The sequence below is a fragment of the Manacus vitellinus genome, unplaced genomic scaffold (assembly GCF_001715985.3).
Source record: "Manacus vitellinus isolate BGI_N305 unplaced genomic scaffold, ASM171598v3 scaffold_46_pilon, whole genome shotgun sequence".
Classification (NCBI taxonomy): domain Eukaryota; kingdom Metazoa; phylum Chordata; class Aves; order Passeriformes; family Pipridae; genus Manacus; species Manacus vitellinus.
In genome coordinates, this window is record NW_021940578.1 from 5,821,471 (window position 1) to 5,945,316 (window position 123,846).

General features: G+C 47.2%; 6 protein-coding genes and 1 long non-coding RNA gene across 10 annotated transcripts; 4 read left to right on the plus strand and 3 right to left on the minus strand.

Moving 5' to 3' along the window:
- The first annotated feature begins 4,469 nt into the window (after window positions 1-4,469).
- On the plus strand, window positions 4,470-27,441 carry PUSL1 (pseudouridine synthase like 1). Of its 3 annotated transcripts, none has more exons than XM_018079538.1 (8): window positions 4,470-4,585; window positions 6,154-6,211; window positions 12,680-12,867; window positions 18,991-19,140; window positions 21,529-21,702; window positions 24,131-24,185; window positions 26,813-26,975; window positions 27,306-27,441. In XM_018079538.1, the coding sequence occupies exons 1-8, from the start codon at window positions 4,527-4,529 to the stop codon at window positions 27,335-27,337; spliced, it is 879 nt and encodes a 292-aa protein (XP_017935027.1). In that variant the 5' UTR covers window positions 4,470-4,526; the 3' UTR covers window positions 27,338-27,441. The 3 variants fall into 3 exon arrangements, with proteins under 3 accessions (XP_017935027.1, XP_017935029.1, XP_017935030.1); XM_018079540.1 differs by having other exon boundaries at window positions 4,559-4,579; XM_018079541.1 differs by lacking the exon at window positions 4,470-4,585 and adding an exon at window positions 5,672-5,693.
- A 2,488-nt stretch (window positions 27,442-29,929) lies between these two features.
- LOC103759265 (lysophosphatidic acid receptor 6-like) lies at window positions 29,930-36,267 on the plus strand. The gene is made up of 3 exons (XM_008925635.3): window positions 29,930-30,058; window positions 31,779-33,019; window positions 33,704-36,267. Exons 2-3 carry the CDS (start codon window positions 31,930-31,932, stop codon window positions 33,718-33,720), a joined length of 1,107 nt encoding a protein of 368 aa, XP_008923883.2. The 5' UTR covers window positions 29,930-30,058; window positions 31,779-31,929; the 3' UTR covers window positions 33,721-36,267.
- Window positions 34,879-44,581, minus strand: INTS11 (integrator complex subunit 11). Of its 2 annotated transcripts, none has more exons than XM_018079486.1 (18): window positions 44,501-44,581; window positions 43,938-44,133; window positions 43,182-43,279; window positions 42,587-42,660; window positions 42,137-42,365; window positions 41,925-42,023; window positions 41,724-41,758; window positions 40,917-41,055; window positions 39,974-40,038; window positions 39,605-39,794; window positions 38,843-38,926; window positions 38,526-38,615; window positions 37,873-38,035; window positions 37,501-37,608; window positions 36,944-37,005; window positions 36,358-36,500; window positions 35,822-35,951; window positions 34,879-35,057 (listed from the first exon to the last, which is right to left on the minus strand). In XM_018079486.1, exons 2-18 carry the CDS (start codon window positions 43,963-43,965, stop codon window positions 34,992-34,994), a joined length of 1,803 nt encoding a protein of 600 aa, XP_017934975.1. In that variant the 5' UTR covers window positions 43,966-44,133; window positions 44,501-44,581; the 3' UTR covers window positions 34,879-34,991. The 2 variants fall into 2 exon arrangements, with proteins under 2 accessions (XP_017934975.1, XP_017934976.1); XM_018079487.1 differs by lacking the exon at window positions 44,501-44,581 and adding an exon at window positions 44,460-44,496 and having other exon boundaries at window positions 34,937-35,057.
- Window positions 44,582-44,773: 192 nt separating this feature from the next.
- On the plus strand, window positions 44,774-46,249 carry CPTP (ceramide-1-phosphate transfer protein). The gene is made up of 2 exons (XM_018079537.3): window positions 44,774-44,892; window positions 45,529-46,249. The coding sequence occupies exons 1-2, from the start codon at window positions 44,774-44,776 to the stop codon at window positions 46,040-46,042; spliced, it is 633 nt and encodes a 210-aa protein (XP_017935026.1). The 3' UTR covers window positions 46,043-46,249.
- Window positions 46,250-48,799: 2,550 nt separating this feature from the next.
- Window positions 48,800-54,110, plus strand: TAS1R3 (taste 1 receptor member 3). The gene is made up of 6 exons (XM_018079536.1): window positions 48,800-48,978; window positions 50,108-50,408; window positions 51,025-51,804; window positions 51,975-52,178; window positions 52,270-52,390; window positions 52,898-54,110. Exons 1-6 carry the CDS (start codon window positions 48,800-48,802, stop codon window positions 53,830-53,832), a joined length of 2,520 nt encoding a protein of 839 aa, XP_017935025.1. The 3' UTR covers window positions 53,833-54,110.
- A 787-nt stretch (window positions 54,111-54,897) lies between these two features.
- Window positions 54,898-55,803, minus strand: LOC108640876. Its single transcript, XR_001921565.1, has 3 exons — window positions 55,520-55,803; window positions 55,148-55,228; window positions 54,898-54,952 (listed from the first exon to the last, which is right to left on the minus strand). It is a non-coding gene; the product is annotated as an uncharacterized LOC108640876 (long non-coding RNA).
- A 73-nt stretch (window positions 55,804-55,876) lies between these two features.
- Window positions 55,877-97,257, minus strand: DVL1 (dishevelled segment polarity protein 1). The gene is given in 15 exon segments (XM_029962428.1): window positions 55,877-60,346; window positions 63,040-63,246; window positions 63,840-64,007; window positions 64,669-64,823; window positions 68,268-68,302; window positions 68,304-68,331; window positions 69,771-69,842; window positions 70,323-70,399; window positions 70,704-70,843; window positions 71,613-71,682; window positions 72,652-72,745; window positions 77,495-77,633; window positions 82,197-82,309; window positions 85,906-86,027; window positions 97,190-97,257. Coding segments are annotated over 12 exon segments (1,524 nt in total). The 5' UTR covers window positions 77,560-77,633; window positions 82,197-82,309; window positions 85,906-86,027; window positions 97,190-97,257; the 3' UTR covers window positions 55,877-59,933.
- Between the last annotated feature and the right edge of the window lie 26,589 nt (window positions 97,258-123,846).

The window sequence follows — 123,846 nt, forward strand, 5'->3', positions numbered from 1 at the left end:
GCCTGACCACCCTTCTTTTTTCACCTTTTTATTCCGATGCCTGACCACCCTTCTTTTTCCACCTTTTTATTCCGATGCCTGACCACCCTCACAGTGAAAAATTTTTTCTAATGTCTGATCTGGCTCTCCCCTGTCTCATCTTGAACACCTCCAGGGGTGGTGACTCCACCACTTCCCAGAGAGACTTATTCCAGTGCCTGACCACCCTCACAGTGAAACATTTTTTTTTAATATCTAATCTGAATCTCCCCTGTCTCATCTCAAGGTCATTCCCTCTAGTCCTCCCTCTCAGTGCCAGCACAGTAGGAAGGCAGACCCCTCTTCCATACAATGTCCTTTCAGTGAGGTCCCACCTGAGTCTCATCTTCTGGATCCTAAACAAACCCAGCTCCCTCAGCTGTTCCTCATAAGACCTTTGATGGCCTTGTTGCCCTTCACTGGACAACCTCCAGCATTTCAATGTCCTTTTTAAAGTGAGAACCAGACCATGGCACTCAGTGCCACATCCAGCCTTTCCTTAAACACCTCCAGGGATGGTGATTCCACCACCTCTCTGGGCAGCCCATTCCAATATGTTATCACCCCTTTTGGGAAGGAAGTTGTGCCTGTTTCTCCTCTGTTTGGGTGAGGATGGGTGCTCAGATGACACTCAGGACATGGCTCAAGGCTGAGCTGGCTGTGACAGCAGCCACCACCTTGGACACCAGCCCGGGCTGTGATGAGCTGGAGGGGCAGCCAGTCATGTCAGGAAGGAATTTTTTACAATGAGGGTGTTAAAACCACTGGGATGGGGTGCCCCATCCCTGGAAACATCCAAGGTCAGACTGGACAAAGCTCTGAGCAACCTCATCTAGTGGAAGGTGTCCTTGCCCATGGCAGGGGTTGGACTAATCTCCCTTCCAACCCCAGACATTCCATGATTTGCAGGTAGGATTGCCACAGGTTGTGTGCACTGGAGAAAAAAAAAAACACCCAGCCAACCAAACTGTGCAATTCTATATCAGCAGCAGCAAAAGGATTGACATCAATCCTGTTACTACTTAATCTAGTTTTTAATTTTCTATACACAGTGGATTTGCTGCTGCCATCAACCATGTGATAAATCTGCAGTGTCTCCTCTGGATCCAACATAATCACCCAAGGAGGGAAATCATCTGGGCTTGGGGGTCCAGCTGAACAGATCACGTTTGCCACAGGAGAAGCACCGTAATGTGGTGTGGATAAATGAGGCTAATTAGTGTGGGCTTAGTCCTGAGCCTCCCCCCACCCAGCACCACAGACACAAGTGTCAACCACCTCATTCACTGCAAGTTTTATAGGAACTGAGAGAGGAAATTCTGTAGGAACTGAGAGATGAACTTCTCTAGGAACTGAGAGAAGGGCCTGAAGTGTAAATCTCCATGTTTTAACAAAATCCTGTGTAATATGACCACGAGTCAAACGTGAGGGCCAGGGGTGTCTGAATCCATGACAGGATGTCACGAGGAGGCCTCACCTCAGAACCGTGATGGAATCAGATGAAATGAGATGTTTAATGTCATTCCTGTACAAAAACTACAGCCAAGGTTCTCCTCCAGCCCCCTTGTTTCTGCCTGGGTTCTCAGACCTGCTGGGTTTGTCAGCCACAGCCAGGAGCACCTTTGTGTGAGCAAAAGTGAGTCACTTCACACACTTATCAGATGCTGGAGGGTTCTGAGGAATGCAGGCAAAGGAATTAGCCCTGCCAAACACCTCGGTCCAGAAGGGGCAAGGTGACCTCTTGTGGCCTCTGTTTTATGTGGTTTCATAAAGGTCAACCCAACGCAGTGATTATTTCCTTTGGTGCTCCCAGCAGAGATGAAAGGGGGCGGCTGCTCCCGCCCGCGTGTGTGTGTGTGCCCAGGCTCAGGGATTAGAAATTACCGTCCCCTTTAAAGCTGAGATTCATCACTTTCATTATAATGGAGTCTGGATGCCATTGTGTGGGTTGAAAGCCGGTTGGATTTTTCCATTCAAAGCAGATCTCAGATTTGTATGAGGGGCCGGGGATTTTTCTATTGCTCTCTCCCTGCTTTTCTAACGAGTTGGGTGCTTGTTTGTACTGGTTTGAGGCTTCTGCACATACAGACATTGCAGTTCAGTGTTTCAGAAAGACCAAGATTTTTAAATACAGATCACAGTCATTAGGAACATCTGCAGCCTTTGTGTATTATCATTATCTTTGCCTATTTTTGTCCCCGTAGCTGTTATTTACCCTCAGCCAGTGGCTGCCTGAACACATCTTTCCACAGGCAGGCTGAAATACATGGGTGTGGGATTGCCTGAAATGCCTGTGCTGGTGGGATTTGGAATGGAAGGGACCTTAAAAATCATCCAGTTCTCACCTCCTGCCATGGGCAGGGACACCTTCCACTAGCCCAGGTTGCTCCAAGCCCCATCCAACCTGGTCTTGGACACTCCCAGGGATGAGGCAGCCACAGCTTCTCTGGGCAACCTGTGCCAGGGCCTCCCACCCTCACAGGTAAGGATTTCTTCCCAGTATCCCATCTATCCCTGCCCTCTGGCAGTGGGAAGCCATTCCCCTTGTCCTGCACTCCCGGCCCTTGTCCCAAGTCCCTCTCCAGCTCTCCTGGAGCCTCTTTAGGCCCTGCAAGGGGCTCTCAGGTCTCCCTGGAGCCTTCTCTTCTCCATGTGAACCCTCCCAGCTCTCCCAGCCTGGCTTCAGAGCAGAGGAGCTCCAGCCCTTGGAGCAGCTCTGTAGCCTCCTCTGGACTTGCTCCAGCAGCTCCATGTTCTCTTTATCCCAGAGGCCCCAGGGCTGGACACAGAGACACATCCCCATAAACCACTTTTTTTGTGTGAGAGTTACATTCCTGCTTTAACGTTTTAACTTTTTGCCATTCTCCTCTGCCTCAGAGGGGGACTGACAGGTAAGTGATGCCCCCATGCTGAGCTGGGAATGGCCCCAGGGATCAAATCCCGTTAGGAATTGACAAAAAACAAACAGTGAGTCAAGCTCTGGTGGTTTCCAATGGCAAACGCTGAGGCAACCAAAGCTGGGTCACATAGTTTAACACGGTTATCAGCTGATCAGTTCTAGATAATAACCACAGTTATCAGGTCTGAGGAAGGCAGGGAAGGCAATGAGCCCTGCAGAACCCTTCCCAGGCCAGGAGAAGGGGCAAGGTGACCTCCTGTGGCCTCCATGGGGTTTCACAGGTCAAATCAATACAATTATTATTTTCTCTGGTCCAACTAAGTTGCAGCTGAGGAGCTGAGGAGCAGCCGAGGTGAATCCCAGGGTTCCAGAGGGGTTTGCTCCCCGTGCTCACCACCCAGGTCACCTTCAGCCACTTGGGTTTCTCCAGGTAGAAGGAGAACCCTGTGAGGGTGAGGTGTTCCCACCAGCACATCCCCGGCCCCCATCAGCAGATCCCTGGTCCCTCTACCAGCCCATCCCTGCTCCCCATCATTCCACCCCTGCTCCCTGTCATTCCATCCCTGGTCCCCATCATTCCACCCCTGCTCCCTGTCATTCCACCCCTGGTCCCCGTCATTCCACCCCTGCTCCACACTGGCCTATCCCCAGTCCCTCTCCCCCCTTTCCCCCTCCATCCCGGTCTCCATCATCCCACCCCGTTCCCCATGACCTCATCCCGGTCCCCATGAGCCCATCCCGTTCACCCCCCACCCATGCCGGTCCCCATGACCCCATCCCGGTCCCCCCGAGCCCATCCCGGTCCCCATGACCCCATCGCCGCTCACATCATCCCATCTCGCTCTCCTATTCCTCCCATCCCTGTCCCATGACCCCATCCCGCTCCCCATCCCCATCCCATGCCCACGGTCCCCATCCATTCCCATCCGGTCCCTCCCGCCCATCTCGGCTCCCCCTCCCAGCCGCTCCCCATCATCCCATCCTGCTCCCCATGACCCCATCCCGTTCCCTCCCGCCCATCCCGGTCCCCATCATCCCGTTCCAGTCCCATTCTCCCATCCCGGTCCCCATCCTGCCATCCCGGTCCCCATCATCCCGTTCCCGTCCCCCATCATCCCGTTCCCGTCCCATCCTCCCATCCCGGTTCCCATCCTCCCATCCCGGTCCCCATCATCCCGTTCCCGTCCCCCATCATCCCGTTCCCGTCCCATCCTCCCATCCCCGTTCCCATCCTCCCATCCCGGTTCCCATCCTCCCATCCCGGTCCCCATCATCCCGTTCCCGTTCCCCATCATCCCGTTCCCGTCCCCCATCATCCCGTTCCCGTCCCATCCTCCCATCCCCGTTCCCCTCCCATCCCCGTTCCCATCCTCCCATCCCGGTTGCCCATTCCTCCCATTCCCGGTCGCCCATACATCCCGTTCCCGTCCCCCATCATCCCGTTCCCGCTCCCCCATCATCCCGTTCCCGTCCCATCCTTCCCCTCCCGGTCCCCGCGGCCCCCCCGGCGGCGGAAGCGGCGGTGCCGAGCGGGGGAAGGGGCGGTGCTGCCCGGCCGGTCGGTGCCGGGGTGGGTCCCGGGTGGGTCCCGGGGTGCCCCCCGGCAGAGATGGGCTGTGCCCCGGCCCGGTACCTGGTGTTCTTTCAGTACTTTGGCACCAGGTACAGGTACGTGCCCAGGTGCCCCCGCGGGGAGAGCGGCAGAGACCGGGGCGGCACCGGGAGAGCTGGGCAGGGATGGGAGAGCGGAGTTTGGGGAGAGCGGAGTTTGGGGAGAGCGGAGTTTGGGGAGGGCAGAATTTGGGGAGAGCGGAGTTTAGGGAGAGCAGGGTTTGGGGAGAGCGGAGTTTAGGGAGAGCAGGGTTTGGGGAGAGCAGGGTTTGGGGAGAGCAGGGTTTGGGGAGAGCAGGGTTTGGGGGGTTGATGGGTGAGAATAGCGTTCAGGTCTGGGATGGGGAGGGCGGAGTTTGGGGAGGAGTTTGGGAAGGGATGGGGGAGAGCAGAGTCTGGGGAGGGCACAGTTTGGGGAGGGCGGTGTTCAGGGGAGGGATGGATGGGAACAGTGTTTGGGGAGGGATGGGTGAGAGCAGAGTTTGGGGAGGGATGGATGGGAACAGTATTTGGGGAGGAATGGGTGAGAACAGTGTTCAGGGGAGAGATGGGTGAGAGCAGAGTTTGGGGAGGGATGAATGGGAACAGTGTTTGGGGAGGGATGGATGGGAACAGTGTTTGGGGAGGGGTGGATGGGAACAGTGTTCAGGGGAGAGATGATCCCTTGCTGAGCAGGTGGGAGCACGAAGGGAGCTGGACTCTGCTTCCTGCTGTGCACAGAAGTGCGAGGGAGGGGGTGGTTCAGGCAGGAAAGGCATAAAATTAACAAAGAGAAAAGGTCAAAGGAAAGAGAAGAAGGGAAACTTATCTCAGGCTGGGGAGGGAAGGGCAAGTTGCTGTGTTTCCTGCAGTGGTGCCTGACTGTGGCCAGTTCTCAGCGTTCAGGTACCTGTGCTGCCCAGAGGTGCAGGTGAAGTGATGTGTGGGCTGTGAGCCCTGCAGGCTGAGCTGGCATTTCCCCAGGCCTTAAACACCTCACATGTAGAGCTGTGCCTGTTCACATCTCAAAGTGTGGGGGAGAACTTGTGCAGCCCCAGCTCGTGGAACTGTTCCTGTCTTCGTGGGGATGGTACAGAACAACAACACCCTGTGCCAAACTCCACAGCTTGTTCCCAGTGTGTGGTCTGGGTCCCTGTGGGCACTAAATTGCTCTGAGGAGTTCCAGGTAGGGTGGGTTTAGCCTTGGGATGTCTCTCCCATCTCTTCAGTGTGAATGGCAGTGATTTCTGCAGCAGAGAGGGAAGCTCCTCACAAACTGCCTTCGTGGTCTTTTAATCCCTTTATGGCCCTCACAGAAAAGCACCTGCAGTTGGCAACCAACTCCTGGCCCTGAAATAGTTTTATCTGCAAACCGGTGTCATTTGTCTGCCCTGTCTCCCAGCCAGCCTCCCTCTGAAGGGAGAGTTCAGAGGGTAATAATTGAAGGGTGATTTTAATTCCAGGCTCATTCCTTGCATGTAACCCCTGCATCAGTTTTCCTGCCCGTTCATGAGTTTTGTGGGAAGATCCAGGTGGTCCAAAGGCAAACAGTCCCCCGTGGGCTTCTGGGTGTGTTGGTGGACTCTGTGTCAAGTCCTTGAGTGTTGACACAGATCAATAACTGTTGTCTTTGTTTTGCTCTGCAGTGGGGTTATGGAGACTAGGAGGGATCAGGCACTGATTGGAGTCCAGAATTATTTGGAGGTAGGTCCTTGCTAATCGTGTTGCTTCATTAGAATGAAGCTCCTGGGGTCACATTGCTCAGCTCCAGATTTTATCAGGGGTAACTGTTATTTTGAGGCTGACACTCAATAAAACTACAATAAAACTCAATAAAACTACAGTGCTAAACACTGTAAAGTTCCAAACAGCCCAAGTGCTTTAGAAATGTTGTCACTGTGGAGATTCTGATCCTGAAAAAGATGTGAACCCTTTGATGAGCCTTGAAATGGAGGCCTCTGAGTGCAGAACTGTGATTGTGAGAGGCCCTGCTCAGGTGCTGAAGGTACCTAAGCATGTGGGGCTTCCTTAGGACTCGTGGCTTTGCCTCCCCTTGCTCTTAAAACTGCCCCAATTCCAGTTCTAGTTCATGGCAAAATCCTTTATGGCTTTGGAAACTCCATGCAGTGTCCTCCTGGGAGAGGATGCCTCTGATGGATGTTTTCAGAACAAAGCACAGCAGGATGTCCATTGTTCCTTACTGTTCCCATTCTTTTGGAGTTCTGATATGCCAGGGGAAAGAAGTTCTGATCCTGTTGTCGTGGTTGTTCCCTGTGCTGCTCCCAGGGATCCCCCAGAATACAAGAATGGCTTTCAGGACCCGAGTGAGCGTGCAAAATGTAGTAGAAAATGGGTCAAAATAGGGTAAAAGCTCAGCACACCTGAGCATTGTAATCCAGTTGTAATTTAATTACAAGCTGCTGGTGAATCCCATGTTCTGGGGCAGGGCAGGAATCAAAAGGAAGCTGCATTATTTGTCTTGGAAGCATCGTGCAGTTCAAAACGAAGTGTGTGCATTTTTAGAAGATAAAGGGGTTGTTGAGGAGGTTCAGGCTGATTGCTGGGGGTCAGATCAGACCTGTGTGTTAACAGCCAAGCCTTTTGCACCTCATTTTTGGTCCCAAGTGCAGCAGTGTGCAGGTGGGGTGCCCACCAAGCTGGTTTGGGCCAGTCTGTGCTCTGCCTTGGCTACAAGCCTGGTGTTGTGAAGAGCAGAGTTGTTGAAGGGCTGGTCCAGAAGGACCTGCTGTCCCCCCCAGCCTCTCTCTGTGACCATTTCCACACCACTGAGGGTGGGAGTTCCTGTGTGCCCTCCCTCCCCAGCCTGCAGGGGGAAAGTGTGAGGAATTATGGTTTGAAGAAGAGTTCTCAGGGTGTATTTCTGTGCCTTCTTACCTGAGACCTTTGCAGAGAAAGTGGATAAATATCGTGCAGGTCTTGAAAGAAGAGCCCAGAGGACTTTCCATCTCATTTATCTCATCCTCTGAGCCATCCAGTGCCTCAGCCCCAGGACTCTGGCTGAGCCCAGCAGTTGTTTTGCATTATCCCAGTAACTCTGTTTGAACAGGCAGATGGGCAGGGTGGGCTATTAGGGGAGAAAAGAAGAAGGGGAAAAAAAGGAAAACATGAGCTTATTTGGTGTTGTCTTTTCACAGTATCAGCACTTTGCAGGCCAGTTCTGGGCTATGTGCTTTGCTTTCATGTGGTGGTATTGATGCTGGGCACTGCTGAGCAGGGCTGTGTCTATTGGAACCACATGGGAAGTCTCAAAGCAACTCTAATAGAAAACTTCTGGAGCCTGTAGGAATTTCTCTTCCTTCCTCCTTTTCTGTGCAGCCTTGAACTTCACTGCTTTCCATCCAAAGCCAGGAAGGCAGCTGAAGGGAAGGGCAGAATTAAACCTGTAAGGAGGTTTAATTAATTTTATTGTATCCTAGAGATGTTCAGGCATTTGTTTGCAGTCACAGGCAAGCAGAAACAACCCGTGAGCTGCACACCTTGTGTTTCCACAGCTGCCTGGTTGAAAGGGTGGTTGGTGTGTGAGTGTGTGCTGGGGTAAAATTGCTGGGCTGGGGCTGAGCAGAAGGTCTGTGTCTGTAAAATGCTGGATCATACAGGACACAGAAGCTTTTGCAGTCCTCAGTCCTGCTCTGTAACAGAGCCCTGGGACTGGCACGAGGAAGTGGAGACTTGTTTTAGCTCTGGGACAGATGTAGATATTTGATGGAGCTTTTAATATCTCTTTGGGGGGGGGGTGAGCTTTGCAAGAAAACACTTTATTTCTTTCCTGGAGACTACATATTTATCTCGAAGCCCTTGGAAGCCCAACTTGCTGGTGATGGGTCCAAAACAAATCCCAGAGCTTGTTTCCCCAGGGGAGGATGTTTTAGCCCTGTGACTTGGCTCCCTCCAGTTCTTTGTGGAAGCTTTTAGGATGCAGGAGTTCATGTTCTAGTCTCAGCTCTCACAAATAGCCCTGTTATAAAGGGAGGACCCTTGTTATAATATATATATATTATATATATATATCCCTGTTTTAAATGTAGCACCTTTTGCCAGGGTCAGTGGCTGTTTGTGGCATCCACAGATTCACCTTCCCTCTGGTGTCTGGTTGGTACCATCTCTCCTGAGTGTGCTCCTTCCCACTGTGCTGGTGGATGCTGCCCAAAGCTAATCTTCCCCCCACAAAGCTCTTTTTTTGGCCAGCAGCCTTGTGCCAAGGCCAGGATATTATTCCTCATGAAAGGAGAAGGGAGGAGGAGAGGGGAGAAGGAACATACACCAGCTCCTTACTATGCAAGGCAGCTTTGCTACAACCTCCTGCCCTCCCCTCTTCCCAACCCCCTGAAAAAAAAATTAAACAAAGAAAGGAAAACAGACCAAGAGAACTGTCATCTTCAACCTCTGTTTTGATAATCATTTCAGTGACGTAGGAGATTGCTTTGGAAACCTTTTTTTTTTTTTTTTTTTCCCAGCAGAATCCACATTTTCAGCTTTCCCTTCAACTTTTATCTATCCCACTCCAAACAGGTGAGATTTTTAATTGGTTTCAGTTGACAGAGCACCCAGGGAGAGTCAGGGAGGCTGGGATGACTTGCAACCAGAAGCTTGCACGTTTATTATTTATTAGAACATTGTCATTTATAAATCCTGGCAAAGGCAGTGCAGCCCCCCCTGTGTGTCTGTGCTGCTGAGGCCACTGCACAGGATGAAACCAGGAGCAATCCAGCTGCTGGGAGAGAGAGAGAAACAGGCACTTATTTTTCCAAGACATTCCTGATGCCTGCAGAGGTGGATGATTGAGTATCTCCAGGATTTTTCTTTTTTAATTTAGGCTTCAGGGAGAGAAGGGGATGAACTTTTGCTTCCCCACCATAGAGGGTGTACATTTAGTGGGCCTGCTCTTCCTCTTGCCTCTCTTGTGCAGAGTGAGAAGAGAACTGAGCTGGGAGTAACAGCAGCAATTTGGAAGGTGGATCCCAATCACTCTGGCACACAGCAGTGGAAATTTCAGCATAATTCAAAATATGGAAGTGCTTAATGAATGAAAGCTGTTAGCAGGACAGCCCTGCTAAGTGCAAGTAATACTTTCCCCTGCATCACTGGCACAGCAGGGGGATAAACTTGCACCCTGGGATGCTCCAGGAATGTGGTTGTCTGGAAAGACTCTGGGAGTGAAGGTTAAATGCAAATGGGTGAGATGTGGCTCAGGGAAAGGCCTCCAGCAGGCACCAAGCCAAGGTTTTGGTGTTTGTGGCACCTGCTAAAGAGAATATTTGCATGTTCTGTGGCTTAAAGAAGGGAGCAGAGACCTGTGAACCCTGAGCACGGGGAGGACAACCCAGCCCCTTCATTCCTCTGCTTTCTTTATTTCCTTTGAGCTGGGTGCTTAACTCCTGCTTCAGTCCCCCCCCAGGAATCCCCAGAGGATGTCAGACAGGAGGGGGATCTGGATTAACAGCACTGAAGCCTTTTGGGTTCCTGACACGAAAGACCTGCTTCTTTTAGGGGCCTGTTTGTACTGAAAGGGCAGGAAAAACTGGTCCTTATCCAAGCAATTACTCCATGTAAATAATGCCCCTTTTTTGAAATGCAGTGTGGGGGATAATAACAGATCAAATTCCACAGGAAGCAGGGCAGGAAACCTTCAGCTGCCTATGGGATCCAAGGACTTTGGATGGCACAGGTAGGAGACATTTGCATAGGTGAAGGGTCACTTCTTAGCTGCCTGCAAAGGAGTTCAGCAGTTCAGGAATTCTCTCTTTAAGGAGATTGCATCCCTTCCTAATTAAATGAAATGTTAAAATTGAAACTGGAGGCAGCAGTTGATGGGATATGATCAGCTGTGTGCCTGCTGGGCTGGGGGAGGGATCCACACACAAAGATTTCAGCCTCACAAGCTGTGATGGTGGTCACAGCCCTCCTGGGATGCTCAGGGACGTGGTGCTGGACAGGGCCAGCTGTGAAAATCCCTCTGGTTGAAGGTGTCCTTCAGTGCTGCCCCTCTGTGGGTTTGGGGGCTGACCTGGGCAGGGCAAAGAACCAGCTCTGGCTCAGGGTCTGCAATCCCTTCTCCCTCTCCAGCCTGATTTCCAGCAGTGCTCAGCTCCTGGCAGAGGAGGAGGCATCCAGTGTTCTCATTATCCAGCCTGGAATGGGATGCAGTGTGGGATCCAAAGCACTGCTGCATCCAAACTTCTGCAAGCCTGTAGCAAAAAAAAAAAAAAAAAAAAAAGAAAAGAGGATGTTTTCCATGTTCTCTCCTGTTCTCTCTCTTTCAACTCTTGTTTCCACTGGCTGGTTTTTGTCTGATGAGAAAGGAGGGGGAGAAGAGGGTGGAGGAAGGGAGGAGCCTGTGACAGCCAAACATCTCAGAAACTTTGCTCTTAAAATCAGCTCCTGCTTTAAGACAAATTGCTGAGGCACAAGCCAAGGTCTGCTCCAGAAAACTGTTTAATTTCTGTCTGCTTCTCTCTGCTTAAGGGTGATAAATAAAGATTTTTCATTGTTAATTGTAGCCACATGTGAACTCCAAATAGAAGGATTAGGAAGGGGAAAATCAGTTTTGTTCTGTTTCCCAGGCCTCCCCCTGCAGCTTGGGGACATTTTTTTTTCCTGCCTTCCTCTGCCTTTTAACTGTACATTTCTGAGAGCCCAGAATCCTGAACTGCTCAAATTGGAGTCTGGAAGGTGTTTGTGAGTCAGCAGTTCAAAACTTTTACTGGCTCTTGTACCAAATTAAAATCTAATAAAGACCACCGCTGGCTTCGCTGCTCAGGAGTGGGGATGGGAAAGGGAAGGAAATTTCTAGTCATCCTTCTGGGTTTTCTGCCTTCTTTTGTGGGTTTTCAGTCTTTCAAAAATGTTTCACTTATTGCCTGTAACGATTTTCACTGGATTTTCTGTCTCAAGGCCTGCCCTCATCTCTTCTTCTCGCTCTTGTTTGAGTGTGAATCTTGATTAAAAGACACCTTATTAGTGACTCATTTAGCAGGGGTTTATTTGCTTTCCCAGCAGGAACCTTTAGTTAATTCCCCCAGTTGTTTTTCCAGTCAGTGGGCAGAAGGGAAAGGCAGAATAAAAAAGGGGATAAAAACCAGCTGCATGGAGAGGAACAGCTGGGAAAGGGAAACAACAATCAGAGCCACAGGTGGATCCTCCAGCAAATCCCTGCCAAAATCCATAGGCAGGACCTCGAGGATCTTTTTGCAGTGCATTTTGCTGACTAATTTTTAAAGGGCATCTCAGCTGCAGTGTGATTTTAGGGGGTTTGGGGCTCTAAGAAGCTTGAAGTCGCTGATGCTGTAATTAAGTTTGTTGTTTTCTGCTTTAGCCCTGCTGGGCCAGAGGTCTTGGGGCGAGTGAGGCATCACCTGAATATTAAGGCAGCTCTTGGCTCCTGAAGAAAACTACTCTTGAGGAATATTTAGGGAAAAATATACATAAAACCCATCCTGTTTGTGCTGTGGTTGGTTGTAGCTGCTGGGACAGCTCAGTGTCAGCTCCTCACTGCTGGTGGCTTTTGAGAGCTGTGTTGTTGATTCTTAGCTCTGTATATAAAGATATTTCTCAGTGGGACCAATAAATGCATTCCCTCAGTGCTGTGCTGCCCCTGCTCTGGCTCCTGTGTTCTCCACAGCTCACGGAAGTGTGTTCTTCCCATTGTGGCTGGAAAAGAACTTCTGCCTGCAGCACCAACCCCAGCATTTTACACCATCCTGGCCTGCAGTGCAAGCAAAGGCTGCAGCCTGAGCTCCTTCAGACACCTTGGCTGGTGTCTTGGCTGGTTTCCATCCCTTTAAGGGCCTGGCTTTTCAAGGATGGTTGGTTTGAATGGTTAATCCTGTGCCTCATTTCTCACTCACCCAACGACACGAGGCAAAGGACAGGGAGATGAGTGGTTTTACTTTTATTTTCTGCATGAAGGGAAGCTCGTGTGGCATTTTGGGTGTTCTGTTTGAGGTGATTTCAGGGCACAAAGTGAAAAGCCACTGGTGCTGGGATGAGTCCCCCTCTCCATCACCTCCTTTGCCCGCGGTAACTCCAGACTCCAGAGAAGGTAACTTCCTTCTCTGCCTCGGCAATAACAACGTGCTGAGCAGAGAGGAGGATGGGTTTTTTTTTCCCCAGGGGAGCCCAGTGTTGCTGACCCCCCCTCCTGTTGGCTTTCAGAAGGCAGCAGAGAGCCTCAAGGCCAGCGCTCCCATCAAGTTCCGCGTCTCCAGCCGGACGGACACGGGGGTCCACGCGCTCTGCAACGCCGCCCACCTGGACATCCAGAGGGGCCCAGGGAAGCCCCCTTTCAGTGAGGAACAGCTCCTCTCCAGCCTCAACAAGCACCTCAGGCCCGAGCCCATCCGGTGAGTCGCTGCCAAGTCCAAAATCTCTTATTTTGCCTTTCTTGGGGAAGGGAGGAAATGCAGCGATGATCCCCCACCTTCACACACGGGGGGGATTTTCCCTTCTCCTGGGCTGGTAAATCACCCTCAATCACCCTCTTGCACATGTATTTTTACTACAATTGCAATTAAAGTAGTTAATTAAAAAACCCCTCATGTTATTAGTTATGTTAATTACAATTATTTTTAGATCTATAATAATATATAATTAACAGAAACCATCAGAACACGAAGCGTGACAGCTTTCAGTTATTATTTCTTGCAGAATTTCAGAGTGAGTTTACTCTGCGTGAGACTTAGGAAATAATCATGGAATCAACGTTTTCTGTTAGGAATGGGCATCAATTACAACATTAATTACTTCACACCTTGTGAAGGTTTCAAAAGGTGGATTGAATTTCACGTTCTTTGGTTTTCTCCCCAAGTTGTTGCGTGTTCTCTGTCAGGTGTCACTTCTGGTTCTTCCCCAGACATGAAGAACTTTTAACTTTTCGTGCTTAAAGTGCAAACTGAATGAAACATTTTGATTTTTAGCCTAAAAGCCAAATGTGTGCCGTGTCATAGAATCAAGATATCATTTGCCAGCAGCTGCTTTGCTCTGCTCTGTTCTGTCCTGTGTTACTTTGTCTTATTTGCATAAGTAAAAACTCTTCAGGGCACAGGTGGAGAGGGTCAGAGCACTTCAGTGTTGTGCAAGAAGGGGAGTAGTTTATAGGAGGTGTTGAAGGGGGGTAGTTTATAGGAGGTGTTGAGGTGAGCAAAAGAATTTGGGCACGGGGTGCCAGTTGGTGATTACTCCAAGGCCTCAGGTTCTCCATTTCATGGGACTGTCACCCTCCTGATGTCTGGTGACATGGACATAAAGGAAGATTATGGGAGCAAAGTCCCCATGGCAGACCAAGGGCTTGGGACATGAAAGCACCCCCTGCCCACCCCAGGGAGGGGATTGTTGTGAGAACTGGGAAAGCTCCACTCCCCCTGCCTGCTCCACCCAGGCTGCTTTATTTCCTAATCTCTCCTTTGTGCTGCCCCAAATGCTGACAGAGCAAAGCCTGGGATTTGGGGCCTGACATCATTCTTGGTTTTGCAAGGGAGGATTCTGGTTCTCCAGGGCCACAAATCCAGCTCTGAATGGGCAGGTTGCTCAGATGGGTTGGGCTCTGAGGGAGGTGGGTGATGGCTTTACCCTTTTCCCAGGAGGTTCTTTCATGGGTGCAAGTGCTGTGAAGTTCAGCAGCCCCTGGCACAGCTTCTCCAGACTCAGGGAGGGGCTGCAGTGGACCTTTTGGTCCAGTGGCTGTTCCCAAGCCCACGTGCTGTGTGATGCAAGGTGGAGGGACTCTGCTGTGGCATGTCCAGAGGGCACAGTGACTCCAGGGAACAAATTCCAGCCTGTGCTGATGGTCATGGGGGTGTGTGTGTGTGTGACACTGTTGGCTTGGCACTTGCTGCCGTGGGAAGGTCTGTTGTGACTGGGTTCCCACTTGTGCACCTTCTGTAGGTCTGTACCAAAGAGGAGTTTGGTGCCTGTAGCTCTCCTGGCCTCAGGACTGGGTTTCCCAGTGTCTCCTGCAGCATTTCTGGAGCTGTGTGTCAGTGATGCTTTGCATTGTTGGAATACAGTGGGGGACCTTCCCTCTTTGGGATCTCAGCTGGAGCAGGAGCTGCAGCAGCTGTCTCAGCCAGCTGCATTCTTTCACCTCAGAACGAGCACCAGGGGAGCCATCAGAGGGTGAAGGGGAAGAGGAAGTGAAATCCATGGAATCTGAGCTCAGGAAAGAGGGCAGGAAGGCGCTGTGAGCGCCTCATATCTACAGACACATAGTTCCTGTTAGTGGCTGTTTGTTGTGGTGCTTTATCTGACCATTTCCCCTGGTGTTTGCAGTTCCTCTGGCAGTCCCCAGACAGTTTTAGGAACAGCATAAGGCCACCCTGCCTTTTCCCTTTGATCCTGACTGTCCATGTTAGCTCAGGTGTTGCTGCCCCTCCATGAAACCCTCCTGTGCTGTGTCTGAGCAGGTGAGCTCAGCCTAAGGGTCGGGGTTAGATGAGGAGTTAGATGGCTCTTATGCTGCTTGAGCTCCATACAGAGTGTGGCTCAGGCTAGAAACCCATGATTGTCAGCCCCCAGAAACCCATCAGGGAATTTTTCCCTCCCCCTGTACCTTATTTGCAAAAATGTGTTTTGGCAGTTTGCAGGTTTGGTGGAGTGTTAAGGCAAAGGTTTCACAGGGGGCACCTGAAGGAAAAGCCAATCCTGTTTCCACTGCTCTTACCCCACAGCCCAGGGACAGCCACCCAGGAACAAGTCAGGTCCTGCACCCCAAAAACCTGAGGTGGAATATTAGCATGGTCATAAAGGACTGACAGCTCTGCACTTACAAATCCAGTTCCTCTGAAAGGAGCAGCTCAGTTCCCTCCTCAGTGAGAGGCCACGAGGCAAATCTCTCTCTCTCAAGCTGACTGGGAGTTCCTGTCCCTTGACAGCTTTCACCTTCCCTGACATATGTGCAAAGAGCCTCAAGCAGCTGCTCCGGGGTGGGGCTGGAGATGGTCTCTTTCCAGAATTAAAAATAATATTGTGAAATAGAATTTGACTTGTGCAGGGGTTTTGGGTTGTTAATTTTTGCTCAGACTGAAAACTAGGTCAGACTCGGTGCTCCCTGTAAGTCAAAACCTTTCTGGATGTTTTAGCAGTAACAGGGAACGTGAAGTAGGTCATGGTTTTGGTTTCCTTCCTTAAAAGACTAGAGCAATTTGGGAGCAAAACTCTCTGATTTTACAGCCAGGGAGTCTGTCTGTAATGATCAGTCTGTTCTGAGCATCCCCAGCCACTGAATCTCAGTCTCTCTTCCCTGAATTTGGGGCTGAATTTGCTCTCTTCCCTGAATTTGGGGCTGAATTTGCTCTCTTCCCTGAATTTGGGGCTGAATTTGCTCTCTTCTCTGAATTTGGGGCTGAATTTGCTCTCTTCCCTGAATTTGGGGCTGAATTTGCTCTCTTCCCTGAATTTGGGGCTGAATTTGCTCTCTTCCCTGAATTTGGGGCTGTAACTGCGAGAGATGTTGAGATTTAATGGAGTAAGTTGTCCTAGAGAGCTAAAAGTGCTGTTGTGACCCTGCTGGAAGTCACACAGACCCATAGTTATAGTTAGGCTTGTCCTAAGAGCAACCAGGATTGCTGCTGAAGAAGGTTTAAACCAGAGACCATCTCCAAAAGGAAGGAGCAGTGGGATCTCACAGAAGTTCTTTGTCTCACCCTGAGATCTGACAGCTTTCAGGAGGTGATGCCTTCTGATAAATACACCCCAGCCCTGCTCAGCCAGTCTGAGTTAATCAGGAAGTTTTTTCCTTCTCCCTGGGGCTCAACCTTTCCAAAATGGTTCTTCTGCTTCCCATTAAGGAGCCGGTGCTGGGCATGAGCCCACGTGTGCTCAGCACCCACCCCCTCCCTCTGCAAATCCTGCTCTGCCAAGAAGAATTCTCTCCTCCTGCCCAAGAGAGAACTTCCAAACTTTCATGTGGTCTGCAAGCAGGGGGTGATGGAGAGAGGGATCTTTGTGAGAACACATTGTTGGTGGTGGAGCTTGGAAGGGAAACGAGATTCCAAGCGGGCTGACTGTTCCATCAGCCACAATAACCTCCTTTGTGGGGTGCTGGGTCTCCTCTGTGGACTGATCTGCCTTTTAAGCTTGCAAAAACATATGGGAAAGGGTCTTGTCCTCGAAGATCAGAGTGTGTTTCAGAGATGGGGTAATTTTAGGAGGACTTTGCTGTCTCTTAAATGCCAGGAGTAGACTCGCACCTCCTGTTTCTGGTTTGGTTTTGTAAGCACACAGTGAAAGTTGTCTGAGTGACAAGACAGATTCCTCCCACCTCCTGCAAATTGGCTTTGGGGTTCTGCTGTCAGTGGGGAGAGCAGGATGTGCTTCTGGGGGACTTCTTTGTCTAATACATTGTCATTTCCAGTTACACGTCTTTGGGCTTTTTTTTTTTTTCCCTTTGACCTCCTCTGAAATTCAGGCTCTGTTGGAAAGGTGAAGAATGCCATGAGTTTTTATTTACCATTGTTTCAAAAAAAATGGGATCTGAACAGGGCCTGAAATTGTAGCTGCTGGAATATTCCTAGCTGGAAGGAATCTCTGGCAGCAATTGCATCTGGTTGGAGAGGCAGGAAAGGATGCCTGACTTGAAGAATTATGTGAGCATAAATAGGTTGCTCTGAAAGAATCACCCTAAAAGGATGGTTATTTAATAAAAATCACCAAAGTGTTAACAAGAGAAGCTCAGGATAGATGATATGCTTGTGGAGGCATGTAGGCAGAGGAAAATAAGTGTAATAATTTTATTATTGTGTTTAGAAGAGGCTGGAGGTCCTGGGTTCAGGCTCCACTGCAGGCCTGGAGGATGTAGTTTGCATTTCTCCTGATGGTTTACAGCAGTGAAGGAATCTCCTGGGCTTGTTATTGCAAATCTTTGTGGAGGCCTGTGGCTCAGCTTTAATTTCTTCTTCTGTGGTCTGAGCCTTTGCAGTGAAGGGCTGTGAGCCAGAGGCACTTGAGCTGGCAAAAATCCCCCAAGCACCAACCTTTTTAAAGTAAATAAATAGATTTGACTGTTACGTGCTCCCAAATGGTATCCTATTTTTTTTTTGACCCTGTCTGTGTCCCTTCTCCTCCCTCTGCCAAATTCCAAAGGCAGAAGGGCAAACAGGAGGAGAAAAAAACTACCCTCTAAGGAGAGGCATCTTGCAAAGGAACACCTGCAGGGAGGTGCTGATGTGTCCCAGGGACTCTTTGCTCCCTGCAGAATGGGAAGGAGCCACTGCTCTGGGATGGGGGAGAGTCAAATCCAGCAAAAGCTGCTGGGATAACTCTTTGGGGGAGGTGCAGAGACACAGGGAAGCTCTGTTTTCTCCCTTGCCAGGGGAGAAGGGAGTTTTTCTCTGGCAGCCCCTGTGCCCTCCCTCCTGCCTGTGTGTGGTGGCATTGGCCTGGGGAAACACAATTCCTCCCTGCTGCTTAGGGAACAAAAAAAACCTCCCTTATGGAAGAAAAAAAACCTCCCTTATGGAAGGAAAAAAAACTTCCCTTATGGAAGGGAAGTTCAACTGCCTGGAAAGCTCCTTCTTGAGTCAGCTGCCTGGAGCCAGTGGGAGATGAGGAGACAAGTGCAGAAAAGGGCCTTTGGAGATGTTCCTGTGAAGTGAGAGGGGTCATTCTGCTGCTTTCAGTCAGACTCCACCTCGGGGACGGGGGGATTCACCTTTACTTTCATTGCTGTGTCTTGGAGGGGGAGGTGGCAGGGGGGTGACCTACTTACAGCTGTCTCCATCTGCTCTGAGCTGCCCTTGGGAGTGAGCACAGAGGTGTCTGTTGTTGCTGTTGCTGTTTTTGGGGGGTCGTTCCCGCTCAGTTTGGGCTCCCAGGTCTGCAGGAGCAGGAGGGTGAGGTGCTGTAAGGTGTGCTCCTCACCTGGAGGTGCTGCCAGGAGCTCGTGTGTGCCCTCAGCCAGAGGTGAGGGGCAGTTTGGTGGGCTGGGGGAGGTGGTTGGTTCCACTCTGCAAACACAAATCACACTCTGTCTGTTGGCTGCCATTTCTCAACAGATCAGTCTCAGCCTCTTGTGATGGTGTGAGCGTCCCCAAAACGTGTTGAGGGATGACCCAAAGTCAGTGTGTCTGATGCCAAAAGGCTCTTCTGCCTTCTTTTAGTTAAGAGATGCCTGTGGCAGCCTTCAGGTGCAAGTCCCTGGTCACTGGCTGTCAGGAAAATGAGATTTCACCAGGACTGCAGCGACAGGACAAGGGGGAGTGGGTTCAGAGGAGGTCACAGACAGTAGGTGTAGATTAGATATTAGGAAGAAATCCTTCCCTGTGAGGGTGGGGAGGCCCTGGCACAGGTTGCCCAGAGAAGCTGTGGCTGCCCCATCCCTGGAAGTGTCCAAGGCCAGGTTAGAGCAACCTGGGACAGTGGAAGGTGTCCCTGGGTGGAACTGGGTGATTTTTAAGTTCCCATCTACGTGGCGACCACACAAAAGCTCTTGAATTAATACCTGACCTTTCTGTCCCTCTCTGTCCCTGCAGCATCCTGAGTGCCCACCGAGTGCCCAGCACCTTCCATGCCCGGTTCTCTGCCCTGTCCAGGACCTACATTTACAGGCTGTTGCTGGGCTGTGCCCACCATTCCCAGGTGCCTGTGTTTGAGCGGGATCTGTGCTGGGCTCCTGCCGGAGGGTGAGTGCCTGCCATGGAATATCCCACCTCAGAACACTCTGGGAAGAAAGGAAGAGTCCCATGAGGAGCAGCTGAGGGAGCTGGGGGGGCTCAACCTGGAGAAAAGAAGGCTCAGGGGGGACCTTCTGGCTCTCCACAATTCCCTGACAGGAGGGGAGAGCTGGCAGGGGTCGGGCTCTGCTGCCAGGGAACAAGGGATGGGATGAGAGGGAACGGCCTCAAACTGTGCCAGGGGAGGGTCAGGTTGGACATCAGGGAAAAATTTCCTCATGGAAAGGGTGGTCAGGCACTGGAAGGGGCTGCCCAGGGAGGTTTGGAGTCCCCACCCCTGGAGGTGTCCAGGGAAGGGCTGGATGTGGCACTCAGTGCTCTGGGCTGGGGGACAAGGTGGGGGTCTTGTTGGACTCGAGAGTCTGGGAGGGCTTTCCCAACCCAAATAATTCTGTGATTCTGTGAAAGGCTTTTGGGGGCCAATTTCCACGGGTGAGACCTCGTTCCCTGTTTGTACTGACAGGATTTCCACAGGGAAATGCCCCAGGTTGTGTTCCCTGAGCCCTGAACCCCCCAGCTCCTTTGGGTGTCCCTGTCACCTGAGCACTCCCAGCACTGCTGAGACACTCCCTGGCTCTGGGGAAGGGATTTTGTGTGTCCCTGCCCGTGGGAGGGATGAGCATTTCCTCAGCTGACCTTCCCAGTTTGCCCAGCCTGAAGGAGCAGGGCTCTGGTGTGATGCAGAGTGGCAGAAATGCTTCACCCAGCAGCTCCCAGAGTTTGAGGTGTGACTTTTTACGTGCAGGCCGAAAATTCTTTCATTATTTATTTTCCCCTATTTCTCTAAATCTCCTCTCTCATTCCCTGAGCGTTTGAGCAACCCCTCAGTGGCTCTGAGCAACCCTACAATAATAAATCAGGGTATCAAGCTCAGTGTTCACTTGTGTTCTTGCAGTAACCACCCAGTCATAACAAATCAGTGCTTGTGTGTACGCAGGGGAAGAAAAACAAATTCACTGCCCTTAAAGAAAAATACAAAATCTGAGGGCATGATAAACAGTGGGTGAGGAAAAAAAAGCAAACAAAGCCCAGAAGATGATTTGTTATTGTTCCTTTAGTTTATGTTGTACTGAGATAAACACACGTTCAAGAAACCTGGAGTTTTCTTAGGCATTGTAAAAAAACAGGTTTGTAGCCAGTTGTGGTCTTTTCATCAGCACTATTGGGGGTAACAGTTGTGGGTAATGGGAAAAAATGTAATTCCAGCTGCCTTAGGAGAGGAATGAAGATGACATTGCCCTAACATTAAACTGCTGACTTTCCAACTGCTGTGGAAGGGAAAAATAAATAGGAAAGTGCAGAATTAGATGTTGTGTGCACAATGTGCTTTGTGAAACAGCATTTAACCAAGTCCAGGCACTGCAATTAATTTTCTCAAATGGCAGCACCACGTAAAGGAAAGACTGAGCAGATCAGAAATTCTGAATGGAAGTAGGTTCTTACTAAAAGGTGGGATATTTGGGCTACCAGTACTGGAGAAGCTCTTGGTTATTCTTCTTGAACACAGTGAAAAAAATTTAATGATGCTGGAAAATCTCATCTTGATTTTTTTGTTGTTTGTTTTTTGTTTGTTTTGTTCAGAAACATTTTGACTTCTGGTAAGATCTGGAAAACCTAAGCCAGGCTCATGTGTACTCGCTGAGGCTTTTCTTAATACAATAAAAATAAGCATCTGCTCAGCAAATACATCAGGAAATCTGTCCAAATTCTCATGCTTGAGACCATTTTGAACAGACCTAAACACTTCAGATGAAGAAATCTGAGTGACACTTGAGGATCTGAGTTTTACCCTTGGCCTTTTCTTCTGCATCCCCACCTTGGTTTCATCCCTGCCCGTTTGCTCCCTCATTCCATTCCTGTTGCTTCCTAACTTGGCAAACCTTAAAACCTTGATTTTATTTTATTTTTTTTTTAACCTGGCAGCATCTTTTTCAGTTTATAAGATCCAGAGACTGCAAAGCATTTTGCTTCACAGAATATTCCGAGTTGGAAGGGACCCACCAGGTTCTCTTTGCCCTGCCTTGTCTCTCCAGCAATTCGGATGGAGTTACTTGAGTTTGAACTGTTCCAAGAAGCAGAGCAGGATAAAGGTTTGGGTAAAAGCCTGTGCCTGCCAACCCTCCAAAGCTGGGGCTTTGAATACCTTCAGAGCTCAGGTCATTTGGCATTTTGGTTTGTGGTTTGGGCTGTTGCAAGACAGACTCCATCAAAATGTTTCTGCGGTGCCGCGAGGTGAAATCTGTGCCAAGTTTCGTGGATTCGCTGGCCTTTGACCCCCTCTAACATTCTGGTCCCACCTGATGCTCCTTTCCCTTGGCTGTGTGTGTTTAATTCCAGCCCCCTGAACGTCCCTGCCATGCAGGAGGCAGCACAATTCCTGCTGGGAACCCACGACTTCAGCACCTTCCGCTCCCTCCACTCCGAGGCAGAATTCACGTCTCCGGTCAGGACCATCTTCCAGCTGGACATCCAGCCTTCAACTGGCTTCCTGGCCCACCACTACGAGCACAGGTGAGAGCCCAGAGACCCACCAAAAGTCTTTTCTGAGCTGAAAAGCTGCTCCCAGCCCTGTTTTGGGGACTGATCCTGTGCCGGGGCTCTGCTGAGTGACACCCTGGAAAGGGCCGTGTCTTTCCCTCTCCTCCCCAAAAATGTGCTGGTTTAAACCACCACAAAAAAATCCAAAATCCAATTTCCAGGCTTCCCCCACCCCTTCCCACAATTTTATCTCGACACCAAAGGGAAGCTTTCAGGCAGACACCTCTGTAAAGGGAAGGGGAAGTACATACATTTATTATACATTTATTACTATACAAAATAAATACTGTACAAGCTAAAAGCAACTATATATACAATATTACACACTTCTATCAGTCCCTCTGAGCCTCTCCCTCAATCAGTCCAGGAAGAGCCCTTCAGGCTAATAGGTAAGCAGTCCTCAGGGAGAAAGATGTGCAGGAATGAGGGCAAGGGAAACTGGTCCAGTTGTTTGTCCATGAAAGGCTGGATGTTCTGAACTGGTGGCTGGAATCTGGCAGGGAGCAGTTCCTGTGAGGTGCTTCCAGCACTTTACACTCATTTTGGTTGCTACAAACCAGCTCTGTACACTCATTTTGGTTGCTAAAAACCAGCTCTGCCAAGGGATTAGACTTCTTTTTTATTTTTCCCTCCTCCCCTGCTGCCGTCCTGGCTTTGCCTAAAGGCTGGAAATTTAGGGCAAAACCCACCCAACACCTGGGTGAGTGCTGTGGTTGTGCAGATCCCCTCAGTTCACACCACCAACTCCTCCTGCCTTCCCAGGGGATGGTGCTGAAATCCAGTATTCCTCAGTCATTACATAAACAACAGATAGTTGAGTATCAGGTTCTCTCAGGGCCAGGTCTTGCAAGTATTGAAATGAAGTGGCTGAATGCATTCTCTCTTGAGCAGAAACTCAAGTTTTTTCCCAGAAAGATCATGGATATTCATCATCTGAATGTGACTGCTTTCCTGCTGGCTTCTCTCACTGTTGTGTTTCAGCTTGAAAGCAAAATTTGTCTGTCTCAAATTCCATTTTTGTCCTTTAGGATGAGCCCTGGAAGTAGCAGAGTCCTGAGCTCACCTGAAAATAACCTTTAAGAGTCTCTCAAGATCACCAAATGGACCTCAAATCCAGCCCTGCTATTATCACTGGACTGATGTCTGAGATTTAAAACATATTTTATGTCTCCAGTTTTAACGTAAAACACGGAAATTGCCGTTCTTTGCATAACTTGCTGCAGGAACCCATCCCACAGGAGGCCAAAAACAGCTCGAGAGGGAGAGAAAACAAACCCAAAAACTGCTCTGCAAAGCATCAAACCAGCTCCTGATGGAATATTTTTGGTTTGGGTGACACATGCAGCCAAACTTGGGGTTTTACAGTGAGTCATTTTTATAACGTGTCAATATTAATTGGTTTAATGGATGTTCAGGCTGAAAAGGAATGGCTTTGAGGAGCATAATGGCATTTAACTCCCTTGGAATCCTTTGGCAGTGATGACCACAACCAGGAGCTTTCTGATTTGGAGACAAAAGCTGTGGGTCTCTGTGACAGACTGAATGCAGTCCAAAAGGAGTTAGAAAAATGCAAAAATGGTTTGGAAAAATGCAAAAAAAGTTAGAAAAATGCAAAAAATTAGTTAGAAAAATGCAAAAATAGTTAGAAAACAGCTTGTGAAAGGTTTAACAGGTGCCAGTGAAGTGTTGGAGTGGTTACCCTCAGGAGAGTTCCTATAGGGAATGTTGGTTGCTACCATAAAAATTCCTGGAAAAATGATGTTTGTATGAACACATTTGCTCCATCCATCCCCAAATATTCCCATTCCCGCTCTGGAAGTGTTTCTTTGTCTGCCACTGCCTGTTCTCCTGCTCCAGCCAGATCCCTCAGGCCCATCTCCTGGCTCCTGACCTTTCCAGTGGCACGTGGATGCCACGGTGGGCACTGCTGAGGGTTGGAATCCATCCTGCAATTCCTGGAAGCAGGAGCACGTGATTCCCTCAAGCCACCTCTGAAGGAATGGTGGTTTTTTTGCTATGACTGGTGGTTTCTCCCTTTCTCCAGGGAATATCCAGGCTGAATCCCTCAGCCCAGCAGTGCCTTGGCTGCTGCTCAGGTGCACCTCGGTTTGGGGTTGCCCTTTTCCCTTTTATTTCAGGGGTTCTACTTAGGACAGGAAGGTTACACTTAAGGCAGCAGGAAGGTCATAAAACCAGGAATGTGCCAAGCAGGTAGGAATTGTTTCATGCCAGAAAACTTCTGTGTCTGAGCAGCCTGGGCTTCCAAACTGGGGGCAGTGCAGCTGCCTCGCTGTCCTCACGTTCATCTTTGACATTTACTTCATCTGTGGGTGAAAGAACCATTTGAAATGTGATGTTTAAATGCCTTTTTCTTTATTTTTTTTTTTTTGGCTTTCTTTAGGGCTCTGGAGTTCTGGGAGGTGAAGATCAGGGGCAGGTCGTTTCTTTACCGACAGGTAGGTTTGGGGCCGTGTCCAGCAAACACTTTGTCTCCCAAGAACCAGAGTGTTGCTGCCTCTATAAATATGGATTGTTTTAGCAAAGTTCCACCCCTGTGTGGCTCCATCTCTTGCAGAGCTGCTGTTCCAGCTGTGTGACACTCACAGGGACCCCGGGGCAGCAGTGAGGTCAAGGATCTGTCCCCTTTGATCCATTAGAAGCAGGATCTCTTTGGTTCATGCCTAAAATGATTGTCCAGCCTCACAAACTCGTGTGGGAGGGTGGAAGGTTTTGTTCTCCACAGTCCTTGTCCCTGCAGTGGGGTGGTAAAACCCAGCAGACATGTGTTCCTGCTCTGCTGGATGGCGCTGGGCCCGGCAAAGCCTGCCTGGAATTTTAGTCCCTGGCTTTGGAGCGGGAAGTGACTCTCAGTGGGAAGGCCTGACTGAGCTCTGCAGCACAACTGCAGTTATTCCTTTGAAATAACTCCCCTGGGGGTTTGCTGGGATCCTCAGGGGAGACTCTCTCTTCCCAACTTCAGGCATCACCTCGTTAGGGAAGAGCTGCTCTCACTCTGCCTCCCCAGCCCTTGGTCACACTCTGGAGGTAGAGAACAGGCAGGAGAGGGCTTGTTTTTTTTTTTTGGAGGAGAGGGGGTGTTTTGTGGGAACAGCAAGCAGCTATTTTTTATCCTGTTTTGACAAACCCAGTTTGTTTTTTATCCTGTGCCAAGCAACAGCTCTGGGAGCTGTGGCAGGAGGTGTCTGGATGGGAGCAGGGGAAGAACAACAACGTGCTTGGGAAGGGCTTGATACCCAGCAGGGATCTGCTCCCTCAGGTGCTCTGGTGACAAGGAGAAAATGCATCTGCTTCTGCCCTCCATCATAAAGAGGAGACCAGGCTGAGGTGAACCTCTGCTCTCACTCATATGGGGTCTATAAATACTGAAATCTGGATGGTTTCATTATTAAAAACCACCCCAAAACCTTTATTTTTTTTATATATTTTTTTTTTCCTGAATGCCCTGCAGAAGGGGGAAGACACCAAACACGTGGCTGTTCAGGATGTGGACCATTAGTGTGTGGGGTTTTTTCCAGCTGACTCCTGAGTGTGGAGACATCACAACTGAAGTCGTGGCATGCAATGACCTCTAGTGAGGGTGGATAAAATAACAGATGTGGAGGATCCTGCAGGCAGGCTCTGGGCACTCCAAGATCAGAGCACACAAGGAGAGCCAGCACTTGCCTCTGGATAAATATATCTTGGCTTGTTGGACCTTCCTCCTTACCAGGGATAAACATGACCTTAGTGGGGTTTGGTTTATTCTTTAGTAAATGCCAGTGGATCAGAAACTCCGAGCAGTGATTCATCCCAGCACTGCAGGGAAGGGTTTGGAGAGCTCTGAAAGGGCATCCAGGGAATTAGTGTTTGTTTAGTCCAAATAACTGATGTTTGCAGCCACCACACAGGGAGAATTAAGGATGGAGAACCAGGGATGGAGAATTAGGGATGGAGAATTAGGGATGGAGAACCAGGGATGGAGAATTAGGGGTGGAGAATGAGGGATGGAGCATTAGAGATGGAGAATGAGGGATGGAGAATTAGAGATGGAGAACCAGGGATGGAGAACCAGGGATGGAGAGGCAGCATTTGGTGTGCAGGTGGCACTGGCAGCTCCAAATCTTGGCCCTCCTGGGGATACAGGAGGAATTTTCTCAGCCAGGAGGATGCTGAGGTGTGAGGGCTGTTTGTGCAGGAGGTGAGCACTGAGGTGTGAAATCTCTGCAAACCCACCAGGTCTGGAATTGCTGGGTGTAGAGGGAGGGAAGGGAAGCTGTGACAAGCAGAGGTGTGTGAAATACCAGTTTGCTGGTGGGATGTCCTATTTGGGTGATATTTTTTTTTTTCCTCCTCCCTCTTTTCTGGCTTTCTGAGAGAGAAACAAAGTCCCTGCATAATCCTCCACCTGCAAAGTGTTGCTTGTGTGTTGAAACCTGTGAGCTCAGCTCCCCACCAGGCACGTGAGCTTCCTGCCACAGACCCTGTGTGGGGGCTGCTGTTGTTTCTGGAGCTGAAAGCAGCCCCTGCTCAGCTCCCTTCCCATGTGTGAGGAGAGCAAAGCCTTGCTCCAAGGCACTGCTGTGGGGCTGGAGATCCTTGTGTTGCAGGTCTTTAGTTGCAGGGAAGGACTTAAAGGAAATGGGGTGATTTTGCTGGTTCTTTTGCCTTCCCCACCACCCAGCTTTGGGCACTGAGAAGGTTCCACTGCACGTTGCAGGCAGGCTGAGTGTGTCACCCAACCCAGGCAGCCCCTGCCATCCCTGCTAAAAGGGGAAAGAACAGCTTTTCTTGCAGATTTTGGGGTTGCTGTGGCTGCTGGGGGGAGCTCAGGGACTCTTAAGGGGTGATGAACTTTCTGAAGAGGTAAAGTGAGCACTGGAAGTGCCCCCTGGGCGGGGATTATGTGATGCCAAAGGTACACAAGGGGCAGCCAGGGCTGGCTTGGACCCTGATGGATGAGCCTGGGTGGGCTGTGACTTGAGGTACTTCAGTGCCACCTAAAACAAGGGTCTGGACAGAAGTTCCTCATCTGCTCTGGAGTTTCTCCAGGGCAGCTTCTGAGCCGTGGCCTCTGTTTTCCCAGGTCAGGAGGATGGTGGGGGCTCTGGTTGCAGTTGGCATGGGGAGGTTGGCACCTCACCACGTGAAGGAGCTGCTGGAGGTCAAAGATGCCCTGGCTTTTCCTCCCAATATCATGGCCCCGCCCTCGGGGCTCTTCCTGAAATCCGTGGAATACAACGAGGCAGGTGGGTGGATGCTGGGAATGGCTTTGGTTTTTGGGGAGTCAGGCCTCTGTGGGCACCCCCCCAGCATGGTTTGGGTTGGAAGGGACCTTGGAGATCATCTCATGAAGGTCCCAGGGAGGGTGTCAGACACAGAGGGGTTCCCAGCAGCTGATGAGGAAAAACAAGTGTGTTTTTCACTTGCAGATTTTTCCCTCTTCCTTGTCCCCCTCCTTCCCTCCCAGAGCCCGGGGGGAAGTGCAGAGCACAAATTTTAAGTGCTTTCAGGTGGTTTCTCTGCCATCTTTCCCCCTAAGTCAATGTTTCCTTTTTTTCCCCTCTCTCCCCTCTCAGATTTGGACGTGACAGTGGCCCCAGGAGGATGAATAGAGCCCTGTGGGATGAGCTGTGTGTGAAAGGACTGCTGTGGCTGTGGGATGGAGCCTGGCCAGGGGACACAGCCTTGTCTCAATAAAAACCATTGACTGTGGCTGCAGCATCTTCCTATCATTTGTTCTTGCCCTCTGAGGCTGCCAAGGGAAGGGGAAGAGCTGCCCTCAGATAACTGCTCGTTCTTTTTGCCTTCCTCTGGGCTTCTGCTGCCTGTCTCAGGAGGAGGAAGGAGTTGGGGCTTGGTTTTTTTTGTAGGTGGGGTGTTTTTCTCCTCCTGTGGTGTGTGTGGGAGGAAGGGAGGCTGAGAGCAGAGGAGAACTGAGCATTTCCTCTTCTCCCCAGCCCTGCCTTTGTGCAGGGCAAGGGCCAACAGTTGCTGCCTGATGAGTGATTTACAGCCCCAGCCTTTGAAAGTGCTGCTGTTTCCTCTCCCCATCACTGCTGAGCTGCAGCAGAGGAACTTCCTCCTGTCCCCTGGTACAAAGGCACTTCTGTACAGCCCAAAGTCCCTCTGAGGTCACTTCAAAGGGTTTTAATGGTCCCAGCAGGGGAGCAGCGACTGGGGTGAGTCAGGGGAACCACAAAATGGCCCTTTGGGCTTTCTCTGAGGTGGCTCGTGCTGCTGCTGGGCTCTGATGTGCTTCTTGTCACCTTCTGCTCCTCTCTTTGGTGCTGCAGAGTGTTCTGGGTCTGTCAGAGACCTCAGGGCCTGTGAATCAGAGTACAGAGCTAGATTTTTCTTTTTATGTATTTTTATATATTTATATGTATAAATATATATTTATATTTAAATATATATTTATATATTTATATTATATTATAAGTATTTTATATATTAATATATATTTTTATATATTATATATTATATATTTATATATTTTATATATTTAAAATATATTTTTATATATTACTATATGCATAATTTTTTTAAAAAATAGTTATAATATATATATAATATTATTAAATACTATAAAAATATATGTATAATATATATTTTTATATATATACGAATATTATTATATATTTATATATTATATATTTATATATATAGATTTATATTTACAATATATATTTTATTTTTATATATTATATATTTTTATATTTTATATATTATATTTATATATTTTTATATATTTAAAAAAATATTTTTTATATATTATATGTATTCTAATATTTATATATATATATTTAAAATATATAAATATTCATATATTAATTATTTATATTATATTATATATATTTAATATATATTATATATTTATACAATTTATATATATTTTTAATATTTAAAAATATTTTTTATATTAATGTATTATATTTTAATCAATTTTTTATTTTTATTATTCATTTATATATTGATTATTATATTTTATATATTATATATTTAAATAATATATATTATTTATATATATGTGTTTATATTAATATATTTAATATATTTATGATATTATTTGAATATATATATTTTATTTTTTTATATTTATATATATATAAATACATTTCTTTATCATATTTTTCTTTCATTTTTTTTTAACCCCCCTACCCTCAGGTCCTGCCTGCTTGCCCAGGCAATAAATACAGATTGAGGGGGTTTTTCTGGTGAGTGACACCAGAATCTCTGTCTGTTTTGGTTCTAAAGTGACTGTTCCAGTGTCAGGTTACAGGGAAAATACAGTGAGATCCTTCTGCCTGCCCTCTCCCTTGCCATGGAATTCTGTCAGGGGTTCATTCCCAAAGTCTCCCTGGATCTGCACTGTGGAAGGGCAGAGTTGGAGCTGCTCTGTTGCTCTTGTGGGACCTGTTTGTGCTTCCTGGCCCATCCTGGCTGGCTCAGGACAGGGAATTGGGGATGCTGAGCAGCCTGCAGGGGATTTGCCAGCACCAGCAGTGGGGCTTGTCCAGAGCTCTTTGTCCAAAGCTTTTCAGCCAGAGGTTTTCCTGGAAGGGAATGGCAGCATTCCTTTGCTCTTCCTCCCTGGAAGGGAATGGCAGCATTCCTTTGCTCTTCCTCCCTTCCAAGGGGCAGTGGGAGTGGATAAACAGTGTATTTTTCACTTGTAGGTTTTCCCCTCTCCCTTTTCAGGTTAGTAAGAGAGAAGTTCTGTTGGCAATGACTTTAAATGGTACTTTAAATTCTCCTAAATTCTTGTTCTGTCCCAGACCATGGATAAAGACCCAATTTTCTGTGGATCCAGCTCAGTTCACTCCCTTTTCCTTTGGTATTGTAAAGGCTGGAGGGCAGAGCAGAGCATCCTTTTGCTCATGTAGTGGCTCTCTTAATTTAACAGCATCTGGCCCATTTTGGAGGCCCATTTTTGGAGCAGGGGTACCTGATTCCAGAGAGGCAGGGATGGGATGGGATGGGATGGGATGGGATGGGATGGGATGGGATGGGATGACTGGAGGGGCCCAGGGGTGGCTTTGGGTGGGTGTTTTGTGCCTCCCTCATGCAGTGGGTGTTTGGGGAGAAGGAAAGCACCCCCTGGTGCTCTCTGCCCAGCTCTGGGGGGCACTTCCCTGCCGGGGCAGGGGCTCTGTCTTGCATGTGAGTGACAGGTCTTGGCTTCCTGTGGTTTCTCTCTGCAGAGCAGCGTGACAGAACTCACCACTGGGGTGTCAAAGCTCCCCACAGAAGAGCTGAGCAGGGACCTGGTGGCTCTGAGGACCTTGGAGAGGTCACTGAACTCACCCTGCAGCTTTTGCTCTGAGCTCTGGTAAGTTCTGTTTCTGACTAAATTTACTGTGAGTCTTTACAGGGCATAAACCCACTAAATGCTGGCACTGTTCGGGTGTTAACCAGGCCAAATTCTGCTGCAGGCTCAGGCACCACCACTTTTTACCATCACAGTGCAAAAATACCTGTCAGTGAGGTTTCTGCAGGTGTTTCCAAACTTCTGGTGGCAATAAAAACCTCGTTATCAAATGCACTGGCTGAGCAGCCCAGGGTCAGCTGCCCAGGCAGTAATTCAGGAGTAGATTCCCTGGCAAACTCTGCAGTTGGAACAAAGAACTACTGAGGGGTTTTTGCTTTGCTTTTTACATCCCAGAGCAGCTGTTAAAAGTAATCTAAAGGCACTGAATTAAAGGATATGCTCTTTTAGCATTAATAGATAATTTCTTTATGAGTCCAAATATTTTTTATGGCCATCATTAATACTTATTATCAGGGTTATTTAGCATTCTTTTACTTTTTGTATGGTTCCATTACTGGTTCCTTTCAGTTGATTCCATTTGGACATCCCATGGATGGGGAGATCTGTGTGTCTGATTGTTGCTTTAAAACCAGAAAAACCTCACAACTGACCAGAGTTTAAACACCTTGGGTTTTACATGAGAACATTTCTAATCATTTCATGAGCTCAAAACCCAGTGGGAACTTCAGTGTATGCTTTTGTGTGCTTGTAAATCAGATAACTCTGTACAGAAACAGAGGCTCAGTGGTGCTTTTTATTTGTCTGGAAGGAAAAGGAGGCTCAAAAAAAACCAAACAAACACCTGAACACAAAACAAACCAGTTGTGGGGATTTGATCAGACTCCATACTTTTAAAATGGTTTTTTAAATAAGTAAATCTGTCCACTCTCAGAATGGAAGGTGTAAAATGGGATCCTGTTTCGGGTGGGGAGGGATTTGAGGGATTTGTCTGGTGAGAAGCAGGAGCTCCTTGGTCTCCTTTCACCCTCCCTGTAAGGATTTTGTAGGTCTTACCCCTCCCCAGCTGCAGCCCCACACTCTGAACCTGCACAAGGGGGGTGTTCAGTGGCTCTTGATCTGCCAAACTCTGACATAAAGGTCATTTCCAGTCCTGAAGTCATGCCTGACTTGGTATTACTTCCCCCCCGTGTTTACAAACCCTCTGCTGTGAGGTGCCAGACCCGTGCAAGCAAACCTTGCCTGCTTTTTTTCTGCCTTTCTCGTGTTCCACCTACCTCTGGTGGCTTTGCCTTTGTGAGAAAAACAAGCGTGGGGAGGAAACGTGAATTCAGAGTTTCCTCTGGAAAGTACCCAACGACCTCTGTAGCTTTTGTGCTTTCAGTGCCTCGACTTTGGGAGCTTTTTTTGCATGTTGTGGTTGAGTTTAGTTTCTCAAGAAGCTGTGTTTAGTTTGCTTACTCAGATTTCTTTTCTATTTGATGGGAGCAGCACAGTTGGAGTGCAGTTTGTTGCCTGAGTGACATGAGTGACCTGGGTGAGGAGTCCTGCTTCTGCAGTGCCTCTTTGCCATATTCCAAACATATAAACCAGTCCTTTAGGCTCCCTTTGGTTTCTTTTCTGCCCACAGAGAAGGTTTAGGGTGCTGTAAATTCATCCCTTGTACACGAACATCAGCTGGCTCTGTTATTGTCACCTTGGGGTGATTTTAGTGCCAGTAAATACTGTCTACTGTGTAAACTCAAATGCTGGTGGTTTAAATGATTTATTTTTTCCCTTCTAGTGGCACTGCTTTCCATCTGAGCAGCTCTGAAGCACAGACCTCACCAGGCTGAACATCTGTGGTGCAGCTTTAGCTCTCGCTCACCGAGATGAACTAAAACTCCAGGACCTCCTGAGGGAAGGGATGGATTGAGGCTCCCAGCCCATGTTGGATGTCCTCCTCCTCTCCAGCAGAAACCATGGCAGGTGCTTCCTGGGCCTCCAACGAGACAGTTGCCAGCGGCAGCTCAGAGCTCTGGTTGGGAGCAGATTCCCTGGATCCCTTGTTCACCGTCACCTACAGCGTCGTCTTCGTGCTGGGGCTGGTGGGAAACGCCCTGGCCCTGGCCCTGCTGTCCTGCAGAGCGAGGCACACGTCCCACTCCTGCATTTACCTGATCAACCTGGCCCTGCTGGGCACCCTGTTCGTCTGCGTGCTGCCTTTCAAAATCCATTCCCACCTGCACGGGAGCAACTGGACCTTGGGGGCCGCTGCCTGTGGGATCACGGGGACCCTGTTCCACGTCCACATCCACCTCAGCATCGCCTTCTTCACCTGCCTCTGCGTGGACCGTTACGTGGCCGTGCTGCACCCCTTCGCCTACATCCAGCTCAGGGCCGGCCACTGCGTGCTGGTGGCCACGGCCCTGTGGGTGGTGGCCCTCGGCGTCACCGTCCCGCTTGTCCTCGCGGGCCCCCTCCACCAGCGGGGCGTGGGGAACACCACGGCCTGCCTGGAGAGCTTCCCCACGGGCAGCTGGACCTGGCGAGAGGCCCCTCACAGCGTCCTGGCCTTGCTGTTGGGGTCGGTGGTGCCATTTTCCCTCATCCTGGTGGGATTCCCGCTCGCGGCCTGCAGGATCTCCCGCGTGAGGCGCGGCGTGTCCCGGAGGAAGGCCCTGAGCACCATCTTCATCATCCTGGCCATCTGTGCCCTGTGCTTCCTCCCCTATCACCTCACCCACCTGCTGCACTTCTTGGGGAGGGTCCAGCTCATCCAGGACGAGTCGTTCTCCATCCTGATCCACGGGATGAGGAGGGTCAGCCTGGCCCTGGTGAGCCTCAGCTGCTGCCTCACCCCGCTCCTCTGCTACCACAGCTCTTCCAGCAAGCAGTGCCACTGCAACCTCAGGCTCAGGTTCAGGTCTAAAAAGGTGTTCACCATCTGTGACCGGAATTTCGGGGAGCCCTCCTGTGATTATAAACTCCAGCAGAGACGTGGGGGCAAAAAACCCAGAGGTGGAACCAGCTGGTTTGCTTCAAGTAAGTACAGGGGTGATCTTTCCAGCTGTTTCTTTACAAGCTAAGTTGTAAAACCTACTGGTTTTTGGTGTGGTGGCTGTTAAAGCAGTGGAAGGAAGTGCCCACCAGCTGTGGGTGTTGATCAGTCTCTGGGAGAGCTCTGTCTTCAGACAGACCTTCCCAGAACGTGCTGAAACCTGCTGTGTTCACAATGTTTTGAGCTTGTTCTGTTTAACTTTGGCCTTGGCAGACCACAGGGCTCTTTTCTGGGAAGCCGCACAGCCCAGGAAAGGGTCACCTGAAGGAAATCAGCCTCCTAATTGATAGAGGTGGATTCGGGCAGCCCTGCTTGGTTTTTTTTTCCCCTGTTTTGGAGGGATCTGGTGTGTTCTCCCTGGGTTCAAAGCCCACGTTCCACAGCCAAATAAGGGCTTCTCATCCTGACTTGGCTTCCTGAGGAATATTCCAGGACAGGCTTTCCTGGATTCAAGCTGGACATGGATTAATGGAAGTTTAGAAGGGAGCAGATCCCAGTATTTATCAGTCAGTGGTAAACAAGCTCCTCTCTGCAGTTCCTGGAGGAGCTGCCACAGCTCTTTGCACTGTGCAGTCCCCTTGAAATGTCAAAGCTCTCTCTTTTTCAGTCACATTTTGTGCTGTAAACACAACATCTGACCTCTCACCCCCTTTTTCTTGTATTAACAGACCCATGTGGCTTCTGAGAACTGCTGAGTTTTCCACCCCGCGAAACGTGAGACTGTGGAGAGAATTTTTCATCTGTGGGTGCTCTGAGGCACCAGAAAACCACAAGCCTGGCTGACAACCCGAGTTTACTTCAGAGGGATGAGGGTTTTTGGTGTAACAGATGCAGAGACTCGCTGCTCTGCTCCTTCCCCAGGCCACCCCAAAACTCTCTGTGTGCTCTTGGGCTCCGGGTACCAGGGCTGTGAGTAGCTGAGAGCAGCAGGGACACTGTCAGGGGCTTTGGTTAACAGGACAATGTGCTAAATCAGTATTTTAGCTTCCAAATGCAGCCTAAAATTCCTGTTGTAACCTGGCACATGCCCAGGTTCTGCTGGACTTGGAACAAGAACTGCCCTGGGCCTGGAGGGAGAGAGCAGGATTATTGTGGCAGAAGGCTTTGGGGGAATCAATGACAGTGTTTCTCTGTTTATTAATTTCTCTTTACTCAACCATGGATGGTGCAGCTTCTGCCCAAATTCAGCCACAGTTTTGCTTTTAGCTTGGAGGAGATTTTAAATACTGGTGAGAAAAATCTGCTCAAACTTTTCTAAAACAAGGAAAACGATTCCTGTGCTGTGTGGGCTTGGGGAGCCAAGTGCAAACCCCAGCACTGTGGAGGCAGGGGAGGCTCAGAGGGAGCATTAGCACAAATTAATCCTTCACCTTTCATGAGCCATTGCTATTTTTGTCCCATTTACAGACTATGGAAAATCCTCCCAGCACTGGAGGGGGACTGTTCTTATCAACTAAGCACAATCTTTATGCCCTGCATAAAGGAAGAAAATGTTATTAGAGGCTCCATGCAGGAGAGCAGCTTTCCTGGAGGCTTCTCAGCTGTCCCTGAGGGAAGGAGGGAGAATTAAATAAGTTTAGCAGCTTGATGATCAGCACATTTAGGGCTTTATTCTTTTACCTCCATTATCCTTTGCATTTTAATTGTTTCACTCAGCACTGCTGAGATTTTTAAGGGCACTGAGCTGCAGGGGGGAGGAACTCTGAGTGACTTTTGCTTTACTGTGTAAGCAACTCAAAGCTTGTTCCTCAGGACTGTTTAAAAACAGGTTGTCCCAACTCCCTGCACGGGTTTCCAAGGGGGAAGATCACAGTGCTGGTGACAGGCAGGCACTGGCACTGCAGTAACTGGACAAACACTGTAATTCTTTTATTAAAACAAACCAGGAAAAACCCATTGGCAAGGTAAACAAAATAAAATCTCCATCTCTGTAACCCCCTGTGCTCTGCCCTGCTCTCAGGATGTGCTCTGGGGCAGGCCCTTCTTCAGGAGGGAGGTGAGATAACTGCCCAGCTCTTCATCCTACAGAGGAGAAAGAGAAAGGGATGAAAGCAAAATCTTCTACTTGCCTGTCCCATCTGGGGCAGTAAATTCAACTCTGGTACCCAGAAATAGGTTGAAACAATTCTTGGACCCTGCAGGATCTAATGTTAGCTGTGTTCAAAAATGGAAACAGAGCCACAGCTGCCTTTCTGGGTGTTCCTCCCAAATACTGGTGTAAAACTCCCATTTCTCAAAGGAGGTGGCTGGACCTGAGGGGTCTCTTTTGAGGAAAATCATCATTTTTCTTGAAAGTAAGGAATAAAGAACCATTGACTGTGTTGCTTTGCCCCCAGAAGGCACTTCTTTGCTGTAAAGAAAGAATTTAATAACAGAGCCTGAGAAAGTGTCCTTTTGAAAGGAAGAAAACATAATGAAGATCTAATAAAACAGTGTTAAGATTACACATAGGCTTCAAGCAAGTAGAAAACTAAGAAATACAATTTAAAATACCTCCACACTCTGCATGGCAGTAGGGATACAGCTCAGTGTCCTCAAAACATAGAATTGTAATAATTAATTGTAATTAACTGTAATTACTCCAGCTCAGTGGTCCCAGAGAGCTCCTGTAAAGCCATTTGTACTAAACCCAAAATGGTGAAGAAAATGGCAGCAACTCAGCTCCTCCCCCAGTCAAACTCCTTCCAAACCAGAGGGAGGAAGGCTCAACACTTCCAGCCACCTCCAGCCCAGGACAGTTTTGGACTGAAAGGAGTTCAGAGCAGGAAGTCCTGGAGTGTTCCTACCTGGTAAGTCCAGGACACGAGCAGGACTTTGGTTCCCTGATCCTCTGAGTGTGCTGTGGCCTGGATAAGGATGGACTCCACGGTTATAGAGCCATCAGGGAGATGCTGCACGGAATAATCCTTCAGGACCCTGGTAAGAGAGGAAAAAAATGATTTATTTGAGAGGGAAATGCACCCAGGTGAAGGGTGGGTCACCCCTGCATCTTCACCCCAAACCCCAGCCTGTGGTTTACTCCTTTTCGCTGTGGCTGAGCCAGCACCTACTCCCCCCAAGGAGTCTCCCACTTCCCAAAGAAGGGGGAACAGGGATAACCCACAGCTTGGTGATTCTGCTGCTTGTATAATAGTGTAGGATTTCCTACAGAATTTATTTCTGGCCTTCATGACAGTTCTACCCCCAGTTCATCAGAGCAAAGCCCTGCTCAGGGACCCGCCAGCTGCCTGTAAGTTCTCCTGTTGTCAGCTCAAAGGAGGGGGCACCTGTGCTACCTGGATTAGGAATGATAAATTCAACTGTGAGGTAAGAAGGGCCTCACCCCTTGAGGTGGTTGTAGACCCGAAGCACCGTCTCGTGCTCCTTGCGCGGGTCCTGGATGTGGACGCGGCACGTGAAGCGCAGCTGATGCTCTGCCAGGCCCAGCTCCTTCAGGGCCTGCTCGGGGGAAACCAGCCTGAAACTCTGCAGAGAGAAGGGATAAATCCATGAAAATCCACTGCTTGGAGCTTTCTGCAGTTGCACTGCCCCTCTGTGGGCAGCTGCTCTCGGGTGTGTTCTGCACGCTTCCATCGCGCGTTGCCGTTTGTTCACCTTTTCCATCTCACTGCTGGGAGCATGAGGGGGTGATGGCAGTGGCAAAATGCCCACCTAAATAATCACACAAGCCCTTCATTTAACAAAACTGAAGTTGCCCTCTGGAAGCTGGTTTTATCCTCTTTAGCAGGGGAATGGTGTTTGAATACAAACGTGAGGTCGCAGAGGAAGAAATCCTCCCCTGGCGCCTTCTTTGTAAGAAACCAGAACTGCTTAAATCTTGATTTTGGCTCCTTGTGCACCCAGAACTCGTGTGTGAATTATAAAACATTCAGAGGACTCAAGACAGGCTTAAGAACACTTTTACTCACGTTATCCTTCATGAGTAACGTGCCGTGCATGAGCTTTGGCTTCTTGGCATCTGGTACAGGACCTAAACCAAGGCCAGGGGAAAGAAAAGACCAGTTAACAATGAGGTGCTGAATTTTCCCATTAAACAGCTGCTCTAGGACTCAACAGATGGAGCTCTGAGGCCCTCATGAGGTTCAGACACTAAAATTTTTCACCTTTCTCCTGCTAAGTGCATTCATGGTGCTCAACCATCATCAGAACTCCTGACACATAAGAAACCGTGTCTAGTTTACAACACAGAACAACTGCCTCTCTTCCCAGACCACATCCTGATTTGAGAGGGTTTACATTATTTTTTTTTTCAACTTGAGTTTATAAAAATAACTCCAGTTTTCCCAAACCTAGCTGGTAAAAGCACAGGTGAGTTTTTTGTTACCACAGTGAACGAACAACAAAGTGGCAAACAAGGCAGCGTGCCTGAGTTTGTTTTTAAACATTATTATATTTGCAGCATTCTGCCTCCTGCCAGCACAGGAGCAGGGCCTGAAAGAGGGAATTTTGTGGTTGGAAGAGTCACCTATTGCTGCTTCTCTCTTGAGGAGGCCCAGGGAGATGTCCACGGGGATGCAGGGGTTGGTGAAGATGGTGGTGGTCTCTCCGTTGGCGGGCATGTAACAGCTGACATCTGCAATGGGAGCAGCCCCTGTCAGGCCTGTGGCAGCAGGAAATGCTGCACCACAACCAAACCACTTCACTTCCAGTCCAAAGGACCGTTAAAATTAACTGGGCTTAGTTAACATGTTAATTAAGACGTTACAGGCATCAGTTTTTGAGGGTGTCTGTAAATTCCATCAGACCTAACCCTGCTGAGGGCCTGTGGATTAAATACGTGACCTTCAGTGCTCTGCTGCCATTCCCTGCTCAGCACCAACACCCAGGGGATACCTACGGAATTCCTGCTCTATTTTCTGCTTCAGGAACTCCATTTTCTTGGCTTCCCCGTGGACCAGGAGCACGTTCCGAGGCTCAGCCTGGCGGATGAGCTGCATGATCCCCTTGGCATCTGCGTGGGCACTGAAGGACATGTACTCCACCTGCATCTTCACTTCCAGCTGGGGAGGAGCAGAAAGCATGGGATTTGGGGATTGGGAATGGCTTTGGCTCACTACAGCTTGTATAACACACACAGGACAGACCCAGCCTCCTCTCTAGTTAAAGGAGGAAGGAGAACACCTAAATTGCCTTAAAGAAAATCTTTCAGTAACTTATGGCCTCAAATTCCCCAATGCCAAAACAAATCAATACTTAAGGACAAGTGGTATTTTATTATCCACATCTGCTTAAAAATGCAACATTTTTACCTATTTGACTCATGGGGCTTTGTTATTAAACATTATAAATGTACCCTATTAATGGCAGAAGACAACATGCTTGCCAAGGCAAAGAGGAAAAAAATGAGTCCAAGTTCAAAAAGAAAAAGAATTACTTTGAGGCATTTTCAGGGTTGGGTGCAGCCTAATCCATGGTGTGTAACTACCACCTTAAGTTTTGAAGGATTTGCCCCCAAATGACCCTTCCCTTGAATTGAAAAATCCAACTTACAATTTGTCTGCCCTCCATCTCCAGCTTGCGCTGCCCGCTGAGGATCTTGTGGCCCACAGTGCCCTGCACGCAGTACCCAGGCATGATCACCTGGGATGGAAAACCAGGAATGTCACCCAACTGCCCCTGCCCTGGGCCTGGCCCAGCTCTCAACATCCAAACCAGCCACAAATGCACAGTTTGGGTGAGCTCTGCCCCGGGCTGGGTCTGACAGAACTCGTGGCATTTAAACCCCAGAGGTTGAGGAAAAGCTCTCCTGCAACCTCTGCCCACTGGCACAGCAACAGAAAGCATCACTCAAGGAAACAGTTTCTTACCATATTCTTTTCATTCCCTGCCCACTTCCTGAAGATCTGAAGGGACTGTCCTGCGTGAAGCATTCCAGGGGTTGCAAACACCACCTGGAATTCAAAGATTATGCCGTGAATCATCACAGAAAAGGGTTTTTCCATTACTTATAATATATTAATGTTCTAAATCTGCACAGAAAATCCCCCCACGCCCATTACAGACACTCCATCAAATGGGGATTTTTGCTATTTTATTTTTTTCCCCACCTTGTCTAATTTTCACAGGAGCTGAACTGCTGTTTTAGGAAACACCTGTGAGCAGTGTCTGCTGAAAACTCTGAATGGTTTTATAATGATAACTAATAAACCAGTCAGAAATAAAACCAGCAATGCAAGACTGTGCTGTAAAGGATCTGTCACCTGAGTTACTTACAGAATACACTGTAAAGATGATGGTTTGAATCATGATGGTTCTATCAGATTCAGTTTGAATCCATCAGATGTGAATCAGATCTGAATCTATCAGATGTATCTGATTATCAGATCAGATCTATCAGATCTATAGATTATACAGAGATGCAAGTTTTTAATTTACTCTGGGCATTTTACTTTTACTAAAATAAAGACAGAAATATCTTTAACAGTTATAGAGATGGCTTGGCCACAAAAGGGTTTTAGGTGGGATTAACAGGGGAGAGGAGGCTTAGGCTGCCTGTTGATCCCAGACTGGTTAAAAGCAGCTCCCTGAGCCCCCAACTCTGCCCTGTTCCCTCCCTAACACCCACCTACCATGGGCCCTGGGTTGTCTGCAAAGGCCCTGTCGAAGGCTTTGATGTGTTTGAACTCAAACATGTTCCTCTGCACAAAGGTTTTCCGGATTTTCTGGTTAGTCCACGTGATGAAGAGCTTGTAATAATGGTTGGCCTTCTCTGTCAGTCCCGTGGAGAAGTAGATTGGAGCCTTCAAGTTCATCCTTTCCCTGTGGAAAGAAGTGTCCCACAGAGCTGTGAGGGCCAAAGTGGGATCCTGGCTATCCAGGCTGGAAGTCCAGAAGCTTCCTACCTTTACAAATATTCACCAGACACAGAAGGACCCCAGAAACCTGCCAGGAGCACAGAGGAGGACAAAGAGGTACCTGCACAGAGACACTGCACTCACCAGAAAGTTTCCAATAAAATGCAAAGTTCCTGGGCACGTCCAAGGGCAAAAACTGGGATAAGAACCTGCAAAATAGATGGGATTTAGTGTCTGTGAAACCCACACAGCATCAAATCACTGCAGAGGTGTTATTTCTGAACAAGTCCCTCAGTTCCCTCTCACTTTCTGATACTCTTTTCACTTCCCAGGAACATGTTGTGCAGTTTGGAATGAATGAAAGGCACTGCCACCCAACCAGCACCTCTCTGGGTGGGATGGAAATGTCTTCTTTATTAAACTACTTGCATCTTGGGAAGAAAGTAGTGCCTGAAAATAAGCAAGGCTGTGGGATCAGTTTTATTCCATCAGCTATTATCATCCCAACCTATAAAAATGACTGAAATGCCCACCCTGCTGATTCTAAAAGGTTTTTTTTTTTCCTGATAATTATATTTTTACTTTTGTATAAAATGAGAAGTTTCAAGCTCTGCAAAGGAGCTTTGCAGTTTTCCATTTCCACTGCTACTTCATAACACAAACACACACAAACACACACACACACATAAACCTAAATAAATAAAACTAAGATACAATAAACAAAACAAAAACTGACTAACTAAATAAATAAACAAAATAAATAAACAAAACTAAAGAAATACAAATAAAACTGAAGAAATACAAATAAAACTGAAGAAATACAAATAAAACTGAAGAAATACGAATAAAGCTGAAGAAATACAAATAAAGCTGAAGAAATACAAATAAAACTGAAGAAATACAAATAAAACTGAAGAAATACCTAAGAAAAGCACATATAAAGAAGTTATGGGTCACAGTTACCACTATCCCAGCTACCAGCCTGGGTGAGACCCCACTGTGCACACACTGTTCTCTCCTGGGTAACAGGAAACCAAATTGTTGAGAGCAACAATTCTGGCATTATTTGTGGAGATGGCCACTGTACCTTCCCTCCTCTTTCCACAGTCTCATGGACTTTCTTGAGGAAGTCTCTCTCCCTGCAGCGTTTGGAGTCTCGGATGGTCGTGGCGTAGGTGGACTCGCTGATGAGCAGATCCGGGCGACACTTATCGATCCAGGCAGCCCTGGAGGAAGGGGATGGAAGGAAAATCCAATTAGGAGCTGGCATTAATGACCTGCAGCTCTCAATATCACTGCCTCCCCATGTGCAGACAGGAAACAGGAGCACGGCTGTGCCTTGGCCTGCCTGAAGTCACTGCGAATTCTGTGGCAGCATCAGATCATAGAGGAACCTCTAACCACAGAGGAACCTCTCTGCAGGCACAGCTCCTTTAAATTAACCCAGCTCAAAACAGACACTACAGACCTTGAAAAGCAATACTGATCCAGTCTATTACCTGTGCGAAACATGAGTACTACAAATCTCTCACATATGCTAGGAAAAATAAAATGAGTGTTAAAGTTTGTGACTCGAACTCTCGTAGGAATTAAAAGCATGGAGAAGGCACCATGAACTAACAGTTCAAACACTGAAGTCCAATTATTACACAGCCTTAAAAATAGATTAGTATGAGTTAAGATTCACAGAACAGATTAATATGAAAAGAAGATTACATTAAGGTCTATCTGTCAGAATCAATGTAAACCCCGTTCACCCTCACAATTGAAAATTGCATTTATCTTTCCATCATTAAATGTTCCAGTCTCCTAAGAAAGAATCAAAGCTGATAAGCCCCTATTAACAATCTGTGCTGGAATCTTCCTGTCAGAAATATTTACAAGCCATACTCACCCCAAGTGTCTGTCTGGTGTCATGTTATAATCACCCTGATGGAAGAAGAGAAACCCATTAATATTCTCAAGGCAACAGGACAGGCCATTAAGAGGTGATGTAGTGACCTAGAAATATTGCTGTGCATATATATATATATATAAATATCTATATATAATGTCTATGTAAGAGACAAATGTGTATAAATCTGTGCATACTCACAGTGTACACAACTGACTCACATCCAACCTTGATCTGGAACATGGCAGCTCCAAGGACATGGCCTGCATAGTATGCCTTGATCTCCAGCTCCTCATCCACCTGCCCCACCAGGCAAACACTCCATTAGTGCCAGCATTTCCAAATAAAACTGCCTGTTGCCTTCTGCAACAACCCCTGGTGTGATCAAAAAGTACCCAGAACTGAGCCTTTACCTGCACTGTCTGGTGAAGGTGCACAGCCACCACCTTTTTCATGCAATCTTTAATCATCTGGGAAGTGAAGAAGTTGGTTTCCCCTTTCTTGTCCACAGTTATTTTCCTGTAGTCCTCCAGGAGGATGGGGCAGATGGCCTTGGTGGGGTGTGTCATGTAGATGGGCCCATCATAACCCACCATCTCACTGAAATAGGGCAACGCTCCACAATGGTCCAAGTGGAAATGGCTGCAAAAAAAACCCCCACAAAGAATAAAGGAGGTGTTGCATGGAATTCAGCCTGGCTGGTGCTCTCACATCTTGCTTCTGATTTTTAAAGCTCTGCATGGCACAGGGTAACCAGTCAAAATATGAGTGAGGGACCTGGAACGTGTTTGGGTTGCAAGGGGCAGCATAACAAAGCATTCCCATTTCCCACTGGGCCTGTGACAGGGAAGGAGCTGCCTCACCTGATGATCACACAGTCCAGGAAGTCAGTCAGCCTCCCATTCTGGGTGATGTAGGAAAAGTCAGGGAAGCGCCTCTGCGGACATGGAAAAACAGGGAATCCATCAGGACACAAAGCCAGGCAATGCTGCATCACTGATCCAACAAAACAACAGAGGGAGGGACCTTGGAACACTGGGAATGTGCAGAAAGAGTCAGAGGGGAAAGGAGGGGAGAGCTGCCAGGGGACAGACAGGGAACTGGCCTTGGGTAAAGAAGAATCTTCCCCCAGAGGGTGGCTGGCACTGAACAGGCTCCCCAGGGCAGTGGGCACAGCCCCAAAGTTGCCAGAGCTCCAGGAGGGTTTGGACAACACTCTGAGGGACAAGGTAGGACTGTTGGGGTGTCTGTTCAGGGCCAGGAGCTGGACTGATGGTCCTTGGGGGTCCCTTCCAAGCTCAGATATTCCATGATTCCATACACACGCCTACACACAGCCCTGTGTCACAGGAGATGAGCCAGGCAACGTTCAAGGAAAAATTACCAGAGTGGAACAGTCCTGCTGGGAAGGGCCAGGACACGTCCCCTCACCCCATTCCTGCTCCCCACTGCACTCACATCATCGTTGTAGCCCATGTGCATCCCACAGTCCAGCATCACGTTCTTCCCAGCGATGGACACGAGGATACAGCTCCGTCCCACATCCTGCCCAGCCCCTGGGCACAGGGAAAAGGCAAGTAAAACATCTCTGGGAACGTTTACAATCCTTTCAAAAGAGAAGCACTTAAAGGTCTGCACAAACTTCCTGCAACTTGAAGCTACAGTTTTGAGTAAAACCAAAATAATCCTTTATCTGGAAAGGATTAACATGAACCTCAGTTCCCTCTGGTGCTCTGCCCTCAGTGGAAGCTTCATTAAGCTTTAATTAAGTCCACATCAAGTCCAAAAATTATCCATCAGGATAAGGCAGTTCCCCTGCCCAGCACATCCTGTTCCCTCTCAGCACAGAAACAGTGTCTGTGCAACCAATAAAAACAGATTAAAAAAAGAAAGGAAAGAGAAAGATTTGCTTCCCGTGGCTCTTTACCACAGTAAGTGAACTAATGCTTTACCTCCACTGTACAATCCTACGGTGCCTTTACCAGAACACGTTAATTAATTCTCTAATCAAATGAATTATGACTGTTCAGAGTCTTATTTGCTTGAAAGGCACACAGAGGGCAGTGAGAAAACAAGAAGCTGCCAAGAACCACAACTGTCCCACATGTTACAGGTGCCACCAAGGCCAGTTTTCTGTGCCAACCCGACACACCTCACCCTCAATTCTAAATCCCACAGCGTTTGTGTTTCAGGTTGGTTTTGGACTGGACTTACCCAAGGGGGTGACTTTGATCTCAGGCATTTTAGCAGAGCCCAGACCCCAAACTGCACAGGGAATCACTCCAGACGCTGCTCAGGGAGGGGCACGGGAAGAGAAGATCTCGCCGGTTTTGCAGGAGCCATTTCGACTGTTTGGCACAAGAGGGGGAAAGTATCTGGCACAACACTCGGGCAGAGGCCAAACTCTCTTCTGGAGAAGGGGAAAAGAGACAGGAAAGGAGTCAGATGATAAACAAATTGTAGAAACTCGGCCCTGCCCAGGTTCGATATCCATCCCCATCGCTGGGAGTTGGAAAAAACACACACAGAGACACACAAAACACACAAAACCGAACACAAACTCACACATAAACACATGAAAACCACACAAAACCAAACCCACGCACAGAAACACACAAAAAACACACAGAGACATGCAAACGCACAAAACCAAACCCAAGCACGGGCAGAAACACACAAAACCAAACCCACACACACATAAACACACATAATGGTACAAGACCACACAAAACTCACCAAAAACCACACAGAACCACGCAGAAACCACCCAAACCCACCCAAACCCCGCGGCCGCCGCACTCCCGGCCCTCTGCCCTGACGCCGCCACACTGCGCCTGCGCCGCCACCGCCCCGGCAGCGCGCGTTCCCTGCGCCGCACCCAGCGTGGATTGTCGCGCCGCTGTCACGCACCACAGACGCTGATTGGTCCTGTCCGAGCCGCAGTGACGCATCGTAACTCGATTGGCTCGCTGGCAGAGCGCGGAGTCGGACCGCGCGCGGATTGGCCACCCCAGGGGGGCGGAAGGAGGAGGAGGAGGCGGCGCGGGGCGATGGCGGCCGCGGGCGCGTTCAGCCTCAGGGAGGTTCTGGACGCCTTCCGGGGGTGCGTGACCGAGCGGCAGGAGGTGCTGCTGGAGCCCTACCTGAGCGGCTGGTGGGGGCTCATCCGGTGAGTGCCCCCCGCGCACAGCGACTTTGGACGGGAGAGGGGAGTGACAGCGCACGGGGCGTCAGTGGCGGGTCAGCTGCTCCTTGAGGCGGGTGGGAACGTCAAAGAATTACAGTGTTAGGGCAGGAAGGGAGCTCCCACGGGGAAAAAAAGTGGTTTCTGGGGATGGATATCTGTGCGCAGCCCTGCGGCCTCCGGGGTAAGGAGGATGCGAGTCCAGAGGAGGGCACAGAGATGCTCCAAGGGCTGGCTCCAGAGCAGAGGGGCTGGGGGGGTTCACCTGGAGGAGAGAAGGCTCCAGGAAGACCCGAGAGCCCCTTCCAGGGCCTAAAGGGGCTCCAGGAGAGCTGGAGAGGGACTTGGGACAAGGGATGGAGGGATAGGAAACAGCAAATGGCTTCCCATTGCCAGAGGGCAGGGTTGGATGGGAGATTGGGAAGGAATTCTTCCTTCCTGGCACAGGTTGCCCAGAGAAGCTGTGGCTGCCCCTGGATCCCTGGAAGTGTCCAAGGCCAGGTTGGACGGGCTTTGGAGCCACCTGGGATAGTGGAAGGTGACCTTACCCTAACCCTGCCCATGGATGCTCTTTAAGGTCCCTTCCATCCCAAACCATTCCGTAATTCCATGGTCCCCCAGGTTCCTGCAGAGCCTCGGCGCCGTCTTCGGCTTCATCTCCAAGGACGCCGTTGCCAAGGTGCAGATCATGGAGCGGCACCGCCGGGGGGAGCAGGGGCAGCACTACGAGTCCCTGCAGTCCATGGTGGAATTCGAGCTGTCCCGGGGGCCGGCGGAGCTGCGGGGCCGCCCCGACTCCGGGTGCCGGACGGTGCTGCGGCTGCACCGCGCCCTGCTCTGGCTGCAGCTCTTCCTGGAGGGGCTGCGCACGGGCCACAGGGATTCCCGGACCTCCACCATCTGCACGGACTCCTACAACGCCTCGCTGGCCAAACACCACCCCTGGGTGGTCCGCAAGGCCGCCACGCTGGCCTTCTGTGCCCTGCCCTCCCGGGATGCCTTCCTGGAGGTCATGAACGTGGGGCCCCCCGAGCAGGCTGTGGACATGCTGGGGGAGGCCCTTCCCTACATCCAGAGTGTCTATGGCATCACCCAGGAGCTCTTTGCCCAGCACAGCCTGCTGGACCTGCCCTGACAGGAGGGGGCACATCCCAGCAGGACTGGGGTGGAAATCAAGGGTTTCTCTGGCTCTCTGCCCGTGGGCACCTCCCCTTTCCCCTTCCCACTTAGCCAAGCTACTCTGGGTGCCTCACCTTACAAAACATATACCAGGGGTTTTTATATCTATTTATGTGATACATATAAAACACATATCATACATGTATTTTATATCTGTGTCAGTGTCAGGCTTAAGGATTTCCTTTCCCTTCCCAGCAGGGATCTGACCACTTAGCCAAGCTATTCAGGGTGCCTCACCTTGGAACAGAGAAATATGAACCAGGGTTTTTTATATCTATGTATGTTATATATAGATACATGTATGAAATGTATTTTATATCTTAGTGGGGAGCTCTACAGTAAGAAAAAAAACCCCCACAGCAGCAGGAGCTTTAAGGATTTCCTTTCCCTCTCCAGCAGGGAGCTGACCACTTAACCAAGCTATTCAGGGTGCCTCACCTTAGAACAGAAAAAGATGTACCAGGTTTTTTACATCTATTTATGTTATACATATAAAACACATATCCTGCATGTATTTTATGTCTATGTCAGAGTGTGTGTGGAGCTTGACACTAAGGAAAAAAAAACCCACAGCAGTATGAGCTTAAGGATTTCCTTTCCCTTCCCAGCAGGGAACTGGCCAAGCTATTCAGGGAGACAGAAAAAAGATGCTCCAGGGTTTTTTTCTATCTATGTGTGTTGTACATATATACATGTATGATCTGTATTTTATATCTATGTCAGTGTGTGTGTAGACCTTGAGACTAAGAAGAGAACTCACAGCACTATGAGCTGCTTAAGGGATTTCTTTTTTTGTTCCTGGAGTCACCTCCAGCTCTCCAGGAAGGCTGGGAGGGGAGGTGGTTTCTTTTTAAAGCCAAACTCTGCAATTCAGCAGCTTCTGTGCATTTACACCACTAGTTGTGGCCTTGTGTGACACGAGGTGGAGTCTGAACACATTTACACTCGACTTGATCTCCCCTGGCCACTTGTGTTTATCAGCTTCATTGCATCTGGGGGGTTTTGGGGAGTTTTTAACCTTGAGAATATAACTCTGAGTGAAGGATGTGTGGTCACATCCCCACCTGAGCACTGCTGCTAATCCTGTGTCCCCCAGAGCTGAAGGAGCTGGGGGTGGATGTCCCAGACCCCCTCAGCAGCACCTCCTGTGCCCTTCCCCTGCCCATTAAATCCATGCTCTTTGCACTTGGCATGTGGACCAATTCCTAATCTGTGTCCAGCCCAGGCTGCAGACTGCACCTGAGCTGGGTTCCAGCTGTGCTTCTACGTTGTGTGCTCATGTGGTGGTGTTTTTTTTTGGTTAATGAATGTGTTAAATGCCTACAAAAACGATTTCTCTCACTGGGGAGAAATCCACACTTGTACTGTAAATCACTACATGGCTTCTACTGCAAATCACTGTAATAGCCAAAGGATGCAAATGGAATTTACTGAGCTTCTGGAAAGCTGAGAAAGCACTACATGTTTAGTCCAGGGTGATGTGAATGTTTGGGGGAGGAGGGGGAACCTCACAAGCTGTACCATGTTCTGATTGTGTCTTTTGGGCATAATGTAACACTGTGTGATCCAGCACATCACTGTTACCTCATGGAAACTGGATTAACTGGACATAAAATTACGTGAATAATGTGCTTCTGAGGAGTGTCCTTTATGGGAATGTGCTCTGGGATTGTGGGGTTGGAAGGTCTTACACTGTTATCTACTCTGATCTTCTCTCACTGGCAGAGTCTGTTTCATTTACCTGGAGATCAAGTTGAGCTTTTTAAAAGAAGTCACATATTTAAACCTATCACTTAAATATTCCATTAAAGGGAAAGTATCCTTAACAATATGTCTGTACAAACATACCTATATATAACACAGCTACAACTGTTGCTTGCCTGAACTCCTGGTGTATTTAACTCTCCACAATGTATTTGCTTCTCCTCATTCAAGGGAAATATTGCAGCCTTGGGGCATCACTGGTGCAACTTGGTGCATCAGTTTTATAATACAGTATAAATATATAATAAACCAATAAAATGCAGTAAACTGAACTTTTCATTCAGAGCTATCCTGTGTGCTGAAATTCAAACCTGACAGGAGAAATGCAAGCCATGATCCAGCCTAAATTGCTACGCTGTGAACTTGTACCTAAACCTGAAGTTTTTCAACTGAAATCAATATCATAGCTCAGTGTGAGGAAAAAAAATTCAACCAGCCAGTAAAAACTTCCTAAAAAATAACAAGCACCAACCTTGTGACCCAGGACTGGCCTTCTCCAGGTAAATTCCTGTGATGCCCTGAGGAAGAGCTGGTTATCTCCACCGTGGGGTGACCCTGAATTTGAAAAATATATAAATAAAAATTACTGCTGTGTAAACCTCTTACAAAGAGGTTTTACAAAAATCAGAGTGGGGCGCCTGAGTTTTTTACCACCTATCCCAGAGGAAGCCCCCAATTTCCAGAGCTGGGCCAAAAGAATTTGGTAATTCACTCTGAGCAAAGGAAAGCAGGATGAGGGCAGTGGTTTTCCAACCAAGAGCACTCAGAGGGCATTGCTGCATATTTGACTACTGCCCACTGAGCACAGAGTTAAATTAATGCATTTTGCTAAACAAATTCTTGCCCAATATTTTCATCTCCGAGTTCTATTTAAAGTGATGACACTGGATCCCCCCTGCCCCTCTCCCACAGTCACTCAGAGATTTCTTTCCCCCTCAAACAGCCAAAAATGGTCCCTGAGCTGCTGCTGTGCCTGGGTTTGGGTTGTGCAGGAGCCCTCAGCCCCACGTGCCTGTCAGCTCAGTTCAGGAGGCCCGGGGATTATATCCTGGGAGGGCTCTTCCCATTTGGGAAGGACACCCTGAACCTGTCGATGCGTGTGGAGCCCACCCCGGTGGTGTGTGACAGGTAAGAGGTGTTGTGTGGGAGATAAGAGCAATTTTGGCTTCACCAGGGCTGGGGGGGAGAAAGGAAAAAGTCAAGTCATCCTAGTGGTGTGTGGGAAATAAGAGCAATTTTGGCTTCTCCAGGGGAGAGAAAGGAAAGTCATCCTATGGGTGTGTGGGAGATAAGAGCAATTTTGGCTTCACCACAGCTGGGGGGAGAAAGGAAAGTGGTTCTTCTGGTGGTGTCACAGCCAACACTGAAGGTGGGATGGAGCAAAGAGGAGCTCTGAGGTGCTGGAGCACTGGGGTAAGGGAATGTCAGCTTCTGATCCCAAAATGGAAAGTGGGTTTGTGTTTTCTTGATGCCACTGCTGTCAGACTTCAGGCACCTGTTTTGATGGAAGCTTTTTAGCAGCACTGGCTTCCTTAGTGCTTGAATCTCACACATAAAGGTGGAAGTGCTGCTTTTGCTCCATGCCCTGCTCTCCACAGGCAGGACACTCAGTACTGTGTAAAAGGCAAAGCAGGGAAGAAAATGCCCTGGCTTGCACATCTGCTGGTGTGTAATCAGCAATTCCTACTCACTCACACCAAGGAGGTTCACAGCACCCCCGTTACAAGCTCCTCACAGCTCTCTGTGAGGAGGAGAAGTTGGTGTCCTGCCTCCTGCTTTGGCAGCAACAAAGCACAGAAGAGCCAAAAGAGGCCAAAATCCTTCCATCTTCACAGGCCCTGGGGCAGGGAATATGCTCAGTGTACTGAGATACAGGTGGGAGGAAAATCCCGGGAAGAAGGACATTTATCCTGAATTAGCACCTTGGGAATCTCTGGTTTCAGGGGTGAAGCACACAAAGCTGAGAGCAGGTCTTGACCCTCAGAGCTAAACATACTTGTCTCCATACTCTGTTCCTTCTCCTGGGAAGCTCCAAGAATATATTTGCTGGCAGACAAGATTAATTAGATTTGAAAAGTACTCAGATTCTCACAGTAGAAAATTTACAAATGGGTCCAGGGGTGCTCTGGCTGCTGACAGTGCCACAGATGCCTGGCTTGGCCACAGACAGGATGCAAAGTGTAAAAAAACCATGGAATAAGCTGCTCCCTGTTGTAACAACCCCTGTAATTCCTGCCTCCTCCTCCTCCTCCTGCAGGTTGAACATGGACGGGCTGATCTGGGCTCTGGGGATGAAGTTCGCTGTCGATGAGATCAACAATTCCACCTCCCTCCTGCCAGGGGTGACACTGGGCTATGACATCTATGACAGCTGCTTTGAGCCCCTGGTGGCCCTGCAGGCCAGCCTGATGTTCCTGACCCGGAATGACACCACAGGCACTGGAATTCTCTGCGACTCCACCGACTGCCAGCCCCGCGTGACCGCCGTGATCGGGCCCCACAAGTCGGATCTCTCTCTGGTGACAGCCAAACTGTTCAGCACCTTCTTCATCCCACAGGTAAAGAACCTCTCTGGAGAAGCAGGAATCCTCCTTTCTGGTGGGGAAGGGTTTGGATCGACAGCGTTGTCCATGCTTTGGGAACATGGATTGTTAAAGTGCAGTTCCTGTCTTTGCCACAGGTTTCCTGAGTGATCTTGGGTGGGTCAGTCAAATTCCCTCCTGGAGACACTACAGTGTTTAACCACACCCAGAGAGAACAGGGACAACTCAGACCACTGTGATCCATGTAAATTGGGAATAACAGAGCTCCCAGTGTAAACTGGGAGGATCTCATGAAAATACTGACTAAAATACTTGACTACACACGAGAAAATGTGACTAAATACTCAGTTACCACAACAGAGGGCTCTAATGGTCGGGGAAATTTAGCCCTCAGCTAAGATATAACTGAATTTTGGGGGTGTCACCCTGTGTAGAAAGCAGTTAATTATCACTGTCATTAATGATAAGGGCTGGCAGTAGAAGGAGACAGTAAATGCAGCCAGGATGGATGAGTTCTTCCCACTATCCTGACCAGCATTTTTGAAACCTTAGGGCACTAACACTAAGAAAAGAAGGTGGAGAATGACCTGGACATCCCTCTTTGCCTCCCTCTGTCCCTCCCACCCTGCAGGTGAGCTATGCAGCCAGCAGTGAGAAGCTCAGCAACTCCGAGCTGTTCCCGTCCTTCTACCGCACTCTCCCCGGTGACAAGAACGTGGTGGAAGCTGTGGTCCAGCTCCTCAACAGGTTTGGGTGGAACTGGATTGCCACTGTTGCAAGTGATGATGAGTATGGCCAAGGAGCCCAGGAACTCTTCTTAAGCACAGCTGCAAGTAACAACATCTGCATTGCCTTCGAGGGCATAATTCCTACAGACGTGACCGAGCCCAGTGACAAAAAACAACTGGAAGAGGTCATTAACTTAATTAATAGGACCAAAGTCAACATCGTTGTCCTTTTTGCCTATACTCTGTCAGCCCAGGCCCTGATGGAACAAGCCATCAAGATGGGACTGAGCAAGAAAGTCTGGATTGGCAGCCAAGCCTGGATGCTGTCTGGCTTACCTACCTCCATCCCAAATATTCAGAGCATTGGGACAGTCTTAGGCTTTGTGACAAAAACAGGCACAGTCCCTGGCTTCCAGAAGTATGTTGCTGACCTCTTTACCTCTGTTCAGCAGGATGAATTTTGCCAGCAGTCCAGAGAACTCAACCAGCTCATGAGCACCAACGTGCTGGACCTGCAGTGCCAGGAGTGTGACAACATCTCCCTGGGGGACATCTCCTTCCTGCTGAGCATCACCCAGGTGCAGCCTGTGCACATGGCTGTGTACAGCGTGGCCTATGCTCTGCACAGAGCCCTGGGGTGCACCTCCAAAGCCTGTCCCAAAACGCCCATCAGATCCTGGCAGGTGAGTAAAGGCCGGGGGGGACAAACAGCCACTTTTCATCACAACACAGCCAGATAGTGCCAACCTGAGCCCTTGCTGAGGGACAACTGATTTCAGCCAGAAACCTGCTTGCAGCCTTACCATCCTCCAAACATCAGCTGTACCAACCCCAATTTCCATTCTCTCCTCAGCTGCTGTACTACATGGACGCTCTCCCGTTCGAGGTGAACGGCCAGAGCTACAGGTTTGATCAGTCCCACAGCACAAACACTGGCTACAAGCTCATATTGTGGTCCTGGAAGAATGGCATCCTTACCTACCTGCCTGTAGGTGACTATAAAGAGTCCCTGCACATCGAGGAGCCCCAGATCCAGTTTCACACTCCAGATCAAAAGGTAAAGAGGGCCCAGCCAATTCCTTCTGATTTCTTTGGTGATACAATTCTCCTGGAAGTGCCTGGCTGATGTTCACTCCTCCCTTTGCCAGGCGCCCACATCGGAGTGCTTCAGGCACTGCAAACCAGGACAAATCAGAAGGGTAAAAGGATTCAACCTCTGCTGCTATGACTGCACAGACTGTGCAGAAAACACCTTCTGGAACAGTCCAGGTGAGGTCTGAGAAATCTGAAGGCTTTAACTGTATTATGTCTATCTGCTGGTTGAGGTAACAACCAGTGGTGAGCTCCTCCTCCACGAAGCACTGCCAGTGCAGGGGATTTGCCTCCCTGTTCTGCTGTGCTTTGCTCAGTCTTGCCCTACACACCTTCCCTGGGGACCTGCCTCTGCCCAGCCCAGAGGGATTGCACGAGGACAACGTGTATGTATTTTACCTCAAGAGGTAGGAGAGAGGGCTGTGATGAAATTCTGGGGTCACAGGTGGGAGAGAAAGGCATATGATGAAATTCTGGGATCTTTTGGAAGCTTTCTGGGGAAGGGAAACAAGAGCTAAGAAAAGCGAGTCCTTTGGGGAGAAGGGTGGGGGAAAAAAAAAACAGAGTGAACTGTCACAAGCTTTGGAGTTCCAAGACACTTTGGAGGCAGGGACATCCTAACCCACATCTGTGATCCATCCTCAAGGGCTGGGTGGTCATCATGCCCTCACTGCTCCTTCCCAGACAGCTCCACCTGCACCCCCTGCCTGCAGCAGCAGTGGGCCCCTCCCCAGAGCACGCAGTGCTACGAGCGCAGAGAGAGGTTCCTCTTCTGGGACGAGCCCCTCACCATCGCCCTGCTGGTCCTGATGTCCATCACCATCCTCCTGACCTGCCTGACAGCTCTGCTCCTCCTGAGGAACCTGCAGACCCCCCTGGTGCAGGCTGCTGGGGCCGAGAGGAGCCTCTTTGCCCTGCTGTGCCTGGCGCTGCTGAGCCTCAGCTGCTGCCTCTACGTGGGGAAGCCCAGTGACACCCACTGTGCCATGCAGGAGGTGGTCCACGCCCTGTGCCTCAACGGCTGCTTCTCCACCTTCTTCATCAAGACCCTGGAGATCACCCTGCTGACAGAGTTCCCCAGCTATGCCCCCTCCCTGCTGCGCTGGGTGACCCACAGGAGGTCCTGGCTCCTCGTTGCCTTGTGCCTGCTCGTCCAGGGCTTGCTCTGCCTCTGCCACCTCTACCTGGGCCCTGCCTACCTGGGCCCTGACTACAAATCCCTGCCCACCGAGGTGCTGCTGGTGTGCAGCACCAAGTCCTGGGCAGCCTATGCCCTCCTGCACAGCCTCAATGGCTGCCTGGCCCTCCTGTGCTTCCTGGGCACCTTCATGGTGCAAACGCTGGGCAAGAAGTACAACCTTGCCAGGGGCATCACCTTTGCCATCCTCATCTACTTCGTCGTCTGGATCTTCTTTGTGGCCATCTTTGCCACGCTGGGGACAGTCCTCAGGCCTGTCTCTCAGATTGCCACCATCCTGATCATCAGCCTGGGCATCCTGGTGACCAACTACGCCCCCAAATGCTACATCATCTTGTTCAAGCCCGAGATGAACACGGTGGATTGTTTCCAGAATTCCATCCAAGAGGAGCCAGAGGAGGACTCAGCAAACAAACAATAAACCAGAGCCATTGTCACCTGCTCCTCAGTAAAAGCTGGCTGTATTTTAATGAGATAATTCTGTTTAAGAGCACTCTCTGGCCCCGGGCACAACCACCAGCTGTGAAAGCACAGGGCTCTGCTCAACCAGCTAAAGCCAAATGCTCCAGAGGAGCAGATCCATCCTCTCTGGAATGGCCTGTTCCATCCCCCACAAGCAGCCAAAAGCAGGTTCAGTTAATCAGCCAACCTCCAGTAGTGATATTTTATATGAATTTCTCTCTCAGCTCTGGCAATGTGAGCAGGAAGCCTCACCCAGAACACTTTTCTGTAAACACTGCTGGTGATTTCCCCTTCTAATTAACTAAATAACTGCTCCAGAGGTAAAGCCATGAATCCTTTCCCAAGCCTTAGAACAATTTTAAAATATATCCAACACCAGAGGAATAAAAGTAACAGCAGCTGTGTGCAGGATATAAAGAGCATTACCCATTCAAATTGCAGCTCACTCATTTGTGTTTCATTCACATGTGTTTGCAAAGGACATGGAAATCAGGCCCAGGCACATGGAAATGAGCAGTGTGCAGATCACACCACCCCAAGCCATGGCACAAAGTTCCTCCACCCCAAAAACCACACAAAGATCACCAAAAACTCCACATTGCTGCCAAACAGTACCAAGTCACATCACCAAGATCTTTTCTCTTCCCCACCTGCTTTAACAAGCAACTATATTACTCCTTTTTTCCCTACATTAAAGTTTTTCCATTACTGCCCTTTTATTCCCTATATTAAAGTTTTTCCATCTCTTCACTGGGTGCTGTTGCAAATTAACTCATCAGTTCAGCTCAATTAAAGAACTGGCAAATTAATCTAAACCAGGAAATATTTTCATTCTTAAAAAGAAAAAAAAAAAAAGAACTTTCTGGTGCACTGCAAAGCTACTTGTCCTAGATTTTTGTGAACACCTGCATACAAAAATACTCCTCAGTGTGATTAAAAATACCAAAACTCTGACCTGAAGCCTGGAGTCCTTGCTCCTGGAGCCTGCAGCAAGTCTTCATGAGGATGTTGTTGCACCTGAGCCTCTCAGTATTCCTTGCTCCAGGGCTGTGATTCCATAGCAGAGAAGCCTTAAGTAGCTTTTGATCATCATCATTCCAGAAATAGAGAAGGAAAAAAAATCCATTTACCTCTATTGGCAGCAGCCAGAAAGCCAACTCTGATCACAACCAGAGCCATGACAGGCTGAGTTTTCTTTCAGGGGAGGGAGGGAGGGAGGGAAAAGCAGCTGATGAGACTTTTCAGTCAGCTCCAGTCACCTGTAGACAACTCACCCTGGGTCAGCTGGGGCCCATCAGGCCCTGCAGTGAAAGGCTGCAAGAGCACATCCAAAATTCTGATCATTCCATATTCACCTAAATTTGGAGGATTTAATATTCACCTGAATTCTGATCATTTGATATTTACCTCACTGGGAAATGCTGGCTAAAATTTGTGGTATTTAAACAATGTTTGACCCTCCCTTTGCTGTCTGATCTCTGCCAGCTGGGAAGGGGGAATCTGCCTCCTCAAGCTGGGGTTGCCCTTTGTATGTGGAATGATTTAGGATGGAAAAGGCTTTTAAATCATTTGAGTGCAACTGAACCCCTCAGACCCTGCAGGGAGCCTGGTAATTCATAATAAACACCCCGTGGTTTAATGCTTACCAGAGAGTAAAGTGGTATCCTAATGATCCAACCTTGGAGAGTCCAGAAATGGGGAATATTCCCATGGAACAGCTGAATACACTGATGGGTTTTAGCAGCACATTCAAGTCCTGGGGCTGCAGGCAGGACAACTTGTTCCAGCTCATGTCTGGGGAACAGGGTTTTTTTCCTCCAGCTCTCTGAAGCCCTCACAAAACTCCCCCCTGCCTACCAGCACCTCCTGAATCTTCTTGAGAGGACAAAACTTCAGTGTGACATGGGGGAAAAAAAATAAGAGGAAGATTCAACCAGCATTTCATCAATCTTGACTAAAAGATAAAATGCAACAGTGCAAAGAACTGAAGACGTACACCGAGGTTATCACATAAAATTAAAAGCTTTTTAGTGTTTAAAATAGCATTTACACATAAGCAGCTATATATTAACTATACAGACACTTGGGTTTTAATACAATATCTACAAAAAAGAATTCAATTATGCAATAGACATTTAACAGGAACAGTGCAGTCCATGCTAATAAGAGGTCACTCTTTGAGTAGAACCAATTCTAGGATAGGTGACAGTCTGGATTTTCATTATTTAAAATCATGTAACTTTGTTCCTCTACTGTACATAAAATTCTTTACATGTATTTCTAATCACTGATTAGAATTAATAATTTTAAGTCAATCTTATTACAATCCAGTTAAATGCAAAAAACAAAAACAATTACATCAACTCATGAGCTGTCAAGTCTCAGGAGGGGACTGCCCACTTGAAGAGAACAAAAATAATAGCAAAAGTCAATGTCTGTGCATCATTGCTTGCCATCCAATAAACCTTTGGATAAAGTGTCCAGGGGACTGTTACCTTGGAAAAAGGAGATTTATTAATAGGAGGTAAAAGACAATAGCAGTGCTTTTAAGACTTATTTGCCAAAAACTCCTCAGAGTTAATATACCAGGTGGATACACTCCCCCTACAGATCCTGCCTCCTTTGGGGAGGAGATGTCATCCCAAACTGTTTCCTCATCATTTTCCATGATCCTCCAGACAAACCTGCTGTTAAATCTGTTGGCAGGGATGTGTGAGCTTTAAGCTCAGTCGAGGGTCTCACTTCCAGAATAAAAATGTCAGCCACTGAGGTTGTTTCAGTGCCCTGCACAGCAAACCCCTCGCTGGAGTTGGAGCTCAGTCACTGACATGAAATCAGGGATAAATTTGAGGCCCTGGTGAGAGAAAACAGATGGATCTGCAGCACTCCAGCCTGCAAACTTCCTTCCACCTGGCACAGCAGGGAATGCTGTGCCCAACAGGAGACACTGGCACAGGCAGGTCCCAAGGACCCCCTTGGTGGAAAGACACATGAGCATGCACTGAAAGCCAAGGATGGGATCTGGGAAATCTCCTGTCTCTTGTGAAAATTGGGATCTAGCAAAGATTCAGGCCTGACCTTCCACTCACTCCACCCTCTCCACTGGACACTACGGGGGGGATCAGGGGTTTGTTTTACACACAGTGGCCATCACGTATTGCACTGTCCACACAGGGGCATCTCCACCCTCCTGCTCTCCCTGCAAACAGCAGGTTCCTCAAGGACCAGCACCCAGCACACCCAGAGCAGTGGATGCCTGTTGTGGGTGAAGCTGCTTCAGCCTGAATTCCTCAGCAGACTAATGCCTTCCCACACCTGGGTTATGGATTTGCAGCCTCATTCCAGAGTGACCCACGAACACACAAGTTTATAACACAGTCATTTCAACATAGCAGCAAAGACCAGCAAGACACAGAACAGTTTCTGCCAACAGCATTAACAACAAGACCAAAAAAACAAACAAAAAAAAAATAAAAACAAACAAAAAACAACCCAGCAGGTGTGTAAACTGCAACTCTTGGAAAGACATAACAAAATAAAACACGTTTCTTCCACGGGTGAAAGCTCAGCCCCCAGCTTTAATCCCTTTTGGAAATATTTAAATGAGAGTCTTTTCCTCCAGCCCTCCAAGTTCTGCCTTAAGACAGAGCGGGCCAGAAAAATCAATATATATAAGAGACCAGAAAAGTTTTAAATTAATTTAAAAGTAGAACCACTAGTGATTGTCAGTAAAGTCACAGACTCCTTAACAGTGTCTCCTGGAGACATAGCAGAATTACACCATTATTTTACCCTGATTTACTTCATTGCTTTCAATGTCAATCTTTCAGAATAGGTTACCAGGTTAGGGTAAGCATCTTTGCTGTGGAACTGGGAGGAGGAAAGGAAAAGAAAGGTACTGTTTGCACAGTCAAGCTCTAGGTAGTGCCACTCTTTTGGAGAAGCCATCAGCCACGTGGCAATCCATGCCAGCCCATGGGATGGATGATGATGAAAGCACTGCTTTCAGAGACATTAGGCAGCTTTTTGGGAGGTTTTTGTAAAGAAAACTAGTTTAGAAGGCCAGTAAGGGGAGTACCTAGTCTGAGTGACACAGAGTTTCCCAAATGCCTGGTTCCCTTTTGAAGGAGAGACTGGAGTCTCCAGTTAACACAGACGTTTGGAGCTTTGGCTGGAATCGTTACTCTGGCTCTGACAAAGGGATGTGTTTGCACACAGACCTGCAACAGGGAAAGAAGTGAAAAATCTATCAGGATGAACAACACCCAAAATGTCTGAAGAGTCGTTTTTCGGGGTGACAAATGGACATGGAACTGTGTGTGCATCCTGAGAAAGATGTTCTCTTTTGGCCTTCATCTCGGGCGTTCACGCTTCCCACAGAGCACGGGACGAACCAAAGAGCAGCTTCTTACCAGTGAAAAAAATGCTTATATACAGTCAAGACTGATCTTAAAGCACCTGTCCTAAAACCTGCCAGCAGCAGGCACCTCAGAAAGGAGGATTTAACTGAGGCATGGCCCCGTGGCCAAATGCCACTAAGTGGCTGCAGCTCCCCACGTGTGTCCCATCAAATGAGGCACCGTGACAGAGCGTGGGTGTGCTCTCACCATACCCTCCTTCTGACACCTTAAAAAAAAGCTTCTTACACACCACTGAAGGCTCCTGAACCTGCTTTATCAAGTGTCCACAGCCTCAGAGCAGGAACCACACAGAAATGAAACCTTGGGGATGTACAACAGCAGTTGCTTCAGTCAGGGCTCCTCAGCAGAGAGGGTCCCACTCGGTGTCAGGTGTAAGGATTTGTTCGCTGTACCATTTGGGATCTGCTCTCAAAACACCCTCACACCTCTCTGCCAACAGCCAGCCCCTGTCTGTGCTCAGAAACATTCTCCTGGGACTGCAAGTGGGATTAGACAGCTCCAGGTTTCCATTACAACAAAAAGAGAAAGATACTGCTCCAAAACGAAGGACAGAACAACAGGTATCAAAATGAAATCAAAGTGAAGAGCCACATCCCAGCAGGAGCCAGGATTTAGCTGGAATGGGATGAATATCCCCTTGGAAAGGGAAAAGCTGCAGCTACACTAACAGAACTGCATGGCAGCAGCTGTCCTATTTCTGTGGAAATAACTTTTCCAAGCAAGTGCACATCCAGCAGGAACAGCCACATCTGTCAGCAGGGGTGGGACTGGAATGCCCAGGAACCAACTGCAGCTACAAAGTCACTATTGTGGTACTGAAGGAAACAACTTGACAAGTTCTGCACAATGAGCACATACAGTAGCAAGACTCCAGCACTCCCTTGATAGAATAATATCCAAAAAAACCAACAAAAAGAAAAAAAAAGAAAAAAAAAGAAAGAAAGGTTGATTTATACTCCCTAGTCAGCAGAAGGTAGCCACAACTTTGTTTTCCACTTGGGTCGATCCTGCTCCTTTCCAAGCACGTGCTGTCTGTACACTTGTGGGTGCAATGTCTGCTCAGTGCTATGGATGCATCCAAGAAACAGCATTCCAAGGCAGTATCACAGATACCAGCCAAGGGGTCGTTTGTTTTCCTTGTAAGAGAAAAAAAAAAAAAAGCAGGGAAAAATAAAAGTGCTCCTATGCAATATCGGGAATTTAGAAGTCGTGTGAAATAAGAGTCCTTGAATCAGCCAAAAAGATACACCAGTTGCACTGAAGTAGGTGCCACAATGACCAAAGCTCATTAAGATGTGAATATACCCCAGCCATTCACAATCCAAAACAAGAGGAGGGGGAAGGGAAAAAAAAGATAAAGAAAAGATGCCATCGGTTTGCTGATATTTAACAATCCCAGGAGATTTCTTTTTTTTTTGTTCATTTTTGCGGAGGGAATTTTTTTTTTTTTTGTATTTTTCGCTCTGTTTTCTTGATTTTTTTTTTTTCTTTTTTTACTGCAACACACTTTGCAAACAGGAAGGTGTGACATGCAAGACCAGCCAAGTCTCTTCCATTAAGTGTTCGACAACAAACCACCCCAAAAAAAAAAACCCAACCCACCCCCCTCTCCCCAGGCAGAGTCTGAAGGCACTTCCTCTCACATGATGTCTACGAAGAACTCACAAGGGTTGCCCATGGCCTTCTGGAAGGACTGGCGGCTCCCGGTGAGCTCCGGGGGGACCGCGCTCAGTTCCCGCACGGGAGGCCCTCCGGGGGGGCCGCTGGTCCCGTAGACTTTGGAGCCCAGCTTGGGGAGGCTGTAGAGCGGGGGCACCCCCGGGGGCCCCCCGTAGGAGTGGTGGCTGTGGTGGCTTCTGTCGCTGTGGGCGGCGGAGCCGTGGCTGCGGTGGCTGAGCTGGCTGGCGGGCCGGTCCCGGCGCGCGGTGCCGCCGCTCCGCGCCGTGTGCTCCGACTCGCTGCCACTGCCCCCCGACTTGCGGTCCTTCTCCCTGCCCACAGCTCGCCTGCTGTTCTCGCTGGTGCTCCGGTTCGAGCCGCTGCTTTTGCTTCCTGCAACCCCACGAGGTGGGGGGAAAAAAGCAGAGAAAAGCACAGTTAGGCCATCGTCCGCTCCCGGCTCCCGCGGCGGATCCGCGTAGGACTGATGGCCACGGCGAGGGCTGAGCGTGCCGGTGGTGGCTCGTGGGGTTTGGCAATGAGGGGCAGTGGGACGAAGCTGACAGGGTTGTGCCATGCACGGGGACACGGAGACACCTCAGAGCTCGCACAGTGAAAGCAGCAGCTAAAGAACAGCTCCTGGCTGGAACCCACCCGCCCCACCGAGGAGGAGCAGGATTTGGGGTTGGACTCAAGCAAATGAGGTTCAATCTGTAACTGCCTCTGCTTTGGTACCTTCTACCTTTCCCAAAAGAAACTCCTTTGCCTTCTCTGTCATCCTTGGTCTCACTGGGCACACTCACACCCTGAGGTTTTGTTGGCTTCAGTGGGGAGATTCTTTTCAAATTCACCGCTACAGTGTTCTGGTGTTGGAGAATTCTTTACACAACAGTTACCTGTTGAACTGCTCTACAGTAACGTGCAGGATGTTCCCAGAAGAGGCCACTAAATCAGCTTAGAAAAAAAGTATTGCCACTGGACTGTCAGCTGAGTTGTTGCTACATACAAATGTCACTAAACTTCAGAACTGATTTTGGATGAAAGTTGAAGGTCTTGCTCTGTTCCCATGAGAGATAGGCTGGGATGATGTCAGGACACAGTCCCAAGGGAATTATTTTTTTTAGAAAACCCAACAAATCAACCCAAGCACCATCTCATTAAGTTCATGCCACCTTAGTGCAAAAATTTCCAAAAAAGGATCCCCAGCCAGCAGAAGAGGGGACCAGCTTTTGAGTCCAACTGAGCCACTGAAATGGAAGAACCAGAATGATTGTGAACTACAGGTGACCTTCTGCTTGCTCCTGTTGACACAGGAGATGGGAAATCAGACTGGCCTGGTGTGTAACATTCCCTGCAGAGTGCCAGAGATGGAAAACACACACTACAAAATCACTGGGCTTTAAGTTACTAGTGTTCTGAGCCCGGGACTCTGAAGTGCTGTTTGCTGATTGTTAGGATGTAACCCTGCTGATAAAGGAGAGGGTTCACAAGAAACCCAACTCTAATATTCCACCCTGGGAGTGACCAACACAGCCCTGCGTCCCTGCACTCTCAGCACCTGCCTGAGACATCTGGCCACCAAGTAAATGAGCAGTGGCAGATAAATGCAACCCACACGGGTGACATAAATCAGGAGCAGGGACTATTTGCTTATTTTATGAGGAGCAGTGGGGAGCCTGGTGACACCTGACAGTGAGGGACGTGGTGCCACCCCCTCTGAGCTGCTGCAGCACAGTCACACAGGGGCCACACAGGTTGATATGCCAATGTCACACTACTGCACTGCCGTGCACTGAGACAGGTCGAGCGTCCAAGACAATCAAAAAGAAAATAAAAATCAAAATAATAATAATAATAATAATAAAAATAATAAAAAAATACAGCTAAACATTTGGGTCACGAGAGTCTAAATGGTCATGCTGTGGATTTGTTATGGAGGCATTTGAAGCTTACCAATCCCCTAGAGTCAGCCATTCCTCTAGGAATCCTTCAGTCTAATGCTTGCTCAGGACAAAACAAGGGAATAACAGTTACAAGCCAAGAAACAACACAAGAAGTGTAGTTTCCAAAAGAAGAACAAGGAAAAAGCGTCGAAACCTTTCAAAAATCAAACACCTTGGCACCTTCTGTGAGGCTCTCTATAGCCAGGGGACACAGCATGGATAAAACACCATTCCTTTCCTATTCCAGCAGCAGAACAAATTCCTGCTGCCCACAGAATCAGCTGCCAAAAAGCATCCCCAACATTCTTTGCAGTGCAGTCAGTTCTAAAACCTCTGGATGCCACTGTGAGCTTCCTCACAGCAGAAATTCTTATTCTGAGAAGCCACGGTGCTCAAATCTTGTGAGCAAGCTCCTGCTACGAAATTATTTGTGCAGTTTTTGTAAGATCTAACTGGTTGTGGCAAACAGGGATAAGTTACATCCCAGTTACTGGATGTTCACTGTAAAAACACAGAGAAACCTCGCCCTTTCTTTACTGGCAGCGTTTCCAAAAGCAAAACTCACTCTGGAAGTGATTTTTTTTTAAAAAAAGAAATCAAAAAATACTATCTTTACAGTGGAAAATATGTAATTTTTGTTTACTAAGGTTAAGGATGAACCACAAAATTATGCTAGGTCAGGAAAGGAGGAGGTCAGGTCTTTAATCCATGCAGTATTCTCTTTTTTCCCCTGTCACATATGACAGAAGGGACTCTCCTCCCTGTGAGCAGTGTTTCAGCCCTGTAAACCTCTGGCTGGCCACCTCCCTCTTGTGTGTCTCACACAAGCCAAGAATGTGATTTTCCTTTTGTGCTGAGTACTGAAGTGAAAGCCAAGAGCACCTTGTTCTAATCCCTGTTCCATCACAAAGAAATGGCCTCATTTCCAGCACTATCAGCCCCAGCACTGGCAATTCCTGACTGGGATAAAACAAGGCTGGCAGTTCCCATACAGAGCTGAAAGCCCACTCCACCACAGACACACAAAACCCATGCAGGTAGCAAACAAAACCACAGGACAGGCACAGACAGAACGAAGGAACGCAAGCAAATGGATCGGGATAATGACAGGCACGGAAATAAAACCCGGATTAACCAGCCTACCTTCACTTTGCTGGCTCCCTGCACTGCCACTGCCATAGCTAAAGCCTGGGTCTTGGTATGCTGGTGGAAAACACGGAGGGGGCAGAGGATACTGGTAGGGGTATCCTTGGCCTAATGGCCAGGGAGCAGCAGGATGTGGGAGCGGAGCGAGGGTGTCCTGATCCGAGGCGCCGCTGGAACCGTTGTTGAGGTTCAGTGCAGCCAGGTCTGGAAAAGAGAGAAAGGGTGAAGACTCTGCTCTCACCTGGCAGGGGAGAATTTTACAGCTTGGAAATGGAGTGGCAGGTCTGTGGCATCACCAGAAGTAAATCCTGCCTGCCTAAGCTTCAGTGCAATGCCATTACTTGAGGAGTTCACCCTTCTCTTCCAAGTGCTCTAATTCCTGGTCTAACAGGAAGCATCGACCGCTTGTCCCACAGAATATGAATGACCTGTTCTGGAACACCCACTTGTGAAACTCCCAGGACTCACAGAATCCCAGAACAGCCAGGTCTGGAAGGGTTGCAGATCATCTGCCCAGGGCAGGGTCACCTGGAGCAGGCGACACGGGAACACATCCAGCTGGGTCTGGAATGTCTCCAGAGAGGGAGACTCAGAATCACAGAATCGGCCAGGTTGGAAAAGACCTCAGAGATCATCCAGTCCAATCTCTGACCATGTCAACTCCACACCCTCCCTGGGCAGCTGCTCCAGTGCTCTGCCACCCTCCATGGAAAGGAAGTTGAGGACACACCTCTGTGCATCCTGTGAGCACGAGAGACACACACACACAGCTCTGCCCTTCCCAGAGGGGAACTTACTGCCACAGAGGTCTCCAAAGACGTAGTAGCACTGCTCTGAGAAGGTGATTTTGTTCACAGTGTGCCTGAGGTAGCCGTGTTTTAACATGCTGCTGGCGTATTTCCTCGCCTCCCGCCGGTCTTTGAAGCCTTCCACGTGTGTGTAAAGCCAGTCAACCACATCTGCTCCTGAAATGACAACAGGGAGAGGAGACCTGGGATCATCTGAGCCAAAGTGATCCACCACGTGAACGGCGACACCAAATACACACACAGAAAAACTCATTTATACACATTGTGCAACTCTTTCATGGAAATTACACGGCATTTCCAGACAAGAAGTGACTGGGAGAGTCATCCTCCTCAAGAGGCAGATGTCAGGTTGTCTAAAGACCTGTGTTCCAATGCCTTTCTCAGCAAAAAGTAACTGCAGCCTAGACTGACTAAACGTTAGCACAGCTCAGGCCACAGGTAGAGACTAGCTGTGGTAATTTTAAAATTAATTAAGATGCTTTATTTAAGGCTGGAATTGGAATTCCAGGGACTGTTGCTCTGCTGAGCTTGGGCAGATTGCTAGAGCCACCTGAGCACCTGAGATATAAAACCAAGGATTAAGAACCAGGCTCTGTGTAGGCATGAGAAACGTGCAGCAGTTTTGGCTGTCCAGGCTCAAAACAAGAATTATTAATTATTTCCTGTCACACTCAGAGCTGCTCATAAATAGCAAGTCAAGGGAATTTAAGAGGTCATAGGCAGAAAAATAAAAAGTTCACATAAAGGTAGTTTCTTGAATTTATTTTCATAAAGTCACCGGGTTTTTTTCCCCTCAGCATTCCTGGGATCTGCTTACCTATCACTGCATTGGAGATGGTGATTTTTAACCACATCCTGTCCCGAATTTCAAGGCCTGAGTCTGGGAGCTGCATAACCTTGACAATAGTAGCCATGTCACTCTTCACAGTTAAGGGAGATTCTTCTAATTCTAAAAGGAAGAGAGGTTACAGGCTGCTTTGAAATGAAATGAATCTGAAAAGTCCTTCTCAGCTCCCCATTTGGATGAAACAAAGACACAGTTTTACCAACAGATGCAAAAAAAAAAAACAAAAAAAGACACAAAGGTTCCCAAATGCACCCTCATCCGTGGCATAAATTACAGCATTTGTACCAATTCTTCAGGTTTTGTGCTCTGTGCCACCAGTTTAGTCACTGAAATGCTGAGCCCCCACGTGCCTGGATTTCCCATTCCAGGGAAATCAGCTCCGGAATCCACACTGATTGGCAGGAAAGGAAACCCAGGGAGTCCTGTGACCATCCCCTTCCATTTCACTTTGCCATGAACAGCCCTTCCCACCCAAGGGATCAGTGCAGAACTCTGTGGGACAAGGTTTTTTCACTTGTTCTTTAACTTCTGGGTTAACTCTCAGAAATAACCCATCTGCATGGAGGAGGAGGACAACCCTGCCTCAATCAATATCCTCTTTTTTTTCCTTTTTTAAGACTTGGACATCAGCATTCTCGGGGAGAACCGAAACCAGAAAAGAAATCCTCCATCATCAGGAGAAAGGCAAGTGGTTTCCTTCAAAAAAACAATTCCCAGGATCCCGGTGTTGGACCCTTACAAGTGAACAAGTCTCTCCACCCAGAACTATTTTGCCCTGCATCTTTCCTGTAGAACACTTTTAAAAAAAAGCTCCCAAATGCCTCCACAACCATCACTGCTCCATTCCCATTTCACACTCCCAAGGGCAGAGCTGGATCCTCAGAGGCTTCACACTGTCCTGATTGATTTTTATAGTAAAATCAGAATAACAGGGCTGACACTGACCCTGCTGAACTGAGGTTCCCACTGTAGGAATCAAATTCCTTTAGAAACCCCTTGCCTGCCCAGAGGGTGAATCTGGGTCCAGGAATCCACCAGCTTCCCTGTGTTCTGTGCAGAACTCACTTATCCTGCCATACATAAGACAACTAATTTTGGATACAGCACCCAGTCCTCCTTCCTGTCCCATCTCCCAGCCCCAGAAAATTCACGTTGGACGTGTCTGTGTTTGCAGTCCAGACCCTTCTCCAGCAGGAACTCAGAAACCCTCCTCTCCCCTCCCTTCTCCCCATATCACCCACCTTTCAAAAGCACCAGGGAACCAATTTTGTCCTTTTCCAGCCACCCAGAATTTTGACAGAAGGTACAGCAAGCGTGAAACAATGAAAACTGAAAATGCTTCTTTCCATACATGCACTGCCAATAGGCATGAAAATACCTCAGAGCAGCTATGCATGCAGCTTCAATACTTACAAACTCTGAATAAACACTCAGATTTTGCTTTTGCTTTAAGTTAGTTTGGTTAGTGGCAAAAAGCAACATGTTCATTTGGGGAAAAAAAAATCAAAACCCAACAAACTAACATTTCAGTAAAGTATGTGGGGAGCAATAAATTGTATTTTCTTGGAGACCTGCACATAAAGAACAACACTGGCCAAATGGTCATCAGTGTTTTTTCTAAGTTCTAAGTTGCTGGACAAATAAGGAAAATTCTAAGAGGCATCTAGAATGCTCCCAACTTTGGAGAGAACTCAGTGAACTGTGGGGTGTTCACAGAGGTGCTCTTTTGCCTGGGGCCCTGAGGTGCTGCTGCCCTGTTTGGGGCAGGTCACAGGGCTGGGCTGAGGGAAGGTTGGAGAGCAGAAGGGCCACAATAAAGCTCAGGGGTACTCCACGTTTTCTTGCACTCCAGAAAGGAAATACTGGAAGTCACTGGCACAGAAATGAGAAGCTGTCTCCAGGAATGTGGTTCTGCTCCCAAATACCTTTATTTTCAACGTATGATTGAGAGGGTGGCTGTTCCCCACTCCCCAATCACAGCACCATAATCGAGGCACAGAATACACGGATCAAGAGGAATGCTGAGCACAGACTCTTGTTTGACAGCAACCAGCAGATACATTTGATTCCAGCAATCTGTAGTACCTGTAAGGCTGAAAACACAGCTCAGGACAAAGCAGCCACCAGGGAAGGGGTTCACTTGCTTTCTGCTGCAGATGTATTTCCCCTCAGTGCTGCTGCCTGAGATCTAAAGGCACTGAGCTACCACACCTCCAAAAAACCCCTTCCCTTTTATTGCAAGGTGAGGTGTAATTCCAGGAAATATGAGCCTATAAAACCTGAGAGATTTTATAACCAATGCCAACATTGGTCTTCAAAATCCTCAAAGTGTGGTTTTGAGCAAAAGAAAGGAGGAGTCAACATTCCCTAAACAAATATTTCCAAGATAAGGCACCATGGCAGTTTCTTGGTCACGTGGATATGACTTAGTTTAGAGACTGCCACAGACAAACCAGGAAAGAAAGTTGAGTTCTAACCATAATAATTTCACATGGGACATTAAACTTGTTTTTTCCTTGTTCAATACATTCTAAAAGTATAAAACAAGGCCATGGGAACATGAGGGAAAGGTTTCCTAAATGGTACACTACTAACGTTATTAACCAGTGACATCTATCTGAAGGAACTTATTTAAATTTATTTAAAACCTTAGTAAATGATTAAATTTATTGAAGTGATTTCAATTTAATAAAGTAATTTCAATTTATCAAAGATATTTCAATTTATCAAAGATATTGCAATTTATTAAAGATATTTAAATTTATTAAAGTTATTGCAATTCATCAAAGTTATTTCAATTTATTAAAGATATTTAAATTTATTAAAGTTATTGCAATTTATCAAAGATATTTCAATTTATCAAAATTACTTCAATTTATCGAAGTTATTGCAATTTATTAAAGGTATTTAAATTTATTAAAGTTATTTAAATTTATTAAATATATTTAAATTTATTAAAGATACTTCAATTTATTAAAGATATTTCAATTTATTAAAGACATTGAAATTTATTAAAGATATTTCAATTTATTAAAGATAGTTAAATTTATTAAAGACATTGAAATTTATTAAAGATATTTCAATTTATTAAAGATAGTTAAATTTATTAAAGTTATTTAAATTTATTGAAAAACAGCCAAATTCAAGGAGGGAGCTCTCCCACTCCCCTGAGGGGGCGAAGCCGGAGACCCGACTTGGATCTTTAAAATGGGGACCTTTCAAAATGGGACCACGAGCTACTCCTTCCTGAGGGTGAACCCTGACCGAACACTGTGTTAACCTTTAAAGGAAAAAAAAAAAAATCAAAAAAAAAGGTTTTTCTGCTCCCCACTAGGAACCCCAAGTGCAAGGCAAGCATTAGGGGCTAGGTGTGGTGTGGTGGCTGCCGCTCTCATCGTGCTCGTGGCGGGGCGGGGTTGGGCCCGCAGGGCCCCGGGCACCCCTCCTGCCCTGGGCTGGCCTCAGGGTGACTTACTTCCGGGGACTGTGGAATTGAGCTTAGTTAGTTGTAGGAGCTGTAGATTGTGGTGATGCTCCATGGAGGGGCTCATTACCGTAACGTGGGGTACGCTCCCGTCATGGCCGTTTGGTAATGAGAGATCCATGGCCGCTGGGTCGATCGGCCCGCACCGGCTCAGCTCGGGAACACGGGGAGAGAGACAGGAGGAGGTCACACCCGAGGACACCAACACCTTCAACAGCCCCCAACACCTTTCACAGCCCCAACACCTTCACAGCCCCAACACCTTCACAGCCCCAACACCTTCACAGCCCCAACACCTTCACAGTCCCAACACCTTCACAGTCCCAACACCTTCACAGCCCCAACACCTTCACAGCCCCAACACCTTCACAGCCCCAACACCTTCACAGTCCCAACACCTTCACAGTCCCAACACCTTCAAAGTCCCAACACCTTCACAGTCCCAGGGGGTCTGCTTTGGGTCGGGCTGGTTTTCCCGAGGGCTTCGCCCCCAGTATGCATCAGGCTGGGGCGTTCATGTCAAAGGGCAGTGCCATCCTCAGCTTCAGACGGGGACAAACTGGGCTCACCGTCATGAACTCAGCCCTTACTGGGAACAAACTGGGCTCACCATCACGAGCTCAGCCCTTACTGGGAACAAACTGGGCTCATCATCATGAGCTCAGCCCCTACTGGGAACGAACTGGGCTCACTGTCAGGAGCTCAGCCCTTACTGGGAACAAACTGGGCTCATCATCATGAGCTCAGCCTGTACTGGGAACAAACTGGGCTCATCATCATGAGCTCAGCCTTACCAGCAGGAGGCAGCTGTGTTATTAAACCACAAGTTTTAACTTGTGTTTTAACGTTAAAATGAGATCTTTAAAACAAGATCGTTTTCTACTGCAATAATTTCAGAGGACAGTGCCATCCTCATCTTCAGACTGGGAACAAACTGGTCTCACCATCACAAACACAGCCCCTACCAGGAGCCAGCTGTGCTTGTCACATGAGCACAGATCTTCTATTGCTAGTGAAAAGCCACAAGTTGTAAAACTTGTTAAGTCACAAGTTACTGCAAGCCACAAGTTGTAAAACGAGATCATTTTCTATTGCATTAATTTCAAAGGGCAATGCCATCCTCATCTTCAGACTGGGAATGAACTGGTCAGCCCTTACTGGGAACAAACTGGTCTCACCATCACAAGCTCAGCCCTCACCAGCAGGAGGCAGCTGTGCTTGTCACATGAGCACAGATCTTTTATTGCTACTGAAAAGTTTATTGAGCCACAAGCTGTAAAATGAGATCATTTCAATATTATCTGTTAACAGAAATATATTCCAATCTTCTATTAATATTACCTATTATATATTAATATATATTTCAATATTAATTATATGTATCTCTTTGTTGTTCACCTCAAATTTTTAAAAATATCGGTTTAAATTCCAGGAAGTGCACATGTGATAAAATGAGACTTTCTAACACTTCTGCATGGTTATCCTCCAAACTTCCTATCAATTGAAAGGTCAAGATCATGAGGATAGGTGAAAATATTCTAGACCTTGAGGGCTCCACGGGAACCCAGCAAAGAGCCTAAATGTGTACTCACCCCTGGGGATGGTGAAATAACTCCTGGGAGTTGGGTCCCAGCATTTGGCTACTGTTAGGCTGATGGGTCTAGGAAGAGAGAAAACAGGTAAGGATGACTCTTAACTTTTCTGCACAGTTGGAACAGCTACAAGAACTATTTGAAACCAACTTATTCCTGTCCAACAGTTGTCAAGCACATTCTGAGATTGTTTTTGAGATGCTCGTTGAAATATTTCCTGTATGAACCAGTATCAGGATGCTTCTGGTTTTGTACAAGTGATGAGCACTGTGGGTGAAATCTGTTGAATGATCAGCTCTTGACATACTAAAATGCTCATCAGGTAAAGAAATAGTGCTGCTGAAACCAGACAGCTCCTCATTTGTGTTGGTTTTGGCTGGTGCATTGAAACCAGTCTCACCTATTCATCAGCACACTGAGAAGTTCAGGGCTGGGAACAGTCATGCTGGTTCCTAATGGAGATCAAAATGCTGCTTTCTCTGAGGTTTGCCCCATTCCAGTAACTGCACATGGAGGATAAATAGCAGGAGGTTTTGCAATGTGCTCACCCTGGTTTGGAGACTATTTCCCGTAGAACCCGAACTGCATCGTCATTGCTCATGTTCTCAAAATTGACATCGTTCACCTGGAACAGTGCACAAAGCAGAGGTCATGCTCTGGGACAGCAAACTTAAAGACATTTTAATTATTTGTGTCTCAATTTATTTGCCTTGTAACTGTTGCCATTCCTTTGAGCAGCTGCAGAAATGTTGTTTCTTAGAGCGCATCTCACAAAGAATGCCTGATAACAGTCTTTGTGATACATTTTTCTGAGTGTGAATAAATTCTGTTAAGTGATTACTATGACCCTATGGGCCTGGTGGGATGCCTGAACTGAGCCAGCCCTGTGGAAGCCAGCAGCAGGTATTTGGGGATGCTCTGGGACCAACCTGCAGGAGCATGTCTCCTGGCTCGATCCGTCCGTCCGCTGCCACCGCCCCTCCTTTCATTATGGAGCCGATGTAGATGCCACCATCACCCCGGTCATTGCTCTGCCCCACAATGCTGATTCCCAGGAAATTATACTTTTCTGTTGGGATAGAAAGTGGGGGGCAGGGAGGGAAAAAAGCAAACAGAGTGATTGGAATGACAGCAAAGAGTTAAGACCAGGCTACTTCAGCCTCCAAAAATCAGCTCTCTCAACAGATCAGCTGGGCCAGGTTTGGCTTACAATGATCTCAGGTTGCCCTAGTGGCCAGTGACTGCCTGGCCCCTTCAGGGAAATACTGCTAAAGACATGATCTGTTCGTACAGGATAATGAAAAGCTACATTAAAAAAAAAACAGCAAGAGAACCAACACTGAAAGGACACGTCTACACCTCGAAATTGGGCACCCCATCAGCATTGAGCAATGTTTGTTCCACACACTGGAGTGGCAGGAAGGGTTTGGTGCCACTGAAAGCTGCTGAGCTACTTGGCAGCCCTGCACATTTCTGTCTGGTTAAACAATGAAACGCAGGAACAGCAGAAACACAAACCTCCAGTCCTCTTCTACCCTTGCTTCTGACAATGTCTGACCCCTCACCATCCCTACACCTCACCAGTAACTCCATATCCTGGAGTTCCAGCCCTTTCCCTGGAAAGAACACTGCTTTGCTCGTGCAAATGGCTCAGAACTATCCAGCTCTGGACTAGGAATCTGGGCACAGTCAACACAGGAGCAACTCTCAGCTGCCAGTCCCTTTAATCCACCTGGCATCCTTTCAAACCAAGGAACTTTCTCCTGGCTCCAAAGGCTACCCCACCACCACAAAATACATCTCAAATTCATCACAATAAACGGGGTTTATCCTCTTACCCATGTTGAGTGTGACAGTGATGATATTTAGGGACATGGTGGAATCGGTGATGCTGCTGAACGAAGACGACTGCAAAATACAACAGAGAATTCTCAAGGTTTTAAATGGCACAGACTAAGACAATAAAAAGAACTACTGAGGATTAACTCATCAGGATTTGATTAACAGGTTTCCATTTGGAAGGCATCCAGAAGCTACTGTAAGGGAATCTGTAAGGGAAAGAAATCTGAACACAGTCTGCACCTTCCCCAAAGATCTGTTCCCAAAACACACAGAGCACGTTTTATTTTGAGGTTTCTCAGCTGAACTTCACCTTGAATCCTTTCTGCTTCCTGCCTGTGACTGACAGGCAAACATTTAAACCCTAAAGTGCCCACTGCAGTGTGAATTATTGCATCCACAGCTCCTCCCTGAAGAGAGGGGTGAACAACACGATCTGCCAGGAAGTGAGAGGAGAGACACTCCCCTGCCTCCAAAATTAAATACGAATGTGCTTATCAAAGACCTGCTCAAACACTACCCCAGTTGTTGGGATAAAATGTATGTGAGCTCATTCTTTAATGCGTGAAGACTGGTATTTATGGGAGAACAGAACAGTTCCTCCAAGATTCTGTCATTTAGGCCATCCTCATCCTGCTGCCACAGCACTGGGAAAGGGCAAGAGAGAAGAGTGGAGATTTCCTATAAATTTAGATTTCTCCTTCAGGAACAATGCAGGTCTCAGTGATTTATACACCAGGCATCTGACGCCCCTTCTCACATCAGCCAGTAGCATAATGAACCTTCTCCTGCAGGGACTGGTCTCGGAAAAGACAAGAAATGGGATCACTGAACAGCAAAAGGAAGAAAAGGAGCGGAGAAAAACTCGACTCTGGTGCTGCAGAACTTCAAAAGTAGAGATTTATCCAGACTGGAGCCAAAGGGAGCCTTTCCAAAGAATTCAGCAGGCACAGACCTGTTCTGGATCCCTTCCTGAGCCAAGAGCTAAGCTCAGGAATCACGGTTCACCTCCTGGGAGAAGGCTGGGGCCAACCTTACCCTGTCGATCTGCCGCATCCTTTGTTTCCTCCTCCTGCGTTTGTGCTTCCGGATGAGCCGGGATGAGGTGCTTTGCTCCGTGGAGCTACTCAACCTGAGGGGGAAAGGAGAGCAGAGATGTCACCTCTGCAGAGCTGAGCCATTTGCATTTCCCTGCCAAAAACCAAAAAAAAAAGGCTGATTCCAAATGCGGGAGAGAACAAATCCTGCCGACACCATCAGCCCGTTCGCAAGAGCACGGAGAAGATTCCAGCTAAACTCCAGCAGGGATTGGAGGATAATTTAGTGGCTTCCCTTCTTTTGGGAGCAAATCTGGATGCAACCCTTAATGCCAATTTTTGTGAGTCTTGTCCTGGTGCTGTATTTTCTTCCACTGTTAAGAGGAACTTAAAGTTAAGGCTTGAACTCAATGAAATAAAACAGCAAATAGTGACAGAGGAACAGGGAATATGATTTACCTTCACATATTCTGTTAGTTTTATCTTGTTGGGTTTTTGGTTTTTTTTCCAAGCTCTTCAAACTTGTAGAACCTACATGTGCCACATTCTACACAGAAATCTTTAAGATTCCTCCAAGAGTTCAGAGCTTTAATCATCCCCAATTTACAGAGAGCGGAATGAGACACAGAGAGACATAAATGGATTTGCTCAAATTAATTTCAGGAGCCTGGAACAAAGCCTAGATTTCTCAGATACCACTATAGCAACACAGAGACATCTCTATTTATTATGTTAAGAATGGGGGAAAAAAAAAGAAAAAAAAGGAATGCTCCATCATTAACCAAGATTAAAAAATCCAACCCTGCACAAGGCAAGTAACTGAACTGGCACTGTCACAAAACAAACAGTGCCAGGTTTCTTCTTCCCCAGTCTCTCCAAGCTCCAGCCACATTCAGGAATGTGAGAATACCTCAAGGAAAACTTGATACCAGGAGTTTGGTGTCATGAGATTCCACCCACCATGGGAAACCCACTGTGCACAGAGTGGGGTGTCCTCACCAAGGACACCGAGCTGGGTGTTACAGATGCTGGAGCTGCTCAGAGGGTGTGAATCTCCTGACGTTCCCTTTGAGTTCACAAAACTATTTCAGGCATGTTAACCTCACACACTCCCTTCTCTCCCCTCCCAGCAGAGGCGAATTAAAGAGCCAAGAGGTGGGATTTTCAAAAAAGAGATCAGAAATTTGATAATCCTCTGTTGGTGGAAACAGCTCAAAGCACCTGGGTTTGAGAGGCTTTGCCTTTCCAACAGGAAAAATAAGGAGGTCTCAGACACAGGGCTCCCAAAACTGGACTTGTTCAACACCCACCACTCTCTCGAAAGCACCAGCAAAGAGTGACACAAAAACTTCCTCTTACATTTTACTACCAATATTCTCCCCCTTCCTATTTCCTCTCCAATTTCATTCTCCTCCTCTTCTCTCCCAGAATATCTCACCAGTAGGATTCAGCCAAAACTTTCCAGCACACAAGAATTTAGGAGAATCTGAGCAAAGGAAAGCCAGGTTGCTCACAGTGAACCTGCTCTTTAAGAAGGGGATTTTCTTTTAAGTTAAACTAGCAAAATCAGAGGGTTTTGGCAATTCTCTGAACTTCTGTTACCGGATGATAATATGTGCAAAGTGAAGTTCTTCTTTTTATGTATTTTTTTTTGCATTCTACCCAATATTAGAGTGGAAAAATGGGAATCAGCTCCTTCAAAAAGCCTTCAAAAGGTTTAGTTCAAGACAGACAGTATTTCAGGGAAGTAACTCCTGGAGCTAAATCAGCCTCTCCCATTAGTTGCACAAAATTGATGAGGCACTGCAGGAATACATTTATGTATATATATTATGTAGCTATGGCACATTTCACCTTCTCTTCTTACAATTTCTATAAAATCCACAGCCTTCATGCATGCTTGCTGAATCCTTCATATTTTAGGAGTGTCTGGATGCTGAACAACAGCTCAAACCCATTCTAATGAGGAAAAAATATTTTGCTCCCTGAAGTATCCTCAGAAATACTGAGCAAAAGTTATTACCACAATTTGATGAGCAAGACAAGATGGTATATTTGAGTTTTTGAGACAAACCAAGTGCAAAGATGAAAAACAAATCTGCAATCATCACTACCAAATAATTTCCTGCACTGGCTACTGCCCAAGAAACCCTGACTGCAGTTCTAACACAAAGGCTAATAAGTCCCACAGAAGACATTTTTTTAAATAATAACAATAATTTGACCAATCTATATCCCCCCAAGGAAGGGGGAAAAGGTAACACTTGTTAAAGACAGCTTATCCATATAGTTTAAAGAGAACTAATGCTAATTTCTTAAATGAGAAATAAACATCATCAAGTTTTTTGCAGTGAATTATCTTAGTTATACTGAACTGAGAATACCAGTAGCACATAGCTGACAATAATCCTACAGATGTCATCTCTCTTAGACCTTTGGTTGCTTAACAGATATAAGATTTTTACTGTAAAGTTCACCCTGGGCTCCCTACATCAACCTGTGTTCAAACTCCTGCCTGCAAACAACACGAGCATTCAATCATGTCATCCTTTGAAAAGAAAGCAAATAAATTATTGTGCTCACACTGCCATTCTGTACTGCCCTGTAACATCTGTGAACAAGTCAATTCACCAAAATAAGATATTACTCTTTAACTGAATGCAACAGATTCTCCTTGGACTGGGAATTGCCCCACTCTGCTGCACTGCTCCAAGTTAAAAATAAAAATAAACCAGTGTCAAACACACCCAGTTAGAAAAGCATCCTCAACCTGCAACCTCTTCCAAGACAGCAACATCCCTTACATCTGATTTCTTCTCTCAGTGGCCTCCTCCCTGTACAATCTCCTCCACAGAGCAGGCTGTGACAGCAGAGTCCCTGAGCTGTTATTCCCCAAACTTACCCCCTTCCTGCCCAGGCTGCCTCCAGCAGGTCTGGAGCATTCTCGAGGTGTTATTTGCCTGCGTTCGCCTCGGAAGAAAAAACTTCTCCCTGCCAGCACAATCTCTCATCTGCCTGAGAAACACCATCCCTGGAACACAACAGCATACCTTGGAGCATTCCATGGAGTGGTTCTTCCTGACTAGCTGGCCTGGCAGCTGCTCCCTGTGCCAAAAGCTCCTGCCCCAGCCTCGAGAGGGAAAGGCTGCGCAGCAGCTTCGAAGAATCTCTTTATTCTCGGGTCAGACGCAGGAAGTTTGACTTTTATTAACACAGAAAGCTTTAGCTGGGTCTGCTCTGAAGTGCTCCAGTGCTAATCCTGCCCCACTGCATTGCTTGCTGCCATGGGAATGATTAATTCATTTACAAGAAACCCCAAATCAGCTGCAGGGTTGTTGTTGTTGTTTTTGTGGGCTTCGTTTTTTTAGGGAGGGAAGGAGGGTTAGAAGCCCTAAAGGCTTTAGGGAGGCTGAGAGTGCATTCAGGTTAACTGCTGATCTTGCCAAGCCTTTATGCACATGAACATCCAGGTGAAGCACAAAGCATCCAGAAGGGTAATTTTTTTGTGTGTCTTCAGGTGTTGGGAACTTCATCATAGAATCATGGAATGGTTTGGGCTGGAAAGGACCTTAAAGATCATCTCATTCCAACCCCCCTTCCATGGGCAGGGACACCTCCTACTTCACTGCAACTGCAAAATAAGTTCTTGAAACTAATTCAGGAGCAAATATTCAACTAAATCTTCACTTAGTTCCCCCTTCAGCACATGGCCTTTAAGCAGAATTTGGAGGAGCTGCTGTTCTTCAGCAGCTCTTCGAGCCATGACCAACTGCAGGACCAAACAGACCCACCGAGTTCAATAAACTGATCATGTTTGTAAACACAGCAAGTGGTTCAGTATCTCCAGGAGCTGCTCTTGCTGTTTCCATTCTACCTAAAATTTAAGAACATCACATTGCACCTTATTTGTTTTAGGCTGCAGATCTCCATGAACCACCAAAGATCTACAATTTTGTTCCCTGACAATTCACAGAAATCTGTAACGGGTTTTCAACAGCTCCAGAGACACTGTTTAGAGAATGTTGCCAGGAAAGGAAAGTATATTTGTTTTGATTCATTTTACGCCCTTAAAAATAAGCATTTTAAATCCGAGAAATGTATTGGCTTATAAACCTTTTAGGGAACAACAAAAACATCTTTAGAGATTTACAAGCATCTTTCCAAATGGAGAGGTATTTTTCAAGAAGTGAGGAATAATTCACAGAAAGAAAGAAATAATGAAGGAGCCATAAATATATGGCAACCCAGCCTGCCTTTGCAATAGCATTAACTTTGATGAATTCCTGTACTGCTCACAGGTCTCAGACTATGCAATTACACAGGAATTCCTTTATAATTCAGCTCTAGTGAAGTGCACACTTATTAGGAACCTATGCTGAAGGTATTTTAATATAATTATTCACACTATTACTTTATAAATAGGTAGGCAGTTGCACATTGCTTTGATCTTAAAATGTGACCATTCTTGCTGTTAAAAGGAAAGGGCAGGAGCAGAATTTCCTCTTTGTTGGAGCAGTGGCTACAGGTAGGTTGGAGAGTGACCCTGTAACTGAGCTTGGTTCTTAGAGCAGAGATTATTCACAACATGATGTTATTGATGAGTTATCACAGAGTCAACAAGGTTGGAAAAGACCTTTAAGATCATAGAGTCGACCCAACACCACCTTGTCTAGTAGACCATGGCACTGAGTGGCACAGCCAGTGCTCAAATCATACACACTAGGGAAAAAAAGGAATGAAAAGGGGGAAGGAGAAGATCCAAATCAAGCCCAGAGTCACAGTGGAGAGCCTGGAGAGAGATGCAAGGAGCATTTCCCAGCTCGGTGCCCGTGGCAGTGCCCCACCTGCTCGTGTTGTCGTCGTCCTCGGAGTCGATGAAGCTGCTGGACTCCAGCTCACTGCTCATCATGGTGGAGGAGCTGTCGTAGCCAGGGGGGTGCTCCCGGTGCCTGTCCAGCTTTGGGTGCCCATTGATCCGAGGGGCTGCCAAAAAAATCACAGAGGGGGTGTTATCAGGCAGAGGGGAAGGGCAGGGAAGCAGCAGCACTGGGAGCAGCAGGACGGGCACGGCCACGGCTGCAGAGGACTCTTGTGCCAAAACCAAGCTGATCCCATTCAACAGCTGCAAAATCTACTGGCCTGCCTTCTCCCTAACTTTTCCATCTGCCTGTGGCTCAGTTCATGGACAAGTCAAAATGGATTGAGGCAGAAGGAGGAGGCACCAACAACTCCTGTAAAGGTATCAGCCATCAGTGAGAAGGGCCAGGAGAAGTTGGTGTCAGTGGGAAGGTACAAATAAAGTCCCTGGGAAAGCAGCAGGTAACACAATGTGAGTTTGGTAGTACAGAAAACCTTAAACAACAATCCTTATTTCTAGATATTCCAGAACAACCCAGTTTATGTAGATTAGAAGGGCTCACTATACCACTAATGCCTCCTGCTTAAATTTTTTCCCTTTCCTTTATCCAGCTATATCTTCTCTGTTATATTTTAAACAGAGTTCAACTTCACATTTCCTGTTTGAATTAGGTATTCTGCTACAGAAAAGCTCCCATGCACTGCTGCAGCAGCTAAAATTTATTTTATCAGCCACTTAAACTTCAATTTTAGCTCCATTTTATACATCCCAAACAGCACCAGGCAGCCTTGAACTCACAAGAAAGGTTTCCTGTGTAATTAAGGTGTGCATTTAAATACATAAAAGTTTTTCCTAATTTCTCTACTCAAATAAAATTCCCTTTTCCAGCATAGTTTGGGGGCAGGGGAGGTCAGGAAACGTAACTGAGTACTTTCACAAACCATGGTTATAAGGGGTTTATTCACAAAATACCCCCACTTATCCAAGTTTTAAGTCCCAACAAGAATCATTCCCTGCTCTGGTTCAATGCCTGTCCCACTAATGACCAGGGACTTTCTGCCCTGCTGACCCCCTGCCCCTGTTTCTTCCTTGGAGGATGACAAGAGTTCACTGGGACCTTCTGACAAAAGCCTTGGAGTGTCTCACAGAGATGAGAATAAAGCATAGCCTGGGAGGGTAAAATGTGTCCTCCTTGACTTTTATCAACAGCAGAGGAGGCCCTGCCTGAGGGACAGAAGCACATCAAAGACCAAATCAAAGCAGCCTGGAAAGCAGAAAGGGAAGAGCAGCATCTGCTCAAGGAAGGTGTAAGGAGGGTTCTGTGATACTGCAGAGAACAAGGGTGTCTCAGGGAGAAGGCACATCCAAGCTCCCAGTTACAAGGAAAAACAACTGCCCTTCCAATCCCCTCCAGTGCAGAAAGTCTTTGCCAGTTATTAACAGAAATATGTTCTCAGTTTCTCAATAAAGACTCGTAACTCCTCTGGGTGCAGGGCTCAGTCCCTGCTCTGGAAGTAGGGAAGAATGATCAGATTGTCCACTCCTGCTCTATGCTTGTACCCATATCCATGCCCTACCCCTGCATCCTGCTTTGCCTCGTGTTTGAAGTTCTTTGGAACCCTCAAACAGCCTCTAATCACTCCACCAAAGACAGGCTTCGAGTTCCCACTGCAACTGTTTTCTAGTTCCAGCCCTTCTTCAGATTCCTTGGCACACTCTGCAGTAAAAAAATCCATATATTGCAGCACTGAGTGGAAACCTCCAACAGCTCCTCTTCCCAAACATTTGGGGATCTACAAGCCTGCCCACATGAAGAGCTTCTCAAGGCACAGGCCATTATGTGGCATTTTTCAGCTGCCTGCACAACAGTTAAGTTCAGCCCACAGCAAACCTGGTGTCGAAGCACCAGTGTCGACACTTGACATCTGCAGACTTGTCAGAGACCCAGCAGCAGCTCTAAAACATCCCTCAACGCCAAAGGAAACTTGTCCCTTAATTACCTCCCTAATTAGAGCCTCCCCAGGCCCCTTTCCCACTCCCCCTGAGCAGACTGACACGGGAGCTTTGTTCTCCACAGCCAGGGGTCCCCAGAACATGTGCCAGGCAGACCTCCCACGTCTCTAATTAAGATCCTCACTCTACTTTCACTTAACAGGACTTTGTCAACTTTCCAAAGCAACTTTTGTCGCTTGAAGAGACAAAGCAGAGCCCTGACAATCCTGATTTCTTCTCCAGATCGGTTTTCCTGAAGATTTCCTGCACTGTCACAAACCTCCAAAAGCATGTGGATGAACAAAAGAGTTTTATTATGTTCCTCAAGCCACCACACTGTGGGTATCACTTGGAAATCAGAGAAGATACAAGCACAGGAGAAGATACAAGCATTTACTGCCTCTGCACTTAAAAGAGGAGCATAATTTAAGGGAAATGGGTGGAAGAGCTTACAAATGCCTCAGCCTGTGTTGTTATCTGAGTGGATTCCTGGTCTAGCAAATCACAGCCCCTCTGCTGCAAAATCCTTTTGCATTTTCAATATGGAAGAGGTGTGAAAACGTTGTCAGATCACCAGGTGTGTCCACATCTGCCAGGGCCCTCAATATTTATAATGGCCTCTCTCTGTTGTGTCTGTAATTGCCCAGCAGCAATTCAGCAGAAACAGCTTTTTTGGGGATGAGTAATCCTGCAACGACGAAGGAAAACACACAGGCTGGGTTGGTGAACAACCCACCCATGATACCACACTTTTAATTACCACCTGGTTAACTTCCCATCACCCAGGCTCCAAATCAAACCTGAAAGCCTCTGTAAGAGGCTGTCCAAGCCCAGGCTGTCACACTGAAAGCTGGCAAAGCTTTTCAATAAAATCAGGAAATCATTTTTGCAAATTAAAACGGAAAGAGTAGGACAGAAAAATCTTCGTTTTGCTTCCCTTCTCTTCCCAGCCCTGGGGTTTTCCCTGGTCAGAACAAGATCCTCAGTTCTGCTGAGCCTCTCAGTTCTGCTCTGGGATCAGTGGACTCAGCCTCCTCGACCTGTACAGGTTTTGGCTCGATGTGTCTGCACCTCTACAGTTCCCAAAGGGCTCCTTAGCACCTTCTCTCACTTCACCTGTTGGAAGTGAAGGCTGTAATACACTGCTCATGTTTTCCTGAGGAACAAGTGCTCCTTTCCCTCTGCAGAGTATCCAGGGAAACCCTCACTGCCGGGGTAGGTTAATTCGTTTGTTGTTCTCTTTACACCAAGGGGGAGCTCAAACATTCACACTTCACCCAACAATGAGCCCCAAATGAGTTCCAAACACTCGGTGCTCAGGTTATTGTTCAGCTGGCTGAGCCGGCAGGGCTCTCCCTGTGTCTCTGCAACAAACCTCTGAGTAATGCAGGGCTCCAAGGAGATCCCTCATCCTGCCCCTCCAAAACCACCAGAGCTGTAATTTTGGTATTATTCAAACGAGTCCCTGCAGGACCAGATCAAACACTCTCACTGCATTCCCTTCTTTCTGCAGGGAAAGGAGGATTTACCACTGTTTCACAATGACAAGCCCCTGGAAGAGCTGGGATCCAGGTGTCACACCCTGCTGCCCTTTCCCCATCCTTGTTCCCCTTTCCCCAGGACTGCTCCCCCATTTTACATCCACCTATGCTCCACACAAACAAGAAAAGAATAATCCCTGTGATGAAAAGGCCTTCAAATCCTTTCCAGAATTAGGGTATTTCACTTATTTTAGTATTTTCAAGTGGCAATTCAGGACACAGTGCTCAACTGTGCACTTCAGGGATGCTCCCCGCTGAAAACAACACACTGGGGTGTTATTGTATGTATTCTTTGTCATTACTGTCAAATAAAATATTGTTGTGACCACAGAAACACTGTGGAAATTAAACTATTAAAAAATTCTGCCCCTTTCTGTGATTTCCCGAAGGAATTTGCAGTCAGGGTCATGCACAGACACCTACTGAGGAATTTTCAGTCCTTCTGTATCAGTGACATGTTGGAAGGGTTAAATGAGCAGGAAGACACCTGTTTTTAGCCCACAGTACATAGATGTGATTTCTGGTTTTCTAACTGCAGGCAAATACTTTAGTGGGTGGAGCTGTGAATAAAGATTGTGACAGCATCTCTTGGGCCCAAGTATTCCAAATTCTGGACCATTTTAAACTCAATGGGTGGCACCTATTAATTCTTAATTAAGCCTGGAAATTCTTGTCTGGCAACGAATGAAAAAAACCAAGCTTACTTTGATGTACAGACTAGAGGCAAGAGACAGAGTTCTGCAGTTTATTTGTGTACTTTGGGTGTATTTAGATATAAAAAAAGATCTCCAGAGCCAACGTTAGATCGGCACAAAACACCACGGCTGATCTGAGCCTTGAGAAATGAACAGTTAGTCCTCTCCAAGCTACTCATCTTCAGAAAGCTCTGAATGTTGTCAAAAATAATCTCTCTGCCACTTTACTGCAGGTTGCCCAGACCTCTCAGAAAACGCCGAGCTTCAAAGAGTTTCAAAGCAATTATCAAATTATTCCATTAAAATAATCACAGTCCCTGGAAGCACGCAGGAACACAGACACAAGTCTCCTTGCATGGCAAAAAGCAATTGTTGTTCTGAAAGACTGGCAGGAAAATTGTTCTTTCTGAATGAAAAGAAGGGGGGTGAGGGAGGGAGGGGGAAATGAGCCAGGACTCACCATCCTCGTGCCCTTCCCTGTTCCTCCGCCGGTGCCTGTCCCGCCGGTGGCTGATGACTGACTCTGTCCCTGTGTCATTGTCCAGGCCATCCCTGCTGCTGGCAGCGTTGGGGCTGTCACAGAACAGAGAGGAACAAACACCAGGATCATCTCTTTTTTTCTCTCTTTCAGTAAAACAGTCGGTTCAGCAGCCAGAAAACTGTTCTTGCAGCCGAGCGCTGCACCCCCTTTCCTCCCCCAGCCTGGCTCTGCCCACCCCAAAAACCCACCTGGGGGGTGAAAACACAACTCCACATCCATGCCCTGAGACACACAGTGCTATTTTCAAACAGCACAAATATTATACAAACAGTGAAAGCATTATTTTCAAATGCCCTGAGACACACGGTGCTATTTCCAAACAGTGCAAATGTTGTTCAAACAGTGAAAGGGTGATTTTCAAATGCCCTCAGACACACGGTGCTGTCTGCACCAGTATTTGCACATCACCACGACGTGGGAAAAGCTGCCTGACAAGACTGTTGCCTGACATTTCCATAGGAAAGAGAGGTGCTGATGGGCCAAGGGGAGGGATCATTCTGGCACGTGCTGAGCTCCCAGCCAAAGGGCAGGAGCTACAGCTCCTTGGCCACTTTTAATAAAGAGCACTGACCTTGAAGGTTGAAGTCCTGCAAGTCACAGCAAAGCTGAAAATAATTAAGTGCATAAAAGCACAGAGTGCTCTGTGTTAAAAAGCTCATCCAGTCCCACCCCCTGCCATAGGCAGGGACACCTTCCACCAGCCCAGGTTGCTCCAAGCCCTGTCCACCCTGGCCTTGGACACTTCCAGGGAAGGGGCAGTCAGAGCTTCTCTGGGAATTCCATCCCAGCCCCTCACCACCCTCACAGCCTAGAATTCCCTCCCAATATCCCACCTAACCCTGCCCTCTGGCAGCTTGAAGCCATTCCCCCTTGTCCTCCTGCACTCCAGGCTCTCACAAATTCTCTCTCTCCATCTTCCTTCTGAGCTCCAGTGCTGGAAAAGGCCACAGATCACTTTAATGGATTAAACTGAGGGAAGTGACCTAAAGCTCCTGAAAATACAACAGTGTATGATGTGACATGGGCTAAAGCTCTGCTGTGGAACATCACCCTTAGAAAGTTACTGGTCCTACTCTTCCTCTCTGTCCCTCAAACACCACCTGATTAAAAAGGACTCCCCATTCATACCTGTGCACCTGCTATTCATGCCTGACACGCCCTCACTTATGCACATAGAGGGTGTAATGACCACCACTGACTGACACAAAGCACCAGAGGCACTCATGTATCACTCCCAGGACTCCCCGAGGCTGGAGAACACTGCCCCGCCTGTTTTACACAGGGAATTAAACCCCCAACCATCCAACCAACCTGTCCCTGGACCCAGGACTGGTTCTGTGTAAGCACAAGTGTGGAGTGTTATATTTAAGAGGCTTTTGTGCCTCCTGCACACCCACACACACTTTGTGGGCACGAAGGAAATAAATGTGCTGACATGCCCACCACGGAAATGAGGAAATCGAGGTTGTCATTCGAGAAAACCTTTGCCTGCCCATCTGAAGCCCTGCCAAAAATGCCAGGCTGTGTTTCAGTGCTGTCACACGGCTGTTTGCACTTCTTGTTCAGCTGAAAAGGGGGAGAGGGGTGGCAGATCCCTCAGGTCACCCTGAGAGTCCCTTGGACATCCCAGCAGCACCATCTACTGACTCCGCTCATAATTCCCACTCCCAAATCGCTTCCTGGGCTAAACCCGCCCACAAAAGGTGGGTTATTCCCTAACAAAGGATGCAAAAGGAACTCCCAGCTGCCTTGTTTCCCCTCTCCCTGCTGAGCCAATTAAACCCAGCTCAGTTTGCAGAGCACATCCCCAAGAGCTGGGGGACAGAGGTAACTGGGAGGTCAGTGCTCTCACCTGGCTCCTGCACCTCCACCACCACACCAGGAGCAGCCTCACCCACTCCCAGGGATTTGCCAACCACCAAACAGAGCCTGAAATCCAGGATGAACTTCAGAACCCGCAGCAGGGAGGGGAAAAAGTTAAGTTCTATTTGGGTTTAATCAATGATTAATCAAAATATCAATGCTGTCAGGAGGTGGTTACCACTTCACCTCCAACAAGGACCTCATTCCCTTGGATGGCATTGCCTGCTGATGTTCCTGCTGCATCTATTCCCTGGATTCTTGGTTGTCCAGCAACATTTCTGTACAATTCTGTACAATTTCTGTACAATTATACAACAGCTGGTACTTCTTTATTTATAAATAAGGCCTCAATCAACACTGGAGGAGGAAGGCAGGAGATGACACATCTCTGGCAGCTCAAATAGCATTAAAAAAAAAATCTCAGGGATTTAGGACCCAAGAAGGTAAATCACACTTACTGCAGAATCACCACAGCAAAATCCCCAAGAAACATCATTTTCCAAAACTTCTGGAGGACAACAGTCACGATTCAGGTTTTGGAAGCCAGGCTTTACAATTAAAGACTTAGAGCAGCTCAACTTAAGCTTATCCAAGAGAAACAAAATAATTTCAAAACCCAGTGGATTCTTTACCGCTGGGAATCTTCAAACCTGGACTGAGGTGTGTTTTAAAATTAAATTCTAACAGTGAAACAGAATTTAGGGCTTTGTGCAGAATAACTGAGTGAGATACTCTGTCCTGAGTTATGGATATAAACTCAGGCCACTATTTCATAAAACACAGCAGCAAAAACCACTGTAACACGTTAAGATATTCAATTGTGAACAGAAGAACCTAAAAAGGCATTAAGCGAGAGCAGTTTTAGCCCAGATCATCTCCCCACAAGCCAGATTCTCTAATGCAAGAGAGAAAAAGAAAGAAAAAAAAGGGTGGAGAGAGAGTGTCTGACTTACAGGGTGGTTATTTTTTTACAATAAAGGTTGATCTTGCAGCTATTCCACGTAGGTTTAGGTCAGAAAGACAAAGAACTGGTTTTATTTTCTGGTCACATGCACTGGCACAGGCCTCTCCCAGGCAATTCATGAACACAGGAGGGCAGCACAGCCCTTGCAAGACACACTGGCAGGTATTTCCCAGGATTTCTTGTCCCCTCTGGAAGGCTTTTATCTGTACAAGACTCACACACAACACTAAGGGTGTCGGTGATCCCAGAAATCAGTGGCACCACCAGGCAAATCGAGGCCACGTTTCCTTCTCCAAACACGGGCTAAGATCTCAGTTAGAACCAGCTTTAAATCCTCCCTAAATTCCGAGGCCCTCCCTAAAAAATGAAGGTATTTTCAGGATACCCATTGGCTCTGCACACAGAACAGGAAATAACGAGGCTCCCATGAAACCAGAGGGCTCCCAGTCCGGCCACACACAGAGCTCTGGCAGCCTCTGGATGGACCATGGACGAGGCATTATTCCTGATGGAAATTTTCCCTTCCTGATAGCAGCGTTCAGCTGGCTCTGCACACTCCATAATTACACACAGCACCCTAATAAGTTGTCATCCATCCACCACAGAAAGCATTTTGAGCTCCCTCGCTGCTTAACTCTTCCACGACGGCTTCGAAAATGAGGTGGTTTGGATATTTATTTCATCCATTTCCCCTTTAATTCCTCAATATGTTATTTTTATAATGACAACAACTGCGGCAGCAGGAGAAATAAACAGGCAGGAATTGCAATTTAATAAATAAATAAGATAATTTGCCCTTACTGGAAGGATGGAGGGCGGGAGTCTCCGATGCCTCCTGTTCTCTCGAGGGGTGGTGGAAGGTCTGTGTGGCTCTCAGTGCACTGGGAACCCGTGTCAGAGTGAGAACTTTCAGCCAGGACCAGCTGTCAAGAGAAAGAAAAAAAAAGAGAGTTTCCCACATTTGTAGCAGTTTCTCCACTCTGACATAGAGATTTTTCAGCCACTTTTGCTAAAAAACCTGGAGGGAAACTGGAGGGAAGGAAGCACACAGATTGCTGCCAAACCCCCACAAAATCAGGGTGCATTCCATCCCAACATGAAACCAGCAGCAGCCTGGGATGTGCACAGAATTCCTGCAGGCCCCCCAAACTCTTCTCACCCCTGGAAAAGCAGCACAGCAGGCGGGGAGGGCACTTTTGGGGGATTCACATTGCAGGGCTGTGCTCTCAGTCTGGCCCTGCCAGGCCAAGAGTAAAAAGGCAGAGCTGAAAACTTGACAGTAGGACAGCCCAAAAGTGGCACAACTCCTTCCACAGACAGCTTCAAACCCCCTGAAAATCCACAATCTGGTCTGGCCTGACCTTCTGAATTAAACCCCAAATCCACCCAACCTCAAGAGCCATACACTTTTAGAGGAGGACTAAGATTCCTGATGTTCATTCTGCTCATCTCTTGTGCCCATTTTGTCCCTCAGTGTTCCCTCAAGGCAGAGCTGCAGGTAGGAAGAGGCGTTTTTCCAGCTGTGCCATAAAAACAAGATGTGCAGTGAGCGCTCTTCTGTAATTCATGAGGACCTGAAAACTTGGACAAAATGTGGAGCTGTCACCTTCAAAACTCCTCTGACACTGGCATTTGCATTCCTGGAAGCTGGAGGGGCCTGGCAGCCTTTGAGTCAGGATGGAAGGAAAGGCTGCAGAGCACCCAACGCACACAGAACCCACGTGGAAATTGGGAATTAAAGACACGCCGCGACAATCCATCTTCTCATTCCGAACACCACATGTCTACACAGAGCCTGGTGTGTTTGGGAATTGTTATATATTCCAGTCCTGTCACAAGGCTGGATGTAAATTCTGCCTGGAACAACTAATGCCATCAATACCCTCAATCATTAACAGGGATGCTCCTGGATAATGGATCACAGGCACGGTCGGCACACGAGGGGTTCACCACACTCAGCCTTGTTCCCAATAAATTCAGGGCATCCATCTCCACTCAGCACTCCCAGTGTGACATCTTTAATCAGCAGATAAACAGACAAGAGAAAGAAGAATGATTCTCTTCCTCTCCCCACCCTCCTGGTTTGTGGCTCATTTTAATACATTGATTGACACAGGATCTTAGATTTGACTAAGATCTGATTCCACCCACTTATCTACTGGCTAGTACCTACTTTTCTGTGTTTGACAAGGAAATAATAAGTATTTTAAAAAGGCAAGAGATGCTTTGTGTTCGAGTTTCCTTTTGTACACCCAGGTGAAACTGGTTTTCCACATTATTTTTGGTTTTAAATCTTCCTTATGCTGCAAAGGAGCTCATGGCTGAAAGGAACACCCAGGAACCAAAGAGAGTCAATGGCTCAGTGAATATTTTATAATGAAATCAGCATTTTTGCCTCGATTTTCTAAGCTAGAAAGGCAGGATCCCACCAATTCTGCACAAGTGAGATGAAAGTCTAAATGCACCCTAAAGCCCAGGGGAGAAGAACCATTCACTGGGTGAAGCAGCACTACAGAAAAACAAACATGCACTGATCCAAGACTCCCTTTAATTTATCTCTGCAAACAGAACAGGACGATTCCCAATTAGCAGTCCCAGTTCTAATTCAGCTTTACCTGCCAGGTTAAGTGGTTATATTTTATTTAAGAGCCTAAAAGGGGAGGAAGAGATCCCAGTTCTCTACTGTGCAAGCAGGAAGGCAAATGAAAAGAGAATTCCGTGAACTGAAGGACCGAGTTCTCGTTTTCAATGACTTTACAAAGGGTATTCTCCCATTAAACTGGGAGAATTTTGCATTTCCTATGCAAAAGGTGTGTTTTAACAGCCCACTGACCACTTTCTGGCCATGATCCACAGAAATTAGACTTGAATTAGTGACCTGGAGGTGACCAGGGTTATATCCTGTCACCAATCCCCTGAGCCCCCAAATCACTTGGCCAAGTCTCCTTAAACAATACAATTATAAGGTCTTTAATTAAATAAATGCTCCATTAATGATATAAATTAATACCTTTCACTGAGAGGCAACAGGGTTTCAGCCTCCCTTTATTTTTAGCTGTGGAAGAACTGGGGTATAAAAGAGGTCCCAACAATAACTGGTTAATTTATTGAGGACTAATTCTAATTTAATGATCAGATGGATGCTGGCTGTTAAAGAAAGGGATGGAGAAGGAGCAGGATAAGAGGGGACTGGCATTCCAGATGCAGGGCATTATTCCTGAGAGCATAAACCATAAATATGAGAAGGGAAACACACACAGGCTGTCAAAAAGGAACTGCCTGGAGACAAAACAGTTCTCCAGCACCACATGGAGTCAGCTGCATTATTCAAACTCTTTATCACCAAAGCAAAGAGCAACAGAGGAAACACTGAAGGGAAAAAACAACACAAGCTTTTTCCTAATAACTTGATAATTAAGGCTTTCTTTCTTTCAGGTGGGGGAGTTAAAGGGAGATGTTTAGAAAGTATTGTTGGCATTCTGGAGATGCAAGGACGGCTCTGAGCGTGGCTCATCCCCTGAGGAATCTCTCCTCGCTGCCAAAATCAAACCAGGGGATAAAAAGAGGAAAAAAGAAAAGAGGGGGAAAAAAAAAGAGATGAAACCGGGTGTGTAAGTAAGATCTACACATCCCCTCACCCTCCACACTCTGGATTGTAGCAAGCTCTGCAAACAAGCACTTGGCACGAGGTTTTTGGGAGCAGGGAAACACGTTCCTGCTTTGCTGATGGCAACACCTGACTCCAAGACAAATCCCTTCCATATCTCTGGGTATTTGCTCTTGAGCCTTTCCCTGCTCCTGGAGGGAGAAGCCTTGGCAATGCAGGACCCAGCAAACCCATTTGTGTCAAATGAAAAGAGAATTCCACGAACTGAAGGACCTAGTTCTCATTTTCAATGACTTTACAAAGGGCATTCTCCCATTAAACTGGGAGAATTTTGCATTCCCTGTGCAAAAAGTGTGTTTCAACAGCCCACTGACCACTTTCTGGCCACTGATCCACAGAAATCAGAATTGAGAAGTTAGTTTGTGGAGGCAAACCCAGCTGCTGGAGGCTGTGGGTCACCCTGGGAGTGCTGCTGAGCAGGGGCAAAATCCACCCCAGCAAAGCAACTCCTCGGGAATATTTCCCCCAGGGCTGTGATTTCCTCAAGGATGAGGCACTGGGTACCCACTTCTTACTGACCAGCAGTGGGATTAGAGTCACAAACACCCTCAGACACTGCCATTACCATCACAAAGGGAAAAAGAGCTGCAAAAAATTACCCACACTGCTCTTTCAGGAATTAAATCACCTTGAACTTGAATCAGTTCAGCACCAGACAGAGTGAACTCGAGATACATTTGAACTCAAAAAAACCACACTGGCAATATCCCCTGTTTCTGAGCAGCTTGTTAATCCCAGATAAACATCTTTCACATTTCAAGCAGCAAATCACAAGCACAACAGCCACGATGATAACGTGGTGGCCAGTGCAGATATTCCCATGTTTACCTCCCCAAAACAAGATCCAAGTTGTGCTGGCTGTGCTGCTGGTCACAGGCACTTCCACACAAAGCACACTTTAATTCACAGACACAGCCTTCGGGGTGAAATTTTGCCCCTGAGGAATAATAATAATAATAATAAACAATAATAATAACAAGTAAATAAATAATAATAAATAATAATAAATAATAATAAATAAATGAACCCAGGAGTGTAACAGTTTAAATAAGTTGCCTAAGGTGATCTTACTCATATGATAAGCAGGACCTGGGAGCTCCTGCAAGAGGACCCGACTTCAGAGGTTTAGGCAATTAAGATCTTGAAGCAATTAAATTGTTAAAACAAGACACAGACTGTCCACATCTGTGTCTGGCTACAAGTGGAGCACTTGCCCTTCATCAGAGCTTTCCTTCTTGACTTACAGATCCCTGTGTTCAAGAGCACTGAATATAAATGGAGGGCTGCAGACCAAACTAAAAAAAAAAAAACAAGAAACCAAAAAACCCAGAAACCATCCCAAAAGAGCATCAGAACAACATTTGTTGGGCTAGAAAAGAAAATCTGCAGCAGGAGATGGCACACGCAGCAAGATTATTCTGACTGCACTGCCTGGTTTATTCTTCCCATGTGTCCAAGGCATCAGAAAGGTGGTGGAACACCTGACTCCATGGAATTCTGGGCTCAGCTGGTGCTTTGGGGTGGGCACAGCCCTGGCCTCTCTCAAGGCAGGTGAGGATTTATCAGTGACTGAAGAAGCAGAAGAATTCTGAGGGGGGGTGGGTGAGCACTCGAGAGAATTCACAGGTCCTTGCCCTGGCAATTCCAAGGTGGAATTGCTGCTCCCCGCTTTGCTGGGCCACCTAAAGCCCCTCATTTCTCCCACCAACAAGTGACAGGCTGTAAATCATTATTAAGATAAATTCTGTCCTTTTCTTTGGCGGGAACAAAGCCCTCCAATCTCCCACCCCTTTGAGTGGCAGAGGTACCTCACCCCTGGGCTGCCCCAACACAGACTGGCCAGTGTTTGCAGGAGAAAGGCAGTGCCACAGGCAGCTCCCTGGCCAGGAGCCAGCCCTGATAATTACATTTCACCCCTCAAACCCCCTCCCCTGCAGTTTTTTGAGTGGCAGGAGCATTTTAATGGGTTTCTCTCTCCTGTGCTGCTCAGGATCGTGCCTGTGGGCTGGGAAACAGCTGTTGGGTTCCACCCAAAGGACTGCATTTCCATGTGAAACGGGGGATGTCTCCCGTGTGGGGCACATGGAGGAAGTTAATAAAGAAGCGTGGAACTAATTGCAACTGTTGATTCAGCTCATTCCATCCCACTGAACGCTGTTTGGTTTGTCCCACCGTCACACTCCCCGCTAAAATCTTTCCCAGGAAGTGGAGAAAGCATATCAAGCCTGGCATGTTAGAAAAGAAACTTGGGTTCTTTTGATATCCCCAGTGATTCCCACACAGCCACTTCCAATCGGTGACAGGACAAACACCAGCGAGCTGTGCAAGCAACAAACCCTGCAGCTCCTTCATGCTGAGAAAAAGCTCCTCTTTCCTCCTGTGCTGGAGAAGGTTTCCAGCATTTCCAGCAAGAAACATGGCTGAAAACCAGTTATATTGGAACTTGTCTGCAGAAATAAGTGCTCAGTTCACGGTCTGTGTCAACACCAGACTTCCAGACTTCCATTATTGCTCCTGATCTTCAGTGACCCTTTGGATCAATTGTTTCACCTCTCTGGAGCTCCTTTTCTCCTCTACACCATATTTGATTATGATTTCTAACTAATTATGGCAAGGCCTGCCTTTCACAGAGCTCAGCAGACACCTGAACAAACTCCCCCCAGGTGCTAAGCCAGCCCAAGGAATCACCTGTGCAGCATCCATGGATGGGGACACCAGGAAAGAACCAGCCTGGGAAGGGGAAAGAGCCAACCCTGGTACACCCTGCTCTCATATCCCCACCTGCCTAAACATTTGTTAATTTATCAGCAGGAAAACTACAATATTTAAATTCTCACTGAGAGCTTTAACATCTCACTGAGAGCAGCAGCAGCAGCTCCTGGTGTGTGGAGGTGGGGGACTGACACCAGTCACTAAAGAAACGCCCCAAAAGAGCCATTTATATTTTTGACAGCGACTTCAGAGGAGCCACATTTTATCTCCAAGTTGAAAGTAATTACTTCCCATACAGTCCCAGGCATCTGGAATCCCCCAGCCAAAGCTTCAGAGACGTGGCCCATTATCCACACGAAGGCTGCTCCCACAGGGCCAATTGCAGAAAAGGGTTTGCTGATGAGGCCCTGTATTCCAGCAGGAATTCTGTCAAAGGCAACGGGACTTCACACTGCTGGAAGGCCTGGAAAAGCCCACCAGGAAAGGGATGTTTATTTGAGTAACAAGAAATTGTCTGTGCTGGGTAGATCAGGCTCCGGATGAATGATGTGTGAAGAGACTGGTCCTGAAATCAGTCATAGACATAAGAGATCACCAAGAACCTGCTCCTGTGGATTTTCCTTCTGTGCCTCAGCTCTGTGCACTTTGCTGAAGATGACTGAACAGTCCTGAAGCTCCTGTGTTGCCCTGCTAAGTGGTTCCACCCAACAGGGTTAATTGTAATTGCAAATACAGCCTCTCAAAAGCTTATGTACAAACAGGACAAGTGTTATCTGTTGGCACCCAGATAATGGAGAAGAAAAACCAGGGAAAGCCTCACAGAAGGCTATGACATCACTGGCAGCCAATAGGAAATGGTGCACATTCCCAGCAGCCAGGCAAGGGGATTGTTCCCAGATGTTGCAAATCCTTCCTAAAAAACACAGATAACAGCCAAGGCAGCTGCTGGCACAGCCCTCCCTCCTGGCTCTGACCTGGCAGCACCCACCAGCCAGTTCTTTCCACGTTCCCAGTCCCTGGACCGTGCAAAGAGAACAGAAAAATATTTTAAGCTCTTGCAAAAAAATGCCTGAAGGTAAAAATATTGTATCTCTGCCACGCAAAAACAAAACTGAAGCAATAATTTCATTCATGTAAGCAGCCCCCAAGAACTCAAAATAAACGATTCCCAGGGACAAATTGTATTCTGTGTTTTGTGTGTGTAGCAGAACAGGGAATGTATCAGCTATTTTTGGCAGAAGCTGCATTTACAGTAAAAACAAGGCAATGAAGAATTCTGACATACAACTCGTGGTAGTCTCTATATTGCTGAAAACCTAAAGGTCAACCACTGAAAAGGGATCTAGTAAGCAGTACCCCTCTGTCCCAAATTATTTAGTGCTTAAAACAACCAAAAAACCTCACTAAATAAACAAAACCACACACACATGCACCAGAAAAAAAAACAACCAACAACCCAATCCACTCTGAAATCAAAAGAAGATCTAAGATGCAGAGGAGAAAAACAAGCAGGACACAGGAGGGATGGGGAGGAAGTTTAAATAGCTAATTAGCAGCAGTGATTCTAATTCAAACCTAATTTAGCTGTACATTGAGTTCTCAGGGCAGCAAAAGTAAGCAACAGCTAAAGACTTGCAGATCCTCCCTTGAACATCTTCCCCTATGGAAATCAAGTCCTGCAGATGACACCAAGATCAAAGTTCCCACCTCTGACAAATAGAAGGATTCAAATGTTATTAAAAAAGATGAAAATCTCAAATTTCTAAATGTCACTCATCTTGTAAAACTTCAAAGTGGCCACTGGATCAGTCGGGAGGGGGGTTGTGGGGGCAGAGACAGTTCAGCTCTGTCGTGTGTGCGTTTAATTTCCCAATTTTCAATGCGTTGTGTGGGCCTGAACTCCACACACAGTCATTTACAGTGAGGGCCACAATTATCACAGATGGTTTTGTGAAAGAATCCCAAGCTGTCTGCTACCAGCTGACACACATTTTATAGCGCTGGAGACAAAGAAAGCTCAGGTCCAGCACATTAAAACCCAGAGAAGGAAACAGCCCAGCCCAAAACACATTTGTTTTTTTTTTTTTTCCAAAAGGTAAAGACCAACTTTGCTATCCCTGAAAGATTTGTATGCAATTATCTGGTAAGTTCCAGTGAATAGGATATTAAAGAATTCGAAACTGTGAACAATTAACTTACAGCAAGATTTACATAAAACTCCTCCAGTAATTAGCAGCAAATAGAGGCAGATAAGCCCGGCAATTTTATGGGTGTTAGTGTGGAAAAAGTAATTTGCAATTCATAATGCAGGTCAGACACAGATGTTTCAGCTGATTGCTGAGCCAGTGAACAGAAGCCCTTGTCAACATCATCTGCAAAAAAAGCACCCTGTGTGATCTCTGAGAGCTCCAAACCCAAGCCAAACCAGGGGGAAGAGCAGAGAAATTTGGAAAGGGGCTGCTGGGAGGGAAGAGCCCACATTTTGAAGCGATGGATCTCTCCCTGCTGCCTCCAAGCCGTGTGTCTGCCTCAGCTGAATTAAATGGGTTTATAAAGCATTATGTCATTTGCTGCTGAGAGCAGAGCCTGCAAACCCCACGTTGCTGCAGCGCACACAAAAGGCTCCACGGTGCTAATTCTCTGAAATAATCAATTTAAGCCACACATCTAAATTTTGCCCTGAGATCTTTGCAATAGCACCCTTCTCTGATACAGGCCTGGCTGCTGGCTCAGACTGATCCTCGTGGGTTAAAGTTCCAGGGCTGGCCAGCAACCTACACTGGAACAGGAATAGCAGTGAATCAAGTTAATTCTTTAAATTCTTAACATTAATTCTTAAAATTTCACAGATCGTAATGTTTCTCTGAAATGAAAATAATAACAGCCCCAGAATTAAAACACAATGTTGAACTTGTGTGTGTGTACATATACAGAGTCTTGTTCTGATCTTACTGTTCTTCACAGTCTCCTGTTTTTCAGCTGGAAAACAGAAAAGCCATATATTTTCATGTTATTTAAGGAGCTGGGAAAAGAATTCAGCTCTCAACCAGAGATAAAATACCCTTGGGGGTTTGGTTGGGAGAGGGAAGAGGTTAAAGAGGTTAATTTCTTATTTATGTGGAATAGTTTGGTGTTGGGGGACTGGTTTTGCTCCAACTCCAAGAATGTTGGCCCTTGTTGGAACAACCTGAGTCACATTTTGCTGCACAGAAGAGCCCAAATGGTGTCTGGGAGTCAGAATGAATCACTGGTGTGTTGAATCAACAATGCAAAGATAAATGTTTTAACCAGACCACACAGATAAAAACAAACACCACTGGACTGGGAAGAAGAGACCCAGGTCAGGGATGCAGAAGACAATCCAGATTATCAGCCTGTTGCCTGAATTAATATTTACCAGTTCAGCAGCGCGGGGGGAAAGGGGAAGAAACAGGGAAGGGAACGACACTGAGGAGCAAACACAGAGCAGGTTTTGCACACTAAGGAGGAGGAAAGGGGTCCTCAGGAGTAATTTGCTCTCCTGATAAGAGCTGCTGTTAATTTGCTTTTCCAACAGAAGCTGCTCTCACGCCACGGCCACAGCAGTGACATCCCCCCAGCCCACTGCACCCGAGGCTCTTGTTAATCACACATGAAGTCCCTTTTTGTCCCCTCCATTCCCATACTGTCAGAGCCCCACGCTATAGCCCTCAGTAATCCTTGGACTGAGCACAAAAACAGCACCACCAACACCCAGGGCTCAGGCGTGTCCTGAAAGATTCAGCAGATTCAGCAGCACCAAGCCCTTCAAACCAAATCCAGCCCTTCCAAGGGAACATCCCACACCAGAGGCCACCAGGATGGATGCTCAGGCACGGCCTGGAGGGGTTAACACCCCCCCTGGGCTCAGTTCCCACACCAGGATGGACACCAGCCAACCACCTCATTAGGGAAGAACTTTGTGCTGCCTCCAGATGGACCATCGGGTCTCAAAGACCAGGCTGTTTGTTTGTTTGTTGGTCTAAACATTAACTTGATTCCCTAATGCCAGTGATTTAATTCTTTTGACAACCAATTTGCTCCTCCAGGGAGCAGGACACATGGGGATCATCCTTTTTTGGTGAGGCAGATCCCTGTGGTGCTCGTTTCCTTCCCTGAGCACTGCCCAGCAGCACAGCTTTAGGTCAGCATAATTCTGCTTTAAAACACTCCCCCATTTCCAAACCAGGGCATTCCAGTGCCTAACACCCACTGCTGGGTGGAAATACAGTTCTTGGAACAGCTCTGGAAGTCACACTGGTTATTAGTCAACCTTTGCTGCTGAGGCAAAAGGTTGGGCCAAAAAACAGGTATGGAGGTCCCACAGAACATTAAAAAAAAAAAAAAATAGCTTTTCCTCCTGAATGCATTTCCCAGGGAGAAACAGGTCACTTTTCAGAGCACAGAATGAAGGAAGAACGCTCTCTCACTTTTTCAGACCTCAATTTAATACCAAATCTAACGAGTGCTTCACACTCCGTGCATGTGTGGGAGGACTGAGGTGACAAAGCCAGGGGTTCTGCCTGCCCACCACTGAGAACCTGTTGGGACTCCACAGCTGCCAGAATCTGAGTGCCCCAAAATGCAAAGCAATCACTAGGGCAGGAAGAAGGGCTAATATTTTATGCTCAGCTCACCCTCCAGCCCTTGCCCTCCCAAGAGGAGCATTTCCAGCTGCTCAGACCCCAGCAGGGGCTGTGCCTCCTGATCCCCAAGGCATCCTTGCCTGAGAACAATCTCCCAATCAAACTGATGTCTAAAGGATCCACTGCACTTCCCTCCCACAATAATGGAGTGCACACACACGCTCTGCTGCAGGAACCAGCGTGCAATCAATACTGTATTTGATTTTACACTGAAAGGACATGTAATCCTGTCTACAAGAAGCCAGGCTTAGAAACTTTAAGCTACCCAGCAGGATTGTATGCAAATTCCCTTATCCTGTCTTAATTTCAGTGACTGAAGTCTAAAATATTTCAGGCTACAGTCTAAAATACTAAAATATTTTCGGGGTCCAGGCTGTAAATGTGTGAGGAAGATCTTCAACTCCTAAAAATCAGTACAGGACTGGAGAAATAGATGGAGACAGAGCAGCTCATTTCAGCTGAGAATGCCAACAGCCCCAGCTGTGCAGCTGGAAAAAACTCTTGTAAACCTACTTTATTGCTACTACTTTCTTGTGTACCTTGATCCTACCAGAAATAGGAAGGCTGCAAACATATATCCAAACATTTCTCCAGTGCTGAAAGGCTGCCTCGTGTCTCCAGTTACTTCAGCAGAGTTCTCATACCATGGCACTATGTTTCCAACCCCTCTTGCATCACTTGTTGAAGCCAAGCTCTTAGTAAAAATACATTTCATACCCGAGACAAACTTGAGTTTTGGGGAAACAGGCAATTCTTCTCGTCCTCTGTCGTGTCTTGGGCTGTTTAGTGACAGGACTAAAACTGTTTTCGTGTATAAATCCCCTTTTCAGCCCTGCACACTTTGTGGACTTCACTCTCATTTTTAAAATAGATTACTTAACAACAGAATGTTATAGATATAATTAAAAACTAAGCTTTTGTTTTCACGTAATTGGAGACTCAAGACACTTCTAAAAACCAGGATCCAGGTACCAACTATGCTGCTCCTGTACACACTGTATCAAACCACACAGATTTATTACAGACACGTGAGCCAACATACCCAGGACACCACTCTTCCATTGAAGCAAGGGAGCTTTGCATTGTCGTCTGAGATCTCCTCCTTTACCACCCTGGGAAAAAAAAATAGGAAAAAAAATCAGGAGTTTGAAATTACAGGAGATTAGAAGTGATTTTCTCAAACAGTGCAGGAAAAATACAATTTTTTGTTAAGATGTTGGTATCTATGGTTAAAGAACTACTAGAACAGAGGAAGCAAATAAAAATATAGGGTTGAATAGGACCTTTCCATCCCAAACTGGTTGTCACAACAGCAATTTCAAGTATTTTCCCACTTTGGATCCTACCATTTCTCCACAGTCTTTAAAAGTCTGATGGTGACTAAAATCCCCCCGTGCTGTGCAGCCTCTGTGTCAGAGATCACAGTGGATTCACAGCAGAAAGAGATTTCTGGCCTGAAATCCCTGCACAGCAAAGCAGGGCCCATCTGCTTCTGACAGAAAAAAAGCCAACCCCAGGTCCAGTCAAACTCCATAAAAATGTGTGGATCCACAACCACATTTTCCTTTATTTATGTTTTTGTCTTACTTGTTGCTGTGTAAAGAAAAACCACAACTGGCCACAAAGCAACTGAAACATGGAAGGGGGAAAATGGTCAGGAAGGAGAAGAGAGCAGAGCAAATGGACAGTTTCCTTCCATCTCACTTTTGGAAAATTACAAATAAATAACTCCACCACTAATACCTGCATTTGCACATATTTTAAGAGGGAGTGAACACCACCTTTTTTCTCCACGCTTATTTGCATTGTTAATGCCTGGCAGTGCAATATTAGGCAGTTCTTCACCCCTTTCCTATTATTGGCAAGAAAAACATTTTCAAATATTCATTTAACTCCTAAAGCATCTGTCCTCCCTTCACCTTTTGGCAGCGGGACTCAGATCACATGGTTCCATTATTGGTTTTAGTCACTTGTACTTGGGCTCTGAGGAGACAATTAAGAGTAAACTCCACTGAAAGCAACAGATACTCAGGGCTTTCAAAACCTTTGACAATTCAATGAAGCTCTCAGACCTGTAATTCTGGAGCTGCAAACCCTGTGTGCAGACAGAGGATTTCAACACTTGCCTGGATCTCCAGCCCCAGTGGATGGACTCAAAATTCAGACATAATCTTTTGATTTTCATGGAGTCCTGCAGAGAACACTCGCTCAGCAGAGCCCCAACTGCTGAATCAGCAAGGAAAGACACTGCAATAATTTTATCTTGACAGCTGTAGGTTTTAAATGACAGTGTCTTTCTCCCCCCCTCCTCCCCCATAAGGAAATGACACTTATGGCACCCCAGGAATCACAGGGAGAATTTCTGCACCAAGCTCTAGGGTTTAGGCAAAAAGCAGGCATTAAAAGGCTTGGGGGACTCCAGCAGGAGCTCCCTGCAAGACTGCACTGACTGGTTCAGTTTGTCCTCGTGATGGAAAACGAGCTCCTGGACTCACCACTGGCAAACCAACGAGCTCCATCACAGCCCCAGCCTCTGCTGCAGCTGAAGGGAACAACTTCCAGATCTGTTGCAACTTGAACTACTAAATATAGCCTTGAGCTATGAGGCAAGAGAATGACAGACTGTAATTCCCAGCTTGCTTTGGGTAGCAATCAACAGTGCCAAGAACATCAAAGACAGCAGCAGCCACTTAATTTCGAATATCACTGTTTTACAAATCGTTATTTGTAGTGAAGAGGCAGCTCCTCTCAGTTCTCAGCGAGGAGGAGCAATGGAGAGGAGGCAAGGAAGGAACAGGAATGGTTGCAGCAAATGCTTCAGTCTGAGGCCAGCTTTGTGTTGAAGAAGATGCTGTTTGTCCATAAAAACTTGGGAGCCGGGGCAGAGGGAGACACGTGCCTTTGTCCTGTTTTGGAACACAGGGTCTGCTAGGAGCTGATATCCTGAATATCAGGGTGGATAAAGCCCTAAAGGATGGGTTCACAACCCAGAGCCAACCCAAGGCAGCTTGGCAAGGAAGAGGGGATGCATTTGGTCTGCCAGAGAGCTCCTGGGAGGCGAAGAAGTCTATTGGCACTGGATGTGGTGGAGATACATCCCCAGTGCTCTCAGTGTCATTGTTAACAGACTCACTGTCTGCTAACAAGACCAAAGACCATCTGATAGCAAGAAACACATCCCCTGCTCTCCCAGAGTGAAAGCTTCCCTTCAGAAAAGGAGATATTTGTTTCCCAGGTCACAGCCTGCTCCTGGCACCCTCTGTAATCACTGGCAAGGTTGGGACACACACACAGTCCCTCTTCCAGCACACTCAGCCGAGGTGAGGAGCCACTCTGGGTCAGGGAGAAGAGAGCAAATAAATAAACACCTGGCCACAAAGCCACTCACAAAGGCACTACTGAGTGGAAACCAAAAGGTGACACAACAAAACAGCCACTTCCAGCTCAGCTGGGTCACCAACCCCTCTGTGTTCCACCTCACACGGTTCTCCCTTGCAAAGGGGAGGGAGGGGAGACTCTGCCAGCACACCAACAATTTAAGAGATTTTTCTCCCATGCTCAGAGACTTACAGCACTTTCCTTTTCCCTGCACTCCAGGAAAAACCTCGATGCTCAAGATGTGAGATCCTTTAGTTCATCTTTCAAATGCATCTGCCAGGTAAAAGGGAGGTAAAAGAAGACCACGGGGGAACAGCTCACCCGAGGTCACTCAGAACATCACAGACAGGGCATGAAAAAGACCCCACACTCTTGAATCCCCCCCAGGCACCTGCCCTACATCACCAGCAAGCCCCCCACCACCACACCTCCCATCCCAGAGGATCTGCAGAAAAGGGTGTGGGTACGTGGGGAAGGGGAGGAGGGAGCAGTTCCAGGAGCTCACATCCTCTGCTTTATTTGCCTTAGAGGAGATTTAACAACTAATTGCTAAATGAAACAATCCCTGCTGGTAACAGCCCCTCCTTCCTCTGGCTTCCTGGAATTGTGTCTGGATCCTCTGGCTTTCCCACCACCCTGCTCTGCACAAAAAGGTGTTTTGTGCATTTCCCAAACCCAGCCCCGTTCATCCTCTCACCTGTTTCTGTGACAGGTTACACTCCTGCTCACCCCCCCCCAGTACCCTGACTCCTTGTTTTCCTCCAAAGAGCTGGGAAAACAAGGATTGTTTAGGCTCACCTTCCCTCTCCTCCCTCTGCCAAGCTGTTTGCCTCAGAATATCCACGGATTCCGCATTAACTGGGCTATGCAGGGATTCCAGGTGAGCCCCACAACCCCCTAATGACTGTGATTCACCAGCATTTGGGTAATTGCCTGTTAAACACCGGGTTTGATAGTGTTGCTCACACTTGCATTTTGATTGCATCATGCACGTCTGTGACAGGCTGCACCTCCACAACGAGCTGGAGGATTTTTCTTGGACAATGAGGCTTAACAAGAAAAATTTCCCTTTCCAGTTGCAGGCCCAAGACCACAGAGAGGGGGAAATGCAGGGTTGACACAGCAGGGTGGCCCTACAGATTCACTCCATGTTAAATGTCTGCCATGAGACAAAGCCAGCATCCTAAATTTACTTCAGCACCAGATTAATCCCATCTCATCACTGGGATCATAATCAAGTCTTTTCTTGACTCTGATTGTCCTTTACTGATGGGAGAAGGAGAGAGAAGCTTCATTCCTTACTAACTTGCTTGGAGATCCTTAGAGAGAAATCAAAGGAATGAAGTCCTTCAAGCATCTTCAATGACTCCTGGCACCTCAAAGGCAGGTAAGGGATTATTCAGGTGTTAGTTTGGATTCACAGAATCACGTTGGTTGGAAAAGAAATCCAGGGACCACCTGGCCCAAGCTCCTGCTCACAGCAGGTTTAGGTTGCTCAGGGCCACGTCCAGTCAAGTTTTGAGTATCTCCAAGGATGGACATAATTTGGGGCAACTCCTACTTATGAAGCAGCACTTTTCCAAAAATCTGTTTAAATTAGTAAAAACTGTAAGCAATCATAATTGGAATCCAAGGCTGCAGCTTTAAAACAGCCTTGCTGAAGCTGATTAATTTGAATCTTTTTAAAAAGCCCAAGGTTTTTTAGACACAGAGAGCCTTTAACCACCCTCCCAACACAGAGAAATAAAAGGAAATAAAGCTGAGTTTACAGGTGAGGCTTGGCTCGGATGTAATGTTTTCTTTCTGGAAAGAAGGAAGAAGAGAAATAAATGCCTTTGCTGAGCAGATGAACACCCTGGTGCAGTGCAGTGTGGAAGGGCTCTGCTCAGCACAAAGGAGCTGTGCTGCTCGAAAGCCTCAGATCTTGTCTGCACCCCACAGAGCTGGTGAGCAGGAGCTGTGTGGCAGCATTCCCCTTCCTCCTCCTGTGCCAATCACTCCTCAAAACACCACGGTGGAACCAGCATTCTCTCTTTTTAGGGCTGTTATGCCCAAACTACTCTGCCAGCGCTGTGCCTTTCCATATATGCACTGCTGTGTGCCAACTCCCACATAAACCTGTCAAAAATGTGTCTGAGTGTGCTACCCACAATTATGACAGAAATGACACACCCATATCTACAAAAATGACACAACTGTGGAACAAAACCCTCTTCAAACAGAGACACCCAGCTTCGGTGCACACCAGCTCCTTTTTACAGGTTCTGTAGAAATTTTTCAGCGAGAAACTGGGAAATTAGTGTTGGGGAAGTCACCTCTTCCCACCCAGGTGACAAACACATCAAAAACCACTTTTTTTTTTTTTCTTTATTTATATAATTAGCTCCTCCTCTCCGTCTCATGTTATTCTTAACCCTTGTAAAAAATCCAAACACGCAGCCCTGGCGATTCTGTCTACAATTAACAGTTAATGCTTTCATATATTTATAAACCACTTATCCCCTGCCACATCTGATCTTCACCACCACACCAAACACTTTTGCCCACATAACTGCCTCTTCCCTGGTTTTTTCCACTCCCACTTTACTCCTGCAGGCACATCCAGCACTTCTGCCTTCTGGAAGAGGAAGGGTAATTTATCACCTTTCAGGAGAACTGCAGGACACTGGAAAAGTTTTTGGTGCCTTGGCCCCAGACCAGGTACTGACCTAAGCCTTAAGCACGTGGATGAAGTAAGAAGTGCTGTGTTCCCCAGGAGAGAATCAGCCCAAATCTGCCCTTATTTCAAACAGAAAGCTTCACTTTTTATGGCAGTTAAGTTGGGACTTGAGGACAACTGAATTTGTTGGGGCTCTGCTCTGGCACCAATGCCCTGTGTGACCTCGAGGAGGGCACCTGGCAAGAAAATTAGGGCACCTCCACCTTTCAAAGTTCCTTTGTGAGCATTTAAGACATACACTGAAGCAGCAGAAAGCCTCCTTACTAGGTCAGGGAGGTCCAGATTCTGCTGGAGCAAGATCAGGGCACTGTGAATCCCAAAGGAACGATGGGAGAATGGGAGGGAGAGGGAAGCATTTGTGTTCCAGCTGCCTGACTGGGAACAGGAGAATTCTGCTCCCCAGCAAGCCCGTTTTGCCCTCTGCATCACCCCCCAAGCACTCTGAAAGGCCTGTCAGTCCTCCCCAAGTGCAGCCCTCTGACACAGTGACTCATAGGAAAAGGTTCCACGTGTTTTGAACCAACTGGTCCTTGGGCTCTCAGCCCAGAGCTGCCTCATCCTTCCATTTCAGTCAAGTGCAGCTCAGCCCAGCTCCAGACCCTGCCAGAAATTCTGCCCATTGCCTCAAAAGGGTCTCCAAATACACTGCACTTCGCAGCATCTGTGAGGAATGGCTTCCAATTAAGCACTTTGAAATATTTATGACTGACTGTTAAAGAGCAATGGCACGTAGAGAATATGATTTGCTCCTCTGCCCCTTAATTAACAATATTTCAATAGCTGGGCGATGCTCAAAGTGTGAAAATCCCACTAAAATGCAGGCATTTATGGCTTTTAAATTGATATCTCAAGAAATTAGTTTGATTTTAGCACTAACTGTGCACGCTGTTATCCTCCACTCCATGCCCAGCTAACACAGAAAAAAGGTTACCCTTAATTATGTGCACAGAGAAGCAAAGAAATGGTTGATTTTTGGAGTCCTAAGACCTTAAAATTTCTTTTTTTATCTATACCATCTACTCCCTGAGAAAGAGTTTGGAATAGAACTGGCCAAAACAAAGCATTTTAGCCACACTGACAGCCTTCTGTCATTTCTATTAGTTCCCCTTTTTCCTCTGCTGCCTGTATTATTTAATAAATTATTTATGTGGCTATATTTCAATCTCACAGGTGTTAATGAACCTATTCTTGCAGCTGTCCCAAGGGACAGGCACATCTCTGCCACAAAACCCGAGGAAGTCACAGTATGAAGGGACAGGTCAGCATAATTACGACCCCAACCCAGCTTTCCAAGTCCCAGCTACAAACCAATAAATATTAACAAGCCCCCCCTCCCCCCCATAAAATTAAGCAGCTCTTGAAAAACAACCTAGGGAAAAAACAAAACCCAGTGTACAGGAGATGAGTGCTGGCTGCGGGATGCCCGTTTCAAACAGCTGGCTGGGAGATTTGCCTTTCCCCAGGGGGGCAATTATCTCCCAAACTCCAGAGCAGGACACTGGAAACAGAGCTCAGGGATGTCGTTCCCAGGGAGCAGAGGCAGGGATGGCAGCCTGTTGGAGAGCCAGGGCTCTGCAGGATCTGCAGGCAGGTCGTGACCCGGCGCTCCGAGAGCCGCGCGACGTTCCTGGAGATGCTGCTGATTGTCCAAGTGCCCCTTCTCTGGGCCAGCCTGGGAGTTTGGGGATTGAAAGGGGCAATGAACTCAACTCAAAGGAGCTGGCTCAAGCAGTGACAGCAGGAGGAATTACATCCCCAGGGTTCATTACAGTCCAAGGGCTCAGGGGCCTCCTCTGGCTGCCAGACCACCCTTCAGCTCCCGCTGCCACAAATTATTCCAAGGGCTTCCCACAATAACAGGATCCACATTAAGACAGATCCACTCTTTGCTATCACCCCCTTCCCCCCCCAAAATGGCACAAAGGTAACTCCTCATCCTGTGGCTCACATCCCCCCCCCCCAGGCAGGCAGAAAGGGGGTTCTGGAGACATGTTCTGGATGACATGTTCTGGAGACATGAACAGGGTCAAAACATCAGCTTCTCTTTATCATTTCTTCACCCAAACACCACTTCTAAGATGACCAAGTTTTCATCTAAAAACCTAATTTCCTCTGAAACTCCCTGAATATTCAGGCATGGGATAGCAAAAATCCCAGACACAGTCAGGTCTTTGTTTTGGAAAATGAGCAGCTGTGTGTATTAATTTTGCAAAAATTCATATGTCCACATTCAGCATGTGCCCTGTTAAAGGAGACAGGTGCCCATCCTGCTGATAGAACAGGGAGAAGAAGAGATCTTCCTTTGAGATTGTGAAGGAAAGGTGCAGTGTCAAGCCAAAAGTGATGACTCTGGCTGAATTCTCCTTCAGGAATCAGTTCTGGAGCAATAAACTCCAGGAATGAGTCAAAGGACTATGTGGCCCTGATCTCAAATATTCCACCAAGTTCTCTACTCTCAGTGTGGAAGGAAGCACCTTCCTGGAGAGGTGAAAATCACTCCCTGAGAGGCAGCAGAAGGAGAAGGGGCTGCCCGAAAATGTGCCCTCGCTCTTTACTTCACAATCAGAACAACTTTCAGTCCTTCACAAAGAAAGCAAGAAAGAACCAAGTCCAGCACATGGCCTTAGAAAGTAGAGCATTTTTCCTAATCAACCACAAGGGAGTTTATTTCTACCATTCCAAGTAACCACTGGCTATGGCAGCAACCCCAGTTATTACAACTGTTCAATTCATTTTCAATAAAGGTGTCACAGAGCCATGACAAAAAGTCAGCACCAGCTGCCAAACAACACAACCCAAGGAATGCTAAACCCACAGCAGAGTGGGCAAGATAAGAATCAGTTCTTATTCCTCTGTGAAATGTTCCTTTTGTGCTCTCCTAAAAGCACCTCATCCCAATAATAAAGCTGGGTCAGAAAACAGCCACAAGTGTTAATCAATACCTCACAGAAATATTATTTACAGACAGGTTAAATAATTGCTAACAAAGAGATAAATGCCAATCCAGTTAGACCAGAAGAAAACATATTATCCATCAGTGGCTACAGTGCTCCAAGACTCCAGAAACTTGGGAGAGAAAAGAAGCTATTCATAAATTTGTTTGGTATGGTCCCTGTGCAGAAACCTCAAACACTTATTACAGATAATATCTCCCTCCCCCTAGGTTATTTGTCTAGACATATTTTAATTAAATGCCCTAATTCTGGTCACTGATGTGGTGGAAATTATTTAGTTTAGTTTAATGAGGTCTTTTGGTCTGCACTAGTCCAGCTTCCAGAAGGACAACTCCCAGCCCACGAGTCAGATGTTGAGCTGGAGTGGATAAAACACAGGCACCAAGGTGGAGTCAAACATCTCTGACACCTTCCAAGCACATGCAAAATGTCAACCCTCCCACAGGATCACACAGAAAACCCCAGAAAGACCCTTTTGTTCTGTGGGAAGCCACCGGAAGCCTTCACTGGTGGGTTCTTTGTACGAGCTTAGGAAGTGAACTGCATCCTGCACACAATTCCCAGAACCTCCAGCGAGCCTCAAAGGCAACCCAGGAGGGATAAAACACGAACCCACTTCATGTTTCAGCTGCTCACACGGCCTGGACACTCTCTGTGGACAAAGCACTCTGGAATCCAGATCCCAAGATTGGGTTGTCCTCGTGTGCCCCTTGGAAGTTCAGTCTCCCACCAGGAACATGCTGCTGGTGGGGGGGAAGGAAGCAGAGCCACAACCCTCCAACACTTCCCTGGGACAGCCAACACTGCAAGACAAACATGTAACATCATGAAAAACTGGGTTTCAGACCTCTTGCATTCAGACCTGGTAATAAATTCCACCCACACTTCGACTTCAAAGTACAACTGGACCTACGAGTTTGTTTAGGCAGTAAAAGAGAGATTTCCAGCTTGTCACAAAATCCCAAGTCAGATATAAATTAGGGAGCAGGGAGTCTCTGGATATGTGTCCATATGGGAAGGTGAGCACTCTCAAAAGACTTTCCCCACACTAAGCTACAGATCTGTGTTTTCATCATGGGAAAGGTTTTCCAGCAGAGAAGGGAAACAGGTTCCTGACAGAAAGTGCAATCCCCCAGCCCCCTGTCCATGTTTCCAGGCGAGTTTGCAATTCCAGGCTACACTATCACACATTTTACAACAGTATCTGCTACTTCACTTAGAAAAACAGCAGAGTGACAGCACAGATTGCACGGGCTGATGGATCACAGCTGTCCCTATAAACATGGGAAAGTCAACCTCCCTCATTTCAGGAGTGGCCCCTTCAGTTTAGAACTGGAACACAGTGATAAAGGAAAGAGAGAGGTGGTTATTTTATTTACTCCAACGCTCCTGAAGAACTATAAGCAAGAAGAAAACTGCAGGGACTCACTTGGGTACCTGACACAGGGTTTTGAGTTATTTATAAGGAAATATTCATCCAAGCTATTCTTGTTCAGGGCATCCCCACAAGATCCAGCAGCACTGAAGGACACAGGAATGCTCTATTCCCCCCTTTTCCCCAAGGTTTTCCATCAGATCACCAACTCCTTGTTCCTCACACAGCCAGGCACATTTGCCAACAGCTCTTCAAGCCACCCATTTAAGGAAAATTAAACTCAGATAGGTCTAAAACACTGAACCATTCAGCTGAGACAGGGAGCAAGCTTGCCAAGAACTGCCATGCACTAAGAAATGGTGCTCCTCCAAATACTGCCCTCATGGAACTATTATCCAGGAGCTGGAAAAACACCCAGGGAGCCTGTTCTGGGAGAGGCCCCATTAGCACAGGAGGTACCTGCTCTTTACCTGCCCAGCTCTGCCTGTTTGGATCCCCACCTCCCACTCTTGGAAAAAAAAAAAAAAGAGTCATTTCAGCAACCTGAGAGGCTGCTCAGAGCAACAGCTCAGATAAAAGGTGCTGGGATTTTATGCATCACAGGCAGAGAACTGAACCTTCTCCATATGCAAAGGGAAATGCAAACCTTTCATTCCAAACCTGCACCAGCCCAAGTGCATTTGACTTCTAAATGAGTATTTCACAGAATCACAGAATGGTTTGGGTTGGAAGGCACCTTTAAGATCATTTCATTCCACCCCCTGCCTTGGGTTGCTCCAACCTGGACTTGGACACTTCCAGGGATGGGGCAGCCACAGCTTCTCTGGGCTTCCTTTTTGCAAGAATGAATCACAGAATGGTTTTGGCTGTATTTCCATGTTTCAGGCTGTATTTCCTTGTTTCAGGCTGTATTTCTGTATATCAGGCTGTATTTCCGTGTTTCAGGCTGTATTTCCTTGTTACAGGCTGTATTTCCATGTTTCAGGCTGTATTTCTGTATATCACGCTGTATTTCTGTATATCAGGCTGTATTTCCCTGTTTCAGGCTGTATTTCCCTGTTTCAGGCTGTATTTCCCTGTTTCAGGCTGTATTTCCCTGTTTCAGGCTGTATTTCCCTGTTTCAGGCTGTATTTCCATGTTTCAGGCTGTATTTCCCTGTTTCAGGCTGTATTTCTCTACATCAGGCTATATTTCCATGTTTCAGGCTGTATTTCTGTATATCAGGCTGTATTTCCCCGTTTCAGGCTGTATTTCTGTATATCAGGCTGTATTTCCCTGTTTCAGGCTGTATTTCCCTGTTTCAGGCTGTATTTCTGTCTATCAGGCTGTATTTCCCCGTTTCAGGCTGTATTTCTGTCTATCAGGCTGTATTTCCCCGTTTCAGGCTGTATTTCTGTATATCAGGCTGTATTTCCCTGTTTCAGGCTGTATTTCTGTCTCTCAGGCTGTGTCCTGCCCAGCTTGGGACACACAGCAGGGCTGCCAAACCCTCCTCCCAAATCCTATTAGAGAAGCCAAAGCCATTTGCCGTATCAAGCTCCAACTAATGAGAAGAGCCCAAACTCAAGTTAAAGCCCCCAAATCCCATCTGCCAGCGGAGCCACAGCTCAGGAGCCAGAGCAGCTTTTCCCAGGTCACACTTTGAATTGACCCAACATCAGCTGGAATGTCTAAACTCCAAAGTTTCCCTCGCTGCTTTTGTCACAAACACAGTGAAGAGCAGCTGAACGAGCTCCAGCTCGACCAATCCACCCCCAGAAATCCTCCCATAAATAGCTTCCTGAGCTTCCCAAATCCTATTTTTTGCAGCAGGATACCAATAGCTCCTCTCCAGAGTAAAACTCCACTTTGTCATTTCCTAATCCCGAGTTCATTGAGACACACAACCTGCTCTTTGGCATGGCCAGATAAGAGGAGCCCCCCTCCCAATGGGGTTTGTAATCTGGCCACTCTTTATTCCAGCTCTGGCCCTGCCTCCAACTCATTTTCTGCCAGGGGCTGGGGGAACAGCAGCACCTCTGGGACTGCAGCACTTGCCAGTGGTTATCCAACCAACCAGGGGCTGATTTCTTAATTAGTGATCCCTGGAGTCTGGAGAGGGAAACAGAAGCTATTAAAAGGAGACAGCACGGATGAGAAGGGGGGCCAGGGGGATGGCAGGGCTGGGAATTCAACTTTGAAACACAGGCTGGTTGTTTAAATTTGCCCAAAGACATCCTGAGTGCCTTATCCTCAGGCAAAGGTCTAGCTGCTGCTTTTCAAACCACTACCCAGGAAGCCACCAAAAATCCTTTTAAAAGGCAGGCTGTCTGGTGGGGAAATCAGAAATCCACATTAAGCACAGGATCCTGAAGAGGGCTGACAGCTTGGCAGCATCTCAGGACTTTCTAACACAGAAATCACCTTCTGACCGTGTCCTGAGTCACTGTTTTCCAAAGGAAACCTGTCCCTAAGAAAACACGGCGACCACAGGAGGCACTGTCAGGTTCTCAAACCCCAGAGCTGCTTTACTTCACCTCAGCAGACCCCGTTCTCCACCCCTAGAGACACAGCTTTTCCTGGTGGCACAGGTTTAATAAAAGTTCAGATTTTGTACCCAGCCTCCCACAACACCTCCTGGATGGTACCTGACACCTGCACTCCCAGCTTCACCCTCCAGAGAGTGAATCATATCGGGAAAGGAATAATATATTTTCAAGAGCATTTTTGTTTTGCATTTATATCTCTATACTTCCTACCCTTAGAGGAAAAAAATGTCTTAAGACTCCATGAGCTGACAGATGTGCAGGTCTCTGCTGGTGTTATTTATTTTACCTGGCTGCTGCAAGCAAAAAGAAAACACTGTAAAAAAGCGAGACCACGTGAAGGTGAAAAATCAGAAGTCTTGGCAAGGAAAAGTCAAGGTAGCTCTAGGACTACTTTAAGTTTTTTAAGAGCTAAAGCAAATTTTAAAAGCCAGGTTTTCCATGAGCAGCCTGAGAGAGCTGGTACCATTTAGTGCTGTTCCACCATCACTTAACCCCACCAGACCCCCTCGGCCATGGAAGTTCACAGGAATGTCCCATTTGGGCACAGTTCTAAAGCCAGTTCTTGATTTGCATGAAATCAAACCCTCTAATGGTGATATTCAGCCTGCTCTGAGAGTTCACAGTGCCCCAGTTATTAACTGACATATTGTAAAGCTGGGAATCCAGAGACAAACCACCACTGGTAGGAGCCCTCGGGATAAAAGGAGAAGGGAACAGTAAGACCCAAGAGTTTCTAGGACTATAAAAAAAGAAGAAGGGTCTTATTTTGCTTAATTTGAAGCAACACATTTTATGGGAATGACAGTGATAGACTCAAGGTTGTCAAAACCAATTGCATCCCAAAGCAATCACTGGAAGGAACCTTCAGTCACTTTGCCAGGCTTGGCTACAGAATTTTGTCATGAATTTCTTCTTGCACCCAGTAAGTCCCAGGCCACAGGCACAGAGAGGGATTCTACCTTCTACTCACTCATTTCCTATTACTTTCTATTATTTTTATTTCAGATAAAGAAATATGTGTGCATACAGAACATGTAAAGGTGGGGATCCAACCTCTCTCTCTTCAACAAGTTTTAAAGCCTGTTATTTATTCCATGATCCTCTCATTCAAAACAAAAACCAAAACCCCAAATCCCTTCAATTCTGCCTGTCCTTATGTTTGTTTCTTTTTGTTCAGCTACCATGTGAGTTCTTCAGAATAAGGACTGTTTCCTTACCAGGAGCTGACACAAAACATCTCCACAAAGGCTCCCTCCCTGTGCAAACAAACAAACCTGTTGTATTTGTCTCTGACTCCTTTTTTAAAGAGCAAGTGCAATTCAGCAGCAACTCACAGGCCAAGGCCAGGACAGACCAGCCAAAGATGTGCCCAAAAATTACCTGCAAGGAGGTGCCTCCAAAAGCTCAGCCTCTGTACCCTTCAACAGGAGTGGAATTCCCAGTTCTTTTTTTGCTCTGCTTGCTGTTATCCCCACAACTAAAGTCAGCTTGGCACTAGGGCTGCAAAGCTGCCCTGCAGCAAAGGATAATTCACAGTAGCATTATCTTCAATTCACTGGCTTACTGGTAATTTGGGCTGAGCAGGAGGGAGGGGGGGGAGAGTGTTAGACAAAAATAAGCAGATGACAAATTTGCTTATTAACCGCAGAGAATATGAGATGCACCAAAAAAAACCTGAGGAGGGAGGAGGGATGGAAAGCAAGATGCGAAAGAAGGAGGAGCTGGAGCAGCCTGGCTGATGTCAGCCATGAAATGCAAGCCCTGCTGCCACGATTGGAAAGGCAGAAAGGCAGAGTTTTTGATATTTAACTGTTTGGTTGCTCTGCTTCAGCTGCACTGTCTGACACCACGTCAGGAACGGGATTCCCACGTACCCTACAGGTGATTCCTACGGGCTGGAGGCCCAAAACAGCACCGAGAACAGGGAATAAATTCACTCTGCACGGAAAACTTCACTCAAAACTCAAAGCTGATCTTCACTCCGAGTCCACCAGGACACAGATTGTGAAACCAGTCAGTCACCAGGAGCATCCCACAACGCTCCAGGGCCAGCACTGCCTTTACCTTTCCCCCAAATCCCCAGAGCCCTGTGAAAGGCACATTCTGTACCCTTTCAGGACTCGTTTGCAGTGCCAGTGCAGGCAGTGAGGATTTTTGCATACACTGAAAGAAGGAACTCGTCAAGCATGTCTGTGAGCATTGCACTTGCTCAACAATCTCTGGTGACTCAGGATCCCCACATATTTACCTCTGACATCACAAATCCAACCTCTCCCCTTGGACTCAGCATTTAAGTGGCATCTCTAGTTACAGACAACATGGTTGGTCCAGAGATTCCTAAATATTCATGTTTTCTGCAGCTCTCCTGCCTTGCCATCACTTGCTGCCACTGGGCAGCTTTATTCCTTGTTAAGAGCAAAATGTAATCACTGTCAGGCACTCCTTTGCATCTTCTTTCCCAAATAAAGAAGAACTTTATCCTGCATCCATAGTCCCTCCTCACCTCTGCACCAGGCAAGTCTCTGGGCTCAATTAATTTCATTTCATTTACTGTACCCTTTTTTCAATTTGGGTCTGTAACTAAAACAGGTCATAAATTACAACTGGAAATGAACATATTTAAAAAGCAGTCGTCCCCCCCCAAAAAAGTCTTGCAAATCCACTTTTTCCCCCCTCAGTTCTGTTTTTAATGTGTTGCCAGATTGGTTTTACTTATTCATATCATTCTAAAAATTCCACCACAACAGTAAATTCTATGGAAAATGTGACATGGGTACAAATGGAACAGTCACTGGTCAGTGCAGAGAACTTCCACCACAGTGACTGCCAAAAAACCAAGGCAGTAGACATGTAATTTTAACATGTTCACAGTCTCCTCCAAAGGTAAAAGTCCTGTATATAAATTAGGTGAGGCACAAGTTTAACTGGTTGTAATCTCAGGGAGTAGATCCCTTACTCAAGGTCAAATACAGAGTAGCTGGAAAAGGGAAAACTGAACTCAAACCTCAAATCCCAACCCGGTGCCTCAACCCACACAGCCCGTTCTTCTCCTCACATTCCAGAGGGAAGGCAGACAGGAGGCATTGAAATATTGCAGGTTTCAGATAAGATTTAACCAAAAAACCTCTTATTTTGAGCCAGTTTTCAAATCTATCCCTTCCTCTTCGACTTTAGGTGATGAGTTCTTGGTTTGAACAGTTGTTAAACAGTTGTTAAAACACGAGCTCTTGTCCCTCTTCCCCACAGTGGCAGGTGGAAGCAAACATTGTCTGCACACACACTCACTAAGGGTGTTCCAAACCTATCTCCTTCTTACACCTCAGAAATGCAAAGGCAGGTTTAAAATAAACAAATAAATAAAAATCTGGAGGGTCCCTTGTAGGGCTGATCCTCCCAAACTGCTGCCCAGCCTCTATAGGGCACTTCTTCCAAAATCAGAGATATTTTGAACATCCTCCCGAATGGTTTTCATGCTTTATCTTACCAAGGCCACTGAAATAACCAGAAATGATGGTTATTCCCTCAGTTACTCACATTTCACATGGAAATAAAAGCCACAACAGGATCACAGGGCAGCTATTTAGGTCGTTCCTTCCTCGAGCACTGTGAAGTCCTCTGTGTTTGCTCAGCAGCTTGTCTCAACTGATTAAACTCTGCAGCAGGAATTGCAGGACAAGCCTTCTCTGGGAAGTGGGACCCCAAACCAGCATCAGCAAACTCACCAGTGACACCCTCAGCCTTCCCCAACACGCTCATTAATCCCCGAGCTGGTGCTTAATTACTTTGGAAAGTGGCATTCCAGTGGCAGGGGCAGCCCAAATGCCCTTTGCTCAAAGGCAAGCAGTGGAAAGATGGGAAAAGCAGAGTCTCTGCATCAGATAAAAAGCTTTCCCTGCACAGAACATGGAAATCTTCTCTTGGGTCTGATGCTGAGGGAGTTGAAGGCTAAAGGAGGACTCTGAGCCCATCCCAGATCCCACTGCTCAGTGACATCCACAGTGGAAGAATCACCTTGACTGATCCCAAAGAACTCCCATGACCAAGCATTCTTCCCTCAAACACAGACATTCTCCACATTCCACCCCCTCTCACCAGGAAGTTCCTTATTGCAAGGGAAACCTTCCAAATCCAGTGTAATTTATATACTTACATATATTCATACCCAAAGTCTGGGCTCTCAGAGCTTGGAGCATCTCAAACTCCTGTTCCCAGGAGCACTCCCAACAAAGGGATTGTTGGTATCCAACAAAACCTGGGCAAATATATTGGTCAGAATAACCTGTCCCAAAGCCCACCAGAATTAACTATTCGCTGTTTCCAGGTACCATGAAGGAGTTTGGGAGCAGGTCCTTGTAAGGTGGGGGTGTAACACCCTGGAAATTCTGTATTTTTCAGCTCAGATGGGAGTGTATTTTCACTATATTCTGTTCTCACACATGCAGAGGACAAAGCAATCTGACCAAATCATCCCACAAAAATAAAGAGGGTTATAAATATCCTTTTCTTCCCAGTAGGAACAACAATGACTAAAAATGGCTTACTGCACTTCCACAAAACACTGTATTGCTGCTGGACAAGACTGTGATCCTTCCCTGAGTTTCAGTCCAAGCAAAACCTGTCACCTCAGGGTCATTACCAAGCTTGGGAAAACACACAAAATTCAGTATCTAAGAGGATTCTCAGAAGATACCCTGAGATTTGCAGGTTTTCTGGACACACATGACCTCTTCACTTCTTCCTCCAGAAGAGGATCATCTCTCTGCCAATTTTGGGAGGGTGTGTAAGGACAGGAATTCTCATTTTTGTGTCCTCTCAAAGCAAAAGAAGGTCAGAAAACAGTGGGAGCTGCCATGAACTGGGGGAGGGAGGGGTGAAAATCTGATGTTACTGTCAACAGATGCTGCTTTCTGGAAAAATTCTCTTATGAATTTGCCTTAACACGCTGATTTTTAGGCTGATTAAAACCATGATGAGGAAATATCTTCCAAAATACCCAAACTGGCTATTGAGGGATTACACCTGACACAGTTCCAGGCATGTAGAAGGTGTCAGCATGTTGGGAGGTAACCTCAGGTAAGTCTCTGTATCATGGCATTGGAACATGTAATTATAACTTTCACTGTCAGCAACAAGCTCTTAAACAGACATTTGGATTTAATTCCTATTAGGCTTCCATCTGCAATAGGAGCTTTGTGAGTTAAAGTAATGATGAAGAGCAATTTAATTGTCTGTATTCACTGATAAATCTTTGGACGGGACTAAAATAAGTTAAAAAAAAACCTGTTTGGAACTCTTGGATGGGCAGGACTGCTTTTCTCAACCCTAATGGGGAGATTTTCAGGAGTGGTTTTCCTCTAACTCCACTGGAATTACAGTTAGACCTGCCCTAAATGATGATGAACAAACAGCACATTTTGCTGGGAGAAGAAAAACAGATGAGTTTAATCATCTGTCCAGATTCACAGCACCCCGACCAAGAGAATAAAAACAAGGACAGATTAAACAAACAGTCAAACTGATCTTAGAGATGGGTCAGGAATGCTCTGCTCCCCCTTTTCATTTTTCCCAGCTGAACTCCTCGGTGCCTCTTGCCTGCAAACAGCTCTCTGGAACTGGGGGTTGCACACCCAACATCTGGCCAAATTCTCCAGAAACAGCTGCACTTAAACTGAATTTCCACGTGTTTTCCCCATGAGCTACACGGAGGAGGATCTCAAAATGCTGGCTACTGAAGGGCCACTGCTCTGACATTGCACCAGAGGAGGTTCATCTGCAGATCACACACAACATCCCTTGCAGGACTTCCTTAATTACCACTCAATTAGAGCACACAAAGCAGGCATTGGGCAAAGGATGAGGCACCTGGCTTTTTTTTTTATTTATAAATAGAAAAGATGCCATGCTGGATATTAATAATGAGCCACTAAACTGCACCAGGAATATTTCTGCTCAGCCGCTTTAAAATACCGGATTTCGACCAACTTAGGAAGGGAAGCAGGGCAGGAACATGGAAAAGAGAGTGAAAATTAGCCAGAATTTAAGGGAGGGAAAACAATCGACATTTAAAAGGCTTTCACGTTGAGATGAAGGCAGAAAAATCCGCTGTTGAGCATCTCAAGCGCAGCAACACATCAGTCAAACACACGGGAACCCCAGTTGTTGTGGGGGAAAAAAAAAAACAGAGAAAGGAGGGAACTTGAATTCTCCAGATGTGCAAATTGAAACCTGTGATTCCTGAACAAGATAAAGTGCAGAAGAACGGGGAGAGGATTCTGTGAGTGATGCCATTTACAGAAAAAAAAAACCCCCAAACCTATCTGTGTTTCACAAACGCCACTTTGCCAACCTTCCCTCCTGGCGGCGCCGGGGCACAACAGCTGGAATAAATGAGTGGTGCTCCCGAACAATTCCCTGGAAGCGCTAATCAGAATGCTAATTGCCCAGCCATGGAAACACCTCTCGGGCTGCATTTCAAGTGAGAGTCTGAAACGCAGCAGTGCTGAGGCTATTTTTGAAGATGCCAGGGCTCTCCAGCTCGAAGGTGAGCAGGATCCTGCTGCCCACCTCCCAGCCGTGCCATGGAAACCCGGGCAGGCTTGAAGACTGGGTGGAAATGAACTCCTTAATTCCAGATTTTCAACCTGTTCCATGGCTGGTCAAAGCCCTGCATGTGGATCTCCTGGTGCATCTGGATCTCCTCCTGGTTCCCTGTTCACTCTCTCCTGTGGCGGGATAGGATGGTGATAATCCTTCAAGAATTTGTTGTTAAATTAATCCCACTTAATTCAACCTACTTGCCAGGCAAATTTTAATTAAGAGATACAGCAAGCCCACAGATAAGTTGCTGAACTCGACTCCTATGGAGATGGTTAATGTTTCCTCCAACAGCTGCACAGCCTCTGTGGATCCTCAATCCCAAACAAATCTACCTGAGCACCGGGAAGAAAAAAAAAAACAAACAAGAAGAAAAACAAAACTCTGCATACACTACATGGAGGTGCTCATTAAATGAACAGTAGTAAACTTGTTTTTCTAACTTGTCCCGCTGCAGATCACAGCCCACAGGAAGCAGACCAAACCTGATGTGTCCCTTTAGCATGTTTTCATAGCATTAGCTTTTAATAAATATAACATACTCCACCCTCGGAGCCGAGCAGGGCTCGGGTTCCAGCAGAAAAAGTGGTTGTTCTAAATATTTAGATTACATTACGGCTGGGACATTAAAATAAGCAGTGGCTTGTGCTGCAGAGAGCTATCAGAATCAGCCTGGCAAAGTATGTGTCAGCTCAGCCGCTGTGGCTGCAAAGTAGGAGCTCTGAGGTCTGTCAGCCCCCTGTTCTTACACTTATTTTTTATTATTTGTGCTGCAACAGTGCTTTCTGATGTCAGCAAACAGAAAAGCACCACAGTGTTAGATGCTGTGTGAACACAAGCAGTGTAAGTCTCCAGAAAGTTTATGGATTTCGGCGGGGAAAACGGGGAAAAGCCGGGAAAAATGAGGGCTACTCTCATCAGGCAAGGACCAACACAGCCTGTACTCCACTGTGTCCAAGTGCTTTGCTGAGTCCAAGCCTAAATACAATTTTTTTTCCTATTTCCAATTCTCAATTCAGTGCTTTAATTATGCAACTATCCATTTTCTTCCACCAGGTAACAGCGCTCCAAGTTTCTGCAGGTATTAACAACTCTCCCTTCCAGCCTTAATTCTCCTTCCCCCTGAAGGCCTCTGTGTGGCTGCTCTTGATCCAGACATCAAGCCTAGGACCTGCCCTTGGTAATCCTGATTTTCAGACTGTTATTCCAGATTTATTTGATGGAATCAAGACGAAACTTGGGGACCTGGGGACACGTTTTAGTGATGGCCTTGGCAGTGCTGGGTCAATGGCTGGACAAAGGGATCTTGGAGGTGTTTTCCAAGCTGCTCAAGTGTCTAACAGACCATGTGGAGAGGAATGAAAGCTGGGGAGAACCACGACCAACCCACTGAACTGTGCACTCAGTCACCATACTCGGGTTTAAGGGCTGCCTCAAAGAACTAATGAAAATCCAAGCACCTTCACAACTAATCTACTTAATCCAGCTGTGGGGTTTTGAGGAAAAGCTTCATTAAAAGCACTTCCCTCCCACTGCACTCGCTGCAAGTCACACATTTGAACCAGCACTGTCCACATGACAGCGAGGAACTGGCTCAAAATTCAGTGTATTGCAGAAAACAGTGATTTCACCAGGCTTTGGATCAGCCCCAAAGTGAGGGTCAGAGCTGCCACATCCCCTGCCGTGGGCTCCCAAGGCAAAGCTGGCAGCAGCAGAGGAGAAGGGTCGTGGATCTCACCCAGGAGGCTGGAACATGCCTCACATTCACCTCCCTGGTCAGCCCTGCCTGTTTACATCCCAGGAGCAGCTGTCCCAGCGTGACCTGGAGCCAGCTCTGGCTGTTACACAACCCACCATTCCTCCCCAGCCTCCAGACAGGCAAACCTGGCCAAAAAAAGAGGAAAAAAAATCCTTACAAGAAGCCCACTTGTTGCTCCATCTGCTGTTATCCCAAAGACATTGTCAGTAAACGTGTCACAGAGGTCTGTGTGGTAAATCAGGAGGCTGGATGAGCAGCTGAAGCCCAAACCCTTTTTAACCTGAGCCCAAGTGAACTGCTGGGTTTTTCTCAGTCCAACTGGTCTGACCTCTAAATATCTACTACTGATGAAGCAGCCCTGAGAGAACAGAAAAAATACAGCACTGAGAGGACATAAATCCTCAGGAAACCTGCTCTGATTAGTTCTGTCCCCATGGAACTACTCCCTTAATCATTCACCTCTCCTAAAACCCCCCATTCTCTCTGTAGCATTGAGAGTACAAGAGACTACACAGGGAGGAGAGAGATGCACGTTGGAAAACAAGAACTCAAGAAGAAAATTCCACCTGGTTGCTTGGTGAAGATTGTCTTGCTTGTATTTCAGGACCAAACTTTACATGGCACACCTCTTTTCTGCTCATGTCCCTGCCCACCTCTGAGCTCTGTAACCTGGGCATCATCCTGAACCCTCTGGCTGCTCTCACATCCCACCTCTGTTCAGCTCTCACAGTTTGTGCAGCTCTTCCTGAAACTTCCCAGTCACACAGCTAAAATCCCTTGCCAGAGCTCTCTGCTCGTAGCAGTTGCCTCAACATCCCCTTGCCTGGTTCTGAGCCACCACAGCCTCTCTCTCTGTGGGCATCAATCCCTGTCACAGAGCTCAGCAAAGATCATTTTCCTGAGCTGTTATTTTTAGCCCATGCCCCCTCTCTCTGCACATTGGCCTGCCAGCTCCGTGTTTTTCTAATGCAAATAAGAATCACTTGCCTGCATTTTATTCTGTTCCAAAAAAGACAGACTCCTACCTGTAACTGCCCTATATCAGCCTCTGTCACCTGCTTGCTCAGTTTTCAAACAAGGATGGAGGTTGGCATCCTTTCATGTGGCTCTTTTAGTCTCGAGAAGATCTCCTTAAAAACACCAGCAAAAATACCTCATTAAAATCCGTGTTGCAGTGACTACCCAAAAAAACACCCAGCCCAAATCTGTGCTCTCACTGATCCAGAGCACAGCAGAGTCCACCTAAAAAGCTGAATCCTACCTGCAAGCCCCTTTTGTCCAGTCTGCAGCATATCCCTGAATAAGCCTGGAAACAGTTTTCCAAGCACAGAACTCAGCCCAAAAACTTCCTCTTGACTTTAGACCTCTGTGGCAACTGATAACAAGAGAACAGGCAGAAATGAGGCTTCCAGGTTTTCATCCAATGTTCCTTTGCTTGCTGGATTTTTACAACAGCTTTAATTTAATGAGTGTGGAATTTTGTGGCTGTAACACACGAATTTACTGTTTTCCAAATTATATATGTCCAGTGTCCAAATGACACTTGAAATATCACAGAATCATGGAATGGCCTGGGTTGGGAGGGCCCTAAAAGACCATCCAGTCCCACAACTGTCTAAGCCTCATGGACTTATGAGCAACTCCTGCTTTCATTTCTACCCCTAAAAAATATCTTGGGGATATTTTTTTTTTTAAATATCTTGTCTCTAAACGTTTTCCCAATTATGAAATTATTCCAAAGCTCCATAGCTGTAGACAGATACCTGTCAATTAGGACTCCTGTATCTCAGTTATAACTCCTCCTAGGGCAAGGGTGAAAACAGAGATGGTGCATTCCCTCCACGAGAAAAGGCACAAAACAGTGCTTCTCATCTTCCTCTTCTATCCAAAATTGCCCCGTTCAGCTCACAATCCCAGTCCCAAACCGGATTCCTAGTGCTTTAAATCACATTTTCTTGCTCGTTTTCAACACCCCAGGTACCAAGAAAACCCAATTTCTGCGCAGAAACAGCTGCACCTAAAAGTGCAGTTTGAAAGGGAAGTTCTTTTGCTGATACCAAAGGAATGTTCAAAAAAAGCCACTCCTCAGAGTACTCCCTAAAGAAGTATAATCAAAGGAGTATTAGTTCACACAATGGAAAGAATGAGGAGTTGAACCTCACCCAGAAGGATGGCAGGACAGACACACTCTGGAATTCCATGGGCAGGGATTGCACAGCCCAGGACACGGGGACTGAACAGAGCAAAGGAACCACAACACTGCAGAGAAGGAATATTTATCAGTTTTTGGAAAGCCCCTCTCTTTCAGATGGTTCAGCTCTTCCTCTGAACCTCTCCTGCTCTCATCATGTCACAGCATCACATCCTACCCTGGACCAGAACTGAACCAGCAGCAACCAAGTCTCAAAGTAGGTTATTATACAGCAAAATTAAAACACGTGACTTATGGCAATGCCTGGATCATAATTCATATTTTTGGAAGTTAGTGATAAGTGTTTTACAAGCAAAGCTCTGGAAATATCAAATATTTAAAAGCAGACAGATAGGAATTCCTCTTGTAGGATCTGTCACGCAGATTCATTATGAATCATTTGGATCCCACACAGCTGTCACAATTTCAGTCATGAGAGCCCAGACATCACAAACTAAAGCTTTATTTTTAGATGGATTCGTTAGTTGTCATTTTTCAACCATCAAAGAATTAATGGGATTGCATTATATGTTCTTCTATGGCTCTAACCTTACAATCAACAACCTCAGTGATGGGAAGTGACCTCTGAGCTTTCCCCTGAGGAAAGAATCAGTGGCTGTAAGTAACTAAATCAGCTGATGACACAGAAACCACACCACAAACATCACCTTTTCTAAATTCCACTGCTGGTAGATACTGTCACATTAACGAGCCTGAGCCTGTAATGTCCCTGCTTCATTTCCCACCAAGCAGAATAAAAATAGAAGCTACAAAGCACTTCCAAGGGTTGAGTCTTAATGTCAGGGCACAGTTGGACATCCTGCATCACAGAAACAGCATCATGTCTACAGATGGAGTCAGCAGGAAAGCCCTGGCTTGCAGAATAAAGGCAGGGCCATCCCATCACAAGTTGGGGAAGAAGACACCCTTGGGAATGAACTGGCACGGGGAAAAGTGGTGAAGCAGTAAATTAAAAACTGTAACCAAAGTTCAGAAGGAAATACAACATTCCTGCACCTTTTCCTGCAGCTTCCAAGGAGCAAAGCTGGACTCAGCACAGGTACACAAAACACAGGACTGCTCAATTCCATAAGATATCCATGATGCAGCTCCATATCCCCAGCCCAACTCTGTTCCAATCCTTAATAACTCTTGTCTTTCATGGCTGGAAACCATTCAACACATCCACTGCTTCTGAGCACAATTATTTATTCCATTATTTCAGGATCCAGGAAAAGGCTGTGCCTTAATTACAACAACATGTGCAGAACTGCAAAGTCAGTTCCCAATCACTGGCTTCTCCAGGAGGCTCCGATTCTCTGGGAAAACATTTGCTCTCCTAACACAAGGAGCCAGACCCCAGCTCTGCACAGCCCTGGAGCAGCAGTGGGAAGAAGAGAAAGAACACCAGGACTGCAGAACAACCACAGGGAAACCCCAAAGTGTCCCTGCAGGTCAGGCCTAAGGGCCACTCACAGAACACACAGAAAAGAGGTTGCTTTGGAGGGCATTTCCAGGCACACTGGGTAGAAACTACAGACAACAGTTTTGTTCTGGTTAGGGGCAACTACCTCTAGAATTGTCTGTTTGCAACAATGAAAAGTATAAAGCTGTGCCAGGGGAGGTTTAGGTTGGGTATCAGGGAAAGGTTCTTCCCCCAGAGGGTGGTTGGCACTGAACAGGCTCCCCAGGGTTTGGTCCTGGCCCCAAGGCTGCCAGAGCTCCAGGAGGGTTTGGACAGGGTGGGATTGCTGGGGAGTCTGTGCAGGGCCAGGGGTTGGACTCTGATCCTCATGGGTCCCTCCCAGCTCAGGATATTCTAAAAAAAAAGCTTGCAGACAAGATGATGAAAAAAAAACCCATGTTTGCTATCAACATTTACTAAGACAACCAAAATTCATCCAGGTTTTCCTACCATTTTTCTTTTGACTCCCTGTTTTTCTAAGCGTTTAGGATTCAGAGAGGAACAAACACGCAAGGAACAAGACACACAAACCAAAAGCAAGCAAAGGTCTATCTGACAGCTCAGTAGCTTCCAAGAGTCCCATCTACAGAGTCACCTGGAGCTGTCTCAAGGCAATGGATCGTCACCCAAATGCTTTCAGCAGCTGCATTGGAGAGTATTATTTAAATGAGACAGAATTTACAGGTCAAGATCATCACCCACTTGCAGCCCTTCCATCTTCCATCATCTCCAAGACAACACAAGAATAACAGACCATTTTCACCCCAATTTTGAGAACCCCCTGCAGGGTTTCCTCTGCTCCCCGGTCCAAGCCCAAGAATATCCCAGACGTGTTAATGCCACAGCACAATTTATGTTTACTGATCCTAAATTTCTGCAGCAGAGGGAACGCTGCAGATGCTGCCTCAACGAACCCAACATCCTTGGGTGAAGCTGCACCACGAACACAACTCGAATTTCTAGGACAGCTGCAGGGTTTGTGCCTCCCTGTCACTCGGGGGCTGAAGGAGGGAAATTTACGGGGCCGACAATTTCAAAGGCGTTATTTTGGAAACAAACATTTCGCGTTGTTGTTGTTTCCCCGGGGAAAAAAAAAAAAAATGTTTTCACGACTCAGAAGAAACAAAAAAGTCAATCCACCTCCTGTGGTAACGGGCCAATACCAACAGCTCCCCACATAAGGAATACGTGTCAACAAACAATATCCACATTCCACCAGGGGATAAAAACACAATCAACGTGAAAAGGCTCCGGGTCTCTCGGGTGAGAAAAGAGACTGCACAACATGTAAAAGGATGCTTGGGATGATTTATCCCACCAAACATGAAACCTGCAGCTCAACCACGGCCTTATTCTGGAGTCAGGTCCATATTAGCTTCCCACAAACCTGCTCCCCTTTATTTATTTTTTTTTTTGTTTTCCTGGCAAGGCATTTAACTGTGTAAAATTGCCTCGCCAGCGACAGATGTGAGTACAAAGAGAAGCGATTTGCTACAAAAGGATTAATACATTTTGAAAGTTACTGTCTGGCAACCTGTCAAAGGGACTTTTATTGGTTTGTTTTATTATGGCTGTCGATAAGCCCGGTGGCACACAACCCACGTTGGTGTGCAGGGAGCAGAACGATGGCAGATATCCCCTGGCTCTGCTCACAGCCCTGGCCTGCACCACCACAGAGGGCGTTTGAAAGGCTGGCCCTTGTCTTCTTCTCCAGCATTCCCAGCACGAGGAATGTGTGGGCAGTGGTGAGCAGGGCATGTGCCCTTGGAAGTGGACATCTGACCACTGGCCACTTGTGTCACCTGTTTGGCCACTGAGCATTTCATACCTGTTTGACCTTCAAGGATGTGACACCTGTGTGACCACCGAGGCTTTGACAGCACAGCCCCTGGAGCCCTTTGGCCACTGACCACTTCATACCAGTTTGGCCACTGACCATTTCACACCCATTTGACCACAGACCACTTGACCCCCATTTGACCACTGACCATTTCATACCTGTTCAACCAGGGACCATTTGACACCCGTTTGACCCCCAAGGACTTGACAGCTGATCGACCACTGACCTCTTGTCACCACCAAGCAACCCTTTTCACACCCGACTACTGACCACTTGTCACCTCCTTGGCCACTGACCATTTCATACCCGTTTGACCAGCCTGTCACCCACCTGACACCCAAGGATCTGTCACCTGTTTGACCACCGAGGATCTGTCACCCATCTGACCCCCAAAGATTTGCAGCCGCTGCCTGAGCACAGCCCCTGGAACTGTGTGACCACTGACCATTTCACACCCGTTTGACCACAGGTGCCATTTGTCACCCGTTTGATCAGGGACTGCCTGTCACCCCTTTGAACCCCAAGGATTTCTAGCTGCCGTCTGAGCGCAGCCCCTGGAAACATTTGGCCACTGACCATTTCGCACCCACTGACCACTGACCATTTCATACCCACTGACCACTTGTCTGACCACCAAGAATCTGTCACCCATTTGACCCCCGAGGATTTGCTGCTGCCGTCTGAGTGCAGCCCCTAGAACCGTGTGACCACTGACCATTTCGTACCCACTGACCACTCATCCGACCCCCGAGGATGTGACACCCGTCCGACCCCCGAGGATGTGTCGCTGCTGTCTGAGTGCAGCCCCTAGAACCGTGTGACCACTGACCATTTCGTACCCACTGACCACTTGTCTGACCACCAAGGATCTGTCACCCATTTGACCCCCGAGGAT

What these genes read in the sequence shown, in the direction of transcription:
- PUSL1 (XM_018079538.1), top strand. Translation starts at nt 4,527, where the DNA reads ATGGGCTGTGCCCCGGCCCGGTACCTGGTGTTCTTTCAGTACTTTGGC. An exon ending in GGTCGTTTCTTTACCGACAG is followed by an intron (nt 24,186 to 26,812) that starts GTAGGTTTGGGG and finishes CTGTTTTCCCAG; the next exon opens with GTCAGGAGGATGGTGGGGGC. An exon ending in CGTGGAATACAACGAGGCAG is followed by an intron (nt 26,976 to 27,305) that starts GTGGGTGGATGC and finishes CTCCCCTCTCAG; the next exon opens with ATTTGGACGTGACAGTGGCC.
- LOC103759265 (XM_008925635.3), top strand. Translation starts at nt 31,930, where the DNA reads ATGTCCTCCTCCTCTCCAGCAGAAACCATGGCAGGTGCTTCCTGGGCC.
- INTS11 (XM_018079486.1), bottom strand. Translation starts at nt 43,965, where the DNA reads ATGCCTGAGATCAAAGTCACCCCCTTGG. An exon ending in CAGGGAATGAAAAGAATATG is followed by an intron (nt 38,616 to 38,842) that starts GTAAGAAACTGT and finishes TTTCCATCCCAG; the next exon opens with GTGATCATGCCTGGGTACTG. An exon ending in GAAAATAGAGCAGGAATTCC is followed by an intron (nt 37,609 to 37,872) that starts GTAGGTATCCCC and finishes CTCCCATTGCAG; the next exon opens with ATGTCAGCTGTTACATGCCC.
- CPTP (XM_018079537.3), top strand. Translation starts at nt 44,774, where the DNA reads ATGGCGGCCGCGGGCGCGTTCAGCCTCAGGGAGGTTCTGGACGCCTTC. An exon ending in GGCTGGTGGGGGCTCATCCG is followed by an intron (nt 44,893 to 45,528) that starts GTGAGTGCCCCC and finishes ATGGTCCCCCAG; the next exon opens with GTTCCTGCAGAGCCTCGGCG.
- TAS1R3 (XM_018079536.1), top strand. Translation starts at nt 48,800, where the DNA reads ATGGTCCCTGAGCTGCTGCTGTGCCTGGGTTTGGGTTGTGCAGGAGCC. An exon ending in ACCCCGGTGGTGTGTGACAG is followed by an intron (nt 48,979 to 50,107) that starts GTAAGAGGTGTT and finishes CTCCTCCTGCAG; the next exon opens with GTTGAACATGGACGGGCTGA. An exon ending in GCACCTTCTTCATCCCACAG is followed by an intron (nt 50,409 to 51,024) that starts GTAAAGAACCTC and finishes CCCACCCTGCAG; the next exon opens with GTGAGCTATGCAGCCAGCAG.